Source organism: Raphanus sativus, chromosome 3 (genome assembly GCF_000801105.2).
Source record: "Raphanus sativus cultivar WK10039 chromosome 3, ASM80110v3, whole genome shotgun sequence".
NCBI lineage: Eukaryota > Viridiplantae > Streptophyta > Magnoliopsida > Brassicales > Brassicaceae > Raphanus > Raphanus sativus.
This window is the reverse complement of record NC_079513.1, coordinates 20,112,947-20,242,172: the sequence shown is the minus strand read 5'-3', so window position 1 is coordinate 20,242,172 and position 129,226 is coordinate 20,112,947. Positions and strand designations below refer to the sequence as shown.

At 34.0% G+C, this 129,226-nt stretch overlaps 17 protein-coding genes, 3 long non-coding RNA genes, 3 other non-coding genes and 1 pseudogene across 46 annotated transcripts; 11 read left to right on the top strand and 13 right to left on the bottom strand.

Moving 5' to 3' along the window:
- Positions 1–8,120: 8,120 nt before the first annotated feature.
- On the top strand, positions 8,121–8,780 carry LOC130509549 (uncharacterized). The gene is made up of 2 exons (XR_008943551.1): positions 8,121–8,331; positions 8,439–8,780. It is a non-coding gene; the product is annotated as an uncharacterized LOC130509549 (long non-coding RNA).
- A 3,416-nt stretch (positions 8,781–12,196) lies between these two features.
- LOC108836309 (LOB domain-containing protein 12-like) lies at positions 12,197–13,285 on the top strand. The gene is made up of 2 exons (XM_018609481.2): positions 12,197–12,429; positions 12,683–13,285. The coding sequence occupies exons 1-2, from the start codon at positions 12,268–12,270 to the stop codon at positions 13,085–13,087; spliced, it is 567 nt and encodes a 188-aa protein (XP_018464983.1). The 5' UTR covers positions 12,197–12,267; the 3' UTR covers positions 13,088–13,285.
- Positions 13,286–21,397: 8,112 nt separating this feature from the next.
- On the top strand, positions 21,398–22,987 carry LOC108844265 (UDP-glycosyltransferase 87A2). The gene is made up of 2 exons (XM_018617485.2): positions 21,398–21,938; positions 22,017–22,987. Exons 1-2 carry the CDS (start codon positions 21,443–21,445, stop codon positions 22,880–22,882), a joined length of 1,362 nt encoding a protein of 453 aa, XP_018472987.1. The 5' UTR covers positions 21,398–21,442; the 3' UTR covers positions 22,883–22,987.
- Positions 22,988–23,861: 874 nt separating this feature from the next.
- TRNAG-GCC (transfer RNA glycine (anticodon GCC)) lies at positions 23,862–23,932 on the top strand. Its single transcript has one exon. It is a non-coding gene; the product is annotated as a tRNA-Gly (tRNA).
- Positions 23,933–24,861: 929 nt separating this feature from the next.
- Positions 24,862–25,896, top strand: LOC108845438 (mitogen-activated protein kinase kinase kinase 20-like). The gene has a single exon (XM_018618650.2). The coding sequence runs from the start codon at positions 24,912–24,914 to the stop codon at positions 25,857–25,859; it is 948 nt and encodes a 315-aa protein (XP_018474152.1). The 5' UTR covers positions 24,862–24,911; the 3' UTR covers positions 25,860–25,896.
- Positions 25,897–27,040: 1,144 nt separating this feature from the next.
- Positions 27,041–27,111, top strand: TRNAG-GCC (transfer RNA glycine (anticodon GCC)). The gene has a single exon. It is a non-coding gene; the product is annotated as a tRNA-Gly (tRNA).
- Positions 27,112–27,116: 5 nt separating this feature from the next.
- On the top strand, positions 27,117–27,201 carry LOC130510312 (small nucleolar RNA snoR114). The gene has a single exon (XR_008943989.1). It is a non-coding gene; the product is annotated as a small nucleolar RNA snoR114 (small nucleolar RNA).
- Positions 27,202–30,366: 3,165 nt separating this feature from the next.
- Positions 30,367–30,828, bottom strand: LOC108846971 (putative defensin-like protein 271). The gene is made up of 2 exons (XM_018620146.1): positions 30,756–30,828; positions 30,367–30,521 (listed from the first exon to the last, which is right to left on the bottom strand). Exons 1-2 carry the CDS (start codon positions 30,826–30,828, stop codon positions 30,367–30,369), a joined length of 228 nt encoding a protein of 75 aa, XP_018475648.1.
- Positions 30,829–34,726: 3,898 nt separating this feature from the next.
- LOC108844778 (uncharacterized) lies at positions 34,727–39,590 on the bottom strand. Its single transcript, XM_018618077.2, has 8 exons — positions 39,232–39,590; positions 38,894–39,046; positions 38,659–38,801; positions 38,533–38,581; positions 38,282–38,419; positions 35,396–35,476; positions 35,039–35,302; positions 34,727–34,941 (listed from the first exon to the last, which is right to left on the bottom strand). Exons 1-8 carry the CDS (start codon positions 39,451–39,453, stop codon positions 34,879–34,881), a joined length of 1,113 nt encoding a protein of 370 aa, XP_018473579.1. The 5' UTR covers positions 39,454–39,590; the 3' UTR covers positions 34,727–34,878.
- A 1,090-nt stretch (positions 39,591–40,680) lies between these two features.
- LOC108844306 (uncharacterized) lies at positions 40,681–42,531 on the top strand. Of its 4 annotated transcripts, none has more exons than XR_008943351.1 (3): positions 40,715–41,891; positions 41,994–42,021; positions 42,364–42,531. It is a non-coding gene; the product is annotated as an uncharacterized LOC108844306 (long non-coding RNA). The 4 variants fall into 4 exon arrangements; XR_008943352.1 differs by having other exon boundaries at positions 40,721–41,033; positions 41,131–42,021; XR_001948430.2 differs by having other exon boundaries at positions 40,724–41,291; positions 41,456–42,021.
- A 3,170-nt stretch (positions 42,532–45,701) lies between these two features.
- On the top strand, positions 45,702–46,710 carry LOC108846416 (uncharacterized). The gene has a single exon (XM_018619648.2). It carries the CDS (start codon positions 45,894–45,896, stop codon positions 46,416–46,418), a length of 525 nt encoding a protein of 174 aa, XP_018475150.1. The 5' UTR covers positions 45,702–45,893; the 3' UTR covers positions 46,419–46,710.
- A 5,549-nt stretch (positions 46,711–52,259) lies between these two features.
- Positions 52,260–55,654, bottom strand: LOC108846607 (cation/H(+) symporter 13). Its single transcript, XM_057005655.1, has 4 exons — positions 55,397–55,654; positions 54,303–55,307; positions 53,588–53,983; positions 52,260–53,235 (listed from the first exon to the last, which is right to left on the bottom strand). The coding sequence occupies exons 1-4, from the start codon at positions 55,652–55,654 to the stop codon at positions 52,402–52,404; spliced, it is 2,493 nt and encodes an 830-aa protein (XP_056861635.1). The 3' UTR covers positions 52,260–52,401.
- A 541-nt stretch (positions 55,655–56,195) lies between these two features.
- LOC130509584 (probable WRKY transcription factor 25) lies at positions 56,196–58,201 on the bottom strand. 2 transcript variants are annotated; one of them, XM_057005733.1, is made up of 5 exons: positions 57,828–58,201; positions 57,512–57,628; positions 56,898–57,430; positions 56,656–56,817; positions 56,196–56,568 (listed from the first exon to the last, which is right to left on the bottom strand). In XM_057005733.1, exons 1-5 carry the CDS (start codon positions 58,035–58,037, stop codon positions 56,430–56,432), a joined length of 1,161 nt encoding a protein of 386 aa, XP_056861713.1. In that variant the 5' UTR covers positions 58,038–58,201; the 3' UTR covers positions 56,196–56,429. The 2 variants fall into 2 exon arrangements, with proteins under 2 accessions (XP_056861713.1, XP_056861714.1); XM_057005734.1 differs by lacking the exon at positions 57,512–57,628.
- A 1,355-nt stretch (positions 58,202–59,556) lies between these two features.
- Positions 59,557–62,449, bottom strand: LOC108847729 (isochorismate synthase 2, chloroplastic). Of its 12 annotated transcripts, none has more exons than XR_008943346.1 (8): positions 61,867–62,425; positions 61,676–61,792; positions 61,529–61,575; positions 61,342–61,460; positions 61,051–61,169; positions 60,714–60,834; positions 60,180–60,311; positions 59,557–60,071 (listed from the first exon to the last, which is right to left on the bottom strand). XR_008943346.1 is itself a non-coding variant. In XM_018621053.2 (4 exons), exons 1-3 carry the CDS (start codon positions 62,274–62,276, stop codon positions 61,769–61,771), a joined length of 321 nt encoding a protein of 106 aa, XP_018476555.1. In that variant the 5' UTR covers positions 62,277–62,449; the 3' UTR covers positions 61,340–61,460; positions 61,529–61,768. The 12 variants fall into 12 exon arrangements, 1 of the variants encoding a protein (XP_018476555.1); XR_001948988.2 differs by having other exon boundaries at positions 61,529–61,792; positions 61,867–61,984; positions 62,118–62,425; XR_001948986.2 differs by having other exon boundaries at positions 61,529–61,984; positions 62,098–62,426.
- Positions 62,450–64,332: 1,883 nt separating this feature from the next.
- Positions 64,333–65,607, bottom strand: LOC108844637 (protein LURP-one-related 7). Its single transcript, XM_018617921.2, has 3 exons — positions 65,284–65,607; positions 64,930–65,142; positions 64,333–64,796 (listed from the first exon to the last, which is right to left on the bottom strand). Exons 1-3 carry the CDS (start codon positions 65,503–65,505, stop codon positions 64,665–64,667), a joined length of 567 nt encoding a protein of 188 aa, XP_018473423.1. The 5' UTR covers positions 65,506–65,607; the 3' UTR covers positions 64,333–64,664.
- A 935-nt stretch (positions 65,608–66,542) lies between these two features.
- On the top strand, positions 66,543–69,476 carry LOC108844145 (uncharacterized). 9 transcript variants are annotated; one of them, XR_008943338.1, is made up of 6 exons: positions 66,552–66,790; positions 66,883–66,996; positions 67,192–67,246; positions 67,351–67,627; positions 67,714–67,806; positions 67,988–69,476. It is a non-coding gene; the product is annotated as an uncharacterized LOC108844145 (long non-coding RNA). The 9 variants fall into 9 exon arrangements; XR_008943339.1 differs by having other exon boundaries at positions 66,543–66,790; positions 66,883–67,499; positions 67,570–67,627; XR_008943337.1 differs by having other exon boundaries at positions 66,548–66,790; positions 66,883–67,246.
- Positions 69,477–77,351: 7,875 nt separating this feature from the next.
- LOC108846400 (protein NUCLEAR FUSION DEFECTIVE 4) lies at positions 77,352–79,451 on the top strand. The gene is made up of 2 exons (XM_018619628.2): positions 77,352–78,565; positions 78,818–79,451. Exons 1-2 carry the CDS (start codon positions 77,421–77,423, stop codon positions 79,248–79,250), a joined length of 1,578 nt encoding a protein of 525 aa, XP_018475130.1. The 5' UTR covers positions 77,352–77,420; the 3' UTR covers positions 79,251–79,451.
- Positions 79,452–86,472: 7,021 nt separating this feature from the next.
- LOC130509201 (putative tRNA pseudouridine synthase) lies at positions 86,473–88,531 on the bottom strand. The gene is made up of 5 exons (XM_057004938.1): positions 88,261–88,531; positions 87,971–88,083; positions 87,734–87,882; positions 87,521–87,665; positions 86,473–87,447 (listed from the first exon to the last, which is right to left on the bottom strand). Exons 1-5 carry the CDS (start codon positions 88,490–88,492, stop codon positions 86,575–86,577), a joined length of 1,512 nt encoding a protein of 503 aa, XP_056860918.1. The 5' UTR covers positions 88,493–88,531; the 3' UTR covers positions 86,473–86,574.
- A 514-nt stretch (positions 88,532–89,045) lies between these two features.
- Positions 89,046–90,181, bottom strand: LOC108844138 (F-box/kelch-repeat protein At4g38940-like). The gene has a single exon (XM_057005554.1). It carries the CDS (start codon positions 90,124–90,126, stop codon positions 89,098–89,100), a length of 1,029 nt encoding a protein of 342 aa, XP_056861534.1. The 5' UTR covers positions 90,127–90,181; the 3' UTR covers positions 89,046–89,097.
- Positions 90,182–90,708: 527 nt separating this feature from the next.
- LOC130509722 (F-box/kelch-repeat protein At4g38940-like) lies at positions 90,709–91,815 on the bottom strand (annotated as a pseudogene).
- Positions 91,816–93,049: 1,234 nt separating this feature from the next.
- Positions 93,050–93,783, bottom strand: LOC108844233 (biogenesis of lysosome-related organelles complex 1 subunit 1). Its single transcript, XM_018617453.2, has 2 exons — positions 93,402–93,783; positions 93,050–93,312 (listed from the first exon to the last, which is right to left on the bottom strand). The coding sequence occupies exons 1-2, from the start codon at positions 93,762–93,764 to the stop codon at positions 93,220–93,222; spliced, it is 456 nt and encodes a 151-aa protein (XP_018472955.1). The 5' UTR covers positions 93,765–93,783; the 3' UTR covers positions 93,050–93,219.
- A 767-nt stretch (positions 93,784–94,550) lies between these two features.
- LOC130509195 (uncharacterized) lies at positions 94,551–96,308 on the bottom strand. Its single transcript, XM_057004925.1, has 4 exons — positions 96,107–96,308; positions 95,743–95,881; positions 95,460–95,593; positions 94,551–95,375 (listed from the first exon to the last, which is right to left on the bottom strand). The coding sequence occupies exons 1-4, from the start codon at positions 96,271–96,273 to the stop codon at positions 94,706–94,708; spliced, it is 1,110 nt and encodes a 369-aa protein (XP_056860905.1). The 5' UTR covers positions 96,274–96,308; the 3' UTR covers positions 94,551–94,705.
- Positions 96,309–97,301: 993 nt separating this feature from the next.
- On the bottom strand, positions 97,302–99,049 carry LOC108844475 (CBL-interacting serine/threonine-protein kinase 11). The gene has a single exon (XM_018617739.2). It carries the CDS (start codon positions 98,842–98,844, stop codon positions 97,573–97,575), a length of 1,272 nt encoding a protein of 423 aa, XP_018473241.2. The 5' UTR covers positions 98,845–99,049; the 3' UTR covers positions 97,302–97,572.
- Positions 99,050–112,882: 13,833 nt separating this feature from the next.
- LOC108845436 (EPIDERMAL PATTERNING FACTOR-like protein 6) lies at positions 112,883–114,997 on the bottom strand. The gene is made up of 3 exons (XM_057005331.1): positions 114,425–114,997; positions 114,156–114,190; positions 112,883–113,251 (listed from the first exon to the last, which is right to left on the bottom strand). The coding sequence occupies exons 1-3, from the start codon at positions 114,549–114,551 to the stop codon at positions 113,006–113,008; spliced, it is 408 nt and encodes a 135-aa protein (XP_056861311.1). The 5' UTR covers positions 114,552–114,997; the 3' UTR covers positions 112,883–113,005.
- Positions 114,998–129,226: the final 14,229 nt, after the last annotated feature.

The window sequence follows — 129,226 nt, the reverse complement described above, 5'->3', positions numbered from 1 at the left end:
TCGTAAACCTTATGAATGCAAACTTGATATCTCAAAAGTACTCACTTTATTTGATAGCTCTCAAGACTCAAACTCCAAACTCATAAGTTATGCTACAAACTTAGCATCTCCTTAATATAGCTATTACAAGTTCCTAAACTCATTAGGTAATATATCTTTGGATAAACATCAATCCTTCTAATCCTAATCTCATTAGGATAACTTCTATCTCAAGTTAACTTCAAGCTTAAGTCAACAATCTCCCCCTTAAGCTTGACTTCATCACTTGACACACTTTGAATCCCAACAAGACTTCTAGACTCCTTGAACTTGATCCTACCAAGTGGTTTTGTAAGCATGTCGGCCTTTTGCAGTGTTCCAGCTACATATGTTCTACGGTTACTAGTCCATCCTCCACGCATTCCCTAATGAAGTGGTACCTTGTATGTATATGTTTAGAACGACCGTGAACACCGGATTTTTAGTTAACGCAATGGCTGACTTGTTGTCAATGCGTATGATTGCCTTTCCTGCTTCTCCCTCTGTGATTTCCTCAAGTAAGTCCTGCAACCATATAGCCTGTTTCGCCGTCTCTGTAGCTGCCATAAACTCCGCTTCACACGATGATAATGCAACGATCTCCTGCTTCTGTGAACACCAGGTGACCGGACATCCATTAAGATAGAAAATGTGGCCTGTGGTACTCTTACCATCGTCAGGATCAGAGTTGTAGCTACTATCACTGTATCCCACAAGTTCTTTCTCACCACTGTTCTTGTAGTAGAGGCCGAGAGAACAAGTTCCCTTGAGGTATCTCAAAACCTGTTTCAACGCAGCCGCATGAGAACTCCTCGGATTATGCATATAACGACTAAGCACACCAACACTCTGAGCTAGGTCTGGTCTTGTGTGAATCAGGTATCTTAGGCATCCTATGTTTCTCCGGAACTCAGTTTCATTGACTGCTTCTTCTTCTGGTGATTGAGCAAGCTTCAGACCTGGTTCCATTGGCACATGAACCGCATTACATTCACTCATTCCTGCCTCATCGAGAATCCTAGTTGCATATCTTTCTTGTTTTAGGATCACGCCATCTTTCAACTGTATAACCTCTATCCCCAAATAGTAATTAAGCTTTCCGAGATCACTCATCTCAAACTTCGTCGCCATCTCTAGCTTGAACTCATTGATATCTTCTAAGTTTGAACCCGTAACGAGCAGATCATCCACATACACTGCAACCAGGAGCTGTGATTTCTTTGTTCTTCTGTGAAACAACGATGGTTCTTTAGAACACTTACTAAAGCCGAGCTCCTTAAGAATCTGTTTTAGCTTCACATTCCAGGCTCTAGGTGCCTGCTTCAAACCGTAGAGCGCCTTGTGCAATTTGTAGACCTTTGTTTCACTTCCTCTCACCTTGAAACCCTCCGGTTGAGATACATATACTTCTTCTAGCAGTTCTCCATGCAAGAATGCCGTTTTCACATCGAGATGATGTATCTCCCATGAGTTAGACGCAGCCAAAGCTATGATTACTCTCACAGTTTCTAGTCTTGCAACTGGAGCAAACACTTCCTCAAAGTCAATACCATGTCGTTGTACGTAGCCTTTTGCCACAAGTCTTGCTTTGTATTTATTTATACTCCCATCAGCGTTGCGTTTCAGTTTAAAGACCCACTTCAACCCAATAGCTTTGCATCCATCAGGTAGATCGACTAGAGTCCATGTTTTATTCTTCTTGATACTCGCAATTTCATCTTCACAAGCATCCCTCCATACTTTCTTATGTTTTGCCTCACTCCAGTCCCATGGCTCCTCATTGATGTACAGAAGGATTCTCTCTGTTTCAAGCATCTCAGTGATCAACACGTAGTCATCGAGATAAGCAGGTTTCACGCTTGGTCTCGTTGATCTTCTTACGCTTACTTCCTCTGTTTCTTCCTCCTCTGTTTCTTCGTACTCTGTTTTTTTATTAGCAACCTCCTCTGTATCTTCAGAAACCTCGCCTTTATTCTCTTCACTAGTATCATCTGTATCATCATCTCCAGTTATTCTGAACGTGATCAAGCCTGGTTCACATATCTCCTCCTTGTTTGTATTCCACTTCCAACTCTTTTCTTCGTCAAAGATGACGTCTCTGCTCACTAATATCTTCCGACTAGTTGGATTGTATAACCGATACGCCTTTGTTCCTGGTTCAATTCCCAAGTGTACTACTGCTCGTGCTCTATCATCTAGTTTCCTTAGGTGTGGTGCTTCGTTTCTTGCGTAGCAAACGCATCCGAATACACGCAGGTGTTGAACACTCGGTTTCTTCCCTTTAAGGCTCTCATATGGTGTCTGTAGTGGAGACAAAGTCCTTGTTGCGACTCTATTAATCAAGTAAGTCGAGTGTCTCACTGCTTCTCCCCATAAGTAGTTAGGAACATTCATGTGCTTCATAATGCTCCTTGTCATCTCCATCAAAGTTCGGTTACGCCGCTCTACAACTCCGTTCTGTTGTGGCGAATATGGAGCTGTGAGGTGACGTTTGATGCCATGAATATCGCAGAACGTATTGAACTCTCCAGAGCAAAACTCTCCACCCCTGTCTGTACGGAACGTCTTGATGAGCCTACCTGTTTCTTTCTCAACGATACTTTTGAATACCTTGAACTTTTCAAGAGCTTCACTTTTCTCTTTCAATAGAATCGTCCACATGTATCGTGTATGATCATCAATCAATACAAACACATACCTATTCTTTCCTGCTGTTGATGGAGATATTGGACCACAAAGATCTCCGTGGACAAGCTCAAGAGCTTGTGTAGCTCGATAAGTTGTTGCCTTTGGAAAGCTTTGTCGTGTTTGTTTTCCCATTGAGCATGATCCACAGATTTCTTTCTCAACTCCTATGTCCGGTATACCTCTTATAATCTCCTTACTAATCATCTTCTTCATATTATCTGTACCAACATGTCCAAGCCTTGCGTGCCATATAGCAGAATCATCGATCTTTGTGGCTTGCAGACACTTACCAATCTCAACTTCCATTGATACCTTGTACAGTCGATTTCTAGCCCTTATTGCCTTTACTAACAAGCTCCCTTCACGGTCATATACCTCCAAGAAATTGTCTCGCATCCTCACATCACAACCGGACTCTGTAGCTTGTCCTAAGCTAATAATATTACTTTTTAGCTCTGGAATATAATAGACATTCGCCAATATCTTTCGTTTCCCTTCTTTGTTGATAAAGTTTATAGAGCCCTTTCCTTTAATATCGATGCGTGAATCATCACCAAATCTCACCTTGCCTGTGACCCCTTCATCAAGCTTCTCAAAGAATTCTCTTCTTCCAGACATGTGATTGCTAGCTCCATTGTCTAGATACCACATGTTGTCTCCATCCGTGTGTGTCTCAAGCTTGCTAGGTGACACATTCTCTTCATTCAGGTACACGATCTCATTCATCATCAACTCCTCTGTACTTTCATTATCATGCACAACCTCATCATGCACGACCTCATCATGCTCTACATCATCCTGCACAACCTCATTGATCATTAGCTCCTCAGCTTGATGTGTACTTTCATTGTCGTTTTCTTGTGTCTCTTGGAGCTTAAGAAGACGGTCTGGACAGTTGTAGGCATAGTGACCACTTTTATCGCATCTAAAACATACGACTTTGCTTGTATCCCTTCCATCTTTCCAATCTGTTCGGTTATTCCAACGACCACGCCCTCTTCCTCTGCTATTAAGACGTCCACCTCGTCCCCTGCCTCTACCATAGCCACTGTCTTGCGAATCTTGATTATCATAATTAGTATACAGCAGTTTGCTTGTATCTTCTTCCTTCTCTTCTTCTTTGATTCTTTCTTCATACGCTTTTAGACGCCCAACCATATCCTCAAATCCTGTAGTATTGAGATCAAGAACCTGTTCAAGAGCTGCTATGATATGTATGTATTTTTTTCTTGGAAGACTGCTCAAGAACTTCTTCACTAGCTTTGGTTCCTCAATAGTTTCTCCCAAAGAAGCAGATTTCGACGACATCTCCGAAAGCTTCCCTGAGAAATCATCAATGCTTTCTGTATCCTTCATCTTTAGTCGGTTGAAGTCATCTCTCAGTGTCTGCAACCTGGCTTCTCGGACCCTGTCAGCTCCCACATGTCTTGATTTTACAGAATCCCATATCTCCTTCGAGGTCTCTAGATTACCTATCTGCAAGATCAAGCTTTCTGGTACAGACTGAAATAGAAGTGCACGAGCCAAGTCGTTCTTCTCTCCTTCTGCTATTCCTGGCTCGATTGCTTCCCACACCTTATGTACTTTAAGCGCTGCTTTCATCCTCATGCTCCATACCGTATAGTTTATGGCATTGAGCATTGGACATTGAATGGTCGAGGGACCATTCTCTCTTGATTTGTTTGTCGACACAACAAGATCCTTATCTCCCATCTCTTACGATTTCAATAGTGCTCTGATACCAAATATTGAATCGTAAACCTTATGAATGCAAACTTGATATCTCAAAAGTACTCACTTTATTGATAGCTCTCAAGACTCAAACTCAAACTCATAAGTTATGCTACAAACTTAGCATCTCCTTATATAGCTATTACAAGTTCCTAAACTCATTAGGTAATATATCTTTGGATAAACATCAATCCTTCTAATCCTAATCTCATTAGGATAACTTCTATCTCAAGTTAACTTCAAGCTTAAGTCAACAGAAGTCACATGGCTAGAAAATCGAAGGAAAAAGTGCACAAATTCTCGTTCTTCTTGGATTCAAAAAGGTTAGGTCTTTGAATACTGTGTAAAGAAACATCTACAACTTTTTGACATTAATTAGGTAATTAACTAGGTTGTTCATAACGATGTTCAATGTCTGTCTTGTTGCTGATTTTTAATGGATTAAATATTAGTCCCCCCATCTGTCCCATAACAGTTACCACACCTCTATACTGCACATCCATTTTTTTTTTTGATAAAGGGATTAGACTTCACATCCATTATTATTTACAATGTTATTTAAGCCCTTTGCCTTCTAGTAATTAGGTCAACTAAATACGTTTACAAAAACTTTAGGAACAAAATAAAATATTAAATGAAACTTCCCAAATAATTCGTGCCTACCAACATGATTATATTTGTTATTTAGTTTTTCAGAACTAAAATTAGAGTAAACAATCGAAACTGAAATCTAACTGGGTATAATATAACTACATTTCTGTCAACAATTTAGGTTACAAAATACAACTCTAATAAAACGGATAAATCCAGTGGTGTTGTGTAAACTATTTTTGAATAAAAGGTTCATTTTATAAAAAAAAGAATTTTAAGTGATTATCAATGTAATAGTATTGAAATGTTATTTTAGGGGTATTTTCCAAACGTTTGCCAAAAGTTACCAAACCATCATGACTGTTTTCTTTGAAAAAGCTATTAGTCAGAACTATTTGAAAAAGTCTATGATCCATTACTAATATACTTTGAATTGTTTCTTTTTTTTTGAATTATTTATGTTTCTAAAATTCTTATCTTTTTACATTTACATCACTTTATTATTAAATTACATATTACTCCCTCTGTTTCTTAAAGAGTGTCGTTGTGACATTTTTCACACAGATTAAGAAAATTGTTGAAATATATGTAAGTTGTAATTAATTATATCTCTTTGACCAATAGTATTTTAGATAAATAAAATTATTTATAAAATCAATGCAGTTTGCAATTAATTTTCAGCTGAAATTTAATATAATTTACATTGGAATTGTAAAGTGACACTATTTGTGTAACAAGAAAATGAGTTCAGAGTGACACTTATTATGAAACAGAGAGAGTATAAAATAAATCGACAAGGGCTTCAATCATTTTTGTGCAAAATATTTTTCCTGTTTCCAAGCCAATGTTAAAAGTACGATAACTTTTTTTATTACTATCGTGCAACGACGAATTATTGTTTTACTAGAAATGTGTGAAACCTCACTCATTCGTTAATGCTATAAAACATTAATTAGTTTCATTTTGTGGTGCCAAGACAAAACATTTTAGTCCGGTATATACTCCCTCTGTTTCATAATAAGGGTCACTTTGAACTCATTTTCTTGTTATACAAAGAGTGTCATTTTACAATTTTAATGTAAATTATACTAACTTTCAACTGAAAATTAATTGCAAATTGCATTGATTTTATAAATAATTTTATTTATCTAAAATACTATTGGTTAAAGAGGTATAATTAATTACAACTTACATATATTTCAACAATTTTCTTAATCCGTGTGAAAAATGTCACAACGACACTCTTTAAGAAACGGAGGGAGTATATATGTATATCATAACTGAGGCGTTTACCATGGTTTTGTCTTACTTTGGTTTTAGTTATAAATACGACAAGTTTTTTTTTTTTTTTTTTTTTTGCCACTTGGAGAAATCTCACACCCAGGAACCCCTGAAGGTGGAGTCGAACCCCGGTGCCTTGGATGCCACTTAGCCACTAGACTAAGGCTGACCCGGCACGACAAGTTTAATCACCGTAATCCAATAAAAACAAATGTTGCTTTTTACGCATCGAAGTCGCTGACTTAAGATGCTTCGCAGAGATTCTGTCCTGATTTTCTTAAAAACCAAAAGTAAAAAGATAACTGTCCCAAAGTTCTAATTTAGTCATGTGCCTTTCCACAAAAACTCGAGCCGCTCCAACATTATTATTCGCATTATCAGTTCAACAAAAATTAAGATAGTCTGAGTATGTGTCAATTATTAAAAGTATAAAGAGAAGTGTTGTGTAAACACTACAAAAAAATGCGAACATTATGACTAAATTTTATGACAAAAAGTTTTGTCACAATATTGTGACTATTTACTTACGAAAGAGTGACCAATTATTTTTTGTCTCAAAATCGTAAATATTCTGTCACAATATTGTGATGAATGTATAAGTAACAAAAAAACGTTACAAAAAGTTACAAATATGTGACGAAGTGTTTAGTCACAAATAATGTTACGGAATCGAGACTAAAACTCGTCTCTAACAGATACAATTTTGTGACCTCCATAATGTCATCCACGGTGACTGAAGTTTGTAATCATATCATCTCAATTTGTTACTGGGTGGTGACTTTTAATTTAGTCATAAATTAGGAGATAAAATACTACTATATTTCGTCATTATTATAAAATCATATTCTTTAAAATTCACATAAAATTTAATATTTTCAAACATTAATCTTAAATCTATAATGAGAACTCCAAACACCATACCCTAAACTCCAATACCCTAAATTCCTGGCTATAAATTTATAAAGATTAAACCTTATGCTTTAAGTAATAAATTATAATTACTATATTATACTTAATCTAATATTTTACGCTCATACAAACTTTTAATTTTCAATTATAACTTTAAAACCTTAACCTCATACTTTATATCTAAACCTCAAACTGAAATCCCCAAACCCTAAATAATAAAAGTTAACCCTCGACACTTTAAATCATTGTAGTTAAAATCATAAATAATAACCAAAATATATTCACTAATTATATAAAAAATATTTTAAACATTTACATATAAGACTTAATACAATTTATTTTCTTAAAATATGTATAGAAATTAAAAATTTTACATATACTTTTTAGAAACAAACATTTTAATATTTAATAAATCTTAACACCAAACCCTAAAACAATCTTCAAATCATATATCCTCACTCCAAATTCTAAATCCTAACTCTTCTCTTGAACTTAGACTTTTAGTCATAGAAATTAAATCACAATCCTAATAACAAACCTTCAACTTTAAACATATGCATAAAATCATATACCCTAAACTCTAAATTCTGTTTTATTTTTTATTTTTAATTATCATAAAATTTAATTCATACACCATTAATTACACCAACATATTACCATTAAATATACTTACACAAAATTAATCTAGTTTTAACAAAAAAAAAACTACTTCATTTTGAGAATATACTTACAACTCGTTTTGGCTCCAATTTTTTTTTTTGTGTGTGTTGGTATTAAACTTTTTTAGTTATCCCACGTTTTGAGAATATTCTTTTTTTGTAACTGCGTTTTGAGAATATACGTTATCTCATAACCCTACTTTACTCTTTTGTCTCTTTCTTTTTTATTTCGTGTAGCCTCCACTAACTCTTTCCTCTTCATTCTTTTTCTTTTTTTCAGTTCTCCATTTGATTATATCTCTCTCGTTTTCTTCTCCCTTAGAACATCTTTTTATTTCTCTTTCTCTCTTTATAATGTTTCAGATTCAGTCATGTTCTTCTCCCTCATTAAAGCTAGAAACTCATGAGCCTACTGCCTCTCAACGACTATATGGATCTGTACGTAATGCAAATGGTATTAACAAGAGTTTTATATATCTCTCTCCGTTTCATTTCTTTTCCATTTTGATTTGTTACTTTTGCAGATTCCAGATTGGTTTATTTGATTTTATTTGATGTTAGATTTCGGATACCGATGGATGTAGATTGAGCCACTACTTCGTCGTAGATTTGGCGACTACACTGTTCGAGGCTTTCATCAGGAAGATATGAAAAAGCCAGTGCCAATGATAAAGGAGAATACAAGGACAGCGGGGTAGACAAGGGCGGAAGGAGAATCTACCAATGCCGTTTGGTTGCTGTAGTGTGATGGAGGCAAAGGAGGTGGTGTAGGAGACCAGTCTTACCCTAATTTTCTTTGATTTGGTTTGTATTATAATTGGTTATCTAATACCAGCTTAATTTTTTGTAACCAGTTAACCAATATGTGGTTCCGATAATCAATAAAATATATTTTAGTTACGATTTCTTTTTCTTTTTAAATTTAGTTTTTATAAAAGAATCATTTTTATTTAATTTTAAATTAAATTATCTTTTCTAATTAATTTTTAATAGAAATATTTTCAAAAAGAAAATACAAACCCCACGCAACAATAACCAAATTATTCGGTGAGTATTTGACAATTACCACAAATATTTACGTGATTATTTAGTTACAAATTGTAACGGATGTGTGACAAGAATGATGTTACAAATTGTGTCGTATTTACTAACGTAATTTTGGGTAACTCTTTGTGACGTTTTTTACTACTATTATCACGTAACAAATTGTAACAAAACTGACACTGTTATAATCGTCTCTATACTTGTGACATTTTTGTGACTCAATTAAATTTGTGACGACTTTATTGTGACCTTTAAGAAACAGTCACATATTCGTCACAATAGAAAATTTGTGACGAAATGTTTAAACATTGTGACTAAAAATATTGTCACAATATCTACTTTTTCTTGTAGTGAAAGGAGAGATTGGTTGAAGTTTTGATGTGAATGTCTTTCAAAGCAACAAACATTCACGTTGGAGGCCATTTCTAAAGAGTCTCGGTCCTGATTAGGGTTTCACGTCATTCTCACTTCCATAGTGTATTATCCTAACATTACCCACTTCCTCTCTCTCTCTTGATTTTTTTTTCTCTTTTATTATTAATAAAATTGCGTAGCGAAGTTTTCTTTTCATATTTCCTTGTGTTAAAAAGGTCAAATATAGGCCACCATATGACTCTTTTTCAAACCATGGAATACTATATGGGATCATTCGTTTTGTTCTTTCAGGTATATATAGAAGATAAACCTTAATTCTTATATCACAAATATATTGATGATAAAATTACATCTACTAACAGTTATGTAAGGAAAATGGACTCATGTTTCTAACATACTGTTGGTTCTTTTCACTTTTGATGTAAACAGTTTTCTAACTTGTTTTTACAAAAGATAAACGTAACACTGAGTATTAAAAAAACACTGAGTATTTCTTTTATTTTTTAGTTGGTCTCTGATATCTTAACTATTCCAAACCCAACACTAGCAGTAGTTTAATGTATCAACAATTTTTTTAACAAAACATATGAAACTAAGACTTTTTATAAAACAAAAAAATACAGTTTTAATTTAATATTGTTTGAACTGAAAATAAAAAATATTAAAGTAAACTGTATTTTTGTTTTATAAAATTAAAGTCTTAGTTTCATATGTTTTGTAAAAAAAATTGTTGATACATTAGACTATTACGTCAAAAGTATGCATTTTTATGAAACGGAATGGGTACTACACAACATAATAAATAATGTATCAAGGATATCAAATATATATTTTTTGTATCCAACCATCTCACCCTTTTCGGCTGTTGAAACTTTTTTTTTTGTTGAAAATAGGCTTTTGTAACTCAGAGTATCACCAACCATTGGTTTCTAAAAATTAGTATCTAAACATAATAATAATATTATTTTATTCTAATAAAATTTTGTAATTAAACTTTATTTTATTTGTCAAAATTCTGTGGTTCACAATCTTACACATCAAAGAAGAGTATAATAGGAGTTTCTTGAAGACTGTATTTTTTTGCAGACTGTATTTTAAGAACCTTTTCTGACATTTTCTATTTTCTTTTTGTTATTGTAATTTTCTTTATTTCATAAGAACTTCATAAACCCTTGAGAGCATTTTTAATGCAGTTTTTGAAGTGGGTTTCTGCAGAAAAAAGTGGAGTGTAGGTCTCGCCACTATGTCAAAATCGATGAAAGAAGGCGCCAATAAAGAAACTTATTTGGTTTGTTTCTTATACTATTTTACGGGCTCCACGACATGTGACGGCCCGCAATTGGTGCACTTTTTTTTTTTTAAATCCGAAAAGTTAAAAAAAAAATAAAGAAACCTTATGGGTTTCTATGGATAATCATGTTCTGAGGAGCTAGTTAATTTTTTTTTGTATAAATTTTATACTAATAACAAGAATAAACATAATGTAATAAGACTGTCGTGGTTTAAGAAAGAAGAGAAGAGTCAAAAGACAACGTGGGGAAACTTCTCAAACTACTTCGAACGCCAACCTACCACGCGCCTTTGCGGTGCTCAATCCATTTTTCTTATCTACCATCATATTGCCCTTACCATTCCCAGGGTCTAAAGCGTCATGGCAGACGTCGCCATTGATAATTAACGTGTAATGTGTCTGTATTCCCATCATATAGTCCAAATTATGGATCTATTTACAATGTTAAGAGGAAAAGTGCAAAGGATTTTACCCAAAGATAAATAATACAAAGAATATTCAGACATTTTTTTGACTAAAATAGTCTGACACTTCCATAAATCAGCAAAATGTTACGGCTAGATGTATAAATGCATTTCTAATTAAACAAAGAATTGGATATTGATAACCAGTCTGTTGCCAACAGGAACAAATGAAGGAGCTAGCTGAACCCCACTTTTATATCTTCAAAGTTAAAAATAGTTTCAATTACTATTTATATGAAAGATTCGCTCTCAAAGATTCTCTCTCTGTAATTTACCAAAAAAAGATTTTCTCTCTGTAATTACTCATTTACCAGTGTTAATGGAAAAAAATCCCACATCAATAATGGAATAATATGTAAAATAAATTTTCTACTAATTACTTTTGAATTGCAATTTCATAATTAACTTAGTTTTAATATGGTACAAGTCTACAAGAGTCATTCGATTGATAGATTATTTTGGATATTGTCTCCACAATTCTTCACATGCTAAATGTCCACAGCTAAATATAAAGAGTTAGTAATGAAATAAAGTTTCATAGAAATAGTTGAAAATAATAAAATAATATTAAAAGTGTAAATTCTTATATTATCAATTAATGATCAATTAGTTTTGAGTTGAAAACTTATAATAAACTCAAATTTAACAACCAATATCTGAGTATTGAGACATAATTGTGAAATATAATAATAAATAAGTATTATGGAATTAGGTGAACTAATGATTATAACAACTCACACAGAATGCCTAATAAAATTTAACAAATTAATGTAATTGTTAAAGGAAATCCCGACAGTTTTAATGTATACTAAGATAAATAAAGAAGAAAACTGGTGGAAATTTATGGCTAACTGGATTCAAGAAAAGCAATTTAACTTTGTCATCAGAAAAACCAAAGAAACTAAGGGTGGTTGTTTTCATAATAACTAAGTCGAGAATATAACTTCTTAATTAAAGTTTTAAAGAAAAAAAAAAGTTTTAAAGAAAAACACTTAAAGTTTTTTTTTTGGTCAAAAAACACTTAAAGTTAGGATTAAATGAACACATGTGAACACCAACCTAGCTCGCTCTCTACAAAGCCTTCAAAAACCTATTATAAATAGACACCTCTCAAACTCTCTCCCTTTAACTCTAAGCTTCGCTTTTTTTCCTTCTTTTTTCTCAAACTTCCAAAAACCTCAAACTTCAAGACGGTGAGATCGTGATCAAAGTAGACATGGGAGGTCCAGGATCATCACCATGTGCTTCCTGTAAGCTTCTACGAAGACGCTGTGCCAAGGATTGTGTCTTTGCACCTTATTTCCCTCCTGACGATCCTCACAAATTCGCCATTGTTCATAAGGTCTTCGGGGCAAGCAACGTCAGCAAAATGTTGCAGGTTCAACTTCGTTCCCATTTTGTTTTCTTCCCGCATATTTTGTTCGGTTCAAAGATTTCAAAGATTTACCTCCATGATCAGTTGATATATATCTAAAACACTTTACTACGATAAACGTATTTTACTCTAGAATTCACTTTGATACTATTTTTAGTTATGCTTGAAAAAATATATGAACTTATACAAAAAGTAATAATTAATGGTAACTTTACATATATAAAAATAGATACATGGTTGGTATAAATTGTCACAGGAGCTACCGGTTCATCAAAGAGCAGACGCGGTGAATAGTCTGGTTTTCGAAGCAAACGCACGAGCTAGAGATCCGGTATATGGCTGCGTAGGAGCAATCTCCTTCTTACAAAATCAAGTCTCCCAGCTTCAAATGCAACTAGCAGTGGCTCAAACCGAGATTCTCTGCATCCAAATGCAACACGAAACAACTTTGCAGTCTCATCATCAAGTACTTGAACTAGACCAAGACGACAAAGCTCTCTTACCACACAGCAGTAATAACAACATCAATAACTGCAACAACAGCTATAACTTGGGCTATGCCATGTCTTCTGGGCAATTGATGTCTAATTTTGCTTCTCCAAGCAGTATAATGCAGATGCAAATGCAAGACCCTCTTAAACAAGAGTCTCTTTGGACTTGACTTAAGCCATTGTTATAAAATTACTCTTTCTTTTCTGGAAAAATCAGTGAAGGCTCGATGAGTTTGCTTCTTGGCTATGTTGAAACAAGAGGATATGGGAACAAGTTTCGTGTAAGAAAAGTAATATATAAGTCAAAAGCTTAAATGCATGCATGTGATGAGATGTAGTTAGAAGTTTTAGAATGAGAGATCTGTTTCTCACTTTTTGTTCCTCTTTCCTTCTCATCTGAAAAATGAAACTTTAGATCTAATTCCAAACCTATTTTAATCTTTTGAAGTCTTCTATTCTTTTCTTTACCCACGACACTTCTTTCCCAAAGAAGCCGACTCAAAACTTTGTCGCTTTCAAACTATGAGAAAATTACATGGGTTAATATATAAATACTTAATATCTTTTTAATAAAGTTATATTCGAAAACAAAAGCAAGTTTGCTTTTGCGGAATATATATTCTAATGTATCCTTAAAATGTGGATTTTGTTTCTATTTGCGATAAAGTGAAGTTGAAATCGACTGTTATTCAAAAACAAATCTACATGATTCAAAAAAGAATAGTGCGAGTTCGCCCTAATTCTCTCGGGTACGACAATCGAGGCGCCGTCAACTCATTTCTTCCTCGACGCCGGTAAGGCCGCCGGCGTCGGGTCTTCTCCTCCGACGTTTGTATCTCTCCATCGTCTGTTCGCTCCTCTAGCTTTCTCTCTCCACCGTCACCGCCATCGTCTCGCATCCTGTTCTCCACCGTCATCCTCTCACTCAACTCTACTCTCGCTCTTCTCTGCATCACCACTTCCCAAGCTCACTTCGTCGTCAACAACGCTCCCGTTCAGCTCGTAGTCGTCGCCAACTGCGTCTTCGTCGTAGCTCCTCTCAGTATAAACGGAAACGCCAGATCTATTATTTCTGAAGGAAAGCTCGCCAGATCTGCTCTCACCGGCCTTCACACCTCCACTGTGTTGACTCCCTCAACGCTCACAGGGAGACACTCTTCCAGATTCGAACCGGGTGCCCAACAACAACAAAACTTCCGTGGGCTCTGGTTTACATCGACGAGTCCCACCAGATGTGGTGGTTTACTTTCGTCATTGGTCTCTGGAGTATTTATACGGCCACTACATGAAGCTCTTCACCCCTCACCCAACAATAACAATGACTCAAGCGCTTTCAGTTTGATTGGATTTATGGATTGTTTGGTCAGATGTATTTTGGTAATACTTAGCTGGTTCCGACACGGTAATGTCGAGGTCCGAAGTATAGAACTGAGCTCAGTGTCCACTCCTCCAGAAAAGTTCAATAGTTTCAGAGTCTCCATGAAGGTGAAGATGTCTCCTTTATCAGATTGCTCATCCGGTATGACCAGGGTTCACCTAGCCCAAATCAGTGATGTTGTGCTTAATTTAAGAACTCTATTTGTTCAGCCATCACAGGTCACTATTCGGTTTCATGGTCCATCCATTTTGATCGTCAGTTTCAAATCCAGGATGTTTATACTCTCCGTTTCTGTTGAGATTCACCTAGTCTCTTCGGGGAGCTTCGTCGTCGGAGCTAGAGCTGCTCTTGCTTGTTCCGCTTCATTCCAAACTTTGCTGTTTGGTTTATTCAACGTCGTTTACGACTATTCCGTGCTCGTGGTAGTAACCTATTCAGGGATGCACTTGATGATTTCCCACGGTTCTCCTGTTGTCGAGCAAGTATCTCCCATTAACTTGTTATCTCTTGTTATATTGTTCTGTTTCTTCATTATGTTGTTCATCAAACCGTTGAGAATCCCTCCGATTATTATCTTATCACTGTTGAGCATAGCTCCGGATGTAATCACTTAGACTTTTTGTTTTAATATAATCGTTTGGTTGACAAAAAAAAAAAAATCTACATGATTCAACCTTTAAAATTTGTTTGACTTACTATATATTTATTCGACCGACCTTATTTGATTAATCATAAGCAACACGTTAGAACGTAAAGTCGCATGTACTGTTGCCTTTGTACTAGACCTTTCTTTTTAAAGAAAGTATAAACTTTAATTGAACAAACTCCTTGGAAAAGAGGAGGAGGTGGTGTTGAATTTGATTATGATATCTCCATTGCTAGTGTTCATGTGATCAGTAGACGAACTTTTTTTTCAAAAATTATGCCTGACTTTTTTTTTTGCTAACAAAAATATTGCCTGTCAGACAAGGGAAAGAATCTTATGACTAAAAACAATCGATCATGTTCTTACAAAATATATTATATGATTTTCTAAGGGCATCCTCATTAGTGAACTCGAGGAGAAAGGTTCACAGATAATATTTTTGATTATTTTATTTCTTTTGTTTTCTGTTTTACTAAAAAAAAAATTAATAATTACACTAATCGCGAGCTGCCACGTGTTATGGGCCCGTAGAATAGTGATGAACCAGGTTCACTAAAACGACTTCACGCGGCGCGGATTCACCAAAATTGGATTATTTTAATATTTTATTTTCTTGAAAAGCGTGTGAACTCTTCCTTTGATACTCTAATGAGGATGGCCTAATGCCCTTAACTTGTTTCTGACGATCATACCAAGCGAGAGAACTTATAACTGTCTTATTCATATCATAAAATTATTGGGATGATATAAATAATATATCTTCAACTTTACGCGTAACATTTTTTGTTAAGGAGAATAATTCTTTTTTTTTTCTGTGTTGGTTGAAACTCTCATGATCTTTAGTATATTAGTACGTTACACTCATGTATACACCAAATTAATTATGCATGTCAAAATTTATAAAAACAAAACCAACAAATTTTGGTTAAAAAAGAAACAAAAAAAGTTTATGTAAAATATATATATATATATATATATATATATATATATATGGGGTGCAATTTCTCTATATATTTGCCATGTGTTATCTTAGTTTCTTTAATATGCCAAACTAGAGTTAATTAAAAGCAGAAAGAGAATCCAGATAAATGATTTGATTACAATGACAGAAAAACACTAAAAGGGTGGATTGAATCTGAAATTTGAAATAATTTGAATTACAGGGAAATTAGAGAAATTGGTGTAATTTTGTCAAAACACTGTAGAATCTCATATAAAATAGTGAGATTTTGATTATTATTTTTATAACTAATGAACTCTTCAAACACTCTATAAACATTTAGTATTCTAAAGTTGCTAACTTAAATTTTGTTTAGCAACAGTTAATTTCATAATGTTTTATAAACTAACAAGTTCAATAACACTGAATTTTAAAGTTTTTTTTAAAATCTACGTTTGAATAACAGTGAATTTGTTTTTTTTTAATACAAACCACTTAAAATTCTTAGTTGAATATATACTTCTAAGCTTTTTTGGACTAATAATAGCACTACTTTTTGTTGCTTAATTAAGGTAGTGATTGTTTGTTTTTAGATTTTGGTTTTTAGTTTTTAGTTTTTGGATTTTGGATTTTGGTTTTTGGTTTTTGGTTTTAGTTTTTGGTTTTTGAATTTTATATTTTAATTTTTGGTTTCATAGTTGATTTTATTTTTTTGAAAAACAAGATTGGTAATTTTAGATTTTAGTTTTTACTTTTAGAATAATAAATATAAAACATCATTACTAAAACGCACATAAGCTTGTTTGAAATAAATAAAATAACAAAATACAAAACACTAAACAATATAGTTCTATTTTTACACATAAATTTAAAAATTAATTCTATGTTTAAACATAATTTTTTTAAAAATATATATCCATATATTATTTAATAAATTCTGTATATAATATGTGTAGGAATCTGTACATGTAAAATTTTAAGTAAATGTGTAGACATAATTTTTAACAAAATTTACCATATATATATATATATATGTATATATATATATGTTAATGGTTAACTACAAAAATTTAATTATATGCGTATAATTTAACTATATATGCAATAATGTTATATACAATTTAGAATTAAATTATTTTGGATAAGTAATATTTAAAAATTTAAATTATAACTAAAATTAACAAATGTTTCTAAAATCGTGGCAAATATAAGTTTACACATATGTTATAGTACATAACAATAGTTATATTTTTGAATAAACTAAAGTTTAATTATATTTTAAAATTAACAATGACAAAAGAATAAAATTTTAATTAAATATTCTCTATATAAATTAATAGAAAATTTCCTAAAATACAAAAGTAATTAAAGTGTAACAAAATTATTATACTTTTATTTTAAACTTTAACTAATTTGCTATAAAACTTATGGTACACAATATTGATTAAAACATTAATAAATTATTACGTTAATAAACTTAATTGCTTCAATAAGTAGTGAAGTAAAAATCCAACTGTTTAGAAAAGTAATGTTTTTAAGTTTGTTTTGTAGAATGATAAGTGTATATCTTATATACTACTAGTGATTTTCCGGCGCTACGCGCCGGGTTCGTATGTTATACTTTTACATAAATTTATAAATTATTATATTGTTTTAACAAATAAAATATGTTAAATATGAAAATAAAAATACATTAAAAATGATTTTTTCTAGATCTTTTTTATAGTGGTTAGTGACCGTATTGCATTACTTTGTTTGAAGTTGTTTAGTTCAAAGTGTAATAGCATAAGTGGTTGTTACTAATCAATTTAATAATAATAGAATAAAAAGCCGATAGTCATAACAAAATTAATTTAGTTTTAAACATAAAAATTGATGTTTTATATAGAGAACATACTTATATTATTAATTATTAAAATAACTATATATGAACTATAAACTTTTACTAATATATTTAGTTCAAATAATAGAAAGATGGAATACGTTTCAAATTCTTTAAATTTTATAAAAAATAAGGGTGAAGTGTCAATTTTTGGTAAAATAATTGGTGAGTATCTAATATATATTTTTTAAATTATCATGTTGACTTTTAAAATATAGAGGTGCGAGTTGTATGTGTTACTTTGGTTTCAAGGTTTCTAAAAAATGTATCTTAAAATAAGAAACATGAAATTATTTTCTATATTAGTTTTGTTATAATGGAAGATTTTGTGTGTGTTCATAACGAAATTCTTGTTTGTCTACCCTTATTTAGAATATCAACGAATATTAATTAATATGAATCTAAATATGTTTTTTATCTAAAAACTATAAATGGTTCATAAACTCCTCTATTTAATGGATAACTTCTATTTTAACCGGAATGGAACAGTTTCACCAAATCTTCATAGTAAAAAGTCAATTTATTAATTAGTAAATGAGATGTTAGTATTTATAACGATCATGAAAAAGACAATTTCTAACTATCTGTGATATTGGAGCTTGCTGACTTATTACATTTAATAATGGGTTTGACAGTAAATGGTTAGTGTGGTGTAAAGGATTAATGGTGAGGGTGGTGTGGTTTACATAATTTTAAATAACTTTAGTAACCAGACAACATTTTTATTTTTTTTAGATTGGAAGCAATGATTCTTTTTTTTAGTTAAGTTTCAAGAGTATATTAATCATGTTCACGGTTTTTAAAATGTAAACACGGATATCATGCATCAGGGAAGTTATTGGTTTCCTTACATAGTGTAACATAGAAAGATACCATAGAGTTTATGTGTCAATACCAATAGACCAAATGTTAGTCTTTTGGACTTGAATCGCCATCAATTACTAAACATTATTAGAGTGAGATGAGTGGAATTTCTAGATTGATTACATGACGGTTACGTCGATTGCGTTAAAGAAAGAGAATCGTAAAGGCTCCATTCTCCATCGTCAATATCAAAGACAAAAAAACTTACACCCGATCCAGATATTGAACCGTACGATTTACCGGGTCTCTAGATCATTGAATCAACCGTGGGTGAACCGCGGTTTAGTAAATGAATTAATTTTATTATATAATAATATATTAGTTATGAAAATAAATATATAAAAACTAAAGTTAATATTTTAAATGTTTTCAAACATAAAATAATAGTTTGAATATGTATCTATTTTATGTTTATTTTTTTTTGAAAAGACTTAACTTTAGGTTCCATTTTTGTATTTTTATTTGACATACAAAATATTAAAAGTAGTTTAAAGTATTTTAAAAAAATATGTAACATAAGAGTTATGAAATCTAAAAAAGATGAAGACATAAGATTCATAATAAATTAAACTTCCAATCCAAAATTAAAACATCATTGTAATAAATTGTCAATAACAAAAATAAACTAACACATAATCACAATTAACACTAAAACACATTAAATAAAGTTGAAAAATATTTTAATTATTTAATGGAGAATGCCACATGGCATTTTTTCCCAAGGAGATAAAAAAACTCAACTTTATTAGTATAGATATTATTTATCTAAATTAATAATATTTTAAAAATAAAAAACTACTTTTTAGTTGGGTTATCAGTTTTCGTTTGGTTCGAGTAGTGTTTTTTGGTAATTTCAGATTCATATGAAAAAACATTGGATAATTCGGGGTTTTCAGTTTTTGGGTAGTTAACTCTAAACCCTAAACTTTATACCCTAAACCCTAAAACATCAAATCTAAACCCTAAAACATAAAATTTAAATCCTAAATCCTAAACGTTCAAATCTAAACCCTTCATTAAAAATAGTGGTAAAAGTGGTTAGTGTAAACATGAAAAGTGGTACTATGAAAATAGTATTTTTGGCAATTTCTCAACAATCAACCTCTAATTTATGCAGAACTCAACAAACTTTCTGTCTAACATATTCAGATTATGAAATTAAAAGCGTATTAGTACGTGGAAACCAAATTATAGCATCACATACTCAATCGGTCTTCAAATGTACTTATGACAGAAGGATGCTAATAAAATAGAACATTGTACGATTGACAGAAGGATGCTAATTAAATAATCTAGTGGCATCATTTTCTCTCTTTTTCTTTAATAGGGTCTAGTGGCATCTTCAATAGTTATCTTTATTTTTTTTCAAAAATCAATTTTATAAGTATATTCTGTTAGTATTATTATTTTAATAATGGTTTTATTGTTTGACAAAAAAAATAAAAAAATAATGGGTTTTATTTTTTTAAATTTTATTATATTTTCTAAGCAAAGCAATAAATTATATGTTTATCTTAATTAAGATATCATTATATAAATAAATATAAAATTCTATAAACATATAATTCTCTATTAATGTATAGTACTCTTAGTAAAGAATTATTATTTTTATTTAGGTATTAACAGAAAATACTTACTTACTTTTAGATATAATATTAATTAATCCATAACATAATTTTATAAATAATCAGCTTAACATTAAAATGAATTTTGTGAATGATAATTTTCAAATTTAGTGTAAAACTATTTATAATTTCAAAATTTCTCTTAAACCACTGAAAACACATTTCTCTCATTTTTTTTTATTTTCTCTCAAAATAATGGATCATTTAAAATGGTCTGGATTGTGTACTGAACTTTGTGTATATTAGAATAAAAACTGAAATCATATGTGTATGTACTTTATACGACCATGTGTAATATTTCATCCATCACATGGAATAAATCGACTATGTGTAAATATTTCATATGGAATAAATGGACCATGTGTAAATATTTCATCCATCACATGCCAAGGCTTTTTTTTTTGAGAAAGTGCAAATGCTATTTTTCATGATAAACTACACCTATCTTTTTTTGTTTGTCACAGAGATAAACTACACCTATCAAACAACGTATAAACTGAATTAGGAAAAAAACTGAAAGCATATTTAAAGAACATAAACTACATGTTAAAAGAAATATTTATAAAACAATTAGGTCAAACTTCAAATACCTAGCTAGTCCATGTAATAACTAAAATTTCTAAATTCTCAAACCAAGATATGATATATACACGTCTGTTGTCCATAAAAAAGAAGATATGATATATATATATATATATATATATATATATACGTTGTTGTCAGCACATCAACAATGTAGAACATATTTTTTCAAAAAAAAAAAACAATGTAGAACATATTATTAGCTATAAATCTATCTGAGCCGAGCCTTTTCAGTAGAACGGGGTATAAATGGAGGCCCATTACTCTAGTATCGGTCCTTGAAATACTGCCATCTGAAATTCTGGATACTGCAAGGCTTTCACATTTTTTCCAAATCTTTGGAAAAGTGTACCTATCTCCATTTAGATGACATGTAATCATGAAGAAAGATCACTTGTTACGTGTCCAAATCTTTTTTTTTTTTGAAACTTGCCTTACGTGTCCAAATCTTACCCACACCGAAAGAAGACAATTCGAACTTCGTAATGACTTTTGAAGTGATAATGACTTAACATTTGACCACGTTTCTTATTGTCCCCACGGTTGCATAATATAAACTCTCTTCATCTCCTCACACTGACTACAACCGCTCACTTCTTCTCATCCCTATGGATCCAACTGAATCTCAGCCACTCAGACACCGCCACGTGGTGGCCCTGCCTTGGCCCGGAAGAGGCCACATAAACCCGATGATGAACCTCTGCAAACGCCTCGTCCTCCGTGACACCAACCTCATCGTCACATTCGTCGTCACCGAAGAGTGGCTCGGGCTCATCGGACCCGACCCGAAACCCGACCGGATCCATTTCGCCACTCTTCCCAACCTCATCCCTTCCGAGCTCGTCCGTGCCAACGACTTCATCGGCTTCGTCAACGCCGTCCACGCCACGTTGGAGGAGCCGTTCGAAAAGCTTCTTGACCGCCTCAGCTCGCCGCCTCCGACGGTAATCGTCGCCGACACTTACGTCTTATGGGCGGTGCGTGTCGGAGAACGGAGGAACGTTCCGGTGGTTTCTCTCTGGACTATGTCCGCCACGATTCTCTCCCTCTTTCTTCACTCTGACCTACTCGTAAGTCACGGCCATGCTCTGTCCGAACCATCAGGTAGAATAGAAGCAACTATATAGCTTTTCTTTCAGACAGCAAAAGTCTCTTTTCTACAATTTTTTTTTGAATATTTAGAATCAAAAGAAGAGGAGATCGTTGATTACATCCCCGGTTTACCTCCGACGAAGCTCCGGGATCTTCCTCCGTTATTCAAGAACTACCAAGTTTTCAAGAAAGGCGAGTTGTGTTTCGCTGAGCTCCCGAGAGCTAAGTGTCTTCTCTTCACCACCGCTTATGAGCTTGAACGTAAAGCTATAGACTTCTTAACCTCCAAGCTCGGTATCCCGGTTTACTCTACTGGCCCGTTAATACCCTTTGAGAAACTCTCCTTTGAGAATAAACCGGATTACATCCGGTGGCTTGATGAGCAAGCGGAAACCTCTGTTCTTTACGTTTCGCAAGGGAGTTTTCTCTCGGTTTCCGAAGCTCAGATGGATGAGATAGTGGAAGGAGTCAAGGCGAGCGGAGTCCGGTTCCTTTGGGTGGCTCGTGGGGGAGAGTCGAAGCTGAAGAAGGCTTTTGAAGGTAGCGCGGGTGTAGTGGTGAGCTGGTGCGACCAGCTTCGTGTGTTGTGTCACGTGGCTGTAGGCGGGTTTTGGACACATTGCGGGTTTAACTCGACTCTGGAAGGGATGTATTCAGGGGTGCCGATGCTGGCGTTTCCTTTGTTTTGGGATCAGATTCTGAATGCGAAGATGATCGTTGAGGACTGGAAAGTTGGGATCAGGATCGAGAGGAGGAAGAAGACGGAGGTTTTGATAGTCAGAGATGAGATCAAGGAAGTGGTGAAGAGGTTGATGGATAGAGAGAGTGAAGACGGGAAGGAGATGAGAAGAAGGGCATGTGACCTCAGTGAGATATTTCAAGGAGCGGTTGAGGAAATGGGGTCGTCTAATGCTAACATCGATCATTTCATAAGGGATATTAACAATACAACTTGAGGATTATTCTTCTTATTTGTAGATCAATAGATCTTTTATTAGTCAAATTGTTCTTTCGAGTCTCCTACCGTGTATATCTTTCTAAGAGGATGGTTCTTGCTCGGAGGTAGTGGAGGAACCGGACGTGTCAGGTTCTCTGAAAATGGTTCTAATATTTCTAATTTAAACAAGCAAGTAACTTAGCCGATCAAGAAAATATAGTAATCAAGAAATTAGCATATCGTCTAAGTAGTACATTTGTCTACGTCTGTGTTGCTAATTAGTGAGTTCCTCTTTTCCCCTATCGATGTCGTTTGACTAGCCAACGGCTTAGCTAATATATTCACCAGTGGTCTAGTGGTAGAATAGTACCCTGCCACGGTACAGATCCGGGTTCGATTCTCGGCTGGTGCATTTAGAGCAGTGAAGATGTTGGCATAGTGAAGGTTGGGCCCTTCGCATTCCTACGACTACTCTCGCATTCGATTGCCATGTGACTGAGCTCTTTATTTTTTTTGTTTGATTACGAAACCCTTCTTTGTGTTTTAAGTATTTTTTGTTCAAATGAAACTTAAAAAAGACACCTCAACATATATCGTGCTAAGTGTTACAGAACTTTAAATTCCAAACTATTAAAACACCAGAGAGATAGAGAGTGTCAAGCACTGATATTTTCAATTTCAATGCTGGCGCTTTTATCTACTCTCTTGAATATCCCTGCAATCACCTGTTGTTTGAAATGCATAAAACACACACACACACAACTTAGAAGAAGAAGAAGAAACATCAAGCTTTTATAACTTAGATTAATATTTCTTATGTATAGTCTTGGTGATCACTGTATTATGGTTTGGGTTTAAGTAAAAGTTACAACTATCCACGGCCTCCTAATTAATACAACAATAGAATGGTTTAGCTAATTAGTAAATTTCTTAAAATGATGGGTTCTGTGCTGTCCTTGCTCAATCTGTTGCTAGTTAAGCCTTGATAGTTCATTAAAGCACCAGTGGTCTAGTGGTAGAATAGTACCCTGCCACGGTACAGACCCGGGTTCGATTCCCGGCTGGTGCAGCTAAGAGCTGTGATGATGTTGGCATTAGCAAAGGTTGGGTCCTTTGCATTCTTCTGATCATCTCAGATATGATTGCTATGTGACTGAGCTCTTAACTTTTGTTTTTTATATTTGTTTGTGTGTTCTAATGTGATTTATATTTAAAAGATATAGAATGAAATTTTGATGAGGTTAAAAATGTTGGTATATTTAGTAAATGAGAAGATAATATAACTTCCTTATGAATTTGACTACGACAGAGACCTTCGGGACTAAGTACATATCTATGTGCATTCCGACTGTCTCCAAATATCTATGGAAATATGGAACAATTCGTAAATGTAAGCTACAACTACAAGATTAATTAATTATCATGCTATATAGATAAAATATTTTTTTTTTGGTCAAACAGATAAAATATATAAAATTCTCATATCGTTGAATTGAATGTAGGTGTACAAGATCGATTCAAGGCTATTTCCCTTTTTCTTTTTTTTTTTGAAACACAGTCAAGGCTATTTCCCTAATCCCTAACTCTGTAACTGGAAGTTGTTGTGACAGTCAGCTACCCCCGGTAGTGTTCAATGTCTTTCTTTCAGCTGTAATAGTACATTCTGTAGTGTCATAGAGAAATTGAATAACGTTTGTGTAGCCGTGAGGCTCAAGGTATGCTCAAGTTATTTTTACACAGGGTGAAAAATAAAATTTAAATGTTTGATCCAGAGGATCAGGAAATTGAATAATTGATCCAACAGTTATAATATATTGGATTGTGGGAGCAACATTAGATTTTGTTATTTTCTTCTTTTTTTTGTTTGTTAACACATTATTTTTTGTGAAAAAATATCTTTTTTAAAAAGGAAAAAGGAAATTGGGAGTTGTGACGCGTTATCGGTCAGTTATATATTTGATGTTGGGACTCTCTAACCAACGTTAGTTCTCTGATTCCACTCCACTTAGGGTTCTTTTCATCTAAATCTCTCTCTCAAAATTATTGCAATGGCATCAGGACCTGCTTTGTTATTTGTAAAGCAACTTGGTGAAGGTTCCTTTGGTTCGGTCAGTCTCTATCAAGGCCTTCGCTACGACGGCACTGTGGCTTCCGTCGCGGTCAAAACCTCAGACCGTCAACACGCGGAGTCTCTCTTCAGAGAGGTTCAAATCTTGTCTGAGTTCAAAGGGTGTACGAGAATCGTCCAGTGCTACGGGACCAGAGTGAAAGCAAGTCTCAACCAACTTAACGGTTGCGTGGAGTACAAGATACCCTTGGAGTACGCTCCTGGTGGAAGCCTTAGTGATTTCATCAACAAATTCAAAGACTATAAACTTCCTGATCCTATGATCCACGCACACGGTTACGTTCACTGCGACCTCAAACCGGAGAACATCCTCGTTTTCCCTAGCCACGTCAACAACAACGGCGTGTGGAGATCTTCTTTCGAGTTGAAGATATCTGATTTCGGCTTGTCGAGAAGGGAAGGAGACAGTAGCTGGTGGAGCCCTAGTCGTCCCTTTGCTGGAACATCGATCTACATGTCTCCGAACTCGGTTTCTTACGGTGAGACAGAGAAAGATCTCGACTTGTGGTCGTTAGGGTGCTGTGTGCTTGAGATGTACACTGGGAAGAGACCTTGGTGGCATAAGAACTATGAAGCGGATGATCTCATGAAGGACAAAGAGCCACTGATTCCGAGTGATCTTCCTTTGGAAGCAAAACTCTTTATCTTGACTTGCTTTGCGAGGAGATCAAAAGACGCGTCGAGATTGTTGAGGCATGTCTTCGTGGGTGGAGACGGCAGGAAGAAGAACACACAGCCTTCTCATGTGAGTGATAGAATTGATCTTCAACTGGCTAACTTTATTAGAAGGAATGTTTCTAAAACCCAAAGCATTCGTGTACCTCCTGCTGCTGCTCAAGTCATGCCTCACAAGACCATCATGGCCTAGCTTTGCTCCTGTTCCACTTCCTCATGTCATCTTTTTTAATCAGTAGTAAATGTCGTTTTTATATTGATTTAGTAGAGAATTATGTATACTGACTTTTTTTTTGTCTATGAAACAATTTGAGAACTTATGTTACACTGCATCTTTTCTTCTTATATCTTTTATCTTTTTACAACAACACAAGATTACAGAACACCCTGGACAGAGTAATTTTCACAAAAATCGTGAGTAATCTTAAGTAGCATCTTTATTTTGTCATCAAACAACAAGAGGTACCTTTTAGGTGAATAATGCAATAGCTTAATTGTTGATATATAGAGTATCTTCCAACAATGCATGAACTTACTGGTGCAGCTAATCCTTCATTGGGCATCAAAACTCTCTCTCCCATTGACTTGAATTAGAGGCCTGAACCTTTTGCTGCAGCTAATCCTTTCATTGGGCATAAGCGTTTTTTCCAAAGGACCAAAAAAAAATCCTTGTCCAAGAATGGTTGTGAAATTTTGTACTGCCTTCTGAATATCCCTACAAGAACTTTCAAGACTATAAGCTACCCAAACAAGGTTTAGAAACCTCGATTGATCTGTTCATATTTGTATGCTTGCTTGGTCACTATCGAAACAATCTCATGATCGAATATGCTAAGGAAAATCCACTATGAACCCATCAAGATCATGTCTCCCTGTCTGCCTTATTTACTTCCATTATGTTAAACTACTTACAAGAAGTAGGTTGCAGAGAGCGGCACATTACAATAACAAAAAGCATGTAGAGTGGCGGATGTATGATATGATTATATTTTGGTGGGGACAAATCCTATATAAACTTTAAAAAGATAGCTAGAAAATGTTATTTACCTTCAGAGCTTAGTTGGTAGGGACGTTCTCAATAATGCTCTTGTGAAGTAGTTGAAAAGATGATATAACAATAATATGCAGAACGAGAATGAATCAAGATCTCTTCTTACTCAAAGGCTGAAGGATAGCTAAAACAAACTTTTCCGAAGAAGCTTTAAGTCTACAGTCTCCAACATTGGAGTTTGATAGATTCGGGTGCGAGAGACCATCATTCTCTCTCCTCATCTGAATCGCCATTTCCTTCAACGAACGTCTCCTCCTCTCTCCGATTCTGTTTCCGTTTTGTGGTTGTATAGAAATCGGTGACGGTAATTAAGTAAACAATCAGCACCAGTGGTCTAGTGGTAGAATAGTACCCTGCCACGGTACAGACCCGGGTTCGATTCCCGGCTGGTGCACTAAAGAGCTGTGAAGATATTGGCAATATCGTCGGTTGGGTCCTTCGCAATCATCTGTTTAATGTGATGAGATTTGCCGCCACTGAGCTCTTCTTTTTTGATTTTTATCTTCTTAACAAATAATTGATTCTCATTGTGTTCATCTTGGTATTCTAACTATGAGCATTATCTTCACTACTTTCTTCCGTTCTGGGGCTCTGTACTCTAATTATATTGATTATATCATGAGATTAATATATAACAATGTCCCAGATATTTTGGGTTTGCAATTCCAATGGCTGGCTAATTCTGACCAGACTGAATTTGCACAATCTTGTGGTTAATCTTATGAATGATGTTGCATTCTGAAATTTACAAAGACATAACCTTTGGGGACAAACTGCAAACGAAAAGCAAATGTTATCAACAATCTATTACGTAAACAAGGATGAACGTGTGGTAATAAGTACAATTTGCTCGCCATTGGTTCCATCACGAACCTGCATGAATACATCAACCATAAGGTAATACAAAGACTTCAATGGTTGAGAATAGGATCAATTAACAAGTGGAATGGATAAAAAAAAGAGCTTATTTCAACCCAGTCCAGTCATGACTCGTGGACCTGTTTCTTATGAAATCAACAGAGTGGGACGTGGATAGGACTCAATCCCGTCATGACCGAATAAAAGGACCAAGAGGCTGTGTTTTGAGTTGCAGTCACATAAGATTAGGACGGGATACGATTTGACTCCATGCATTCAATCGTTGGGAAGAATGATAGAGATGAACCTTTTGATCCAGCTAGTCCTCCATTGGGAAGCAAATCTCTCTATACCTTTGACTTGAATTAATTAGAGACCTCAACCTCTTGCTGCAGCTAATGGTTGTGAAATATTTTGTTGCCTTCTAAATATCCCGATAAGAACTTTCAAGACCATAAGCTACTCTACAACCAAATAACAATTAACAGATTCATAACAGTCACTTGTAGTGTATTTAGGTATGCCTGAAGCAGATGCAGATGTTGAGTTGGTAATGCATTCTCAGGTATTCAACGCTTTTCATGCACCCAATTTCTTTTTAACGATGACTCGTGTATGTTGATTATGTTAAACTCAGCCTTGGGTTGACGAGTTAGTGAGTCTTATCATTTATAGATTTAACAGTGTAGTTTTGTAGCTAACTATATATATAATATACTCCTTCTGTATTATTTAAGTGATATTTAGTGAAAATTTTTTTGTTTCAAAAAAATTCTAGATAGAATTTGAATATCATTTGAATTTTTTGACCAATACAAAATACTGTGACTTTTTTTTATTGGTTGAATTACTTTCATTTAATGATAATTTTATATAACCAAAAAAAATTATATAGAAATGTATTTTCTTAATCCATATGCAAAAAACCTTAATAATCACTTATAGTGAAACATAAGGGGTATAATATAATACGCTTCACAATTTTTTTTTATAGTGAAGTAGAGCTTGACCCGCATATCCGTGTGAGTATTTTTTTTTTGCATAGATGTCGAATATTAATTGTACAATCTAATCTTTTATGGTTTGTCCCCTTCTTGTTAACTTCAAAAACAAAATTTTGATGTTTAGATCAATGACACGTTAGAGTTTCTCACTTTAGGATATCTATTCCTTTGTCTCTTAGGATACTATGATTTCTAAATTTACGTCCAAATTTTTTTCACCATGTTTACATATTTAAACTACTCAGTTGAGAAATAATATTTTAGATAGGATATCATAATTTTGAAACCATAGAAAAATATGTATCATAATATTGTTTCTAAATATTTATTTGTATTTGTCATGTCTCCATTTTCTTTTATCTCCAAATTCCATAGGATTGAAATTTTTTTAAAAAAATTTGTTAATAATGACACATATGTTTATTACTTTGGTTGAATGAAAATATTAAAGACACACTTCTATTTTATAAACATTTAACATTTTTAATTATTATTCGAATCAATATTTTGTAAAATATTCATTTCAAACCCCAAAATTAAAGTAAGTACTATTTACCAAAAAATCAATATCTTGAAAAACATATCCTATAACATAACTTTTTCACAGATTTTTGCTTTTATAGTTTATATTTGTTTAGGAAATGAAAGATTCCAATATTTTATGTTATCTAAATATTAGATAATCTGGTGTAGCACATATGATTTTCTAAGGAAGCAATATTTATTATGTATTTTTAATTTCATTAATTAAAATTATTTATAGTTAAGAATATAAAAAGAGTGGCATTCACTTGTAATTCTTTAGAAAAAGTCAGGGTTATTTCAAATTTGCACTTTTATTTTAATAGTTTAGATAATTTGATGGCAAAATGAGTTTTTAAATCTCAACTATTTGAAATCATCACTTTTAAAAGCACCCGCAATAGTGTTACCCATTGGAGTCCTTAGAATTTTTTTTTTGATTTTTTAATTATTACATTTTTCTTTTTCAAGTTAAAAGAATATATCAACCAATCGCAGATCGCCACGTCTCGTGGAGACCCATAAATAGTGCAAGGATTCACTAAGAAAGAATCCTTATTTATGAATTTTAAAGATTGAATCCTTAACTTTTGGTGGGATCCACTGATTATTCAATTATTTTTTCTCTAAAAATTTCGTCTCAAGGATTTCTATTGCGGGTGTTCTAACACCCAACCATTTCTTGCACAGATTTAATTATGAAGTTATTATTAACCGCGTAAAATCAGATATTAAAAGTCAAACTTAATTATTACATGAATTATAATGGTTTGGCTTATAAAAACTCAGAAATTTTCAATTATATAAGATAATAGAAAAGATTTTCCTCGAGTTAAGACAATTTTTTGGTGAGATAAAGAAAATTCTGTTGAGAATATATTACTTTTGACATTGAAATAGAGAAGATGATTCTTTTCTTTAACAACAATATTCGCTTGTTCTCTTTCATAAACGTTCAGATAACATCGATTTTAGAGATTTTTTTTGTTTTTAAAAATAAACCATTATTTTATTTAATTGTAATTCATCTTTTGTTAGTAATTAATGTTTGATTTTTAAATCTGATTTTGCACAGTCAATAATGATTTTAAAATTAAATCTACGGAAAAAATAGTTAATTATTAAAAGTGATAATTTTAAATAGTTGGAGATTATCGACAGAAAAGAAGTTTGAGATTTAAAAGTTCACTTTCCCATAACTTGACATATATTATTTCATTAGAACCTTTTTGACATTAGTTAACTAGTAGAAAATTCTCAGAATCTCACGATAAAATACAACAACACTGACGACTACCTCCGTAAGGTACACATATAGCATTATTAAAAGGTGGTTTGTTCACTCCACATCTATCATTACAATCTGCTCTCTTTCTACATGGTCCTCTGAAATCACAATCAGACGAAGCATCCATAATTCCTGAATTAGCCACCACAAGTAAATATATATTATATATACATGGTGAGTCATTATTTTAAGTTTCTTGCTAATATGTAAGACACAAATGGTTTTAAGAGAATACTAGAGAATACTAAGAGGAAAAAATGAACTTACGAGTGGATTGAACATCAACGAAGTTTCTTACTAATATGTAAGACACAAATGGTTTTAAGAGAATACTAGAGAATACTAAGAGGAAAAAAATGAACTTACGAGTGGATTGAACATCAACGAAAACTGAAGCAATGACTAGAAGAGCAACAAAGTAAAGCTTTGATGATGCCATCCTAAAGTCAAAAATTAAGCAATATAAAATTGATAGTGATTATTTTATACTCACAACATGAGTTATCTATCTCTGTGGTTATTATATAGCCAAATTTTTAAATGATATATAGTAACTGTAAGACGTTATAAAAAAATATTAACTGCAAATCTTAAAATTTTAAAAGAAAAATCTTCAATTAAAGTTTTGGTGCGTTTTTGGATTGTACATACACCTATGTATAGTAACATATCATTAGAAGTTAATAACAACTAGATTTTGACCCGCCCTTAAAAGGGCGGGTATATTTTTTGTTTGAAATTTTAATTTTTGATATTTTTTTTTCTTTCTGATTATATTTGTATCTGTTTTTATAATCATATTTTTGTATAAATTTTAATCAAAATATTTTTATTAAATAATAGCAATTTAAAAATTGATCTGGTATACGCAAAGGTAAGGCTAGGTTGCCGATCGAACTCGCCCGCTGACCCGCCAACCCACGGATTTTCAATTTTCTTTTGGTTAAAAAATATGATCCGCACAACCTGCAAACAAATAATTTGGTATCCGCTCCACTTAATTTTATGGTTATCCGCGGGATATATATATTTTAAAAATCATTATTTAATTTAATTATTATAAAAAAAATATTTATAATAAAAAACTTATACGTGATTTAAATTTTAAATTATTATTTTTAAATTCCTGTATTTTTTAAAAAGTATTTAAAAAGAACGGATATATTTTTTTGTTTAATATTTTTAAGAAATATATTTTTTATAAAATCCAGGCTGTAACCAGCAATAAACAACAAAATATCGTCCTTTCAACAAACTGCCACATGTCAGTTCGGACTCTTTTGAAAAAGGTTGTGCAACTCTTTATTTGACCAGCCAGTTATTATCTGTGTATTCCTAAAAAATAGTAGTCTTTTCCACCAGTTAGTTGTTGGCGTATTTTTTTTTTCTAAATAAGGTTAAAGTTAAGTAGTTATATTTATATGAGCATATAAGCAGTTGTATATATCTTTTTTTAGTTGGACTCAACTAACACTAATTGGACATGTTCCAAATTTAATAGTATTGATATTCTTTTTATTTTGATTAAAAATTATTTATTAAATATGATTTTCTTAATATATATAATTAACAGAATATTAAAAACAAAATTTCCAAATTCAAAAAAATTGTTCGGTTTTTGGTGCGGATTGAGTATAATTGGTTTTCAGATATAATATTTTAATAACCGTTTCGAATATATAAGCATGTCTAATAGAGTATGAAATTTCGATTTTCGGGTTGAATCCAAATCGGATTTTTTGAATACAAATATTCTTAACTAATTATATTAGGTAACTAATAAGAAAATATAATATATTGTAATATCTATGAACAAAGTTTAAAAATAATTTTTTAAATGCATATAGCAAAAATGTATAGTTATGCAACTTGATATTCAAAATTTTAAAATAAAATTATATACCCACATACATTAATTATATTTAATTTCTAAATAACTAAATATACATACTAAAAATATTATTTATAAACAAAATGACCCAGAAACAATTTTTATCCATAAATTTAAAATTATTTGAATTGTTCTATATTTTTATTCAAACAGTCCGATATTTAAAGTTGGCATAGTTATGTATTTATTTTTATCACAGTTCTTGATACTATGAATATAAATGTTATTAATTGTTATTGATAATATATATAAAAGATGGTATCAGATTATTTGGAAATCAAAGCATATAATAGATGTGTACGTTATTTTTTTTTCCTATTCAAAATAGTGCATCCCTAAATTATAGGAAGTAAATGGGAGGGGAAGTTATAAACTATCACAAGCCACACTATATTACATATATTAAATATTGGCAGTTAATTATTTCAAAAGTAGATTGTAAATAATTAGATCTAACCTTTATTAACTGATCATGTTGAAGAATTAATAGAATAGATTAATTATATTCATTGTCAAATTAGACTATGTACGACGGTTTACCAATTCAACACCCTATTTTTTATCTTTTGACATTACACATCATCTTTTCTTTCTTCCACCTATTTATTCAAGATTCACTTTACTTTCATATGTTACAATAGTTTTGTTTAATAAATTCAACACCCTAAATAATTATTGACTTAGTGGAATTATTAATGAATTTAGAGGTCAAAACTATTATTAATATTTATTTTGCTTAAAATTTTCAAAAATATAAACTTATTAAAATCTGTTAAAAAATCAAACTAAATTTATTAAATAGTATTAACAAAATATATTAAAATGATTAATTTATTTTGTATCCAAATAAAATGAAATAAATCTCTATTTATAGAGTATTAAAAATTAAAAGCTACGATATAAAATAAAATAAAAATAAAAATTATTTAGTATATAAGAAATCATTACAAACAATTAAGATGAAAAACTACATACAAAAAAATAAAAATAACTAATAATTTATCACCACATGTCATTGTCTCTCTCCTCTCTAGGTGATTCAACATATTGAATAAATTCAACACTGATTAATCCACCTCAGTTTCAACACTCTATTCAACAATCTCATTGCATAAATTCAACAGTTGAATTTTGATTTCAACGCCTTCATTGTGGATAGTCTTAGTAAAAATATATAAATATTCATTATTCAATACAAATATATATTTTACTAAAACTGAAATACTTTTTTGGTAGTTACAGATTTGGATTTCCTTTTATTTACATATTTAACCATTGTCTTTTAAATAAATTAAATATTCCCAAATTATTTTGAGGTCATATCTAGTATTCAGAGTTTACCTCGATTTATTACCGTTCTCACGGTCTGCACCGAAACAGTGCTTTACCCTTAAATGTCCAGTCAACTGCTGCGCCTTAACATATTTTGAAGGTCACATCATTTAAAATTAATATATTCTGAAAACTGAGATAATTTTTGGCAATTCCTGTAGACTTTTTATTTACAGAGTTACCAATTGCATTTAGAATAAATTAAATTCTTCTTTTAATATATTTTTATAGATTTTACCACAATATTTAAAATCAAATTAAAATAATTAATTACATCCAAAACTTATCTAACCAGATCAATATTCATATATTGACCGTTAATTATTTTAATTAAACTAGTACTATGTTATTAGGGGTTATAACAAAATTATGGTTTTTGTTTTTTGTGGTTAAAATAAAAACACAAAACAAAAATATGGTATATATTATGTAAAACAATACTTATATATAGTATTACCTTATTTAGTTTAGTTAAATATAAATATTTTAAGAGTACAATTTCAAGAAAACAAAATATCATAAAATTAATAATAACTCATAGAAAACTAATGCAAAAAAATTAAACTATTAGTATGTTGTTTTATTTTTAAATAAATAAATAAAAAGCAAGAAATTAATATATGTATAGTACAATTACATCAAATTGCATCAAATTATAAACTTTAAATATAATATTATGTGTAAATAAAAATATTATTATCAAGCATCTATATTATAAAATAATATATTCTACTGTAAATGTAATTTATAAAACATAAAAAAGTATATATACGTGCGTTTTACAAAATCAGTGGGTTGTGAATTCACGTTAAATCAAACATACGCGTAGAAACACGGATGGATGCATGCACTTATTACTATTTAAAAAGTAATTTTTTTTTTTGTAACAGAAAAGTAAATTTTATTTGACAATATTAGTAATATCATAACATTTTAATTCTATATTACACCTAGTTAAAATTATTTTAAGATTTGACATAAATTTGATATAAAACTTTTTATATCTATGTCAAAATCTGAACCGAACCTGAATGAAGCCCATCAAGAGCTGGGGTGATGAATCTTCGAATGATAGAAGTAAAAAGAACAAACAATCTTGAGATTCTGTCGTCTATGCAGTGTTGGCCCTTTCTCATCAACTGAAACTTAGATAAAGATATCACAACGTCTATCGTCGTGCCAAGTGTTACATAAAAAATCCAGTACAAAACTTTTAACTGCAAACTTGTAAAAACACCAGAGAGAGAAAAAGAGAGAACGTGTGTCTCAAGCACTTATGTTTTCAACACTGGCGGTTTTATCTACTCTCTTGAATATCCCTGCAATCACCTGGCGTTTGAAAACACACACACACACACAACTTTAGACGAAGCAAGAAGAAACTTCAAGCTATAAATTGGACAACGAGGCTAGACAAAACATATACCTTTCCAGGTCCCAGTTCATAGCTGCTCTTAAGTCCTTTGGATAATAGAGTCTTCACCGTTGTCTCCCACTGGACTGGAGACGTCACCTGGCGTGCAAGTATCTTCTTGATTGTGTCTGGATCTGCATGAGGCTGTGCATCGACATTGGAGATCACTGGGATCCTTGGACTTCTGATCTCCGTTTCCGCCAATGCAGCTTCTAATCTCGACACTGCTGGTTCCATGAAACTTGTGTGGAAAGCACCCGCAACAGCTAGACGAACCTACACACCACAACCATCATGTTTCTTTTTATAACCTCAACGAAGAAGGGCATAACAATAAGATAATGGTAGAGACAGAGAAAGAGAAGATACCGTCATTCGAGCCTTGAAAGACTTGGCTTTGGATTCAACAACTTCGATTCCTTTAAGACCTCCAGATACTGCGTAGTTACCCTGTAAAAACAATGGAATGCAGACCTCCAGAATCTGAGTTCTTTTCGGTGTACTGAAGAAGATTGCAGATCTTTAGAAGAAGAAGTTTCTGAAGAGGAAGTTCGTAAAGTGTTATTTGCAATGCCAAATAACAAGTCTCCGGGTCCAGACGGTTATCCTGCTGAATTTTTTAAAACTACTTGGCCAGTTCTTGAGAAAGACTTCACTGTGGCAGTACAATCAGTGTTCAGATTTGGATTTCTTCCTAAAGGAATAAATTCCACTATATTGGCTCTGATTCCGAAGAAACAGGATTCTATGGAGATGAAAGATTACCGCCCGATAGCATGTTGTAACGTTCTCTATAAGGTGGTCTCAAAAATATTGGCTAATCGGTTGAAGAAGTTGTTACCAAGAATCATCTTAGAGAATCAGTCTGCATTTGTGCAAGGGAGGCTTCTCATGGAAAATGTTCTTTTGGCTTCAGAACTTGTCAAAGATTACCATAAGGAGATTGTTTCTCCAAGGTGTGTTATGAAGATTGACATATCTAAAGCATTTGATTCAGTCCAATGGGAGTTTGTATTGCATAGTTTGCGTGCTCTGGGATTTCCTGAAAAATATGTTCACTGGATTCAGTTGTGCATAGCGAGTCCGTCTTTCTCGGTTCAAGTTAATGGGGACCTTGCAGGTTACTTTCAGAGTTCAAGAGGGCTTAGACAGGGATGTTCTCTCTCTCCATATCTCTTCGTTTTGTGTATGAATGTTCTTTCATGGAAGATTAACAAGGCTGTCGATGAGAGGAAATTCAAATTTCATCCTGGCTGTAGTAAACTCTCGCTCACACATCTTTGCTTTGCTGATGACTTAATGGTATTTGTTGAAGGTTCGAGAGAGTCAGTACAAGGCGCTCTTGCTGTCTTTGAGGATTTTGAAATCTGGTCGGGCCTAAGTATAAGCTTGGAGAAGTCAACAATATATATGGCGGGTGTTTCTGAGTTAGAGAAGAGAAGCATCTTATCAAATTTCAAATTTGCTGAAGGAACTCTCCCAGTACGTTATTTAGGACTTCCGCTTATGACTAAGGTAATGAGTAAGCAAGACTATCTCCCACTTCTGGAACAGTTAAGAAGGAAAATCAGTTCTTGGACTTGTCGGTTCCTATCTTATGCGGGAAGACTTCAGTTACTATGCTCCATTCTGATTAGCGTAGTAAATTTTTGGATCTCTGTTTTTAGACTGCCAAGTGGGTGTATTAAGGAGATAGAGCAAATTTGTTCTGCATTTTTATGGACAGGGCCAGTGTTGGGAACTTCTAATGCAAAGGTTGCTTGGAATGATGTTTGCACTAAGAAGAGTGAAGGTGGGTTGGGAGTTCGTAAGTTAAAAGAAGTAAATAAAGTTTATGGTCTGAAACTTATTTGGAGGATGCTTTCGGGTTCGTCTTTATGGGGTAATTGGATTCAAACTTACCTTCTGAAAGGGAAAAGCTTCTGGGAAATCAATGTTAAAACGCAGGCGGGTTCTTGGATGTGGAGAAAAATGCTTAAGCTAAGGGATCTGGCTAAAACGTTTCATAAGATTAACTTGGGGAATGGTAGGCACACTTCCTTTTGGTTTGATAACTGGTCTGAAAAGGGTGTGTTAGCGGACTTATTGGGGGACAGAGGAATCATAGATATGGGTGTGAATAGGAATGCGACAGTGGAAGAGGCTGTGTTGAGCGTACGTAGAAGAAGACACCGCACAAGAGTTTTAAATGATTTGGAGGAAGAGCTTTTATCTGTTAAGAGTTCTCTCAGTGTGGAAAGAAGTGATACAGATCTTTGGAGGAGAAGAACGGGTTATAAAGAGAAGTTCTCTACTCGTGAGACTTGGGAGATAATAAGAGAGACTAGAGTTGAGTGTCCTTGGGTGAAGGGTGTGTGGTTTGCCCAAGCTACACCAAAATACACTTTCATAACCTGGCTCTCTGTTCGAAACAGATTGTCAACAATGGATAGAGTGGCTTACTGGAGTCAAGGAGTAGACTCTACTTGTGTACTCTGTAAAGTAGAGCAAGAAACAAGGGACCATCTCTTTTTTGAATGCTCATATACTGCTCAGATTTGGGAGAGTATAGCTAAAGGTATTTTGGGTAATGCGTTTACTAAGAATTGGTCTGAGATTATTAGGATCATTAACGATCCTTCTTGGGAGAAGAAGCGACTGTTCTGCATTCGTTATGCATTTCAAGTGGTGTTATATTCAGTTTGGAGAGAAATAAATAAGCTTCGTCATGGTGATAAGCTTATTCCTTTGCCGATGCTTCTAAAGCTCATTGATAAAGGTATTAGGAATAAAATCAGCTTGATGCAGAAGATGAGAGTGAAGGGTATGGAGGAGCTAATGCAACTTTGGTTCAATACTAGATTGTAATTAGGTTTTTTTTTTCTTGTTTAAGAAGTGTTTGTGTGCTGTTGAGTATGTCCCTAGCTATGGGGTTCTTACTCTTTTTCCCCCATTAGAGTTTTGTCCCATTTGGGTTTTCTTTAATGAGGGTTTTAATGAGGAGAATCTCATGGCATTTCCAAACTAGACTTGTTTCTCATGGTCTAGTTTGAGGGGGTTTGGGGTAATTGTTGGTGAGTTTGAGAGTTGGAGTTGTTTAGTTTCTTTTTAACTTGTTGCACAAGTAAACAGTATGCATTAGATTGTATTAAGGCTTTTTTGAATAAATTTAACATTCATTCAAAAAAAAAAAAAAAAAAACAATGGAATGCGAACAAAATGATTTTCTAGAATCCAAAATGACTTCATGGAGGATATATATAATAATATCATTACCGGACATAAGTAATTTGCGATCTGAACTTTGTCAGCTTCATCTACTTCCTGATTTGCTGCATCACATAGCTGCTGAACTTTTTCTGAGTCCAGCCCTATGATACTAACCATGGCACTCTTAGCAGCATCCGCAGCAGCCTTAAAAAAAGGCATTTAATTAATTACAAACTAATTGATCAAACAGCTGTTCAGCCTAATAAACTTGACATAATCAATATGCAGAATATACGTTTAATAAAATCTATTTTTACCTGCATGGCTTCTCCTCTAAGTTTTACAAGCTTTAGCCCATCCTCAAAGCTTGAGAATTTAAAAGTAGAAACGTAAGGAAACAAGTGAAGACACACAAGAGAAAGTGTTGTAAGAACAACTAAAACCTGAAGGCGCCAGCAAAAGCCAGAGCAGTGTACTCTCCCAAACTGAGACCACAGGTCACATCAACAGAGTTAACGATCTGTTGGCCGCCTTCACGAACACGGAGCAATTCAACTGCTGCTAAACTTGTAACGTAGATAGCAGGCTTAGAAAAAAAAAAGGAAAAACCTATTAATAAACTTAAACAATTAGTTCTGCTAGATATAATAGAAGAATGTGACAAAGAAAGATGTGAACCTGGCTTATGACAGTGGAATCAAGCTTCTCTTTAGGTCCATTAACACAAATGTCGAGAAGATCATACCCCAAGATATGGTTAGCTTTGTTATACAACTCTCCAGCTGCTGCAACACTCTGTGCCTCCTTGCCCATCCCTACTGCTTGAGCTCCCTGAGATGTTTAGCAAATTTTCATTTCATTACACGACAGCTTTCCAGATACATTGTCTGATTAAAACCGAATTAAAACCAATTTAATCTCTAAATGTGGAATAAAAACAGTTTGTATAGTAGAATGCTAAAGTCTGGGCCTTTGGTAGTTTTTTTCAATCTGATTCCGGTTTAATTGGAGATTACCTGACCGGGAAATAGAAAAGCAGAGGTGGGTTTGTAGTCGGCGAACAAAGAGTCGTTGACAGTAGTGTGAGAAGCAGCGGAGACGGTCATGGAGAGTCTGGATCGGGTGAGATTCTTGATGGAGAATCCGAGGGAGGAGGCATTTCTGGAGGAGGAGGAGGAGAGGTTGTTGAGAGATACGGAAGGGAGGAGCAAGGAAGAGGAGGAGGAGGCTGTGGCCATGGTGGTAGCGGAGGGAAGCGTGCGCAGGATCAAGAGAGTGAGGGGTGCGTGTGCGTAGGATAGTACGGTGAAGCAGTGTGTATTCTTTTAAGAAAGACTTAAAAGCGGAGTTAACGAGGATGGTACATTGAGGAAGTTGAGAATATCAAACCTACCCAACCGTTTTTTTGTTTTCTTATATTATTAATGATTATATATCAAAATGGCTAGTAAAGGTTAATTTGGTAGATATTTATAGTAGAGTATGTTTAAATCTTTGTTCATATTCTCCAATTCAACCCGGTTTTGGATTCGTCATCTTTTAGTCTGCAGTCTGACAAACAAGGACCAATTAGAACTAGGCCAATCGATTCATAAAAGTAACATATTCGTAAGCCATAACAAAATGCAAAACGGAAGTTTGTAACTGGAACGGGAGAACAGACGTTGATTCATTGAACCGTTTTGACCCAAAAAAAATATTAGCTATATACTTTACATACGTTTTATTTTTCTAGTGTTATCTAGCAGTGTGATCATGATTCATTACATTATAGAAAAATGATAAGCAACCATATTAAAGTACCTAATAGGTTTTCTGTTAGCATTAGTACAAAGTACAAATACAGCTGCCCCAACTTACGGCAGGTTTGATTTAAATAATGCAGTAAATTAGTATAATGTACAATCGACTGATTCCTACGTGAAAAAATATAATTCCGATTGGAAAATTGATTGCTCGCATTAACTGGTTTACAAATCTACAAAACAAAAACTAAAACAAAGAAAAAAAACTCGATCTCAATTCTGTCTTGACGATCTTAGACTTAAGACCATTGACCCTTTTCACAGACTATTTCACCTCATAATTAATTACTCCCTCTATTTAAAAAATCATTGAACATTTTTAATACAAAATATTACATTTTAGAATTTCAATGTAAATTATAAATATTTCAACTTAATATAAATTACAAACTGTATTAATTTTGTAAATAATAAAATTGTATCTTAGATAATATCAGTGAAATAGATATAATCAATGAAAATATATATATTAATTATTTTTAATCTGTGTGAAAATATCAAAATGACATTTTAGAAAACAAATGGAGAGAGTATGTGATCAACTGTGGTTGGAAGAATTGTCCTGTCCAATTGAGGCAAAAGACAGACTTGGCTCACGTTCTTCAATTAATTGACCCTTTTAATTAGTTTCTTACTTAATTAAGTTTCAATCATAAGTAAAGACCAAAAGAATCTTGTGGCACTCACGAGGCTTATTCATTTATACTAGAAAGTAAATTAAAAAAAAAAATTCTTAATTAATCAATTTCGGTGCTGCACGTACATAGTCGGTGCCTGAAACCTCCGTGCTACGAAGCTTCCTCTTACGTCCTTTTGGGGTATTAAGAGCATCATTATCGCGGTTGCTAATCAAGGTTGCTTATGTTAGTTGTGATTAAAAATAAAGGGAAATTACCTTTTAATAGAAACAACGTTGCTTAATCAAGCAATGGAAAAGACGACGCTTAAGGGACACGCGTCCTTCTCTCTCTTATCTCTCCTCTGTTCTTCTTCGCTGGTGTGAATCATCTCCGGTATCATCAATCTTCAATTTCGTTTTACTTTCTCTTCTGCAGTGATTAATTCTCAGATTTTGGATGATGAAATCTAACAAAAGATCTATAGCTTCAGCTTCCCACTCCGGTCAGATTCAGCAAGGTGGAGCTTGTAATGCCCGACGGATATCCAGAAGATGGCCTCGTATGTTTTCAACAACAGCTACTTGAAGAACGGACTCGCTGACGAGGCTTGTAGCTTCAACAACAACACTGCTCTCACTTCCATAAATTCCAGTAAGTAAAGGTCTTTTTTTGTTTAAAAATTGATACTTTTTTTTTGAATTGAATGTAAAATTTATTCAGAACAAAAAAAAACTTTGTTTGTGTTTACAACTTGTATTTAATCTCTATTTTCTAGTTGAGTACTAAAACAAGAGATCTTTTATGTTGAGAACCAGAGAAGCCAGTAGCTTAAGCTGTTACAGCGAACCAACTTTGTAGCCCTTTGTCATATCTTCCATTCTTCAGCGTCTGCAGAGATAGGAGACGGATCGACAACTGGAAAACATACTTAGTGATGAAGTTCGTGAGATGATCACGAGTAGAGTCTGAGATTATCTCCATGATTCCATTTCACTCAGCTGTGAAATATGTGCCTAGAAGTCCTCGGGTAAGTGATGTCCAAATTTGCAGAGAGTAGGGGCATGAATAGAACAAATGGTCTCGTGTCTCAACTGGATCTTGGCAGAAGCTGCAACCCATGTTGATACCAGAACTCCACTTGGCCATTCTTTCTCCTGTTGAAAGCCGGTTATGAACTGCAAGCCATGCGCAGAATGCATAGCGAGGAGTTGCGTGGGCAAACCAAATACTTCTATGCCAAGTTACCTCAGGGTGAGGGGACCGTAGATAGTTCCAAGTTTCTTTTGTCCGAAATCTTGACTTAAAAATTGATACTTTGGAATCATCATTCAGTGTGTGTGTGTGTGTTTTCAGGTCAAGGAACTTGTAGATACCATCCAAGGTACAGCGTTTGAGTGATGTTTCATACTGCTTTGTAAATCAATAGGAAGTTTGTAGTGGTATGAAAGATAGTGTGTTGATTTGAATCCTTTTAAAGTTTCTTTTTTTTTTTATTATGTTCATCGATTTCTTTAGAAGGAGCAAATGTTGTTTTGAGTATGAGTGAAGTTAGTGATAGGTTTGGTTCTTGGATTGTTCGATAACATGAACATGATTGAAAGTATTTGACTTTTACTTGTGTGTGCTGCTTTGTTCTCAGATAATTCACATACTTGTTTCATTTTTTTCTGTATTCTTGCGTAACTTAACTAATATACTTTGTAAACACTCATGGATGTTGCAGTAAGAGAGTGAGCAATGGTCGAGTCGCGGATATACTTTGTATTCTTGCATCACGGGTCTTTTGTCAACTTGTGTAGTGTTTTGTAATCTTGTGTAGTGTCACGGATAAACAATGTTAAATTTTTTTTTTCTTAAGCACCCTTAAATAAACAACTACCATTGAAGAACATTTAATTAGAGGTTGCTTAAGATAATTGCTTAACACTTATTTATTATAAAAAAATGATTAAGCACCCCATTAGAATGGTTGGGTTAATGATGCTCTAATCATTTGAAGAATAGGTTAACCAAAGCCTTTAATACATAGTTTCAAAACAAAAACAAAAAAAAAACCCTTTATATAAGCATCGTTAGATTCATGGAGAATATACTAAAGGAAATTAACGCCTCGAGATCGAGAGTCATAACTCATAAATGCAATTAATATCCTGAAAATGGGAGAATTATGAGCTCTAGATAGATTCCTACTCGTACATTTTGGTACATAGCATGACTTTTCTATCTTTTTGTGACAGCGTCATAGTTAATATCGAATTTTATAACGTGCTACAAATTTTACTTTGATTTAACTAAGGGTAAGGATGTCGGAAGGACGAGACCCGAACAACTAATCCTCTGGAGATCTATCTATATGTGACAAGTAAACCCGGTTACTTTGCATGTAAATAGAGATTCACATAACTTACCTGCCTAAAGAACTAGTAGTTTTACATTGGAGAAGAATCAATCTTTAGCATAGATTAACAGAGCGACTTCAATCTAATGAAAAACCATTAGACTACCATGATGTAACTAATTTACTACTATTCTACATGACGTAGTTCATATCTTTCTTTTTTGTTTTTTCAAGATGGAACATGTGATATTTTTAGGGATTGGCCTCAGTAGCCAAAAAAATTAAGCAGATATGCAACTAAAAACCTCATCCGCTATTATTAGAATATATACTATATTACTCTTAATTGCCAGTTAATAAGTGTGTGCACTTTTTCTTCTTCGGTTATTATCACCATCACTATTTCTTTCGATCCACCATTACTTTATGTTCAAAACAATTTCAATCATTTGGGTCTATCTATCACCATATTTATTGTCATCATTTCTTTTACTTATTAACCAAATCTATAATCTTCGTTTACATTAATTTTTTTCTTGCAATTATAGACATTTCAAAATTTGAATAATACGTACTATACTATTTGTTTGTTGTTATTCTATTTTAATAACACTTCATACTATGTATTATTTGTATATTTTTATATATGAGTTAGAGTTTATATTTCATTTTATGGTTTAGTAATTATGTACTATATTGCTAAGTTTTCCGCCGTAAAAATTATGTTTTATGCTATTTTGTTAATTTTGAACATACATATACATAGTATAATATATGTAAACCATTTTCTAATTTCATTAATATGAACTGTACCATTTACTGTGTTCTATTATATTTATATAATACCAACATAATCACTATTATCACTCTAACAATATTTTTTATTTTTCATTTAAGTGGCAGACTCTTAATATGTTATCTCTTCAACCGGTTTATCAAAAGTACAAAACCGGAAGGAAAATAAGAAAATGTTAGAAGATCTAATCACATCAACAACAACATTGCATTCTTAATTTTGCTCTCAAAAATGACTATTATACAAATCAATTCATATCTTTTATGTAGAGTATTTAATCGGTTCAGTTATTATACATGATTGGTCTGGCTATTTTTATTGTGTGTACTTTAGATTGTATGATTTTTTGGTATTCAAACCCCATTAACTTTAAATAGACTAAGATAGATGTTGTTAAATATACTAAAGCGTTGTTAATTTGACAATAATAAATCTAATATTTTTTTGGAATTGCTTGGATTAAGATTGGTTGAAATATATATATTAAGATCAATATTAAAAAAATAGAAAATAAGATGAAGTATTGATAGGTTTGGAGTTGAATAATCAAACCAAACACACAATCTATTTTATTTTGTAAATATTTTTTGTTATTTATTCAATTTTATAAAAACTTAATAAAAATAAAAATTTACGACTAAACTAAAAATATTAAGAAAATATCATTTTAGTAATGACATATTATTGTATTTTTAGTTATTACAATATCTGAATTTATGTTATCTTAGTTATGTAACTATGTATAATAGTTTTAGTTCATTAAAGCTATTAGTTTATGTTAATAATAATATTTTCTTATTTAGTTTATTAAAAATATATGTTTACAGAAAACTTAAATCTAGTAATTTTAGTATCTATAGATTATGTTTCAAAAAAATTGTTCTTAATATTATTTTTCTTTTTGTGAACTTTCCTTTTTAGGGAATCAATTATATATATATAGTATTATATTTTTTAACATTTCCTTTTCTAGATATGTTATCTGGAAACCAATTTTAACAGAAATATAATATAAAATTAAAATTTAATTTAGAAAAATTATCTCAAATAACATCTATTATGTTGTTTGGGATTATGTTTACAGGGGGATTAAATATTTTAAATAGGAATCTTATTATATATGAAATTTCTTTTTTCTATGAAATCAAATTTATATATTTATAATATGACCACGTTTTACATTTTATAAATATTAACTTTTTATATATGTGAACTGAAAACCAATATAAAGAAAAAAACTAAGGTTAAAATTGAAACTACATATATTATAAAAAGATGAAAATGGTAATAATAACATTAATTATATTTTTTATAATGCATTAAGGATATCACTATAATTAATCATTCTAAAAATTAATGTGAGAAGCGGTAGATAAAAATTGACTTTTCAAATAATAGTACAAAAATAAATGTTAATATATCTAGTAAACTAATAGTGTTTTGCGTATAAAAGCTAAAATTAAACCGCCTTTTATTAAAATAAATTATTTTGTAATTTCAAATTGCCTGAAGATGCAATAATATGCTGGGGTCAGCAATTATCTGTAACGAATTCATTATTGGATAAAGCATGTGTGTTTTGGTATAACTAAGTAGTTTGGTATAGAAAATAGGATAATTCTAAATTGCTATTTATTTTTGATTAGTTCGAAAATAATCATATGGCTTGACACCTTCGGTTATTAATCAAATGATAAATTCATAATGGTTTTCAGTATCAAAAGATTAGACAGCTAGACATTAAAACCAGAAAAAAATTAGGTATTGAGTCTATGACCAATGGAAAGGATATGTCATGTGTACCCTATTTATTTTTGTGGTTAGATAGGTACATTAATTGAGTGGAAAAAGATAGTATAAAAATGAACACTAATAGAAGGCCTGCTTAATTTAATAAAAAGAAGGAAGGCCATTTCAGTCAGTAAAACAGCCGTATACGTATGGACAAGCAGTCAAGCAACCTTAATGAATGGCTTTTGTTCATTCGCTCTATATATATAACATGGTCTTCCTCGCAAAGACAACATACAACAACAACAAAAACAAATTTAAATATTTACCAATCTTTTTTTTTTTGTTCTATTAAGAAAACTTTAGCGATTTGTTAGCAAAAAAAGAAATGGGAAACAGTTTACGGTGTTGTTTAGCTTGTGTACTTCCATGTGGAGCTTTAGATTTGATCCGCATCGTACATCTCAACGGCCATGTTGACGAGATCACTCATCCGATGACCGCAGGCGAGATCCTTCAGGCGAATCCTAACCATGTCTTAAGCACACCATGTTCGCAAGGAGTTGTTCGTAAGATCTTGATCTTGTCTCCCGAATCTGAGCTTAAGCGTGGAAGCATCTATTTTCTTATACCGGATACTTCATTGCCGGAGAAGAAGAAGACAAAGAAGAAAAAGGAACTCCAACGTCAGAAAAAGAGCCCTGAAAACCCCAATGAGATTAAAAGTGTGAGTACTAGTAAGGATCTTGATTTGACGTTGTGTGAGAAATATTTGGAAGCTGTTATGTTATCTTCGTCGAAGAAATGTTGTCCGGCCGGTAAAGAAAATCGTCACCGCCGGAGACATAGTCGGTCGGCGTCGGTGTCTCTGTGGCGGCCTCAACTTGCTAGCATCTCTGAGGATCTTAACTAGTGTTTTTTTTTCCTTCTTCGTTAATTCTGTCTTTATTTTCTTAACTCTTTTTAATCCGGAAATCGGATTTTATTAACATCCCAATATTTTCATTTTTTTTTTCAAAAAGAAAAGTTATACTAATTTGGATAAGGTCTATGTTAAATCGATGATCTAACTTCAGTCGTTTGTGGCAGAGGACAAACTCATATAATCTTTATATAAAACACTAGGCATCTGTAATTGGACCTTAGGACAGGAATCGATTTGTAGTACAATTAAGAATGAAAATTTGAAAATATTAAACATGTTTCTTAACGTGAACCAGGTACTAATAGGGTTAGTAAATCGTGTGTGGGTCAAAAGATTAATACTACATCCGTTTCAAAATAATATATATTTTAGAATATTCACACATATTAAAAAAATAAAATTTTGATCATAATAACATTATTTTCCGTTATTAACTATTCCCTCTGTTTTTTAAAGATACATATTCTAGACTTTTCACATATATTAATAAATCACATTAAAAATGCATTGATTTTTGTGAATAACAATTTTTCATAATATTTAACTAATAAAAATCCAATAAACACAATTAATTTTCTTGAAGTTAACAGATTTTCATTAAATAATACATTGAAAAAGTAAAAAATGTTTCTTTTTAAAACAAATTTTTTTCCTAGAACATGGATCTTTAAAAAACAGAAGGAGTATTTTTTACAATTTTTAATCAATCAAAATTGAGTAGACATAATTAATGTCTTCGAAATTCACAATTTATCATTGAAATATATAAAATATTTATCTTTTAGAAATAAATACCTTTTCTAAAATGTAGATATTTTGAAATGGATGGAGTAGTTAAAAAATATTTGGGTTGAGACGAAGTGATTAATAGTTAATTAATGTCAACGAATAATTGAAAGATGTGGGGCATTTAAAGAAAATTAAACTGAAACTGGATCGAAGTACGAGACCAATTAGCTCTATTATAAACTTGACGACTTTTTAAACTGCATGTTCAGCTGTTATACAACGTATTTAGACCTACTTGTTTTGTTTTAAAGTTTCGGTGGTCAAGTATAAATATTATTTTGAATCTTTGATTAACAATGTGAACTCAAGTCGGCTAATTAAGGGTTTTAAAAAAGAGTGGACCGATCATGCAGGTTGTCACATGAAAACAAAGCCATGTAGGCATGTAGGCGGACCAATCGAAAAGCCCTTTTAAAGCTGAAACTTTTTTTTTGTCATCTTCTTTTTTTTTTAAAGCTGAAAATTTTAAATATATGGTCCCAATGATACAAAATGTTCAATCATATGAAAGGCAAGAAAATTAAGACATTTACTGTATATCGACAACTTTAATAAAGGCCTCGATGGTTATAAGTGAAGCCGATTAAAAAAACGGAAAAATCGCATAAAAAACATTCAAAGTGTCACTTACTATCACTTTAAACCTTGAAGTTTTTTCACTAACACTTTTAACCTTCAAAGTGACATTTGTATCATAAAAAACCTCCAAAGCAAAAAGTTAACCGGTTCAGCAGATAATTTTCCAAAAATAATTATTTAATTAATAAAATAAATAAATAAAAATCCAAAAAATAAATAAAAATCAAACTTTTAATAAAATTTACGAAAATCAAAAAATCAAAAAATTAAATTAAAATTTTAGAAAATTAAATAAATATTTTTAAAATTAAATAATTTTCTAAAATATAAATAAAAATAAAAATAATTAAAAATTAATAATAAATAAGATTAAATTTAAATAGAAAAGAACAAAATAAAAAGTTTACAATTAAAAAAAATAGAAAATAGAAAATTCAAAATTCACTAGTGACGATGATGGTTTCTCACATAACCATTAATAATGACAATAATTGCCATATCTCCAATGATAGTTCCCAACATCATCGTTGAAAATGACAAAAAAAAACTTTTTCAAACTTTTGAATTTTCATTTTTTGGAATATATGAATTTTTTATTTTTCTGTTTTTTTAATTTGATGTCATTTATTTTAAATTTTAATTTTCTAAATATTAATTAATTTTCTGATTTGTTTCTAATTTATGAGTTTTTATTAAATTTTACGACTTTTGTTTAATTTTCTGATTTTTATTTAATTTTTGATTATTTAACTAATTAAATAATATTACTAATTAAATAATTTTTAAATAATATTATTAAATATGTAAAAAAAAATAATAAAATTAAACAAAAATCGTAAAAATTAATAAAAAACTCATAAATTAAATGAAAATCAGAAACCATCATTGTCACTAGTGATATATTTGAAATTGTTATTGTCTACGATGATATGATATATTTCTAAAAAATATATTATAATTAAAAAAAATATTTTGAATTTTCTATTTTTTTTTAAATTGAACTTTTTATTTATATCTTCTCTATTTAATTTTAATCTTATTTATTATTAAAATTTTAGTTATTTTTATTTTGTTAAAATTTAGAAAATTATTTAATTTTATAAAATTTTAATTTAATTTTTTATTATGTTTTCATTTTTGTGAATTTTATTAAAAGTTTCGATTTTTATTTATTATTGAATTTATTTATTTTGTTTATTTTATCAATTAAATAATTATTTTGAAAAATTACCTGCTGAACAGGTCAACTTTTTACTTTTGAAATTTTTTATGATACAAATGTCACTTTGAAGGTTAAAAGTGTTAGTGAAAAAACTTCAAAGTTTAAAGTGCTAGTAAGTGACACTTTGAGGGTTTTTATGCGATTTTCTCTTAAGAAAACTAATGTTAGTAACTTACTTTTAGATTTTGTGCACCCTTTCTGTTAGTGCTTTTGGCAAAAGAAATTGAAAAACTTAATCGATAGGGTTATTCATGGACAAAACCCAATGAAATGTTTAACTTGATCTTTAAATTTTATAGAAATAATAAAAACAATGTATTATGACTTTTTTTAATCCAAAAGTATGAAGCAGATCGAAACCCGATTAATTTTTTTGGAGATTTGTCCACGGTGCCAAACAGATCTAATTATTCGCAATAAAAAAATATATATCCATGTTTTCTAACCACATAAGCAAATATATCTGAAATAATATATTTTGAATTCGAAGTATTTAGCATCCTTCTAAACCTATCTTACCATTTCTACCACTGGATTATGCTTGTATAGAGAGCTAATTGAATCAAAGATTTGAGAGAAATCAAGATTTATGTAAATCTACGAAAATATAGATTTAAGAAAATCTTTAAAAGAAAAGATTTGTTACAAGTTTTAAGATTTTTCAAATAAATTTTGGAATTTTTAAAAAATATTTTAAATTTTAATATTTATTTAAAATCATATTTTATTTTTAAGTTACAATAATTTGATATTTTAATCATTATATGAAATATATAAAATATACAGTTTTTTTAAAATGACTTTTAAATGACTTTTTATTTTATTTTCATTTCAAATAGTTTGATTTCTTTTTAAAAATGTGAAGTAATTAAAAAAAGAGTTTCAAACATCATCATAGGAGCTGGTATATAGATTCATTGTTTTCACTATAAAATATAGTCCAAACTTCATCAAATTCTATTTGATAAATTTTATTGACAAAATCTATATTTTCCAGTAAGCTGGAATTTGAGAGAATTTACATGAATGACAAATCTAATATTTAGATTTCAAATATAATTTATAAATGTTAGATTCAATAAGAGGATATTTGGAAAAAAAAATCATCTCAAATTTTTGATCCAACAAAACTCCGTAGTTTAATTTATTACAATTTATCTTAAAATATGTAAAGCTTCTTAAATCTCAAGATATGTCTGTTAAATAAATAATGTATTTTGTTTCTCAGAGACTCATGATTCCCATTAATCATATTCTAAAAATCCAAAATAGCCTACAATGCAAAAAGGAAAGAAACAAGTCATAGAGAAAAAGGAAAAATGAAAGAATCCAAAAAGGAACGAAACAAAAATAAAAATAAAAAAAAAAGCTAGCCAGGCATCTGGTTCGGCGGCCTTCACATGGATTCCTAATTTCTCTTCTTTTTAGGGTATATTTCCAACTATATTCTATTTCTGAAATAAATTATGAAATAAAAAATGTTCTAACCCAACTATATATTTTACTTTGTGATAGAGTTTAAATGGAGTAAACTATTTTTTATTTATTCGTTATTTCATAATGGAATTGGTTTGAAGAAATTTTATTCAATTTCTCTTTTATTTTATTTTGGAGAAAAAATAAAAATTTATATTGGAAATTCTTATACCATGTATTACAACAAGGATGCTGAAAATTTTACCAAACTGTTGAATGGTTCCAATGTAAATTTTGAAAAGTCATTAATGTTACATGGATTATTTTTAGTTAAATTTTTTCAATGTGTTGAAATTTTAAAGCTGGGCCATGTTTTAATATCACAAGACTAGTGATTCTTGAAATTGTACATATTTTTCATCCACCCTAAATAAATTTATTTATTTAATTATTTAATTTATATCGAACTTATCATTTTTATGTTTTATAAATAGAGACTTGTTTTATTGGATTTGGATATATAAATACTTTTATATTGGATGACAAAAAATATTTTATATTATAACTTTTATTTTATTTTCTAATATTATTTTTATATTTTAGATAATTTTGTGTAAGATAAAATCTAAATAATTATAACATAAAATTTAAATATTATAAATATTAAATAAAGTTAGATAAATACAGTGTTGGATTTTTTTATAAAAAAATATTGTAAATATATAAAAGTTAGATGTATTATAAATGATTATGTGGAGGTCAAAGAGAATGATATGAAAAATAATGCATTTTCTCAGAAAAAATTATGTGAAATGGTAAAAATGAAAAATTGGATGTTGAAAAAGTTTAACCAATGTACATATTCTTATAGTAATTTCAGTGGTAGTATATTACCATGAAGTTCTGAGAATATTACATATATAAGTAAACTATAATTCTTGAAAACCCAACCAATAATATCTGAATTAGATATTATTGGATGGATTTTTCAAGAATTTTAGTATACTCTTAATTAAATAATATTTAATATATATTGAGACATAAATATATAACTTAAGAACTCTATGATAAAATACAATCATTGGAGCTCCATGGTAAAATACTACTATTGGAGTTGTTCTTATGTCTACCTTTTTTTTTCTTTTTTTTTGAAACACTCCTTTTTTTCTTTCTCAGACATCGATTTTCAAAAGTAAAGTTCAATACTATTCTTTGATAAAAAAAAAAGTTCAATACTATTCTTGTTTTTTCTTTAATGTCTGGCACCCTTTTCACAGACAAATTGCTAGTTTTGTTTAATATTCCACCTGTTTCAAAATAATATATGTTTTAGAATTTTTAATTTTTTTTAATAAAACATATTAAAATTTATAAATAAATTCATAATATTCTGTAATTTTATATTCTTATATTTTTAAATCAATAAAATTTTACAAAATAGAATTAATGTTTTTGAACTTTACAATTTTTCATTTTTAATTGAAAAAATTGCATTGAAAATAAAAAATATATATTTCTTTAAAACATAATTTTCCTTTAGAATATACATACGGAGAGAGTGTTAATTAAATTACTTCAATCCGCATGACATCATGCAACATAAATTTAATATTCATAAAATGAATGGCATGTAAAAAGAAGAATAAATATGCAGTATATACACTATATTTGAGGATCCATGACAAGCTATTTTCTAAGGAAATTATACATGCACGTCATTTACCAAATTATTTTTAGGGTTAAAAAGTTACTTCATTTTTTCTCTCTTATTAACATCAAACTAAAAAGTAAAGGAAAAAATCATCTACAAGTACCACACGACATGTCTTGTATCGTTATCCTCGGACGCAACTCAGGATTCCACATACATCACCTCTTATGTTTAAAAAAAAAGAAATATATCTATAGTTATGAACTTTTGATTAAAGAAATATTACTAAATCAAGATTTTAGACACTTGGTACTCTAATTTTTGCTGAGATCAATGGTAGTGAAACCTTCTTCAGCAGAGAAGCGTGGCTGTATTCGTGTATCTCCAACCTTTTGATGCTCGACAGGCAATTTATAACTATCGTCAATGGCCAGATCATCATCTCCTTGTTGCTGATGAACAACTAGTACCGAGAAATGAAAATCCGGAGACGTCAACATATCTCCAATCACACCTAACTCAGGGCACTCGCTCCAGTCAGTAAGTCCGTACAAAACCGCAGAGTCTAGGTCATGGTCTCGACCCACTAACACCATGTCATAAGCCTCTCCAAGTGAGCTAATCACTTGCGTTGTCTCCACGCCATCTTTCACTATCTCCTCTACGTAGTGGACTTTCCCTTTGTTCGCTGCATGGCTCTTGAAATCCTTTATTAGATTGTACTCGTCCATAGCGCTGTAGTCCTCGTCCTGAAGGGAGCTCTTGTGACGGAAATGTATCATTGTGACGGTGAGCTCGGGTTTTTCAGCCATCCTCATACATAACGCGAGCGCCTCCGCGTCGTCCCGGCCTCCGATGAAGAGCACCGCCACGTTCTGCCACGTATTGCTCATCAAGACGGAGCGACGTCCCTCGCATTCCCCTCTGTCAATGAATAATGCGACGGAACAAGGTGCCGCTTCAAGCACGTTGAGGTTTATGTTCCTGATGGCCCCGTGGACGTGTCCGACCGTCCCATCGATGGCGTACTGCTTGTGGAACGGAAGCACGATTAACGTCGCCTTCTTGTCGAGTCCGAGTGTGCATACGTCGTTGTTTATACTCGAGAAAGGCGCGGCTGCGGTGAAATGTTGGGCCATGAGAGTACTCTGTTGCATCATAAATTTAAGTTAAGTAAATGTGTTACTTCTAATTCAGCTATAAATATCATTTAGATTATATTTACTATGTATATCTTTTTAAAACCAAAAAGTATACATATTTTTTGTTTGTTAGTTGTAATTGTAAACGCCAAACGCAGATGAACCATCTCGTGTATATTTTCACTTTCAATTGTTTGATTGTATATATTCTTTTATTATATATATATATTCCAGATCATATACTAACCTTTAAGTATTACAAGCAATTAATTTGTTATTTGTTAATTGTAATTAAAATTATTCTTTTTATTTTGTTTTTCTTTAATTGCATACCAAAAAAAATATGTGTACTATTTACCTGATACTTTTGCTCAAAACGTTGGAATGCATTGACAATGTGTGTGGACTGAGCGGTGTTGGGATCAAGTTTGTTCATCTGGTGGTGCGGCGTGAGGACAGCATGAGCTCGGCCTTTAAGCTCGACAAGGTGCAACGTGAAGAATGATATCGGGTTAAACCTTGTCGGGTAAGTAGCTTCTAAAAGATTCACCATGGAAGGAACATTTTCAACACTGTAGATGCAAAGAAGAAGACGGAGCTGAAGGTTGCGTTCTCTCGTGTTGATGATCGTTCGTTTGCTTTTGCTTTTGTAACGTTTAGTTGGATCATAGAGGTACACCACGAGAAACCGCGAGATCCCGGTTACGATCAAAATCGTGATAATCATCAGATTAAAGCATTGTGTGTCAACAACCTGTAAACAGATATATTCTTACATTAAGATAAAAGAAATTTTAATTAGAGCATGAAATTAAACACTAATCACTGACTAATTCACTTTCCTGACACTAACCATCATATTATTTTATTCTAACCATCATATTATTTAACATCATTAGTTGTTATTCATTTAAACCACAATCTAACCAATAATAAAATAAACAATATAATATACATGGTTACATATTTAATAAAATTGTGATTAAAATGTTGAATACGTCATGCTAGTTGGAACAAAATAATTTTTCTAAAATGTCAAGAATTAGAAATGAAAGGAGTATTTTATTTGTTACCTGAGCGTCTTTCCACACAACAGTAGTGTAGACTTCAATGATACCTTGGCAACACATCAAGAAACCCAAACAAAGCGCGTCTCCAATCGGCGTTTTGCAGTAAGCAGACGCAGCTGCTGTTCCAAGGAACTTGCAGCCATAGGTGACCAAGAGAATGACTTCAATCATTACCACATGGTTCTCATGGCTCTCTGTGATCTCAAAGAAGTTAGTCTGCAACCCACTAATGGCGATGAAACACGGGAGCAGCATACTCGAGGCGATCATATCTAGTTTCATAGCAAGCTCTGTGCCCAAAGGCGGACCGTCAGGGAGCGAAACGCCAAGCCAAAACGCTCCAAACGCAGCGTGGACGCCAAAGACCTCCGAGCCAATGCTAGCCATGGACAAAATCAAGAGGATTGGGTAAAACGGGACAAGGTCTTTGTTATTCAACGATTTGCTTTTCTTCTCGGTGAGCCATATGATGACAGGTCTAAAGATGAAAGCAATCGACAAAAGAAGACATGAGATCATGACAATCCCCCAAACTCCGTTCATGGTTCGCTCTCGCGTGTAGAGATTAAACGCTAGAGCCACCAAGCAGCCACAAGCTTCGCAGACTATTGAGCAGTTGGTGGCTAACCGGCCTAGCTCCGAGTTGAGAATGTTGAGTTCCTCTAAGACGGTGGTTGTAACCGGGAATGATGTCATCGAGCTCAAGGAGATCACTGTGGCTGCGCAGTGAACAACCTCTTTGGGAAGTCCTAGAGTACTGTTAATGAAGAAAACCGTGAGGCTTCCGAAGGAGAAAGGGAAGGCGTACGAGGCAGCACCGATTAAGATTGCTTTAGAACCGGCTTTTTTGATAATAGTCCAATCGATTTTGAGTCCAAGAATGAAAAGATGGATGATGAAACCAACGTTTGAAATTGTTTGTAATATGATCTTGCCTCCAGGAGGAAGGAACGTATCTAAGTAAGCAACGTTACGTCCTAAGAAAGATGGTCCTAGTACAACACCAGCCTATCCATGCACAAGAACGTTTTAATTAAAAAAAAACAAACAAATCAATTAAAGACGTTTAAAAATGCTAATATCATAAATGGTATTACCAAGACTTGAGCAGAGATCATTCCTTGTTTTAAAGGTTTGAGGATACCGAATATGATCCTAGAGGTGATTATGATGACTGACATTTGAAGCATGAGAAGAGGCACTGCGTATTGGAGAGGGTCACTGTTCATGAAAAGTCCCTTTGAGGTCAACATGTTTTCCTTCTGGCATACAAGCTGCTCCATCATGAATGGACCGTGCACTGCGCCAAATTGCGATGAGTTTAACTCTGCACTACCTAACCTCGACAAATCCATGGTCTTATCTTATCTGTATACAAGAATGCAAGAAGATAGAAAGAAAGAGTTTATAAAAAAAAAGATAGCAAAGAAAGAGAGTAGGCGTGGGGGTTGGACTATGAAGGTTATGTTTTCATTTTTTTAGGAGAAAATGTAATGGAGAATGCTTTAAGAATGAGAGTGGAATGTGGATGTAAGGAGATGGAGAAGAAAACAGAGGACTCTGTTTTTTACTTGACTTTGTGAGGTCAAAGAAAGAAGATACAGAGAAAAAGAGAGAGGAGAAGAGAAGAAAGATGATCCTGTCTTTGTAGTTTCTATTTATTGTTTCTTTCTATTTTTTTGTTTGGTTAAAGTTCCTTGCGCATACTCGCCACCGTTCTAAATTTGTGGTCTTGGTTTCACTTTTAAATTCCAATAAAATTTTATGGATTTAGAATTTTAATTAAAAAAAATGGGGTGGAAACAATCAATACACAATCTGAAATAACATCTAAAATGGATTACATACCATTATCATTGCTTATCAATCTTGAATGTAAAATGTACTCAAAACACAAGATATTAAAATGAGTATTTGTCACATACATAAATAGAGTTAGATTCTCTAAGGCCAAGAAATATTTAAAAAAACTACTAATCACCACTCTGTACAAGACAAAGTACTGACTGTACTACAAACAAATAAACAAACTGTAGTGAGCACAAAAGACAACCATAGTAAGAGTTTTATTTTCCTTCCAAATCCTAAAATGATATTACTAGTGATTAAGTCCCAAGAATGTTTTTGTTTTCATGAGCGGCGTAGTGCAGTTGGGATATCATGATTGTGTCTTCCTTCATAGGTAGTGAGAACCGCTCTTTCGTCTTCTGCAGATCTTTCTACTTGCTTCCTCACTCCACAACCTTGGTATGTGCACTTGTAGTAGCTCCTGTTATAACAAAACAAAAAGAGTATCAGAAACATGAATACATCTTAAAAAAGATTTGATAAAAATTGAGTTAAAGATTTGTATAACCTTGGATTAGTATTCCCCTTGACAACTTTTTGACCATACTTTCTCCATCTAAAGCCATCTACAAGAACATCAATGTCACTTATTGTTTGAACAACAACTTTTGGTTCTTTCACTCCTCTGCTTACTTCCACAGACATTCCTTCATCTTCACCTTCTCTTTTCCTGTTCCACAAAAACTAAAAAATGTCATTTTCTTTCTTTCTTATAAATATTTTGCTTCCACTATTAAAAATAGTACTTACAGTCTCTGAATAACAGGTTGTTCCTCCTCTTCATCTATCTCACCATATTCAGATTTAAAGCCTTTTCGCTCAAGATCACTGTAGTCAAACGAGATGGACGAGTTCTCTGAATGATCATGTGTTTCACTGACAACAGAAGAAGGATTAAACATTCTTCTCCCATGAGCCAACGATGATGATGATGATGATATTGATGTTGATCCTGATGGTCTCTTGGTGAACTCAGGCTTAGGATGGTTATGACCTCCTTTGTAGATGATCTCAGTGATCTGTCCATCAGAAGCAGTCTCAACAATCTTCTTGGAAACACAATTGGGATACGTACACTTGAAGTAACTCCTAGGGTTTTCGCTCTTCTTCACTTGTTTCTGGCCGTATTTTCTCCAACCATAACCATCATTGGAGTTCCTACTCACCATGTAAGATGGTACCTTAACCTGGCGATCTGATCCCAAACTGTGTGCTGAAAACTCACGAGAGACCGGATCCTTCTTCTTGGGGAGATCTTGAACAACATATGTTTCTTGCAAAGCCTGTTAAGAAAAAAAGGAAACAAGTTTGATTCAGTAACAACAAAGTGTAGATGTCTCAGAAACGCTTAGGGAAACACATACAGAAGAAGCGTTTGACGTTTGCGTTTGCGATTGTAGCTGCCAGGGAATATCTGAGTGATTGTTTATTCCATTGAAGCCTTGAAATGGAAACGCTCCTGTTGTAGGAGATATTAAACTCTGTAAGCAAACAAAAGGCCAGAGAAAAATTTGGATTAGTTAGTTTTTTTTTTTTTTTGAAGTAACAAGACATAATCATCTAGTGTTTAAAAAAAAAAAAAAAAGACAGAACATAACTAAGACCAAAGAGGTTTGTATTTGTTTTCTTTACAGTTTTGTAATAAATAGATGAAATTGTTAATAAAAATGGAAGCATTACATGAGAGGAGCTGAGAAGAAGAGGAGAGTCAGGTAAATCGGAGAAGGCGAAAGATTGAGAAATGGGAAGAGGAGGAGGCTGAGCCGTCTTGAACTTGGGTAAACCCAACCCGGTTATCTCCGGGTAAAACCCACCAAGAAAGTCTTCGTCTTCTTCGTGGAAGTCAACGCCTGAAGAAGCAAGGAGGTCTGTGAAGGAAGTAGACGACATGGCCTTGATAAAAAGAGACAACTTTCAAGCTCTGAAGAACAAAAGGATTTGCCACAAAAAAAAGAAAGGAAAAGACAAAACAAGCCTTTGTTTCAGAGAAATGATCTAAGAGAAGACGACGATGGTGGCGTATTGAGCAAGGATATTCTCTTTCATATTTTGTCTTTTCTGCTTGGCTTAAAATATCATTTTTAATATAACTAGAGTCTTTGTCCGCGCTACGCGCGGAAAATGCGTATAATATATTTGCTTTTAGGTGAAAATCTTCGAAAACTAATAGAAAATGTAATTGTTAAGTTTAATAATTATTTGATCTGATGTTGTATCTGAAACTGATGAGTTTGAAGTATATTTGTTTGTGAAATATAATATGGAGGGCTATCTCAAGATATTTATATACCCTGTTCAAAAAATACTAACGATATATTTAAGAATATAATGAAATATTTTTTAAAATTAATAGTTCTATTTATATATTTAACGTTTCTTTAAAAATTATAAACAATGAATTAGTTAGTACTATATCTATTTGAAAAAATCTTTATTTTTATTTTATTTTAACACGTGAACAATGCTCAATCGCTCCTCTACGTGCGGATAATTTGTTTGAATTTTTGGAGAATGAATATCATGAATTTGTAGATTAAAATTAAAAGTAAGGAATCAGTTCTATGTTTTTTTAGATACACAAATCACTGTTTTCTAAGTAATATATAATCTTTTGGGATTAGCTATGTAAGGAATAAGTCCTATGCTTTTTTAGATACACAAATCACTGTTTTACCGATAATATATAATCTTTTGGGATTAGCTATGAACTATTTTTTTTGTCACGAAGCTATGAACTACTTAAAAACTGATATATTACTATTTGTGAAATGATTTTTCATATTCGGATTTTCACGTTAAACTTTTAACGTGGTTAATATTACACTTAATAAAAAAAGTATATAAATTATTATATAATTAAAAATGAATATCATACCAGTAATATTATATTTATTTGTTATATTAGATAATTGATTATAATTGGTAAAATAGATTTTCAAAACATATTTTAGAAAAGTAAGATAATTCTTATATATATATATTGTATTATTATTTGAAAATACTATTTTCTATTATAAATTTGTTTAGAATTAAGATATAAAACATTTTTAATTAAATACAGTCAAACGAAAATATTTGTATAATATATGTTGTAAGATATTTAAATATGTAAGTGTTTTTAAAATTTCAACACAATAATAGAATATATATATATATAGTTAGATAAAAACTTTATCTTTTTTGTCAACTAAATATTTTTGTCATATATAAATAATTTGATGTTTAATTTAATTTTTTAAGAATATAAATAATAAATATTTTTAAAATAGGTATTTGTAAGAAAAACAATTATGTCTAGATATCAATAAATACAAAGAAATAGCAGCTCAGTATATTTATAAAATCATTTGCTAGATGTCTTTAAATTATTTGTAAGAGTCTATATATATATTTAATAAAGGTTTAAAAATCATTTTAAGAGTTTTAAAAATTTATAAAGAAATTTAAAATGTATGTGGAACATGTTTATAATTATATAAATGTACATTTTTAATAATTTATAAATCATATAAAATTTGTAGATAAATAAACTCATCTGCTTGCAAATTGAAAAGATAAGTTGTACTCCTATGCATGAGTGCAATCTATAAAATGAGTGGTTAATGCTCTATTACTCAAGTTTAGCACGTTTTCCTCTGTGCTTCGTCACAATTACGTGTGCTGGCGTTTTCTTCAACATCTAGATCTCCAGTCTCTGGAGTATGCCCTAATCACTTGCAGGAAATAGAGGCACTTCAGAACTGGTGGCAAGTGGGATTCCAACTGGGGATGTCAAAGGTTGCAGGACTGAAGGAGAGACAACCTTCGTAACTGTTATACCTGAAACCTTCGTAACTGTTATAGCCCGAGTCCTTCCTTCTAAGTTGTATTCACATGTACCTAGCTCGTCTCTGGTAGAATCTTGACGTTTTCTTGAATACAAAGCTATAAAAGATACAGAGAAAACAATTAAAAGGCGATATATACATATGAATGGGAGTGAGAGTGTAGAAACCTAAGACAAATAAAGGAAACAAAGTGAAAAATTGGAACCTGTATTCATCACTGGATCCGTATGCAAAGATGATATCAAGATACTCTTCCAAAACGGCAGAAGAACATGAATACATCAGATTGAGGGCTGCTTCATCATTAGGCTTCTCAAACTCATGAACCTGAGAAAATCTATAGTGGTTTAAGAAGGTAAGAAAAAGTGAAATTGAACATTCTCGACAAATAAAAATAAATAAAATCCTTATTCAAAGTTCAAGTTCCATGAACAATGTGAAGACACTGTCTTTAGACATTTTAAACCACTATAGATTTATTCAAAGTTCAAGTTCTACAAATGCAAGTACTTTTTCCAGTCATGCGTAAAGACACTGTCTTTAGACAATTTATTAGAAAAAACTAATGAAGCTACAAAAATGGAAGTAATTTTTTTTTGCAATCATGTTCAAAATCCATCAAAGACACTGTCTTTAGACATGAGTTCCCTCAGGAACAGAACCCAAAACCAATACTAATGTAAAAGCGGCAAGCCTTATCAGCATTGACATTCTATAGAATAAAAGGTGAGAACTTTACCTAGAAAAATCCGGACAACGATCAAGTTAGGAAACATAACTTCATCTTCAAGTTCGAACGACTTGACATACTCGTACTTGCTATTCGCCATACTTATCCACGTTTTAATCAGAAGAAAAGACTAAACCAAAGTAAACCATCTTAGTATGAGCTTTAAGAGGTTATTCAACAGTCCTTTAGAAAGTTTCAAATACAACGGAGAAAGCAAGTTCACTAACTAATCTAGTTAGCCCAGACATAAAGCAATCGTCTTTCACTTTATACTATGAAACCCACAAGCCAACAACACAAGATTAGTTAGTGAACTTAGAATATATGGATTTGCTTAAAATATTACCATGGTGCAGCCGCAGTTGCCAGTAACTCCTGCTCTGCATTCTGAACCTTTAGGTCGAGAACCACTGCTTGAGACTGTATCCAGGCTATTTCATTGTCCTCTGTCACTTTCTTTTTTCCCTACAGTCGTTTCAGGGTTAAACTCAGACTCAGTCAATAGCTTTAGCCACACACACAGAACAAAACAAAAGAAAAAAAAACAGTAATTAAAACAAATTCATTTATATCTTTTGAAACCAACAAAGATGAAAACTTAAACCAAAGATCAATATTAAAAAGGGAGAAGACTAACATTCACTTTCCCTCCGACATAGGGCTTTTGATTCGTCAATTTTCTGAATTTATTAGCCTCTCTCGTAGCTAGAATAAGTAACGTTCCGTAATGATTCTGCTGCTGCGTGCAAGCACAACCTGATTCCCAGAAACCAAAACCATCAGGTTCATGAAAGAAAGAAGACATGGTGTATTAATTAAGTTACCTTGCTTAGTGGTGAATCTTCTGCTTTAATAATCTCCAGAGCAGTATCTACAGAAGGGTGATAGTCTCCTTCATTAGGAACATGGTTCTTGCTAACAACAGAAACTCCTAGTGATTCTCTCCTTAATCTCACTATTACAGAAGAAACCTGAAGCATAGTCTCCTCAAGTGATTCAATGGCGTTTTGCAGCGTCCATGAGAGCTCATCCTCCCAAGCAACAGTTGCAGCCAGCTTTGAGTTTCACCCAAACTCAACAAACTCCACCTATGAATGAACCAATCAAACGCAGTCATAATAGTTACAAAACTTTCTTGAAAACGAAACGAAAACTCTCAGACCTGTGGCACTTTAGAGTAAAAGGCGCCAAACTGTTCCCACTCAACACCAACTTCTCCGTTGGGATCAAACCGAAGTCCACCATAGGCACGAATCAGAGGAGAGTTCAAAGACTTAAACCTTTTCAAGAAAACAGATCAAAGTGACTTAGAAAAAAAACATAAAAAACAAACTTTCATATAATTTTTGGTTCTAGAAAAAAAGAAAAAAAAACTGTGAATATTAAAGCAGACCCAAGTCCAGCAACACTGACAGGATTACGATCAGATGATGATCCATTCACACTCTCGCTAGCCAAGTCCTTGAGAAGCTCTGGACGGCCAGTGTCGCTGCGAGGGGAGAAGAAACTGCGAGGAAGAACATCATCCTGAGCATGAAGCCAGTCTAGAGGGAGAAAGCCAAAAGTACCCATTAATGGGATTAAAGAGGGATTAAAAAGAAGAGGAGTGGGGAAGGAATTGATTGCTCCTGGAACAGATTCGTAAACGGAGGAAAGAAGAAGATGAAGAAGAAACCAATCGACAGACTTTGCAAATTAGGATTTGTTTCTTCGCGGAAAAGGGAAAGTGACATAAGCAGTGAGATGGGTTCACGGGCTTGTACGGGCTATGTTTGACAAAGTCCAGACATGAATTATGATTGAAGCCCAGCAGAGTTAAATGACGGATCTGATGTGGACGAAAACTCTTTTCCTATTGGCCGATTTAATCTGCTGACGTGGACAGCTTCTCCATGGCTTATATTAGTCTTTTAGTATTGTATATTGATATTTATATAAATGGTTGACCAATGCTAATGAGATATCCTTGTTTGGTTGGGTCGTCTCCGATCATCAAGTGTGAAACCGCGTGTTAAGAGGTATCTTTCAATGATTAAGACAAGTAAACTTAACCAAACCGGAGTCCATAAATGAACCGTTGGTAATACACATCAAGAAGTCTCATCACATGTTACAGAAAGTCCTCATCCTCTTCACTTCTCTTTTTTTTTTTCATTTTTCTAAACGTGGGAAAAAAAGAAAAATCATGAATCAATTTTCATTTTTATAATTTTATAAAATTTCTGCACATATTCTTTATTTTTCAAATTTTTTACTAAAATTTATTTTTTACAGAATATTAAATTTTTTTATTACAGTGAAAATGTATCACTGATTAAAAAATCATTTATAGACAAATCGTTAGAAGTGAAATGTTATATTATCTAAGAATGCATATGTAACCTCTATAAATTAATAATGTTGGGATTTTGAAATTTTATTAATTTATAGAAATATTAATTTATCAAAAAAATTATTTAGATTTCTTATTTTAAGATATATTTATTCTAAAATAAACAAAAAATATATTTTATTTTAGTATATAGACATTAATTGTTATTTTTGAAATTTGAAATTCATATTAATTTAATTAGATTATATGGTGTATATAATATATATAGCATAGAACTTAAATTTGATTTTAGATATAATATTACTAAATCTCATCAAAAACATATTAAGTGTTAATAAAATATTAAGATAATTCCATTATGAATATAAAAGAAATAATATAATGCTAGGTTCTCATTTATATAAAATATGTATACATATAAATTACTAATTTATAATTTTAGTGGGACCATATATTCACATAAATTTTCTATAAAAACATTATCTTATTATTTTATCGATTTATATCAAATTTTGAATGCTCCAAACTGAAATCAAAAAATTTATTATTAATTTATCAAATATTAATTTATAGAGGTTCTATTGTATTTAAGAGAAATTGTATGTACATATATCAAACACAGTATAATTTAGTGACTACGCAAAAAAAAATATTCCACCATTTTTTTATAATCCGACTAGCGGTTAATGACCGTCAGAAAACTCGTATGCATCGAGAAAAACCATCTTTTTCACCATATTTTAATCAACAGTGGCTATAACTCGAATTTAGACGACAGAACTCACAACCATGATCCCAATAAATTCCACCATTTTCACAATATATATTTTTCTTTTTTATTTTTTTGTTATTTCTTCTATCTTCAATCTTATTTTCTAATAATAATATGTTTTTTAAATATATAATAAATATTTTTGAAATTTAATTAAAAATAATATTTTGTACGTATAATATTATGTGAAATATTATTTTATATATTTTTTACATTTCTTCAATAATTATATATTTTCGTTAAAAATTCTATTGTAACTCTATACTATTTTTATCAGTATCAGATTCTAAAAACTTAACATATATCACAAAGCTTTTTTCGCCTCCTTCACATCGTTGGTTTGTTCATTTGGTTATATGTCCGTAGGGCGGGTTGAACGCTATTCATCCGTCACTAGGACCATAATAAAATATTCTTGATTACAAAATGATTATCAAAATATATTTAGTTTTGTGTTTATTATTATTAGTTAATGAATTTATTAGGATAATAATTGTTACATTAGAGCGTTAAGACAACCAGAGTCAGAATCAGGTACTTAACTCAAAACCTATGAAAATATTCGTAGACAAATCAAATCTCGTAATCATACACACGACTAAAAGTTTTCTTATATCCACCCCTGTTACCAGAATTTCTAGTCATATATGTTTCAAAGGAGAAAGAAGAAACTAAAATGTCAAAGGGCTGACAATAGAATCGATAAAGTGCAAAGCTCCTCGTATTCACATTTTCACTTCAGAGCCGATTGAATCAAAAGGCATTGAGAATGCAATGTACCACTTAATAAGATCAATGCCTTTTTGTCACATTTTCCCTTTACAATGAGAAGCCAAGTTTGAAGATTTATTTGAACTCAATTTCTGCCTTGAAGAAACACAGCGACCATAGCGACAACTAGAGAACGATCAATGGATCCTGGAAATATAGTTAGCCGGAACTTGCTTCTCCCTACGTAAATCTGCCTCAGCTTGTACATCAAACTCGTCTGCCACCAAAATCAAAAAAAAAACCTAGACCGTGAAGCTCAATGCTTTACCATAGCTACATCTCACATAGTCCATTAGCAAGCATAATCCAAAAACTATATATAACGCACACTTGCAATTAGTTATATATACCTGTGCAACGATGGAGTCTTGACTGTAAATGGTACATGATTTCTGAAAGGGGCAACCTTTGATGACAAGATTCTCCTGCTGCGGCGACGAAGATTCTCCTGCAAAAGAGACATCTAACTCTGTCTTGCTGAATTTGTTGGATGTCCGCTTAACCGTTAGGACTAACTCCTTACTCTTTCCGACATCTCCTTTGTGTATTTCCCACATTCCATTCTACATTCCAAAACACAAAAAGGTCTTATCTATATGTTCATATTAGTCACATGACTAAGTTTCCGACCAAACTGAGACTCGGATCTTAAACTGTTTTTAAGTAACGATAAGATCGGAGGGGGGGGGGGGGGGAGTGCTTACGTGGAGACGGGAGATGGAGAAAAGGGGAACTCCGGAGGAATCAAGGAGGAATTTGAGGGAGGAAGAAGATTTGCAGAGGACGAAGAGGAGGTGATCGGAGGAATCGGCAAAGCCTAGATCTCCGGGAGAGAGGAGACCGGGAAGCTTTTTGGAGGCGAAGAGATCGACTGGTATACGCTCCGGGTCGGGATGATAGGGAGTTTCTAAATCGTCCTCCGCCATTTACATAAGTCTCTAATTCTAAAAGAGTCAGAAGCGGAAGGGGTACAAAGAGGACGAAGACGACCGAGTAAAAGGCTGCGTGTCTTCAACGCTAAATTGTTTTTTTTTTTTGGTCGTCAACACGCCAGATTGTCGTTGAAAAGCATCAAAAAAAAGTTCTGGTAAATTCTGCTACTTGCTGAATTTTACTATTTAACTAGGTAATAATTCTTTTTTTCAACATAAATTTAATTCGGTTCCCCCTGGTTTTGGATTAGTGTTTGGTTCTCAAAAATTCTGCTGAAAATTCGAAACTGGGCTGCATGGGCCCATATAATTATTTATATGTGCAAATTTTGATGGAGCTAGAACTGATTTAATCTAAACGGAAATTGACATACAACAGCTAGAATTTGTTCACACAATTCACGGTTTCAAGCCGTTTCAAAATTATATAAGAAAGTATATCCTTTAATCTTTTAATCTTTACTATTATATAAGAAAGTTCAAAATTTTCTCTCTTACATAAAGATCTCGGAGATATAATTGCCTGGTTATAAGACATAAGGATAAAGAATTTTTATACCAAAGCACCTATCCCATATCATGTTCTGGTGACAGCCGTGATAAGCTTCATGTCCACAGCCCTCTCTTATTCTCCATGCCAAAAGCAAAGCCCATGACGAAAGCCCAACTGATATATGTTAATGATCTTGGTCAACAATTAGAGTAGCTTTATAATGCTCTTTGATTTTTGGATTTTGGACTTGGTTTTTATATTTTTATATTATATGAATGAATTGCTGATTTGTTTGACAAATAAGTGAAGAGATGTTTTGCAGCCAAATATTATGAATGATGCTATTTATGATTCTTAAGAATAAAAATACTTCAGTTTTAATGTGGTTATAAGAAGAAAATAACATGGTAATAATCAATTAGCAAGTAAAATATCAAACCTATACTAAAAGGAGAATAATCTCCATAGCTAGGCTGTCCACGTCGACAGATAAAATCAGCCAATAGGAGTAGAGTTTGTGCCACGTCAGATCGACTTAAGTCTCTTCCTCTTTCTTGCCAATGTGTCGGTGTAAATTTCTTTCGCCGTTGAAGTCGATCGTGTCTGTTCGCCTTTTTCTGTCTCACTGTCATACCCTAATTGCAGTCTGTTTGTCTCCCTTTCTCACTTTTGTTCACTGTTCTATTTAAGTGAGGAATCAAAAACTCTCAGGTAATGAAAAAAACTAATCAGTTTATGTACATCCTCGAAATCTTATTACAAGGAGAAGATCGATGCTGCTTGGAGGTCAGTAACCCTTTCCATATTCTTTTTCATCAATCTATAGCTTTACATATGTATCATCGGAAGAGTAACTTACATCAGAAGAAAAATTACAGGGACAGGTTCAAAGGTGGGATCAGAAGAAAAATCAAAGTCCTGCCCATGACCCTCAGAGATCGGATCTTTCTACGCTGTTGCTCCTCCTAGAGCAGAACACTCGCGTTTCACCGGTCTCTGTTATATCCTTCTCTTTTGTTATTCTTCTCTAGATTTCTATTTTGTGTTTTGGTAGCGCTGATGACACACTTAAGCTCTCGATTGATAACAACGTTTCTTGGAATTTTGTGTAGACTTTGCAATTCTTCATACCGTTTTGTGATCGATCCTTCATTGTTTTCTTTTTCCTTGGTAAAATTATCTGCTAGGTGATGCTGAACCTACCCACTTGGTTAACGGTTGGATTATGCCCTACTAAACAAAGTAAGAAGGGAAATTGACAAGAAACATGATGCTTATTTGTTTCAGTCAATTTACCAGTGAAATATTTTTTTGATGCGTACTAATATTTTGAATTTTCTCTACAGATACTATAGTATGCTTTCAATAAAAAAAACAGTGAAATGGACCTATTGAAGAAGAAACATACAAAATAGATGTTGCAAAAATATTAGTGTGATCTAGGATGGCACAGAAAATAATGACATGATTCTTACGACTCATTCTCCCGACCATTGTATCTTCAATCACTTTGATTTCAATGTTTATATAAAGAAAGGCACTAAGAAAGAGATGTCCATGTGCAGGGACGAAGAGAACAACAATATATAGAGGTGATTGATTCTGAATTTACTTGTGGTCAAGGTGAGCCACTACCTCAGCCTCCTGGGATTGATGCTTTGGTAGCTTCAGTTGCTGCTTTGATTGATTGACTCCAAGTTCCTCTCCAGGTTTTGGTTCTTTCGTTGGTAATTGCCATGAGCGTCCAGAACGGAAATGACCTATCCAGATATCACCTTTAGAGAGAGAAGCACAATTTCTAAGTGAGTTCTTCTCTGCTAACACTATTTCTCACCTCAGATTGAATAACCAAAGGCTAAGGGTACTCTGTATGTAGTGGAGGTTCTCTAAATTTCTCTGGTGATCGAGTGTGATTAACATGCAATCCTTTACTCTTTCTGAGTTTTTTGAATCTTTTCTCTTTCTTCACATATATTGTATCAGATGAGTGGAAGGTGTAAGAGATTAGAAAGAGGATATGAGAAAGAGGCGGAATCACAACAGCCTAGGATATTTGTATAATGCTGAACGGGATGCAGAGATCGCTTGCTGATTGAAAGTCTTATTAAAGAACTTATTTGCCATCGATATTTCTATTTGATAATTTGTGTACTAATGCGGTTCTTATAAAGTGTTCCATATACATAGCTATAGATGTAACAAAGTAATAATGAATATTCTGTATATCAGGTTGGCTATGCACTTACAACACCTAGAGAACACGAGGACAACGGTCAATGAAAAGATCAGCGACGATCATATATGGAGAGGCTCCGACGAAATCTCCGACAGCAACCGGTACTTCGAACCCTTCAACGGTAAGAAATTCTCACACGTGTGTACAGCTCCAGTGAAATATGATCCAAACTGGATCACAACAACAACAACAAACAAAACTTCAAACAACATCGCTTACATAGTCACCGGAGCTCAGCTAGAAGTTAAGAAACACGGCTCAAAATCAGTTCTCCACCTCCGTCTCCGTTTCACCGGAGTCTCTGACCACAACGTCGTTCAAAAGGAATGGGTCCATGGACCAACGTAAAATACTGATTGAAAGGGTACGGTTGTTTTGTTTATTTCTGAATGAATATAACTTTTGTCTTTTTAGTATCCTTTTCCTTACCATGTTTCTGAAAAGATCGAGTTAGACGCTGTAAACAGTTGAATGTGAGAAATAGTGTCGGAGGAGAAGATAAGGATGTTCAGGAACATACACCTGGCTCTCAAAACTTCACGATAGAGAGCTCGAAGACAAAGCCAAAGAAGTACCAGAGATGAAAACATAGAGGCGTAAGAAGAAACTTAATACAGACGAGCTAAAGAGAATCACGAGGCTGAAGCTAGCAGAGGCAGACATGTTACAGCTTAAAGCTAACAAAGCATAATGGGAAGCTGAGAGATTGTAAGGATTGTTCTACGGAAACGGACAAGTACTATGAGGAGGAATGCGCAAGTAACTATCTGAAACAGAGGGTGACCACGGTGAGGCAGAGAAACAGTATATGTTTGAGAATATTAAGATGAAGGAAAATTCAAGGAGCTCATCACAAAGCAAAGATGGTGGAGGAGGGTCACCTGTATATGTTTGAGAATATTAAGAGGGTCACCTGTATATGATGTACTCAAAGTTCCGCAATCTACTTCATGGTAACAATCTCTCGCCTAAGATAGATCTCTTAACCGGAGTGTATGTAGCAATGTGGAATCTTTCTCCGGCCAAGAAGCTTTGCTTAGTTTGGAGAATTATGGTTTGGTTTATATGATATATCAAGTTTTGGGTGGTGAGTTTTCACTTAAAGGTTTTTCTAATATATATATATATATATATATATTTGGTTTACCTGTTTTAGAAAACAATAGTATTTTGGTCAATTTTTGGATTCAATTTATTCATGTGAAAATACATATTTTCTATGATTGATTACAAATACTCCAGCGTAATAAAAAAAAAAAAATTATACTCTAGAAAATTTATGACTTAAACTGTATAGTCACCATCCCATACATATTTTAGATAGTAAAAACATTAAACTGTGAGTTTTACTCATTTTTAATTCAATTTACCATTTATACTTTTATAACTTAGATGGAATATATTATAACCTAGATATTAATATATAATGCTTTTTTTATAATCCCGGGCGTAGCCCGGGTAAAATATCTAGTTTTATTAACTTCGCTTATTTTGCCTATTTAGTTATGGATCATGTATTTCTTGTGTAGACTTGTAGTCAATGTTTTTCCATGATATCTGATGAAAATGTAAACGGAGTAAGGTGGCACGATGGGGGTCGATAAGGGTGTCATGGATTTACTGCTGTGAGTACAAATAATTCTTTTACAAGGTTAGCGGAGTTGTGTTCCTATTATTAGAGATATGTCGGGCCGGACATATCTCTAATACTCCCCCGCACGACAAACGTGGGATGCAACACGCAAATCTGCAATCACAAAGCAGACCACGTATGTCGTGGACACTATATCGAGGAAAACAAATCAGTAGATTCCTTCGGGAATGAACTTCAACTTAGACAAGGAGGATGAAGACTTCAGCTCTTTTTTTTTTTGTTTTGACAATGGGAATACATCCCGTGGGCGCAACTGCAGCTCCAAAAAAACAATCGTCCATGACTTGGACAGTCCATACACCGGACTAAAAAAAAACTTGACCTAAGAATTTGAGCGTTCAACTAGAACTCCCCCGTAATGGTTAAACTATAACCAATAAACCCCAAACTATGAGAAAACAACTCTTGAGAAATTCTAAACTAGAGAATAAGTCTCATAAATCTTTTTTTTTTTTTTTGTGAAAACCCTGATCCCATGAAATAAAACATAAACCCACCTATTTGATGATTCTTGCACCAACTAACATTATAGCTAATATTATAAAACCAGACCACTAAGAAAAACAGAAGACTCAACGTTTAGTGAAATTGGATACCCAACCACTAACGTTTCTAAACTAATAAAACAAAACCCTAAAAAAACTTATTTTAAAGCACATATCACGTGGACATTAGTCCAAGTTCACGTCGATTCATGCCGTCGTCCAGATCATCTTCATCTTCGTCGTCTTCATCGTCAACACCACCGATGATAAGCATCATCAAAGCTTTAAAGCGGAAGTTTTAATTTCGATCCCAAAGAATCGTCTGCTCTGATACCATGTAAAATAGAATATAATATGATAATATTGTGTTGTGATCAATATGAGAATACAAGAGGCATATATATAGTGCTAACATTAACATAATGTTAACACTAGATAATGTTAACTTTCCTAAACACGTAATGGAAATATGCTAAGAATATATTGAGGTTGACTTGCTCTTCAAGTTTTTCCTTTTACTCTTCAGGGTCTTCATGGGTTTCACGGGCTTCACAATCTTGGTCCGTAAGATACACATCTTCCGGCCCGACATATCTCTAATACCTATATTTACCTTTATCATAGTTTGTAGGATCATAACTAAAGCTTCAAACGTTTTAGTCTCCAAAAGGGGCTGAACTTGAAGATAAGCCGAACTGGCAACTGGAGTACCACTGGAGTTGGTGTTGATTTCAAATTATTGGAAATTACTGATGAAGAACGAACAGTTGGATCTATCAACTAACGATCAACAACTTCTTGCTGTCTTTTAACATTCTTTTTCGTACTTTCTTCATACTTTATTCGTTTACTTCTTGCAATGAGAGTTTCATTATCTTAATATTTATATAAGATTCCCAGGTAGAAATCATAGGACAAAGTTACAATAGGCACGACAGTAGGTCAATGACGGGCGAGTCGGTTTCGATCCTAAACCTTTGCCATGGTGGGCGTTTTCGAGAAACAAAGGCATTATTAATTAGCATTTCTTCTTTTTATCATAAAACGTGAATGAGAATGAAAGTATCAATCCCGATTTTAATGGTTGTGAACATTATATAGTTTTGTTATATACTTATATGCCAATTGTAAATTAGTGAATTTTTATTATATATTAGGAAATGGAATAATTGTGCGGCCGGACTAATTAATGGGTTAGACTTTCATAAAATAGTAGTTGAATATAACCTACCACTCTGTAAAGTACAGATAAGTGATGAAACTCAGGCGTTGAATTATAGCGTCATATTTTTATTCCACACAAATATATTCACAATACGTGTTTTGTTGTAAGTCTTTCCAATAATGTTGAATTTAGAAATCATTTGTGCATTATTATTTTATTATAATATTTATTTTGCATAGTTGGAGTTTAAAAGTTAAAACTTTATATAAAAACAAAAAGAAACCAGAAGCAGTTCATAAGTTTTTATAGTATCATCGTCGTTGCCCTATCCATATTCAAATTCGATAGTATGCATGAATCATATATGAAAAAAGATACTGACAGGATATATGTCAAAAGTTAAGACATAAGTGAAAGATATATATGCTAGCTAGTATTTCCCAATTTTCTTTTTACACTATATCATATTTCACAATTTAAGAGATATATCAGGTATATGAACTTCTTTAGTACCTCAAAATGGAAGATATATTAGTATTTTGTGTTTCAAAAGAATAAAATATTCTAGTATTTTAGACATATAAAATATTTATGAGATATCAAAGTGATACCTGGTTTGGGGATTGTGTATTGTCCTCGCGGTAATTTGATGTAACAAGTTTACTCGGTTGCAAGTTTTTGTCTATCGATCCTTGTAGAACCCAATCTGAAATTAAGGAAAATAATGTAGACCCTCTCACCGACCCATATCTCACGATTACTCGGCTTAACCAATTCTCATCAGTTCCTTGAGTACACATGATCAAACACCCTTAAAGGGGCTATATCATGTGGAAAAAAAAATGTTGCGTAGGGTCGAAAGAAATGCTTTGTGGACTCCTCACTAGAACTCAAAGGTTTGTACACACGCGCGCGGATTATGAGACTCTTATTTAGATACTAGACGAAGGTTTATGCATGTCTACTAAATGTATCTCGGATTTTAATTAAATTCTTAGAAATCTAGAAAGTTCCAATGTCTTCTGTAGAAGTTGAATACTGCATTTTGTAATTGGTGTTTGCGAGATTGTTTGGTAGCGAAGCTCACTGATGATGTTTATGTTATCTTGAACATAATTAAGCACTTCCGGCTATACTAACATAAATATACAAAAAGATTAAAACCTAATGAGATTGGTTTATGATGTCACGAATCTTGGCTTCAACTGGATTGTTGATTTTTGGATGGTGTGGAATGACTTATTCCATTAATTCCATAATTTTTTTCATCATTTGACATAAATGGAATGCTCATTCCATCAATTCCAAAACTAAATAGAAAAAAATATAAAGAGAATCATTCCATAACAAATTTGATCATGAATGAATGGAATGAATTCAATTCTATTTTCTGTTGTATTCCATTCCTAGTATCTATTTATTTTAGTTCCACAAATTCATTCTTTTACTAGTCATTTTTTTCTACATGTTTTTTTCTTGAAAATTAACCTTTCTTCATGTTTGGAACAGAGTTACAACTCCTCACGTGCAATGCAGTATAAGAGTTTTTAATATCTACTAGGTTGGGATCTGCGCATATATATGTAAATTTTATATTATAAATTTTTGAAAAACCAGATTATGTTAATATAATCTATATTTCCATAATCTGATTATACAGTTTAATCTCTTTAAATTAATATTCGATAAATTAATATACACTAAAAATATCTATAAATTAATATACTTTTATAGTTCCAAATTGAGTTTTTGGTTCAATTATTATATCGATAAATTAATAATCTCTATAAATTAATATAAAATTATAGTTTTGGTGTAGTCCTGAAATTATTAATTTATAGAGGTTTCACTGTATAGTGTTATGAATTATTTCATGTTAAGAGATAGGTACTTCAGTCATTTTATCGGTTCAGTTTGGTTAATTTGGTTCTAAAATATTTTCAACTAAAGTAAACCATAATCAGTTTGGTTTGGATCGGTTTCGGTTCATTTTGATTGTATTAGGTTCAGTTTTTTATTTTGGTTGATTTGTGTTTCTTTTCACTTTCAATTAATTAGTATTCAGCTTGATTTAGAGTAGTTCCCGTTGGAATACAGTAAGTCATTTTTGCCACTTCTTGTTTCGTTCAATTCAATGAGGTTCTCCTAGTTTAGTTTTCTAAAGAAAAATTATGTTTTAAACATAAACGTATGGTCATGAAATCATCATGTTGCTGATTATAAAAAATAAATTATGTAAACTAAATTCAATATAAATCTGAAACATAAACCTTAAAAAGACGCAAAAAGTTTATAAGAACACAATCGAATCAAAGTTAATTAAAGTAAATAAAAAATAATAAAACATCGTTAATATTACCTCTTAAAAATAAACTATGTAAGTTAAATCTAATATAAAAATGAAACAAAACCTTAAAAACCAAGTTTATAAGAATACAATCAAACTAATATTAACTAAAGTAAATAGAAAATTAAAAAACTAACATCGTTAACAATGATTTAGTCTTAGGATTTTTTTTTTATAATCTTAGGATTTTAGCATATTATATATTTCTAGTATATTTAATTTAAATAATAATAAAAGTACATTAGTTTATATTTAACCCAGTTCGGTTCAGTTGGTCAGGGTTGGAAAAATCTTAAACCGAACTATTTGATATTAGACTTTTGTTTGGTTTACATCGATTTTAGTTTGGTTAGCTCAGTTCGTTTTTTTTGCCCACCCACCCATATGTGTTATATCGTTATATGCTTGTTTGCAAAATTATGAATATATGATTCTGTATACCAATAGAAATTTAAAATATTCTTATCTTTATTGCACCTTATAAGGAATATTCATATAAAAGGAAAGAAACTTGTATAGCATGCCAAAGATTTTTTTTTTATCACTGCAACGTCTTATGAAGGTCAATTGGAATTTGATTTTGTCAATAGAATTTTGGTTCAAGCTTTACCAATTTAAACCTAGTTTTTGTAAATTTGATTTTTTTTAATTCAACTTTTGTAATGCGTTTAAACTCATGTAACTTTGAAAAGCAATTCTAATAAAAAGGTTCCATAGGTAATATATTTTGTTTTGTATCATCGTGAATCCGTGTTAGATCAAAGATTTTTTGGTATTTGATAATACGCAATATATCATCTTCATTTATCTAATTGTTTTCTCTTCTCATTCTCGTGAGATAACACTCGACCATTCCATAAGTGATTTTCTGTATTTCATACAAACAATAAAATTTGGGTTAAACTTAACTATCTGAGTCTTTTAGCAAAAAAAAAAATACTATATGAATCAAGGATGAGCTCGGTCTGTGTAAATTTTGATAATATATCTTCTGTAAATGTATTGAACCGTTTGCGACTTGGAGAGAATCATATTGAGAGTTTGTTTATTTTAAAGTATATGTAGTCTTTGTAATACACGATTAATTTAATGCACATCGGACCAAGATAAATGAATTACATATTCTCGTAAATTTTTCAGTAACCAAAAAATCATTGAATATTTTAATATTATGGTTTGCTCAAATCTCCTCTAAGACTGACACATAAGATTTTTGACCTCTTAAAAACTCGCCATATAAGATGGAGTGGTTTTATAATTCTTATAAAAATGAAGTTCATATTTTTAAAAATATTTCCAAATAATATATAGAGGATTTCCATCTTTAAGGGGAAATGTAACTACGCAGTGACGTTTATGTAAATTTCTCTCTTAAGGACATGAAGTGTTAGATGCCGACTCGATAGAAGCGGTTGACAAAAAAAAAGAAGCGTTATATTTAAACATGTAGTTCAATGAAAAAACTAGATTCATATCTAATTAGGCCCTATATCTAATTATATATTTCCTCTAGTAACACTCACGCCTAATGTTTTCCCTAGATAGGCTTTCTAACTAATTAGTAACCTCTCTAACTCTCCTATTTTCTGTTCTTTTCATTTATTCATGACTAAGTTTGTTTTTGTTTGTTTGTAATGTAATGGGAGACCAATTGGCTTCTTTTTTTTTTTTCAAAAGATGGCTGAAAATGAACGTGGATTGTACTTAGCATGTAGCTAAGAGAAAAAAATGAAAGCAATCATCTATCTCAACAAATTTGTGTTGTGGGTGTATGCCCGTTTTTTATTACTTACAAATATACATATATAGAATATCCATCATTTCACTAAATTGAAGTCTGCAATATTTGAAATACAACTCATAGACACCATACAAACAATGAGGAATTCTTACAGAATTCTCACCTTATTCTGAGAGCTAAACTCAATCGCCTCTGAAGTTGCACATTCATAACAGAGATCAATATGATGCTCTTCCGAAAATGTAAATTCCAACCACTTACGAAAGGTTTCATATGCCATTAGAAGGAAAACAAAACCATTAACAAAGATTGAAGTAAAGAGAAACCGAAACGTTTGGATTTCTTAAAAAAGGCACTATCTCATAGAATTATGTAAGAAAAAAAATTATTATAAACAAAACAAATTATATAATCCTTTTGAGAACTAAATTATCATTACTTAGTCAATTTATATTTAGATTTCGGTCCATATAATTTACATGATGGACCGTAACAAATGATTGTCCATCCCGGACATTAGTCGAAAGGTATTCCAAATTTGGATCGGCAGTGTAATACGTTTTTGGAATATTCCATTCTATAGCACTAAATGCATTCTTCTCGGGATATATTGTATCAGTAGATATAGTTTATCAAAAAAAAAAGTTTAATTGGAGCAAAGTGAAGTTGAGCTGCTAAAAGAGCTGCTAAATGAATGACATTGTCAAGCCCACACGTTCAGACCATATGTAAATCCCGAATGAAGCAACAACTTGTTCGTAAGGACAATAGTGTGCTCCAAAACCCGTAGAAGTATGCCAATAAATGCCAACTCAAGCGGAATAAATGGAAACATGAAACGTGATATCGATTTATAAAAACAAGATGTAAGATAGAAAACGAGGACATGATATTTTCAATACATAGACTCAAAATAGTTTTCATTTCACAAGATATTTCTTTTACCTTAATTTTGATTCTTGTAAAAGATGTTTGCTCCTACTTTTATTTCAATTCTTTCCTCACTTAACTTATTTCTTCACTTGGTTCAAACTCTTGAAAATTTGCTCAAAAGACTATTCATTTTTCCTTATATACGGAGACGATTCTGATTACTCTCATGGTTATTTTATTTTTATTTTCATTGTGTAAGAAAATTATTAAACCATAGATGATTGTTAGACTAAAAGAAAGTTCAAACAAAATTGAAGTCTAAAGTGATTTGTTTGGTTATATTCAAATCTTAGAATTTCTTAAAGAGATTTTTAAGAATCTAAAAAGAAAGAAAAAAAGAATCTAAAGTGATTTACATAAATTTGCCTTCCGTAATTTTTCAAGTTCCATATAAGTACTTATATTCATTCCTTTTTAACTATAAATAATCACTTCAAAAGTATTTTAATTTTTTTTTTATTTTTTTCTAAAGAAATCTTTATTTTAAAATGAATAAAATAATAAACGGAGATTTTTAAAATGATTTAAATAGTTTTTGCAAATGTTAAATACTAACACAGGACTTTAAAACATTTTACAAGGAAGGTTTGGTAAGAAATTAAAAGGCAACATCAGCATTAGTTACCCTCCAATTTCCTCTCTTCTTTATTGTTTCTTGATTACAAAACTAACCACACCTTCCTTCTCATTACTACAACACTAACTCCCCCGATAAAAATTATAAAATACCTGATTCCCCCCCCCCCCCCCCCATCAATTATAAATACAAACCCCCTCAACGAGTGATCTTCTAACTATACACCATCTCTATTTTTTTCCACCCGCCTTTAAGCACTCTCTCAAGTCTCAAGGAACATGTCTCCCAACGTTCTCCGGTGGTTCAGCCTCGTCGCTCTTCTCTGGCTTCAATCTATCAACGGTACCAACTTGAGCTTCCCTGCTTACTCTTCACAGCTCAAAGAGTTTCTCTCCATCTCTCAGTTTAAACTCAACTACCTCTCTTTCGCCTCCGACGCTGGAAAGGTCCTAGGCTTTATCTCCGGTATCGCCGCCGTCCACCTTCCTCTCCCTCTTGTCCTTCTCGCCGGAGGCTCCTTAGGCTTCGCCGGCTACGGTCTTCAGTACCTCTCCATCGTCAAAAAGATGTTCACCTTGTCGTTCTACCAGATCTGGGGGCTGAGTTTCTTGGCCGGAAACAGCATCTGCTGGATCAACACGGCTTGTTACATCGTCGCGATAAAAAGCTTTCCGGTGAACCGTCAAGTCGCCGTGGGGATCACGGCAAGTTATCAAGGTTTGAGCGGGAAAATATACACGGACATAGTCCACGCGTTCTTCTACTCGTCTCAGCGCGAAGCCGCTTCAGGTTATCTTTTGCTCAACTCTCTCGTTCCTTTGGCCGGCTGCGTCGTGACGGCTCCTATGCTGATGAGAGAAGCGAAAGCGACGACGTCGTATTCGTCTCGGGATGTTAAAGCGGGTTTTATCTTTCTGTTCGCCGTGACTATAGCCACGGGGATTTACGCCGTGGCTACGAGTCTTCTCCCTGCTCCCGCGGTTTTAGTACTCGTGGGCATTGTTTTGTTTCTTCTTGCTCCTCTGGCTATTCCATTTGGAGTTAGGCTCGGAGAGCTTGTGTCTTGTAGAAGAAGTCAGCAAAAGGTATGTGACTTTGAAGCTCCTTTTGAAGACGATGAGAAGAGAGAGGAAGAGGAGTTTGATGATGATGATGATGATGATGATGATGATGATGATGAGAAGGCGATAGTTGGGGTTAAAGAAGAGGTCGAGTGGACAAAACTATGGAAGAAACTTGATTTTTGGACATATTTTGGACTTTATTTGTTTGGTCCAACGGTCGGGCTAGTGTTTATGAACAATCTTGGTCAGATCGCTGAGTCTCGTGGCTGCCCCGCGACCAGTTCCTTGGTCGCGCTCTCGTCCTCGTTCGGGTTTTTCGGCCGCTTGCTTCCTTCGTTACTCGACTACTTCCTCTCTAGGTACTTTTTACCTTTTACCCTGGGGAATAATAAATTACTAATTTAAAACATAAATCAATTATTATTCCATAATAATACAACTACGTTGACCTAGCACGTACAATTATCATAGACGTTGCATTCCTTGCATCTACGTGTTTGGTCTAATTCATCGAACAACCTTCGACAAATCGACCAGAATTTTATGATTGTTTTCCCTAATTTCTCGGAATTTATTCTAATATTATTCTTTTATTTATTTATTTATTATAGGAACAGATACATGCCATCATGCCCGGTTTCTATGGCGGTCTCACTGGTAGCAATGGTTGGTTCGTTTTTACTCCTCCTCATTGACTCCGACATCGCTCTCTACATCAGCACGGCGATGATCGGTGTATTCTCCGGAGCATTGACTTCTCTCTCCGTCACAATGACTGCAGAGCTTTTTGGGACAAAACACTTTGGAGTTAACCACAACATTGTTGTCGGAAGCATTCCCATTGGTTCTTTCACTTTTGGTTTATTTGCCGCTAAAGGCTACCGCGATGGAGCTGCCTTCGACGGACGTTTTGACGGAAAGTGTTACGGGATGTACTGCTTTCAAACCACTTTGATCTTTTGGGCAATGCTTAGTTCTGTGGCCGCCGTTCTTGCTGCCGTTTTATATCTACGGAATCGCAAGTTCTACTCGCAGAAGTCGTAGGAAAAGAAACACAACAAATTCACGCAGGCTTTCACTTCATCAAACGAATCTTTTCTTGTGGTTCCAAACGAAATTTTTGTTTGTACAGTTATGCGTTTTGTGTTACACTGATGGTGAGGAAGTAGATTTTTTGTATAGTAACGTGCAGTAAAAAATAGGTAGAGATATTACATAACGATGTAAAGATCGAAGTTTTATTTAAGATCCACTTTTTTATAAGTTGTTTGATATTAAATTCAATGTTTTGCTAGATTAGTGTAAGATCATTTATTAACGCTGAAGAATTTAAAACGACTTTGCTTGAATATAAGTGGTAAATATGACAATAGCAATTTTCGGGTGAGTCCAATTAATATATCCCAACATAATATTCTGTTGGTGCGTAGTTGATGTTTGCTGGTTCGAACGTGGGTCCAAGAATCTTGATCATGCGGCTGTTATTCAAGTGATAAATTCTGATGTGAACTTTTTTTTATGGGACCCCAACACTAATCAATAGACTCTCACCTAAATCAGATTATTTGTATTACTCTATGTCCACATATCTTTTATTAGTATGTGATTACTAGACGTCAGTTTAAACATTTTCTGAGAGAGAGACGACGAGAACGTACTCAACCACGAGAAGGCCACCTAAACAAATATATATGGTCGAGATGAAGACATGCATGATTTACGACTAACCAATATTTAAGATTTGAGCTTCGTACCTATATTTATCATATGCAGTGAAGCATTATATTCACTATTACTGAAATGTATGACACTTTTACGTGAAAATAATTTATTTTAATTAATGCGTTATTACGATACTCGTTTTGTAGCATTTAGGTTGGTTAATGGTACTGATTTTTATTCTAATAATATGAATTGCAACCCTGTTATGATGGTCTACTGAGAGGTGAGTTTCAAATTGGTAAAAACCCCGGGTTTAAAGGTCCAACTAGATTTTGACCCGCCTTTAAAAGGGCGGGTATATTTTTGGTATACATTTTTCCCTAAAAATTTAATTTTTATATTTGTGTTTTAAATTTTTATTATTTTTTTCATTTTTCTGTGATAGAATATGAGTTCTATAATTAAGCTTCGGGTTAATGCTATACATTATGCTTGAAACATACTAATAGAACAAAACTAATTTACAAAAAAAAAGAACATAACTAATTGTAAAATTATGACTGATGTCCATGTGTATACTGATTCGTTTCTAGTTTATTTCAGAAGAGTTTAAAGGCATTGCTTGAAATAGACTCCTAAAAAGGAAATGATGGCTGTAGGTTGTATGAGCATTGTTGAAAATACGGATCAACAATATTAAGTTGATTTTTAACTAATGGATTTAGATGCATTAGTTTATACAACAAACACATATTTTGTATGATATGATTATTTTTATTGATTGCTTTACAGCTCCCAACATTTCTAATGAAAGTAAAGGAAAAAAGAACGTACAGAGATTCACTTCTTTGGCGTTCTATTCGTCTCTGTTCCTCTTGAACTATCAATAACAGTAAGATAAGACGCTTCTTCATGTTCTGATAATATTGGTGATATATCTCCAACCTGTTTTGAAAAGTTTGACATCAGACATATTATTGATTTTTATGATAGTAAATGTCATAAATTCGTTAACCTAGAAATGGATGATATAAAGTTAGACAGATATGCAGTGTAGATGGGAGTTAAGCTGGCTTCAAATAGCCTCAAGCTCAAAATATTAGATAATGTAGATGGTAGTATTTATAGTAGAATGAAAAGTCAGTGACAGTACGGATATTCTAAAGGAATATATCCTCGCTAATGATATATTATAGGAGCATATCGCTTGAAAACATGCATGATTTACGACTAACCAATATTTAAGATTTGAGCTTCGTACCTATATTTATCATATGCAGTGAAGCATTATATTCACTATTACTGAAATGTATGACACTTTTACGTGAAAATAATTTATTTTAATTAATGCGTTATTACGATACTCGTTTTGTAGCATTTAGGTTGGTTAATGGTACTGATTTTTATTCTAATAATATGAATTGCAACCCTGTTATGATGGTCTACTGAGAGGTGAGTTTCAAATTGGTAAAAACCCCGGGTTTAAAGGTCCAATACTACATTCTATCATGTAGTCAATGATATGGCTACACTGATATACTTTCATTGTTTATATTCTATTTGAATACCGGAAAATATGATCTATCTATGGGTTTTATCTTTCTTGGGGAGTTAATTGAGATTTTTCATAGATACGAAATATCCACAGTTAATAAAAACCAACGAAGTTCTGGTGTGGAAATAAGTTGTTAATCCAATTTAATTGGTAATATCATGTTAGAAGTTTAAAAAAAAAAAAATCATGTTAGAAGTTTACTTGCAGAGAGGTAGAAAGTTCGACCAATTAGGTATCTATTAGTTTTTGTGTTTTAGTTATTAAGTTATCCATCCATTTTTGTAAAAAAGATTTAGCCCAAAGTATATCTAGACCGGCTCTGTTGAAAGAGCTGTAGTTTTATATATATATATTGCAATGTAGATTTTTTTTTGTTTTGGTTATAAATATTTTTGATGTAAGATTTTTTTACGGTCTGTTTGAAAGATTTAAGATTGATTGGTAATGATATTTGTTTTATGCTTTGATTTTAGAATTATGGCAAATGAGAATTTGGATGTTGAAATTTTGACGGTTAAATTAAGTGTTTATTAAAATAAAATTAGTAATTTATTAAAACCATATTAGTAGTTAAAAATAAGTGTTCTATATATTTTGCTTTTACAGAAAAGAAAAACAGATAGAAAAGAAAAATATGTACTTTTAAAGAATCCTTATAAAGTATAATTAGAAAACATTTAAGATTTTTAGAAATAATTTTGATTGTAAAAAAGCTTTATAGCACTTAATTAGTACCAATCAACCCCAATAAAAAGAGAAATAGTTACAGATTTTAGTTGAACAATAAAAAGAGTTACAGATTTTAAAAATTAAGGCATGTTTAACTTCTTTTTTTGACTAGGAAAGACATGTTTAACTTTCAAAAATCAAGAAATAGAATAATATCTCAATCTTTTGATTTTGTCGTCATGGCTAATGGTTAACTCCACGGAACAACTTACAATAAATGATACACTACGTGGTCATTGAGGAGGCCCGACAATTATAGTATCACAACTTTGAACAAGATCTAATGTATTCTTATTATTATTTTTTTTTTTTTTTTTTTTTTTAATAAAAATATATTATAATCATCCGTAAAAACGGGATTTAGTTTCGATTACAAACTCGACTCGAACAAAAGCTTCCATGCCTATATATTACAACAACTAGCTTCGCCCACCCACTAAACCCGGCACATTCCGCTAGAGTGTTTTTAATAAACCTAGAAATCGAATCATGTTCTCAACCATTAACGAAAACCACGAAGAAGTGAGGTTCTCCTCGTTACCGAGGATGCCGGGAGTCCCCGCGTCGTTTCTGGAGTAGCTAGGTTTCGATGAACTCGCCGAAGCTTATAATCGTCACCACCGTGAAGCACATAACGCTAATGAAGAAGGGAGTGGAAGACATACCATCGGAAAAATGCTCCAATCCCGCTGTACAACCCCACAAGCGCCATAACCGAACTAAGCCTAAAAGACCCAAAGGTCTAAGAAGCCCAAATCGGAGAGCAAAAAGACGGGACGAGACTACCGTAACACCCTGAAACCAATAAAGCTCTGAACCTGCAAAAGAAACTGAAACAACACTACTTCGAACCCGCCAAGGGAAGGCTGAAGCATCGGGATGCGTTGAATCACCATTAGGAGTCACCAAAGCAAAAGAAAACCCACAAACCACGCGAGCCTCTAATGCCAAGCCCAACGCCGCCTCCGAGAACCGGAGAACGGAAACCTCTTGCGGACAGGAAACAGAGCCGGTGACAACGACTCCGAACAAACAATGAAAGACAAGAGCTTAAACACCGAGAAGCTTGTCGACGAGCTTCTACGGCATGACTGGAGACAAGGAACCGGAAGAGGAAAGAGGAATGGGTGAGGACTCGAAATGTCGCCTCAGATAGGCCATTGACGACCTCACCGACACCGCGACAATCCGAACCACTACGGACCACCACCGGAGGGGCTAACACGCGCCAACACCGCCGGCTAAGCCCGCTTTCGAGTAGACCAACCTCCAAAACACCCACGGCAAAGGTCACACGAGGCTTGTCCTTCCTCGACACCGAGAACAAGACAGAGTCTCACGACCACCACCACTCCGCCACAAACCAAGGATAAGTAGACCACCGGATCTACAACCAGATCTGAAAAACGAAGCCTCGAAAACCTCCTCGTCGAACTGTCGTCTCGCAAGGGCAAAGATCCACTTGACTGTCCCTAAAATCCGACTCCTCCAAGACCCAACCCAACACCCACTGCGCCACAACTCCAAACACCAGCAAGCTCACGACAGGCCAAGCATCCTCTCGAGCGGAGCCTAACCCAAAGGAACCTCCGGAGCCAGAACCAAAAGCAAAGCAGCAGAGAGGGATAGATCCCGGACGAGCAAAGAGAAAAGAGTAAAGGGAGGAGGAAGGGGGAGCCGACGCCGGAGAACGCGCTCGCACGCGCCGGAGACGTCGGACCCAAAAGCTTATCTGATAATGAGAAGTCGGGAGAGAAAGCAGATGAGATGAGAGAGAAAGGTCTTTTCCGTTGTATTCTTATTATACTATGCACAATTTTGATCATTTGTAGTCTAAACTCGGGAGAATGTCTTTAATAAGTAAACAAATTGCATAAGATCTTTAATATGACCACTTACTAGGAGCGTCTTGTAGTAGGTACTTTTTTTTCAACACCATATATATTATTCATAGAAGGCCTTCTAAGGAGGAGAGACAAATTTCACGTATAAACATTTTCTTGATTTTCTCAAGAAAAAGAAAACACTGTCTTGACAACATATATGATGGGGTTAGAAAAAGCTAGTCTCTGTAATTTGAACTTGTAGTAGGGACTATATCAACAATTTCTTGACAACATATACGAACATCTTTTAGTGCACTAAATAATTGGTTGGTGTATAATGGGGCTCGAATATTTCTGTTAGTAAGTATTTCCATTTTTAATTCACTCGACCAATAATTTACGCTTATTTTCTACCATTTTAGTTCCATTTGCTACTGTTTTCAACCATACTAGTCCATCTTCAACTAAACTCCAAGATTCAAATATCATGTTTCCTTTATATCAGTGCATTAATTCACATATTGTCATTGAGAATACATGAATGATAAAAAAAATCTATGAGATTAAACAGTCTATCCAAGTCCAACCTATCCAGTTTGGATTACATGCATAGATTGCCTTTCTAGTTATGGTTCAGTTTTATCTTTTTTGTTTTTTTACAACAAAGCAGTGGCTCAGTTTGATAACAACTTATCAAGCTTTCCCAGAAGATGAGGATCCTTTGAAAATACACGAGTTTCGTTTTAAGCAAAAACATCATTCTCAACAAAGTAATTCTGAGAATGCTGTTATTGTTGTGGTTGATCGATTGATGCTTGACAGGCTTCTATTTTGCGGGACCTCTTCATCAAGTTCTCCTTCTCTGCTGGAGCTTTACTTCTGCTTTGTATCTATCTCCTTATAGTTAGTTGTCTTCTCTATCTTGCTCTTGCTCAGCTTTACGCTTACTCTGTTATCTATTGTTCCTCTTCTTCTTTTTTTTTTGAAAAAAAAAAAAAAGAACTCTGTAATTAGGTGTCTACCAACAACTCTGTAAAATTTGAAAACGTTAATCTATTTGACATTCAACCCAAAAAAGAAGAAAAAAAAAACTTATCATGCTCAACTCATCTCGAATGAACGAGTTAAAATCTCAAATCTATAAAATCATAACTTAAAATAGATGAACACGAACCAATCAGTTTTCACAAAATAAGTTTTAAAACACCACACATTTTTAACTATAGTACATAGAAATTATATATTTTGGTTTTATCATAAATTAGAAATTTAATTAATCAAAAACAGTTGTTCTAACATAATCCTCTCGCAGTTAACCTGGATCGACTGGGCGAACCACATTTTAATTTTAAACAAATGACAATTTTCTAAAATCAAAGGTAAAAGACCTTTTTCGAAGGATGGAAAGAAAATACTTTGAAAGAATGTTCTCGAACTTATCGTATGAGAAGTCAATAAATTCCGAAAATTCAATTTTAATGATCTTGAAAACGACAATTTATAATGAAGATTTGCTGCATCGTCAAAGTTAGTTTCAAGACGAAGAGTGTATGACATACACTGTATGTCATTGAAAGAAAACCGAAGAGTGTGATTGAGAGAAACATAACAAAGCAAATTAAGCTAACAAGGAAGATTCAGTGAATAGGTTAAGTTACGCGTCTTCATGTGCATGGTCATGTCATCATCAACATTTACTCCTTGCTTCCTTCCCTACTTAAGTGATTGTGATATTTATATTGGTAATTTAATGATACAAACAAGACTAATCTGACGTAAGCGTGGCGTCAAGTATGACGCCAGGGAAATAGGTCTGTATCTGCCAATTTCAGGACAACTAAAAAAAAAATCTAAATTAGGCATGGCATACACATCGGATCATTTATTTGTGGTGCGTGTCCCTTACTTTATTTCGATACACAACCTTGATTAATTATACACCAAACCTACTTAACAGAGATATGTAGCCACATTTTAGGACAAATGATACGAAATCATTTTTAATATTTGAAACAAGACGCTTTAAGTTTATGGTGATATTTTCAAGTTAATCAAAGCTTAAAATATGGAAGGTGTAGGTGTAACTTGTTATCCATTTTTTGACAAAAACTTGTTACCATTTATAAACCATCAGTAACATTTTAATATTTCAGATGATTTTAAAATGTTTACCCAAAGGCCAAATCCAAACTTTTATTGCTCGGACTAGGACATGATAGAACAGAACTCCTTTCGTAGAAACCAAAATTTTTTTTTTTTGTTAAAATCAACAAAATATAATTAATCTATGATTAGCAAAAAATGAAAAACTACAATCCAGAAAACTATAATCCTAATTAAAAAATAAAATACATAATATATAATCAATACATAATTAAGAAGAAAATTGAATCTATTCCCAAGCAAAGTTCGAACTAAGGTGTTCTTTTGTCAGTTGAATAGACTAAGCTGGTACACATCTAGTGCCTAGTAAATTTATAGTGCCATCCTCAAAAGAACAAAAAAAAAAGTTTAACATCGTGTTGAAACAGTGAGAGCCAATGTGAATCAAACAATAATCCTCAACATAACTTCGGTCTAAAATATAAATGTGAGACTAATGCAGAGCTTCATGAACAGCTACTGAAACAGAACCAAACTCTTTATCACCACCTTCTGTCCTCCTCGTCATAACCCTTGGCTTTGCTTTCCACTCCTCCCAACCTCTTCTCACATCTTCCAATTGCTCATCAATCATACCATCGTTCCTCTCCAAATGCTCAAGCCACTCTTTCCACGGAGCTTCCTCTGAGTCCAAGAATCTACTCACCTGTGGAACCATCACCCCTCTGTAAAACCCCTCCACTTCTCTCTCCACTTCTTCTGACTGCCCCATTGCTTTTATCTCCGGCCTCCTCCTGAAATTCCCGGGCGCTTTAGGCACTTCGAAGCTGTTCCCCCTCAGGATCAGTACTTCGGATGGAGCCAGAGGCAATACTATTCTTGTGAACTTGTTCAGAGATAGTTTTATGATGTCTCTTGGAAGCAGCTCTCTCTTCACCGCCACAGCTGTTCCAATCATCTTCCGTATCTGATGTAGCATGAACGATTCTCCCCATATGGAGATCTCAACAAAGCCGAATCCAAGTGAACTCTCCAGGTTCCCGCAACTGCATCGGAACACTTTTCTGAAATGAGCTGCACTCAGCTTATCCGTTTCGTCTGGCTCATGTAGCCATTTTGCACGAATGTAAGCCTGAGAATCAGCAACATCTTCATTAGATTCTACACCATCTGCTTCCTCTTCTTCTTCTTCAACTTCAACTTTTTCTTCTTCATTTTCTCTGTTGTTTTCCTCTGTAAGCTCTGACTCTGATGCTTGGATTGATTTTGGTTTCTTTGGAGGGCGTCCGTTTCTTTGTGTTATCTTATGTTGTGCTTTCCTTCTGTACTTTGACCGTTGTGTATAGTTATGGAAAGGATAGTCACCCTACCAATGAAGCAAAAGAACTGTAAGAAAAAAGTTTCTGAAACTAAAAAAACAAATGGCATATCTCTCTAACCTCGAACTGTTTCAAAATATCATTAAAATCTGAAAGGTGATGGTCAATCTCATCTGAAGTAAAGCTATTCTTGACCCCAATAACATCAACAGGAAGGAGGTAAGAATACATCCTAAGCGTACACTCCCTTCGTGGATCAAATCTCCTACAAATACGGCAAAGCTTTTCAATAATACATCTTTCCTCCAACTCTTTCAAGCATTAGAATCATACCTTTGTGAGGGCAAAACGCTGAAGACTCGAATGTTGTCAGGAAGATGTTTGCTAATGGATTTAGCAAGAAGAGTGCCGTGAGGATCATCCTTCCACGCAGTCTCAGGTATCTCCATCTTCAATGATATCGTCGTTGCCAGAGAATGAACCTACAACAACAACACACACACATATGCAATTAGAAGATTATCATCAAATTTGTGGAACAAAAATAGAGAGAAAAAAAAAAAAGATTACTCCTTTATCAGTACGGCTACTTCTAGCCCAACCAATCTTGTGAAGATCACCATAGTTACTATCTAGAATCCCACCAGCCTTGTATATAGCAACCTCCAGTTCACCTTCAATAGCTACATTACAAAGAGGGTCTCTTAATCAACACATATTGATTGGGTTTTGCCGGAACTAGTACAAAGAACTTAGGGTTTAAGCTGAGGTTCACTGTCTAGTGATAAAGGTCGAAACTTTATAATGTGAAACTTAGGGTTTAAGCTTTTTGAGAGATAAAGGTTGAGACTTTTTATTACTTTTGAGAGAAGGGTCGTCTCTTTGAATCTGTAGGCCTCTGTAATCGGTGCCCACGTACCCAATTCGGATGACGACTTTCTTCTTCCGATACGATTCCCATTTATCGGGGGAGGAAGTAGACGCGGCGGAGGAAGAGAATCGTGGGAAAGTGGGTGTGACCCGGATGAGTCGGGTCGGATACGAGAACACCCGCGAAGGAACTGAGTAGCGTAGAAACGAGACTGCTGCCATATGAAGAAAAGCTGTGTGGCCTCTTTCTTTCGTTATAGAACCGCAGGGTAGATAAAAAGCTCCGGCGATTTTCTAATTTTAACTGCTTGCCGTTTTTTGAAGAGTTCAAACAACGTCACGTTTTAAATGAATAGTGTAAAACAACATGGTGTTCAGATACACAGCCATGTACAGTATTAGGATTGGTATCTATTTGAAGAAAAAAGAAGAAGAAAGAAAGACCACTCTTTAGTATATGAATCTACTTTATCAGATACAATAGTTAACACACCTTACCAAGTATATGTTTCCTTGGTTAGACTGATCTTGTTCTTAGACTACTAGCATTGGACCGTCTTATTCACTTTGGATACTATCACAGCCATTAACACACCTTCCAAGTACATGTTTCCGATCCTACTACTATAAAGTAAGACTCAAAATTTCAAAATATCTTTCTCCATGATAGCAATGAAATAAGATTTCAGAAACCATTAACACAAGAATAATAAAAATTCTCCTAAATCAGTTACATAAAATGAATATTTCAAAACAAAAACTAAAACAGAGAACCAAATGTAGCATTTTTTTAACTAAGAAAATATGCAAATATGAGAGTTCATGAATCAAACCATAACAGCAACACATTTGCTGCCGATAAAATTTCCAGCAACCATAACCTGATGACACCACTCAACTTTACCCCAAATCCCTTCTCCTTGTCTTTCCAGTGAAATCTCCGCACACCATATCTCTCTCGTCACTTCTTCTTTAGAAAAAAACAAAGCTAGCTTTCGACCGTAACCCACTATCCGACTCCATGAATATGATGAACGCGATTTCGTCTCAGCCAACAGTTGTTCCACACCTTTCACCACTCCCCAGCGCCTTTGCTTTGGATCATACGTTCTTAAAGAGTTCACATAATCATAGCAGTAAAACACATCATCAAGGACGCACCCTTTATTCACCCAGAACTCCAGCTTCTCGTGATCCGTTTCCCATCTACTTTCCTTCGGGTCATAAACATAGATGCCATCAGGACTTATCATATACATCTTACCATCCATCATCACAAAACTAGATGACCACGTGTAATAACCCCTCGTGTCTGCCATTGTCCTCACAAGCTCCCACGTTTCTGTTTCTGTATTTAACACCACCATCAGCTTATTCGAGCTAGTGTTACGATATCCAAGTACGTAGATTTTCCCACTGATGACGTCAGCGACTGTAGTATACACGCTCGCGTCAAAGCTCGGGAGAGGTTGCACCGTGTGATATCTACAGTCGATGCTTAACACATTTGTAGTAGTCACACCGTCATCTTTAGTCCTATCAAACACGTATATCTTCGAGCCCATTGCGGCATAGTGTTGCGCGACAGGAAGCGAAGGGATACGGACCAAGCGGGAACTGTCTTTGGTTTTCTGGCGGAGAATAGACCAACCTTCATCTCTGCGTGTTTCCATGTTGTAAAGGAGAACATAGAGACAGAGTTCCGTGCATCCCAACAATGATCGTACAGCGAAGAGATTAGGCGATGCAATAAGTGATCGGAAGTGCTTGCAAACGAGGGAAAGTTTTGGATAGTTACATCTTGGTACACGAGCTAAGATGTCAATGATAAGGTCTTCCGGAAGTGGTGTAGTCATGGATCAACTATCGTCCAATACCACAGCGAAAATTACAAAAACCCTAGTTTTTGGCTCAAATCTAATTACCAGAACTCTAAGGGCAATTTCCTTTAGTATATAACTTGTTATGTTAAATGGGCCTAAAAAGAATACTTGGTTATCTAAACTAACTTGTCATCCTTGTCATATAACTTCTACTTTGTTTTTCTTTCAGTTATCTAATACAGTAATACTTGGTTTTGTCTGATCTACTTTGTCAGATACAATAGTTCTAGAGATTGACCTTGAACAAATAACTAGCTTCCTTTAAGCAGTGGACCATCTTGCTCATTTTGAATACTATCACGAACATTAACACACCTGCCAGGTAGATGATTCCTCAGTTAGACTGATCCTATTACTAAACAGCAAGACTCAAAATTACTAAATACTTTCTCCAGGATAGCAATAAAATAAGATTTCAGAAACCATAAAACAAGAATAATAAAAATTCTCCTGAACCAAGTCACATAAAACAAATATTAAAAACAAAAACTGAAACAAAGAACCAAATGTAGCATTTTTAAAATAATAAAATATCCTAACATGGGAGTTCATGAATCAAACCATAACAGCAACACATTTGTTAACGTCAAAATTTCCAGCAACCATAACCTGATGACACCACTCAACTTTACCCCAAGTCCCTTCTCCTTCTTGTCTTTCCAGTGAAATCTCTGCACACCATATCTCTCTCGTCACTTCTTTAGGAAAAAACAAAGCTAGCTTTCCACCGTAACTCACTATGCCAGTCCATAAAGATCTTGAATATGATCTCGTCTCAGCCAAAAGTTCTTCCACACCTTTCACCACTCCCCAGCGCCTTTGCTTTGGATCATACGTTCTTATAGAGTTCACATAAAAATCATGCCAGTACAACACATCATCAAGGACGCACCCATTCACCCAGAACTTCAGCTTCTCGTCCGTTTCCCATCTATTTTCCTTTGGGTCATAAACAAAGGTTTTATCAGAACACCTCATATACATCTTACCACCCATCATCACACAAGTAGGAGGCCACGTGTAATACACCATAATCTCTGGCATTGTCATCACAGGCTCCTACGTTTGTGTTTCTGTATTTAACACCACCATCACCTTCTTCGAGTTAGTATTACGATACTGATATCCAAGTACGTATATTTTCCCATTGATGATGTCAGCGAGTGTAGTGTACACGTGTACATCAATGCTCGGGAGATGTTAAACCGTGTGAGATCTACCGTCGATGCTCTACACATTTGTAGTCACACTGTCTTCTTCAGTCTTATCAAACATGTATATCTTCGAGCCCACTGCGACATAGCTTTCATCAGGTGAGCAACGGGAAGCGAAGGGATACGGACCAAGCGGGAATTGTCTTTGGTTTTCTGGCGGAGAATAGACCAACCTTGATCTACGCCTGTTTCTCTGTTGTGAAGGAGAACATAGAGACAGAGTTCCGTGCATCCCAACAATGATCGTACAGCGAAGAGCTTAGGCGATGCAATAAGTGATTGGAAGTGCTTGCAAACGAGGGAAAGTCTTGGATAGTTACATCTTGGTACAAGCGCTAAGATGTCGATGATAACGTCTTCGGGGAGTAGTGTACTCATGCAGGGTACTCATGGATCAACTATTGTCACCAATATCAGAGGAAAAATCACAAAAACCCTTGTTTTTGGCTCAGATCTAATTTACAAAACTCTAATTTCCTTAAACTTGTTTAATGAACAAAAAGGAAAGAAAAAGATATAATATGTATTGTTTTTTTTTATTGTAATTGGTTTGTGTATTTAAAAATAGTTTTTTATGGCAACTGCATTGTTTTAGAAAATAACTTTTCTAGAGATTATTTTAGATTATTTCACTTAAGATAATTACAAAGTTTTTAAACAGATAATTAAAATTTTTTTATGGATTTTATATTGCTTAATATATTTCTGTTGTACTATTTGTTATTATTTACTACTTATTTCTATTGATTAATTATTTTAAAATCTTACAATTATAATTAAACATTTTCTTTAAAACTTGTAGATACATACCAAATTTTCATTTTATTTCTAATTATATTTATGAAAACATATATTTTACTTTTTTATTGATGGATGACAATTTATGTCAATAGTTGGCCCCTAAACTTATAACTTTTAATGGTCCCTAGCCCATGCAACATTTGAGTTTAGCCTGACGAGTGAAACAAACACACTAGTTAGCAAAATGTTTAGTATTGGACACAAAAATATTTCCAAGAGCAAAATCGAAAGAAAAAAAAAATCACTTATTATGGCTAACATGGACAGAAGCAACAGATGCTTAGAGCTGTTATATCCCTTCCCATCAAATGAATTCATCTGGCAGAAACTTATATTAAAATATCTTCACTAAATAGAAAAAAATTGAAATATACATGAAACCATGTAAATTTGATCATCTGCATAGGACCAAATAATTGATTTGGGCAAAAACTTCTCGAATGAAGTGTTGAGCTAACGCAATGACTTATGTTGCTTTTAAATCGGTCAGTAAGAATTTTGTCCACAAGGAGATCAAGTTTTTCTTGATCTACTTTATCAAACACAACAGTACTACTGTACTAGACATGTACGAGCTTCCTTTTCATTTTGGATACTACCACAAAGATTAGCACACCATAACCGGCCCCGAGAATCTTGGTAGCTATATGCATAAAAGCAAAAGATGTAGAACACATTATAGACAAATTTTTCTCTAGAGTCCGCAGCTACAGTCCATAAAAACTGCTTGTAATATTGAGAACCTGACCACAATACTCAACTTAGATCTCAAATCTCTATGAGATGGGCAAGTGACGAAAGCTTAGAGTAGAACGGTTAAATGAGTTTAGGTTTGCCTCAACAGCAAGCAGAGAACGTGAGAGCAGAAAATATAAGGAGACTGAACATAAAAGAGCTCAAGGAGGTAAATGTCAAAACATGATCTCTGTACATTTTTGAATTTCTGAGACAACGGGTTTTAAGAAACAGTAGATAACATATTCAGATAGAAAAAAAAAATTGTTCATGATCTTGCATTGCCACTACTCTTAGACAGAACATCTGTTTCTTCTTAGTGATCTTCGTGGATATTACGAATCGCAGCCGTTATTTTCTTGCAATCAAACTCCATCGTCTTCATCCAATTCTCAAAATCTCCAATCTCCTACATCAAACACACACACATATCCACCATGAACACATACAAACAATCAAAAGACCACAAACAAGACACAAACGAGAGATAAAAGTAACCTTAACGGCGCTATTAACGGCGTGAGTTGCGGCAAGCCACTGATCCGTCTGTTTGCCGAACCGCGCCACCGTAACCGCCAGAGATCTTATCTCCGCCTCGATCCGTTTCTCGTTGACGAAACACTCCTCCACTCCTCCGTTCACCGCCTTCACGAGCAGATCCGCCGTTCTCGCCGCGTGCCTGATCGCCTCCTTCCTCGATCTATCCGTCTTTTCCCGGAGCTGCAGCGACGATCGACGGTTGTCCTCGATCAGCTGGAGGAGACTCGATTCTAGTGTTCCGGCCTCTTCTTCCGTTCTCTCCTTCTCCGTAAACGGTAACACGCGCCCGCGCGTTGACAGCATCGACCTCGGCGTGCTCATTCTTCTTCCACCGGTTAGTTGATTCGGTTATGAATAATTATTATCCCGGCTAATTTCTTGTTATCGGAATATTAAATGTTGCTGCACTGCGCGCCGTTTATGCTCAAGGAAAACGGCACGCATTCTTGATTTCCCCCATAATGGCCCGTTTCAACCAACACTGCGCCTTGACTTGCCAGTGGTTAAATTAATCCAATAATTCTAATACAATCAGATTGTGACCACAATTACTCAAAAGAGGTTTTAACCACAATGTGACATAACGATGAAAAAACAAGTATCACCTAGAAACATTTATTTGGTTCCTACGCTACTATTTTTGACACATCCGGTCACTTTAACCACATAATTAAACCCTTGGTTACAGAAGACAAGACCAAAGCCGATCCTAAAAGGAGACATATCGAGACATCATTTTGGAGCTAACAGTGATCACGTAAAAATTGGAGTGAGATGCTTGGATCTTCTGACACAACGCTGAGTGCGTATTGCCCGAGTGCCTCCTTCACACCGGGGTCTAAATCTCCGAACCTTACACCTAAAGGCAGAACATAAGCAGAGTAAACATGGAGACACTATAACCAAGTCTTCCAGTAAATACACTTCAACACCAAGCTATGGACACCAAGAATAAGAGTTCAATGCTTGTCCCAATAACCACTACACCCAAGGGCTTGTAGCAAGAAATACCAATGGCTAAGCTTCTTCTGGTAAACTCTTTCTTTTTTTAATGTTACGCATTCTTGGTTTACATTAGTTTTTTTGGAGCTTTCAAATAGATTTACATTTTAGAAATAAATAATAGTATTCCATTTTCGACTAAAGGAAAAAATATACAAAGGTCTGGCTTTCTCACAGCCCCGTTATTTCTCACTCACTTTTTATTTGTGCATCGAAAATGTTACAACTTTACACGTATATATATATATATATATGTTATCTTACAACTCTATGAAACAAGGAGACCTTGTCAAATCTATAAACTCAGAAGCTCTTGGCCTCTTCATAGAGGATCCAACTCTGCAGCTCGGTGAGGGAGTCATCAGATCTATCACTTCAACTTCAGTGGTTGATCTGATAAGGTTGCTTCTTCTCCCACCATCTTTCCCCATAGTGGTGTTGTGTGATGTTTCATCTTCAACAATCTCTTCAAAGCCAAAACCACTGAAAGTTGCTAATCTGTCAGTCTCAAGTTCTTTCTCCACAGCTCCAAGGGATCCTACACTGCTACTACGTGATACTTCATCATCATCACTGTCATCTAATAACTCAAAACCAGAGAAATTTGCTAATCTGTCATCAAGTATACCCTCGGGTTCTTTCGCTTTCTCAAAATGTTGACCATGAAGATCTTTTCTACCCTGATGCAAGTCATCCAATGAGCTTGTAGTTGGATTCCTAGGCTGGATTTGGTTGCTATGATCATCACCCTCTTCTTCATTACCATCAAGACTATCTTCACCATCGGATTGAGAATTGTTGTCTCCTTTAGTGAAACATGGAAGATAATCCATAGCACAGACTTGGACTTTCATGTGAGGAGGCAAACTTGGAGAAAGACCGCCGTGGTGTGCATACTTTGATGAGAAATAGTTGACTGTCAGGTTTAAGCTGGTCACCAAGTCACAGATACATATAAGTTATGTCAGTAATTATAGCAGCATAAACAACAACAAGAAGCTTATCTTTCTATACCTATTCCAAGCTGGAAGAGTTAGCATTGTGTAAGCAAGCTTGATATTGCGTGCAAGTCCAGAGAAGGATTTAAAAGCAGCAGCAGCTTCTCTCACTGCACGAGATTCTCTCGGGTGTTGCCAAGCCCACTCAAACTGCAACACGACTTTCTCAAACACATCAGTATGACTCAAAAAGACATTTAAAGCTACTTCTATCCATTTCAAATTGAGAACAGAGTATCTTAAAGTTTGAAGCTTGTGGGGTAACGAAGATGAGATCTTTTTATGGAAAAGAAAGGGACCTGAAGGGCAGAGATGTTGGTAGGGAAACCATAGATACAGAGGACCATCTCCCAAGGACGTTTCTTCTTTGTTCTATATGCACCACTCCTAATCTCTCCATTGTGCTGCCTTATTCTCCGCTTTGGGTTAACCGTGAACCTTCAATACCAAACCGTAATTGAACCAAATTTCAGCATTAAAGAAAAATAGTTTTTTTTTTTGAAGCAGTAAAGCAACATCTTGAAGTCTAATTCAGATTTGACAAGTGGGAGGAGTAACCAATTTAATCAGACAGACAAGCAAATCAATCATTACAGAACATGATCCTATGTTTCGAGGATTTGGAAAGAAGGACAGATCATAGGGAAGATAAAGTAGGAGTACCCGATATAGGTGTGACCCTTGTGACGAGGGCTAAGAGAGGTCAATATGTAGCAGGCGAAGAAGCCTTTTCCTTCTTTTCGGGTGACGAGACGCGACTCATCATCATCGTCACCGACGGGATCTAGGGTTTTCGGATTTGGATCTCTTCTGCCCCTTTTCTCTCTCATCTCTCCTCTCAGCGTCAATTCGACCGTTAGCCGATACCGTACAGTTGTGAGTTTATTTTATCCGGAAGAACAGTGATGGGCCAATTGGTAGGCCAATTTAGTCAAGGCCCATTATCTCAATTTTGAAAGTTATTGAATCTCTTTATCTCAATTTTGAAACTTAGAACATTTCCGATCCAATCAGAATTCTTTTCATTGGAACTCTTAAAAATGTATTATGTATACATCTATGTATGTATAAATATTTGTGAGGTTCACAATTTTTATGGAATCCCATAAACAAAGGTTTTTAAATGGGAGAACCCTATTGAAGATGGTCTTATTAACTCTGTCTCTGTCTGTCAGTTATTGAATATGTCTGTCAGATTTCAAGTTGCATGATTTCCAAAAAAAAAAAATCAAATTAATAAATATAAAAATTTACATGTGTTTCGAGTTATGAGAATTAGTATGGATTTCAATCTAATCGTCTGTTAAAGAAGAGATTAGTCTCATCAAACACATTTTCCCTTCATTAATCTACTTTCCTAACCTATACCAACAACCTAAGAACCCATTTTCACCTCCCCCCTTTTGTGTCTGCAGAAACCAAAAGGTTGGCAGGAACTGTACTTTGAGCTTGGGACATGATCATATGGAAAATCAAATACTAATATTTTTATCTAAGAAAGAATCAAAGCCAAAACAATGATGAGATGATGCATGAGAAAAGACTAGTGCTTATGATGATATGCTTTAATAATGACAATGCTTCCTTAACCTTCACTCCTTTTGAGTTGTGAAATATGTAATCAAATGGACAATAATAGCTTCTTATCTCAACAGTAATAAAAAGCTGCATTGTCTTCATTTTTAAGCTTTGCAAGGAACTGTACAATAACCTTTTTATCAGTTTTCATCACTTGATCTTGAACTTCCATTCAATCATTTCATATGTTCCACGATATAAAATATAATATTGAGTTAAAGAAGAACAAATAGGATAAACAGAATTCCAAAATCACCAAGTGCAAAGTTGAATAAACCAATTACCGTTTTAAGTATCTGAGTTACTGAGCAAACCATTTTCCATATTATACAAAGGAGTAAAGTATCTACAAAATGCAATTTAGCCTTGTAATACATTTTTTCCTTAATAGATACCTACAATTTGGTACAGTATATAAATAGAAATGTAATTTGTTGATATAACTTTGTTCTTTTTTTTTGGATTGATAATTCTAAAAACGTAGTAAAACGCAAATCAATCCAGCCGTTCCAACCACAGCGATTTGGCGTTTGACTTGAAAGCATACCATTTCAAACAGTCGCGGTTGGCGTTTGATCGCAAACGCTAATTAGCTTAACCCTGAGCTTGTTATCCCACATCTCTTTATAGCAATCAGCATCTCCACCTCTCCGCCTCGCCTCCACCACCACAAGCAAATCGTTCAGCCTCGAAATATATATCCCAATTACGAATTTCCCGTTATGCCCTTCCATCTCAAACCCATATTCTTCCTTGGTCACCCTCAGCTTCTCCTCCTCCGCGAACTCCTCCACCACCTCCGCTAACTTCTCCGGCGACTTCTCGGAGAGAAACCTCTCTGACTCGCTGCAACCGGCGAACAAACCGGAGAGATCTAATCCCGACGAGAAAGAAATCAAATCAAAAGCGTTTAAACTCTTCACCCCTTTCAGATCAACCTCGTCGTGGAACTTGATCGGTTTGAAACCTCCTCTAACGAACCAAGGATCCTTCACGATCTCATCAACAGTGATCCTCGTCTCGGGGTTGATATCAAGAAGACGAGAGACGAACCGTTTCAGATCCTGAGACATCCACTTAGGGCAACGATACTCTCCCTTATAAATCTTCTTGTACATGCTCATCATATTCGGATCGTTAAACGGTAAATAACCCGCGGTTAAAACGAACAAAACGACGCCGCACGACCACACGTCAACCTTCGCGCCATCGTACCCCTTTTTGGAGAGAATCTCTGGCGCCACGTAAGCAGGCGTGCCGCACAAGGTGTGCAGCAACCCGTCGGGCCGGATCTGATCCGTCAACGCGCTGAGTCCGAAGTCCGACACCTTGAGGCTCCCGCTATCGTCGATCAAAAGATTCTCCGGTTTGAGGTCCCGGTGGTAGACCCCACGCGCGTGGCAGTATCCGACGGCGGAGATCAGCTGCTGGAAGTATCGACGGCTGAGATCTTCGGTAATGCGTCCGTGTTTTGATATTTTGTTGAAGAGCTCTCCTCCTTTGACGAACTCCATCGCGAAGAAGATCTTGGTCCTCGTGGCCATGACCTCGTGGAGCTTGACGATGTTGGGGTGAGATAAGCGTCTCATGATGGAGATCTCGCGCTTGATGTTGTTGGCTAGGGCGGGGTTTGCGAGGAGGAGCTTCTTCTTGTTGAGGATCTTGATGGCGACGCTTTGGCCCGTGCGGAGGTCGCGTGCGTGGTAGACCTTGGCGAATGCGCCGCAGCCGAGTAGCTTCCCGAGCTCGTATTTTCCGAACAAGGCATTGGTGTTGTTGCTGTTGTGGACGTTGTTGTCGGAGAGAGTTTGGATCTCCGGCATGGGTTTAGAAGCTAGAAGTTCGACTGATGAGAGATGATTGGTTTGAAATAAGCTTGTGAACACGTATATGCTAACTTGTCGTTTTTGTTTTTGTTCTTGTTGTTGTGTTGTGTTGCTTGCTTTGTGTGGAAATGGGGAATAAGAATTTTAAAAGGGTTTGATTAGGTATTTAAGAGGAGGAGATGTATATGCCGAAACGCGTGAATATTCGTTATTTTTCTTAAAATGATTAATTAAGAAGAAAAAAATAGAATAGAGGGTGTAAATTAAGCAGATATAGATGATGCCTAAAACAGGAGTTTAACTGAAGCTAAAATAATGTCCGTAATAAGACGAGCAAAACAGAAATGGTCAGATGTCTCATCCCACTCCCGTGGAATCTGAGATCAGATTATGGAGTATTCCATCCAGCTTCGCAATTTTAGCTCGATGTATATATCTAATTATTTAAATCTTGTAATAATGCATAAATAATTTCAAATTTGTGATTTTGGCTCTTATTCTTTCTGTACAGTACATATAAACTTATAAAATGCTACCAAATACACAAATTATTACGTGGTCTCTGTCATCACTCAATTATTATGTTGTCGATGGTTTCTACTTCTTTTCATTTGCATTACGCGTGATTTTTTCACCTAACAATACCAACACCTCATAACTTCTGGAACTATTTAGAAGCTTGTATTTTTGTTTTTGTCAACTTTGGTCACTATGGAACTTTTAATCCTCATACTGAAGTAAGGAGGGATCGAACCCCTCACGTCAGGGTCCAAAGGCAGAGTTCAGTAACCACTTGGCTACGAACGACCCGGCTTAGAAGCTTGTATATATGGTAAAACTTGTATATCAATAAATGTGTCTTTTGTATATGCGTGCCTCATTTCATGTGATTTTTATTGTTTTGCTTGTGAAGATAGCGACTTGGTTAGTGAATTAATTTCAAACAAAAACATGTTGCATGGGATGGTGTCAGGGGTTATTACAATAGGAAATGATGGCACGTGGCATTATCTCAACGGTGGAACAAGTTGACGCCGGTTTCCAGCTGGACGGTTCAGGATGTGGGCCGGCAGCTCCCTTAACATATCCCGTTGATTTTGAAAAATCGGTGATGAGATACGCTAGTTTATTTAATCTCACCGGAGACTAATTATTTCTGTATTATATAATCTGATTAGAGACTAAATTATTTCTCTATTATTTAAGCGATTAGACTAAATATTTTTATGATTATCGTCTACATGTATAATAGTATAATTGTTTTCGACAGACCAAGAAAACATACATCTTTTAATTAGTATAAGATAGAACATGGAAAATATTATTTTTATTATTATTTTTTATTTATTTTAGGAGTATTTCAAGTATATTGGAAAAGTTCATATAATCTCCTAAAAGATGCTATGGTGCATGGATAGATTTTTACTCAGAGTATTTAAATAAATCGTAAGATAAATTTATATCCGTATGACCACAAAATAAATTGTAGTGGGATGCCTTGAACTAGAATTGCTCAACGATCTTAAATCTCACCTACCATAGACGTTTGTAGTTTGAGAAGTATTATTTTCACATCGTTATTAAAGTTTTACATTAAAAGCTTCCTGCATTTAAACAGGAAAGGAAAAAAGATCATTCAGTTTTCTCAAAAAAAAAAAAATCATTCAGTTATAACCACGCTTTGAAATGCTTGAAAATATTTTATGGCTTTGTTTGAAGATAAACTGTATCCGTATAAAACATGTTGTCTTACTAGTTTGGATACGGGATACCTCATACCTTAGCTGCTTAGCATATTCTTTTTTGAAGATCATATGACTATTTCGCCGTATATAAATAAATCACGTGAGCGATAAGTTGACATGATTACAAGATGTCAACTTAAACCATCTCTAATGGTTTTCTCATTTTTATTTCAAAATGAAGTAAATGCAAAATGAGTTTATAGTTTATTATAATGGGTTTCCTCATTTTTTCTCAATTCTTAATATATTTGTATTTCTACTTTTTATTTATTGCAAGTAGCAACTTTTATTTGATAGAATTTTAAATTATGTTCATTTATTTTAAAATTTTAGATTTTAAACTAAAATCTAACTTTACTAAAACATGTTATTTATTGAATTAATAAAATTACATAATCACATACAATAAAATAGTAAATTTTTATTTAAGCAATACATAATCAATCGAAACATGTTCTATGTTATGTTAGGTTTGTATATGTTTTTAATTTTGTATTAGTTATGTATTTCTGATGCTAATTAATGTTTATTATTTATTTTTATATTATTAGTAATTTTTTTTAAATATAATGTTTATGCATAAAACAAAGCTTTTTCAAAAATTTAGGAATTATTATGCAAATAGAAAAGTTTAACATCAAAATAAGTTTGTGAATATAGTGTTCCCTCAAATATGATGTTACACTATTCACATTCTCATTTTTTTCTTTCTAAAAGTTATGTATTATATGAGAGAGTATCCCCTTATTTTATTATGTTTTCCTTCATTTTGATAAATCAATGGAGACGCTTTGCTAGGATGCATGATATCAGTTTATATATGTGCTAAGGGACAGAAGGTTATCGGGCTTTTTGCTTGTTATATTAGAGAATATACTACGAGCCTAAAGCCTATCACATTAGGAAGCCCGTACATTGAAGAGAGAACAATAATATAAAGCACTGTATGTTGTTAGAATCTTACGGACAAGACAATAATTCATAGCAAGTCATTCTCATTAGTTATTTTTACCACAAGTGATGTACATCTAAACTATTAAAACACAGTACAAATAAAATTTGACTCTAAATTTTGCTCGATAATTACAATTTAATGCCAGTGATTAAAACTCAGTAGTTTAACACTTTTGCTAACCCATTAATTTCATATACCAAGAGCCACCTTGACATTACGTTCGGTAAACAATCAAAATAATTAAAGTTGACCAACACATACCGTAATTACTTAAAACAAACCATCGAAAAATATTTCTTAATAACTAAACCAAACTTCACGAGTCACGACTTAACCTAGCTATGTAAACAATTCCACCGAACAACAAAAATTCAATTGTTTGGTCAATTATATCATTTTACAAAGTATAATTTCGGTTAACCCTAAACAATAACAGAATGTTTATACGGGTCCTTTCTTACACATTACTAAAATGATATTTTTTTTTTGTTCACTACATTACTAAATTGATATAATTCAATATTTCATCATACATAAAATTATCTCATCTTACACATTACCATATGGTTTGAAATTAACCAAAGGATTATAATAAAAACTAATCATCAATTTCAATTTTTATATACAAATATCTAAACTATTAAAACATCAATAAAATTTTGAAATAACCGTAACTTTTCCTAAATAATTTCAAGTACATGTCACTCCTTTTTTACTCTTAACCATATATAATTTTAATAAATAAAATTACAAAATACATAATAAATATTGTTTCTATAAAAAAATCATATGTTCTACACCAGATTATCTAATATTTAGCTAACATAAAAGATTGCAATCTTTCATTTCCTATACAAATATAATTTTTTCCAATATATTGAATTTTGGTAAATAGTATTTACTTTAATTCTGCGGTGATTTTTTCTGATTTTTATACCATGAGTCAATTTCAAATGTAAGTATGTTTTCCAAAATGTTGATTTGAATACGAATTAAAAATGTTAAATGTTTATTAAAATATTTAGAAATATGTCTTTAAAATTTTAATTCAACCAAAGTAATAAACAGACGTGTCATTTTTAACAACTTTTAAAAATTTATTTTCAATCCTTTTATTTTTAAATCATATGGAATTTGGAGATGAAAGAAAATGGAGACATGACAAATACAAACAAATATTTAGAAACAACATTATGATACATATTTTTGTATGGTTGTGGTATTTATGATATTTTATCTAAAGTCTTTTTTTCTTAACTGAGTAGTTTAAATATCTAAACATGGCAAAAGAATTTTGAAAATAAATTTAGAAATCGTAGTATCAATAAGAGACAAAAGAATTGATATCCTAAAGTGAAAAACTCTGGAAAAGAATCCTAAAGTGAGAAACTCTAACGTGTCATTGATCAATAAACATCAAAGTTTTGTTTTTGAAGTTAACAAGAGGATGACAAATCAGAAAATATTCGATTGTACAACTGATATTCGATATCTATGCAAAAAAATAAAAAATAAAAATAACATCCGCACGGGTGTGCGGATCAAAACTCTAGTGTATATACTAATTAATGTACATATTATATATACAAGATAATGAGATATATGAAGAGATCATGGATGAGGAAACAAACTCATACTAGTTTTCTCTCCCAGGCGACTTTTTCGATAAACCTCTAAGACCAACGGTTAAACGGCTCTCATGTCTCTTTCACTCTTTTAACCGCGGGTTTTTGAAGTGCTCATTTCAAAAACTTGCCGTTTTTAGAAGTTTCCACTGGTCCGTTAGCAGGCTTGGGCTTTCCACACCGGGTTCTTCCCCCGACCCGTGGTCGGAGGGACCGCCTCAACTCAGCTCCTCCGCCGGCGACAAGCATCAAAGCCCTCAGCGTGGAAGACTTAACCCTTACAGTAACCAAAATCCATTAAGATCCAAGCCACTCGCAAAACTTCTTGAAAGGAAACTAAGCCTAGCAGACAGCTCTGCGGTTTAAAACCCATCAAAGCCGCCAAATCCAACCTTCAACCTCGTAAGCACCCTCGAAGAGACAAAAATGAGCAGAAGATTCACATATGCTGAAAAGGGGAAGGGGCTTGCTGCGCCTCCTCAACCACCCAGAACAGCTAGAGTCAGAATCCCTCCTGTTGACACGACAGAGCTAATGAGAACACACTCGCTAACCCTGGTAGGTAGAATCACCAACCCCAAATACCAAAGGATGTGGTCGCTGTTACCGTTCCTTGGAGACCACTGGAAAGTCGAGACAGCACCAGTGGGAGCAGATCTGGGAAATGGATGCTTCCAATTCCAGTTTTCGACAGAAAAAGACTTGCTGAAGGTCCTGGAGGACCGACCCTATCACTATCCCCGATGGATGCTTATACTTCAGCGCTGGGAACCCTCGTGTGACCCATCCTTCCCAAACCAGATACCTTTCTGGATCCAGGTCCAAGGCATCCCTCTTCACCTATGGTCAGATGTGGCGCTTGAAACACTAGCGAAGGACATAGGGGAATTAGACAAGGTGGAGATAACCTCGACAAAAGCACGTATGCGAGTCATTATAGATGGACTCAAACCTCTCATCAAAAAAGCCATAATGGAGTTTGACACATGAGAAGAAGTAGGGGTTACCTTAGTCTACGAGAAACTAGAAAGACACTGCTCCACTTGTTGTATGCTTGATCACGAAGAGCAAGATTGCCCAAAGAACGCTGATAACCGGGAACCGACTCATCATAAACATAGCATAATCAATCGATCGAGCCATACACACAGAGAACTTCCACGACAGGGGCTTTCCTCTGAGGTGAGATATAGACCACCTTCACGCTCAATCCACTGCTATCAGAGGGAAGCAACTAGGCGTGAACCTTACCCAGTGACCTCAGAGAGACAGTCTGAAAGATCCAACGCCTCTCATCTCAAGGAGAGAAGAGACAACCCACCCCAGTTGCGTGATGGAACCTATAAACCCCTCTATTCCCGAAATGAACGCTCCAACTACTACAGCCCTCAGGAACTAAATGTTGCTACATCTTACCAGTCGAGAGAATTCAGGAGACATGATACAGTGATCCCTGACAGATCCCAAATCCGTTTTGGTTCAAAAGGGACCTCGAACAGACAGATGTGGGTAGAGAAGCCCAATCAATGCAGAGACACCGTGTATGAGACCCACAACCAGCTTGAAAGATCAGCGTCATCACGCCCTAACCAACACCAACCCACTGAGACTATTCCTGTGGAAACCTTAAACGAAGCAATGACGGATGTAAGAGACGCGATGACGAGATACACAAACTGCTCTGATCCAACTGAAAGTGCAGCACGTAAGGAACTAGGGGTGGGCAAAAAACCCAAACCGAACCGAACCGAACCAACCAAACCGAAATTAAACCGAACCAAACCAAACCGTGTTCTTTATGTAACCCGATTGGTTCATGTTTTACTCAACCCGAACGGTTTGGTTTGGTTTAGGTTTAAACCGAACCAAACCGAACCAAACCGATAATCCAATATCATATACATATATATATATATATATTATCATATTGTAAATTTTAGTTAAAGTTAATTTTCCATTTTTCTTAACTTCCATATATTTTAAAAAAATTTCCAAATATAATTCAAATAATACTATTATATATATTTCTAATCCTAATACCTAAAGATTGTACAAAAAAACCTAAAAACTATAAGCATCTAAGACTCTAAGTAGCCGTCTGTCTCGTTCATCTTCTCCAATAGTAAATAAACTCACGTAAATTAACTGAATGTTCTTTGATTCTTTCTATTTAATTAACAATTTCTATGTTTTCTGTGTAGATGAATAACAAAAACAAGGCCAGCGGTAAAAGAAAGGAATCTGATTCTCCACCAGTACCGCCAAAGCCAAAAAGAAAACTACCATCACGATCACCGGCGTGGGAAGTTTTTACTAAACTTGAAGATGATGAATCAAAGTGCTCATGCAATTACTGTGGTAAGATCTATTCATGTCCATCCACAGGTGGGACTAGCACTTTGATGTCACACATGAAGAAGTGCAAAGATTATTTAGATTCGCTGGAATCTGATTCTCAACAACACTTGTCTAGTGGTGGAAATAATGTTCATGGTGGTAAAAGTGTTGGTATGACTAAACCTTTTGATCATGTCGTGTGCAAGCAAGCAACAGTGAAAATGATTATCATGGATGAGTTGCCATTTTCTTTTGTTGAGAATGAAGGGTTCAGACAATTTTGTGAGACTGTTATTCCTTGGTTTACTATTCCATCACGAAGAACAATTACAAGGGAGGTTGTTGGTATGTATAATGCTGAGAAAACTGCATTGAGGACTACTTTAAGCCTCAATAAGCAAGCAATTTCTTTTACCACCGACATATGGACTGCTATTACAACTTTGAGTTATATGGTTATAACTGCTCATTTCATTGATATGGATTGGCAACTGCATAGAAGGATTATTAGTTTTAGTCCTATTCCTGATCATAAAGGAGAGACCATTGCAAACCAATTTAAAAGATCTTTGGATGATTGGGGTATTGAGGAAGTGTTTTCTATCACACTTGATAACGCAAGCAGCAATGATAAAGCAATCAGCATTTTGAAAGATCGGCTGCTCCAAAAGAACAATGATGCTTTGATAATGAATGGTGAATTTATGCACATACGCTGTTGTGCACACATACTGAATCTGATTGCCAATGAAGGGTTGGATGATATAAGTAAGAGCATAATAAGTGTTCGTAATGCTGTCAAATATGTGAGGTCTTCTACTTCAAGACTAGAATCTTTTAAGCGTTGGGTGGATGTTGAGAAGATAACAAGAGGAAGTGTGATATTGGATTGTGTTACTAGGTGGAACTCAACTTACTTGATGCTGAGAAGTGCACTTAAATATCGAACTGCATTTGAAAAGATGGCTGATATGGATAAGCCGTATGATGCATGGTTCAAAGAACTTGATTCTAATGGGAAGGTGAGGAAAGGACCTCCAACAACTGTTGACTAGGACAAAGCGCGGCATATGGTAAAGTTCTTGAAGTCTTTCTATGACTCAACTTTAGCCTTCTCTTCTTCTATAAAAATAACTTCAAATGGTTGCTATAATGAGATATGCAAAATTCAGTCAAGTGTGGAGAATATGTCTTATAGTCAAGACGTTGATTTAAGGGAGATGGCTTCTGCAATGACAGCTAAGTTTGCTAAATATTGGGAAGGTACTGAGAAGATCAATAAGCTATTAATAGTGGCTGGTATACTTGATCCTCGTCGCAAAATGGTTTTCACGGAGTACAGCTTTGAACTTATCTATGGAAGAGGTAATACAAAGTGCAAAGAAATGTCTAAGTTGGTGATGGATCTTTTGGGGAGAATATTCAAGGTATATAGTGATCGGTACAACACTTTAAATCTACAAGATTCTGCTGCTCGTGATGGTGAGAATGTAACCGAGTCAAGCCAAGAATGTAAGGATATGGAAGATGACAACTTTGATGATCCCTTTTCAAAGTTTATGGTTGCTAAAAGAACAACTTCAGAAGTTGTAAACGAGCTGGACAAGTATCTTAAAGACGAGCTGTATGAACCAGTTGAAAACGACTTGGGGCTTCCATTTAATCTTTTAGAGTGGTGGAAAACAAACAGCTCAAAATACCCAATTATGTCTCTAATGGCCAGAGAAGTTCTTGCTATACCAGTATCTTCTGTTGCATCTGAGTGTGCTTTTAGCACTGGAAGTCGTATTTTAGACCAGTATCGAAGTTGTTTGACTCCTGAGATGGTTGAAGCGTTGGTTTTGACCCAAGACTGGTTACGTGCATCACTTCGTTCAGAAGCAATAAAGACTCTTGAAAATCTAGAAGCAGAAAACCAATTCATGGATTCAGGTAGTTTAGTTTGTTTTTTTTAAGAATCCTAATTGAGTAATGTCTCACAATCTCCCGCATATGAACTAATTTTTTTTTTTTAATTTGTTAGAGTTTCATCTTCAATCTCAGAATGAAAGTGAGCTTCACCCGTCTCTGTAAGCGTACAACGGTAAGCTTTGCTAAGGTTATATTAGTTTTATATAATGCTATACTGGCTCTTTAGTCTATATAAGAGATGGATATTGGTTTGAACGATTATTATCTTTAAGTTATTGTCTTGTTGCAGATTATTCTTGGTGGCATAAAAGAGACGTCTGGATTTTTCTTCTTTCTCTTTACAGTTAAATTGGGTTTTTGATTTATGCTTGGCTTTATAATTTAATTAAGATTTGTTTTCAGTTGGACCATATTTGGTACTTTTAGTTTTTGGATACATTGTTTTTGACTTTTAGTAATGGATTTTTTACCTAACAAAGTTTATATTTTCATTCTTTTTTTATAAGTTAATTATTTTAATAAAACTAATGCTATCATATTTTATAACCAAACCAAACCAAACTAAATCTAAACCAAACCGAATTAAACCGAACCGAACTAAACCCAAACCGAACCCAAACCAAAGTTACTTTGGTTTTAATTGGTTTGAATTTTATAAAACCCAAATTACCCAAACCAAACCGAACCCAAACCGAACCCAAACCGAACCCGAAATTAAACCGAAATGCCCACCCCTATAAGGAACGATTCAGACAGGCAGAAGAGGCTGGTGAAGTGGAGGAAACAACAATCTTAATGATCAGAGGAAATGCACCCACAACCCCAACTGGTGAGAACCAAATGAGTGAGCACCAAAACAACTCTCTAACCCCGCCCCGAATCCCACTGAGACTTGGGCCAATAATGGAGAATGAGGAGAACCTAACTACCCCTGTGACAACGAATGCTGTGATTGCAGCTAAGTGTAAACCTGGAAGGCCCCCAGGTAGACGAAACTTCACACCGTCTCCACTCAGTTTCTTGGGTACTAGCATTCGCCGTAGAATGATGGCTAAAACACAATCCTCTCCCATGAAAAAGAAAACGGTGCCTAGGCCTTCTAGAGATGGAGAAAACCCCCCATCAAACCTAGATTTAAAGTATCAGGGATGAGGACGCCGACTGCTAGACTCAGGACCACAAGAACTGACAAGGCACCTTCTACTTCACAGAGGAACTCCCACGGGATGGATTTTCGGGATCCGTCTTCTCCTCTTCCTTAAAAGTGGTGTGCTGGAACTGTCAAGGGGTGGGGAACCCCTGGACAGTTCGTCGTCTCCGTGAGATCTGCAAAAGAGTAGACCCGGATATTATCTTTCTTTCGGAGACTAAAAATCCCCATAATGTGGTAGCAAAGAAATTGGAGTGTCTGAGACTGGGCTACATAGAAACAGTACCTCCACATGGTAGAGCAGGAGGAGGGTTAGCTCTACTGTGGAAGGAGGGAGTTGAACTTGAAGTAATCTCTTCCTGCAAAAATTACTTCGACACTAAACTATCTTTTGAGGGGAAGATAAGCTATGCTACATTTGTGTATGGAGTCCCAAACAAGAAGAAAAGGAAGCAAACCTGGGATTATATTACGGCTCTTGCACTGATTCGAGATGCGCCCTGGTTTGTATCAGGAGATTTTAACGATCTGACGGGCAATGATAACAAAGAAGGTGGGCCTGCAAGAACAGAGGGGTCCTTTGACGACTTCAGAACCTTTCTCATTGAGGGGGACCTGTACGACCTGAAACACACGGGAAACTGCTTGTCCTGGAGGGGAAAACGCTGGAACCATGATGTTAAATGCCGGCTGGACAGAGCTCTCGCGAATGGATCTTGGTCTGAACTCTACCCGTCAGGCCACTGTGACTACCTACGCTTCGAAAGCTCGGACCATAGACCCATTGTAACCTATTTTGAACCCTTAAGAAAGAAGAAGAAAGGAATATTCAGATATGACAGATCCCTAAGTAAGGTACCTGAGGTTCAAAAGTTGATTGAAGATACCTGGACAGAAGAAACTCAGCTCAGAGTTAAACAGAAGGTGGATAAGTGTAGAACTGCAATCATCAGCTGGTCCAAAAAGCAGCAAGCGGAGATAAAGAATACCCTGGAAGCACTGAAGAAACAACTTGATCAACTGCTGTCTAGTTCTGTCACAGATGAGATCCGCCTGAAAGAAACCAATGAGGCGTTAAGGAAGACATACAAGCGTGAGGAGGAGTACTGGCAACAGCGGAGCAGACAACTGTGGCTACATCTAGGGGATAAAAATACTGGCTTCTTTCATGCATCAACCAAAAAGAGGAAAGCCCTAAATAAATTTGCTGTGCTGGAAGATTTGAATGGGGAGCCAGTGTACTCAGAAGACGGAATTACCTCTATTATGGAAGGGTACTTTAGCACTATCTTCACAGCCATGGAAAGAGAGCCTGGAGTAATGGAAAAAATATTAGATGAAGCAATCCAGCCAATAATCTCATAGGCGACGAACCTGAAACTAATTGCTTTACCTGAGGCAACTGAGATTAAAGAGGCACTATTCTCTATTCACCCTGGAAACGCACCGGGACCGGACGGCTTCTCGGCATGCTTCTTCCAGTCGAACTGGAACGTGGTAGGAGCGGATATCACGAGTGAGGTGCAGGACTTCTTCCGCCTGGGTTGTATGCCAAGAACGATCAATGAGACACACCTTCGCCTCATACCGAAGATCATTAGCCCAAAGAAAGTGGCTGACTATAGCCCCCTGGCGCTCTGCAATGTAATCTACAAGATCATATCCAAACTGATAGCCATACGCCTCCAGCCTCTCCTAGGGGACCTGATAGCTGAAACCCAATCTGCGTTTGTACCAAAACGAGCTATATCAGACAATGTGCTGATAACACATGAAATACTACACTACCTAAAGACATCGAAGGCCTCTAAACATTGCTACATGGCAGTTAAAACTGATATGAGTAAAGCCTATGACAGGCTGGAATGGGATTTCATCCAACTTGCCATGCAAAGATTCGGCTTTCACCCAACGCTAACGATGTGGATTATGCAATGCATCACAACAGTCAGTTACTCCTTCATTATCAATGATGCAACTATAGGGTTTGTGAAACCAGGAAGAGGGATTAGGCAGGGAGACCCCCTATCCCCCTACATCTTTATCCTCTGCAGTGAGCTATTAACGAACCTATGCAACCTAGGACAGCGGAATGGAAAGCTCAGGGGACTAAAGATAGCTACGGGAGCACCATGCATCAGTCATCTGCTATTTGCAGATGACACAATGTTCTTTTGCAAAGCTAATACACAGAATGCACAGACGCTAAACAAGATCCTAGCAGCCTATGAGTCGGTTTCAGGACAACTAATCAACACTCAGAAATCAGCGGTCTCATTCTCCAAGAGAACACCACAAGAGAGGAGAGAGCAAATCAAACACATCCTAGGTGTTGAAAACAATGGAGGATTTGGAGTGTACCTTGGGCTCCCAGAGCAGTTTGGACGCAGGAAGACAGAGATGTTCACCAACATTGTGACAAGGATCAAACACAAGACTATAAGCTGGTCTTCGAAGTTCTTGTCTCGAGCAGGCGAGATGATCATGCTGCGTATGGTGCTCTCAGCCATGCCATCCCACGCAATGTCCTGTTTTAAGCTCCCCCAAGCGCTGTGTGACCAAATTCAATCCCTTTGACGAGATTCTGGTGGGACAATTCACAAGACAAAAAGAGAATGTCATGGATATCGTGGAAGAAAATGGCTAGACCAAAGAAAATGGGAGGACTGGAGTTTAAAGAGCTAGCTACCTTCAATGATGCCCTCCTAGCAAAGATCAGCTGGAGAATCCTCAAAAACCCGTCGTGCCTCCTTGCCCGCTGCCTGTTGGGAAAATACTGTAAGGAAGGAAACTTTCTATCAATTCGGGCATCAAAAAAGTCATCTCATGGATGGAAAGGCATACTAATAGGGAGAGACTTACTAGTAAGCAACCTTGGATGGATGGTGGGTACAGGAACTGCCATTAATGTATGGACAGAACCTTGGTTATCATCTGTAGAACCCCTCAGACCCATTGGACCTGCGCTGGAAGGCCTAAAAGACCTGAATGTAGTGGACCTGATGATGCCCAACTTTACAGAGTGGGATGTTCAGAAAATTGAGCAAGCTCTCCCGTTCCATAAACAGGCCATACTTCAGATCAAAGCATCTGTTTGCCAAGCACCCGACAAATTGATGTGGCTGAAAACAGGCTCTGGAGAGTACTCAACTAAGTCAGGATATAGAGCACAATCAGAGAGCCTGCTAGCAGCGGAGACAAACGACCCTGCACCCACAAAGGACTGGTTAGCCAATGTTTGGGAGCTAAAAACTGCAGAGAAAATAAAAATGTTTATGTGGAGCTCCATCCATGATGCATTGCCAGTAGGTGAGCAATTTGCGAGAAGAAACATACCTATCCCAAGCAGATGCCCTCGATGCAGTGAATCTGATCGGTAAGCCATATGTTGTTCTGCTGTGAATTTGCTAAGAAAGTTTGGAACTTGGCCCCTCTCGCCTCTTGCGTTGACCTGACCCAGTTGGGAACCACCATAGAGAGACTTGACATACTCCGACGAATACCCTCTCTCCCACCAACTGGTGTAGGACCTGGAACTCTCTCAGCATCGATTTGCTGGAACCTATGGGTGTCGAGAAACCACCTTGTATTCCAAAAAAGGGACTTCACACCAGAAGAGACCTTGTTGAAGGCAATCTGTGAAGCACGAGAATGGAGCCTAGCACACGATCTAGCTCCCAAACCAAGCCAACCAAGAACCCGTATCATACAGGATCCTAACCGAGACCACCACCACCCACGCATGTTTACTGATGCCGCTTGGAATCAATCGACGATGTGTGCAGGTCTGGCTTGGATCATAGATGATGCTGGAACAACAACACCTCACTCAGCGACCTCAAGATTTGTAGCTTCGCCCCTGATTGCGGAAACTTTTTCGATGAGAAACGCCATGATCTCTGTCCTCCACAACGGACTAGTCTCTCTTACGATCTTCTCTGATTCTCAAATCCTCATTGATTTGGTGAATTCGAAAAGGCGAAATTTGGAGATATTAACTCTGCTCAACAACATCCACCTACTATCTCTCAAGTTTAATTTAATCTGTTTTATTTTTATCCCTAGGTTGGATAACTGTGAGGCAGATGTTGTGGCCAAACATGCTTTATTATCCTTGTAACCAACCACCTTTGAAGTTTAATTAATTAAGGAAGTATGTTTCACAAAAAAAAAGAAAAGATAATGAGATATATATATATATATATATATATATATATATATATATATATATGCTACCAAAACATCGTAGATACGAACCTATATACGAGCATCATCAACATCAATCAATCACTAAAGCTTCACGTTGGGGTTTGTCCTAGAAGCATGTTTAATATATAATAAATATCTGAGTAGAGACATTACATATGATCATGAACCTGCATATAAATCATATACATAACGTATATATGTGAGTATATATATCGTATAAAAAAGATCATGGCATGTACAACTTGTTGCCGCACTTGCATCTCCAAGCTTCAGGGTAGTATTCAGCGGTGACAGGAGTGTCCGAAGGCACCGGGACATGCACAGGCTTGCAGGGCGTGCATCTTCCACACTTGGAGGTGCACCGTGGCGGAGATGACCCCAATCCCCTTAAAATCCTCCGTAACTCTGCCTCTTTGCTCCTATCACCGATCCTTCTCATCTTCTTTATCACAAGTGTACTCTTATCTTCCTCCTGAATAATACAGTTACCATTAAGAATAGATTGTGTTGTATTTGTTTTTCCAGTCAACCAAACTATTACGATGAAAAAATATATTTTTAAAAAGTGGTAAATTTCAGTTGCTATCATTATTACAAGACAGCGAGTGAACTGTGTTACTCAAGTACGCATTTTAGCAAAAATGTACACGATTGAGCTTAAATGCGCGTGTGCTTTGCTTAAATACGCGTGTGCTAAGAAAAAGATCTGAAGATAGGGCTGGGGGTGTGAGACAAGAACCGTGACTACCGCTCCGAAAATAACGCTACGCACATTACCAAAAAAGGGTAGAGAGATTGAGAGAGGCTTGTCAAACGTTAACGTGCGCCGTTGGGGGTGGGGGTGGGGGTGGGGGGGGGGCTAGTGAACTGATAATATTACCATTTACCAGTCGGTGGAGATTGAAATGCAGACAAAAGCAAGGCAGGGACCCATAGGTGGTGAACGGACCAAAGTCGATTACTGTACTTGTCCTCGTGTGCTGAAGAGAATCGAACGGCTGAGATCCGTTTCAGGAGTACATGGCATCTCTGTTGCTCAGTCCGTCTCAACATGCAGTCACAGTCGCTGACTGTTCATGCGTATTTAGCCACACCCCCTTTTGTTTGAAGTCTTTTTAGAAATCCCAAACATTATAAGCTTGTTTAAAGTGTCTTATATGATGAATCAACGTCAATCTTATCCGTCAAAGATACTTGAATCAGGAGAATAGATATTGCTAAGCTTTTTGGACTTTATTATGTGGTTGGTTATGCTTATTAGATATATGAAACACAGTATTTGACCATTTTAGTTAATTATTGACTCATCATTAAAAATAATTTTTTTAATGTTGGATGACTGCAAGGAAGTAAAAGGATAGAAAAAGCTTACGAACCTGTGCATGCCCTAGTTTCCCAGAATTCGTAACATCTGCATTTTAGAACAAACATAACAGATCAAAAAAACAAAAAAGAGCAAACATAACACATAAAATGTACGGTAATGATTCAATGTTACGTAGAAACCAAATAATTTTTTTTTGTCAGCCGAAACCAAATATGTACAAACCAAATATTAGAAGATATTTATGTTTGAGTAATTTGATAATTCAAGACATATAAATAAATATATTTAATGTTAAACGGAAAAATTAAGAGGGCTTACATGGAGAAGAAAGTGACGAAGGGGCTATGAAAGTGGTCAACACACAGAGGATAATGCAGAGTAGGAATATATAAAAGAGACTGAATTTGGCTCTCGACTTTTCTGATGATGGTCTCTGGAATCCCATGATTACTAAACTTTCTGAACAACCAACTTAAGGAGAAACAGAGATCAGTTACGACTCCTCCAGTATAGTCTCATGCGAAAAAAACTTGATGGGTTTATAAAAATCAGTGATGAAAATGAAAATCAATATAAGATTTATCAGAAGGATTTATTACTGTGTTTTGGTTTCCTATGATTTGAGTTATCTCAAAAAAAGGAGAGGGAGTAGTGGGCGTGTTTGAGAAAGGGAAATTAAAAGGAAAATGAGTCTTTTTTATGAGTCTATTATGAGCGAACAAGGAGGGTTTACTGCAAAACGTGCAATTGAATTTCGGAGTGTGGAGATAAAAGGAGAGGAAGAGTGTTGGAAGAGGTAAGTAATTAAGGAAGGTACCTAAGCATGCTAAGTCTGGGAGTTAGATTCTCCTGCACTCTATTCTTCTGCCATTGTACCCTTCCTTTTTCCAGAATTTGCTTTTGGCAATCTTCCAAGCTATTTGTTTAACTATGTACTAGTTGTTTTTCTGTATTAAGGGCAAAAATAAAAATTTAAACCTAAGTTATATTTAAAAATAAAAATCTGTTAATATTTTAGATTTACGATTTATGTAGCAATATTTTGATAAATAAGTAACTTTTATTTTGATTTTTTTTTATGGATATGTATATATTTAAGGCTATAGTTTTGATCTACTTTTTTTGGTTAAAATACATTAAATTAATCTTTATAAAATTAAAAAGAATTTTCTCTGAAATAATTTTTTTAATTATCAAAAAGTAAAACTAAATAGTATTTCAAAAAAACATTCACTTAGAATTTTAGAAGTGAAAATTGCATAATGTTTTGAAGAAATTTTTAGTGATAAGAATTGTATAATTATCAAAAAATAGAATTAATTAATATTTTCAATTAAAAAATTATATATTTATAATTTATAATTTTAATATTATATTTTTAACATATTTATTTTAACCATGATGTATTAGTTATTACTATGTTCTAAAAATTTCAACAAAAATATAAATCAACCATAAATATAAATGTTTAGTCAGAATTAACTTACAGTCATGTCATTATTTTTTGCTCGGACATGTCATTTTTTTCTAATGAAATAAATGTATTGATGAAACATAAGTAATATTTCATAAAATCACTTCCCAACTGATGGCTATGGGATATACATGTATTTTTTTGTTTCTTAAGTTTTTTATAATATGGCATATATTTATAGACATTTGTGGTACATGTGTGTCACATCACATGTTATATAATAGGGAAAATTCCTTAAAAATACACGGACTAAATTTCTTTTGCTGAAAAAATACACAAACTTTTTTGGCTTCCCAAAAAATACACAAACTATTTTGATTGTCCATAAAATACACGAACTTTTGAATTTTGAAGGTTTCACACCTCGATTTTAACGGTGTAAACAGTGACTAATAGAATAGTAAGACGCCGTTAACTCTGATTAAAAAGTTCATGTATTTTATGGACAACCAAAATTAGTTCGTGTATTTTTTGGGAAGCCTAAAAAGTTCGTGTATTTTTTTAGCAAAGTTAATTTAGTATATATATTTTTAAGGAATTTTCAAATGGAGTTTGGATATTTCATATACTATTCAGAGGCTAAATATCTGGACCCAATACAATACATATCCAAAATTTTATATTTGAAAACTTTCGGTTTGGTTTTGGACCGAATATTTTCGGATCAGTTTCGATCCAAGTTTTTGAATCTGGCTAAAATATCTAGACCTAATCTTGACATTTTAGCCGGATTCAAAAACTTGGATTGGAACTGACCCGAAAATATTCGGTCCAAAACCAAACCGAAAGTGTACAAGTATTTGTTGGGTCCAAAACTCTTCCACTTGAAAGAATTGAAACCAAAAAGAACTGATCCGAATATATATGGGCCTAATAAAATCGACACGAATATATTCAATCCGACAAGATCTTTCTGCTAACAATTTTGTTATTATTTTTGCAATATTTTTTAGTTTTGTTTTTGTAACAGAAACATTTTTAATTAATATGAAACTTCCAATGTAAAATTTAGAGTTGTTTGTGAATTTTTAGATATATATGATAGATTTCGACTAAATTGGACTAAACAAATATTTGTAAACTTTTGGTTTGATTTTGGACAGAATATTTTTGGGTCAGTTCCGATTCAAGTTTTTGAATCCGGCTAAATGTCTAGATATTTTACAAATATAAAATTTCGGATCTGTATCATGTGATAGAGAATGTGTTTTTTCAGGTCTTTGGGTCGGGTTTAGGCCGTTTTTTCCGGATATGGATCTTTCAGATCGAAAATATTTGGTCCAAAACCAAAGCGAAAGTTTACAAATATAAAATTTTGGATATGTATTGGGTCCATATATTTAGCCTCTGAATAGTATATGAAATATCCAAACTCCATTTGAAAATTCCTTAAAAATACACATACTAAATTAACTTTGCTGAAAAAATACACGAACTTTTTAGGCTTCCCGAAAAATACACGAATTAATTTTGGTTATCCATAAAATACATGAACTTTTTAATCAGAGTTAACGGCGTCTAACGGCGTCTTACTATTCTGTTAGTCACTGTTTACACCGTTAAAATCGAGGTGTAAAACCTTTAAAATTCAAATGTTAGTGTATTTTATGGACAATCAAAATTAGTTTGTGTATTTTTTGGGAAGCCAAAAAAGTTTGTGTATTTTTTCAGCAAAAGAAATTCAGTCTGTGTATTTTTAAGGAATTTTCCCTATATAATAAGGTATAATTTCACGTGATTAGTAGTAATACTATATAATCTTCAATTAATTGTTATGAGGGGTCAATAGATGATTAGAGGAACTCTCTGTTAGGGTTTTAGATAGTTGGTTATAAAGTTCTGTAAAATGAGTGTTTATTAATAACCGTTATAAGTTCATAATTAAGGAAGATAGATGCGAGTTGACTGATTTGGAGAGGAGTAGGAAAAAGGCAGGGACGTGGGATGAAAGATGAGAAAGATTCCAAAGGCAAGGAGATGTGGACAAACATCCCAACAAATGTGTAAAAGAGGTTCCATGTTCATTCCTCAATAACACATTTAATCTAAAAATTTTATAAATACTTTTTTACTCATATCAATTCAAGCAAAGGTTATATATATAATTATATATACACACTAAGAGCAACATTAACCCTAGTGGTTTAATGGTGGCTTATAAATATTTTAATTAAAAATAGAAGGAAAGAGAAGAAACAGAAGAAGAAAAATGCTTAGTTAAGCGTTGGTGTTTGGTGTTTTTGCGGGCTCCACTGACACGTGCTGGCCCGCCACTGGTCTTTTTATTAATTTTTTTTTAAATCACAAAGAAAAAAATAAAAATTAAAATAAAAATTTTTAAATACCCTTTTTGTAGCAACCACCGTTGATGATGCTCTAAAGATTCTTAATAGTAGAACTGTAGGAGTGGTAAACAATATTCAGTTGAAAAGATAATTTGCAGTTTGAACTACAAACTGTAACTGTAGTATATATTCTATTAAAACAAGAATATTGATAAATATTATATCTAACTATATATTTTATTTTATTTAAAAGAATATTATATCAAATTAAATTAATTTTTAACAAAAATATAATTATAAAAAACTCAAATATAAAAACTAAACTTAAAAAAAAAAATATAGCCGTCTATTGAAAAAACGGGTATAACTTTAACATTGAAGATTAATATATGTATAATGTGGTTTTATGATAAGGTTGTTGCCATCACTACCAAATTTCAAATTCGTCCAATGCATGTCAAAAAGATGTTTTATAATTGAACTAGGGATACCAACTATTTTCTATAGTTACATAAATAATTCCGTTGACAAAAATAATTAATAAAATTGATGAATACAAGTAACTTTTTCATGGTACATACGTTTGATAGTACTTGCAATCTAGTAGTATTAACAACAACCATATAATAAGTATGATAAGTAACTTTTTTTTTGATAACTTGGAATGGTATGATCTCTACTATGTATTTTCTGCTATGTTAAATGCAATGGGTATGATACAATATCATGGACATTCCTAGTTTCCTACCATGTATTGACAACCTAAATGTGTATTCTTTGTACATGCTCGCTCATGAGGTTTTTGTAATTCAATACTATCTGTTAAAAAAAACTATATTTTTCAATAGTTTTTTTGTAGGCCAATCAATCATATTATTTGTTAACATCAATTTTAGCGTTTGTAAAATGATTATGAATACATGCAAAATGGCCGTTGATTAGAAGAATTTCAGTATATAAAAGCACAACCACAAAGAAGTGTTAAATACTGATTTTTTCTTTCTACATTTTTATATTACTACGGATATCAAGTTTAAATATAAAACCTTTGTGTTACTCCAACATTTTTTTTTGGAATTGGAAACATAAATCCCCACACAAACAAATACTAGTACAAAACTACAAACTCAAAAATATTTGTATAATAAGTCATATTGATAAAATATTACATCGGGAGTGATAATTTTAGAATCTCATTTTTGTTCGAATACCCTTGCATCACAAATTTGGGTTGATATGTGTTCCAACTTAAACTACATGTGTTATAAGAAAAAAGATTGGTCGAAAATGATCATGTTCATAAAACAATACATGCTAACCATACAAACATGGTCGATAGTACGGCGAGCTTGGAAAGGTGCTAAGCATTTCGGGTTCGAAATCTACCAACTCTCAGATTTACCCATTGTGTAGCCAGACGACATGAGTATCTAATTTCTATTGCGAGCAATCAAATCTATCTTACGCCGGTCGACAGATCTCCAAAGACTAGTCGGTTGGATCTCGGCCCGCCGGACACCCCCGAGTTATAAAAAAAAAAACATGCTATACGTAGAATGGTAAGAGAAGATTGTGTATCATCTTTTTCTCGCACTTATTATTGTTGAATTTTCCTAACACTCAATCACAACCACAATAGTCGACGAAGAGTGAATGCAGAAATTTTCGCCCACTGGGAAAATATCGAGAGGGTCACATGCCATGGTATCTCCATCCCTGACACACCACTTCTCAATTATTTTATAACAAGAAGGTTTAATACAAACACCTGACACACTGTATCCGTTTCTCATTTACCATGTTATTTTTATTGAAATTTCATTTGTTTCTTGATTGAGATAGATGGGACTTGTATTGTTTCCTATCTATTATAAGTATTTCAAAGATATCAAAATTCACGCAGAAAGACGCTACTTTCTTAAAGTCTGCATTCACCCCAATCAAATACAGAACGCGTTACCATTCGTTCAAAACCATAATTCAATAATTTGTCCCCGCATTTACTATTTAAGAATTACGAAAAAATCGTTCTTTTCGGACACTTCGGCATTTAACTTCTTTTACGAAATAATTTGCATATCTCAACGTCTTCGATCGGTAAAAGCGGTTAAGAAAGTAACTCTTTGGAAAAATATAAAGAGTAGAAACTATCAAATGACAAGTATAAACAGTAAAATACATGCAAGTTGCCAAGATTTAATTCTCAAAAAAAAGATGCCAAGATTTATATATTTTCCAAAAAGTTAATTCTTTGGCATGTCTGGTATTCTAAAAGGAAAATGGAGCAATAATAAAAAAGAAGTAAAAGAAAATGGAATAAATGTTATTATTCTAATAACACTTAGAAATATAACAAATTTGTGTTTCTAGAATAGTAACTAGAATAAATATGAAAAAACTAAAAGTTCATTTGTTAATTTTGCTAAATTTAGAGTAAATATTTATTCTAAAATAGTCATCCACTTGTGACTTTTATGTCCTTATTATCCGAAATAGACTAATATTATCATATCGATAAATTTTGTTTTCTCTATTACCATTTTTTTTCTTTTTGTTTGGATGATATAATAAAAATTTCATCAAAATCTAAAAAATCGCAAGTTTATGTAATATTAAAGAGTACCGTATATGAGTATTTTAATCAAAAAATAAAAATACTGTTAGATATTTAAGTTTTCATCGGATTAACGGTATCATCGCGAATTAGGTCATGTTCATTTATATATTTGATGCAAAATCTAGATGTCGTAGCTGAATACAACAACTAGATATTGCATCCAAATATTATTTGTTTTATAGTTAATATTTGTATCCAGATACAACATCTAGATGTTAAGTTGTTCATTTTTAATTCATAATAGCATTCCCTATATATTAATAGAGAAACATTTTAAAAATTGTAATTTTAAATATGTAATAATTACAAAAAGATTTTGCTGAGTTGACACTTAATTAAAATGTCAATTTATCTTACGTGGCAGCTTTACAATCAATTAAAAAAAAGTGGATCTAAAATCGAGTATGGATTCGCCAGGGACATTATATGAATAAAATCTACTAATAAGAACCATATATAATAACACGAGCATTAGAAGATTGTATACTCGATATGATCTATGTTTAATTAACTAAACACGAGCAGAAGAAGATGGTATACTGGATATGGATTATTGTTATTGTTATCTAAACTATACTTAGAAGAACAATAACACGTCTGTTCTTCCATTTGTTTAGATTTCTGAAGATTAAAAGAAAAAATTTCAAAGTAGAATTTTTGTGCAAGGGACAATCATATGTTAAGAATTATATAGGATTGTATATAATCACGTTGTGAGAAACAGTAGGTATTTTGCGAAAAGAGTTGGGATCCGAGGACAGAGGTACGGCAGATGGATCCTTTTCTCAAGAGAAAAAAGAAAAAGAGGCGGAGGATACGGTTTCTAAAGAAGGGAATGGTACAACTGGTACTATTGATTCTAGAGTAATGGCTAAATCAGTGGTGCAAGGAGGAACTTCTGTCTCTTTGGAGAAAGAAATACAAGAAGAAGATGATGGGATGAAAACAGTGGCAGATGAATCACACAAAGAGGCTCGAGAAGAGTCAGAAACTCAAAAAACAGAGGAGGACAGTTGGATGAATGTCTCACCTGGGAAAGTTGGTAGAAGCGCAGAGAGTAAGACATGCTCAGAGACTGTGATATCTCCATCTCGGTTCCAACTACTGGCTGAAGTTGAAGAGGAGCAGGCAAGCAGTTTCAATAAAGATATGAATACTGATATTCCAAAGGACCCAAATCTTTTTACTGAAGATTTAGAAGAAGGAGAAATATCAGAAACAGAGGTTAAAGCTTCAAAACCTGATGATCCGAGGAGTACCGCGCCGACCACAAAACTTGCACAATCCGCAAGGAAAGCAAGTAAAGCGATGAAATTTGCTATGGCCACGAAGGTTGCAAAACCCAATGGCAATAGCAAGAAACGTATCTCCAAAAAGAATTGATAATGTCGAGCTTCTTTTGGAATGTTCGAGGTCTAAACAAGTCTACAAAACATTCCGTAATAAAGAAGTGGGTTGAGGAGAGGCAATTTGATTTTGGTTGCTTGATAGAAACAAAAGTGAAAGAAGGGAAAGTTCAGAGGCTGTTGGGAACTATTTTTAATGATTGGTCGATCCTAACAAACTATGAATATAGTAGGTTGGGAAGATTATGGGTTGTGTGGAAGAACAGTGTGAGACTTACTCCATTTTTCAAGAGTAGTCAAATGATCACGTGTTCTGTGAAGTTGGAGTCCATGGAAGAGGAGTTTTTTTGTTCGTTTGTGTATGCATCAAACATGGAGGAAGAGAGAAAGGAGCTGTGGAGGGATTTAAATGATCACCACAATACTCCTATTATTGGAAATAAGCCGTGGATGATTTATGGTGATTTCAATGAAACTTTGGATATGGAGGAGCATTCAAACTTTGATATTTCACCTTCGATTACTTCTGGAATGAGACGATTCCAAGATACGGTAAACCATTGCTCGCTAGCTGACATGTCTTATCATGGTCCGCTATTTACATGGAACAACAAAAGAGGGACGGGACTTATTTCGAAAAAATTAGACCGTGTTCTAGTTAATGAAGCCTGGAATCGGGCTTACCCCTCCTCTTACTCGGTGTTTGAATCAGGAGGATGTTCTGATCACTTGAGATGCCGCATACTTATATCAACTCAGGAAAGACGTGCTAAACGCAAGCCTTTTAAATTTGTTAACGCTGTCATTGAGGTTGATGAGTTCCTGCCCATGGTGCATGATTATTGGGCCCAGACAGAACCAGTCTTCCTCTCTACATCGTCATTATTCAGATTTTCAAAAAAGCTGAAAGGTTTGAAACCTCAAATTAGAAACCTGGCAAAAGACAGAATGGGTAACCTGGTGAAGAAGTCAAAGGAAGCCCATGCGGATCTCTGTATCAAACAAGAAGAAAATCTGTTACATCCCTCTTCTGAGAATTGGGAAAAGGAGAATGAAGCTTTCGTACGATGGGAACGTGTTGCTGGGTTGGAAGAGAACTTTCTCAAACAGAGATCGAAACTTCACTGGTTAACAGTTGGAGACCAGAACAATAAGACGTATCACCGAGCCATTGAAACCAGAGAAGTGACAAATAGTATAAGAGAAGTACTATGTAGGGATGGCACTTTAACTCGGGATGAAGATGCCATAAAGGCAGAAGCAGAAGGTTTTTTCCAGGAATTTCTTCAACACCAACCGGAAGACTTTGAAGGCATGACAGTGGACTGCCTCCAAGAGTTACTCCCCTTCCGTTGCTCAGCCTCAGATTCTCTGGTACTCTTACAGCCGGTTACGAAAGAAGAAATTAAGGACGTTCTCTTTGCCATGCCAACAAATAAGTCTCCTGGACCAGATGGGTTCAATGCAGAATTTTATAAGGCTACATGGGAAATCATTGGTTCAGAATTTGTGATAGCAGTTCAAGCTTTCTTTGATAAAGGCTTCCTTCCTAAGGGTATTAATTCTACAATCTTGGCTTTGATACCGAAAAAAACGAATGCGATGGAGATGAAGGACTACAGACCTATATCATGTTGCAACGTCATTTATAAGGTGATCTCTAAACTATTAGCCAATAGACTCAAGAAGATCCTGCCGCAATTTATTTCGGCAAATCAGTCAGCCTTTGTGAGTGAAAGACTCCTGATTGAAAACCTTCTTCTGGCTACTGAAATAGTGAAAGATTATCATAAAGAAACGGTATCTTCTCGATGTGCCATAAAGATTGATATATCGAAGGCGTTTGACTCTGTCCAATGGCCTTTCCTTCTCAACGTTCTCTCTGCGATGAATTTTCCTCAACCATTTATTCATTGGATCTCTTTGTGTATCTCTACAGCATCATTCTCGGTGCAAGTAAATGGTGAGCTATCTGGTTATTTCCAGAGTAAAAGAGGTCTCCGACAAGGTTGTTCGCTCTCCCCGTACCTATTTGTCATTGTTATGGACGTGCTTTCAAAACTGTTAGACAAGGCAGCAAGTATTCAGAAGTTTGGATATCATCCCCGATGCAAGAATCTGAGTTTGACTCACTTGGCATTTGCAGATGATCTTATGGTACTGTCTGATGGAAAAGTGAGATCTGTTGAAGGTATAGTAGCAGTATTTGATCAGTTTGCGAAGTACTCTGGTCTAAAAATCAGCATGGAGAAATCTACCTTGTACATGCAAGGTGTAACTGAAGAGATCCGCACTGAGATAGTTAACAGATTCAAATTTAGCGCAGGCACTCTCCCGGTGCGTTACTTGGGGCTTCCTCTCACCACCAAGAGTATGCAAAGCAGTGATTATCAGCCACTTATTGAGTCTCTCAAGAAAAGAATTGGTTCCTGGAAAAACCGATTTTTATCTTATGCAGGGAGATTAGAACTAATTGGTTCGGTCCTATGGAGTACTTCGAATTTTTGGTTATCTGCATTTCGCTTGCCAAGTGCCTGTATTAAAGAAATCGACAAGCTCTGCTCGGCATTCTTATGGTCTGGACATGATTTAAATCATAGGAAATCAAAGATGGCTTGGGCAGAAGTCTGTCGACCTACTGATGAAGGCGGTCTTGGACTCAGATCTCTCAAGGAAACAAATAAGGTTACTTTACTCAAGCTTCTTTGGAGATTGGTTTCTAACACATCTTCCCTCTGGGTTAGATGGATCAAGGATACTCTCATGAAGAATGAATCAATCTGGTCAATCAAGGAAGATAATAAACGAGGTTCATGGATGTGGAGGAAAATTTTGAAAGTTAGAAACTTGGCGCGAAATTTCTGTAAAGTGGAAGTGCACAATGGTGAAAAGACCTCGTTTTGGTATGATCATTGGTCTCCGATGGGTTGCTTGAGGGATGTGTTGGGTCCACGAGGACAAATAGACATGGGTATTGGCCAGTTTGACTCTGTTAAAACGGCCTGCACAAAACGTAGAAGAAGAAACCATCGCTCGAACGACCTCATTCAAATTGAAGACCATCTAAGGATGCTGACAAGAACAGAGGAAGAGGATATAGTCTTATGGAAAGGGAAGAATGATGTCTACAAGGCAAAGTTCACAGCTCGAGATACATGGAATCATATAAGAGTTACCGGAGGTAAGGTTAGTTGGCACAAAGGTCTCTGGTTCAGACAAGCAACACCGAAGTTTCGTTTTTGTGCATGGCTAGCTATGCATAATCGTTTGCCAACCGGCGATAGAATGGCTATGTGGAACAGTGGAAGCGATGGAAGTTGTATACTCTGCCACCAACATCTGGAAACGAGAAGCCACCTCTTCTTTGCGTGCTCCTACTCCTCAACGTTGTGGAAGAAGCTGACGCAAAACCTTTTGGGCAACCTCTACTCTGCTGACTGGGAGGACATTGTCTACCATCTTACGCAGGGAAGAATCTCGCCAATACACAGATTTCTTCTTCGCTATGTGTTTCAGGCTGCTGTATACACAATTTGGAGGGAACGCAACGGCAGGAAGCATGGTGACCAGTCCCATTCGGAGGAAATAATATTTCGAATGATTGACAGGCAGGTGAAGAACAGAATAGCAACTCTCAGACACGACAAAAGGATGGCGACCGCATATCAAAGTTGGATTGGAGTTGTGGGTACATAGGATAAAGTTTTTTTTTTTAAAACCAAGTTAGTAACCATGTTATAAACAAAGTAGCTCATGCTGTAAACAAGCTTATTTTCTTTTGAATCAAATTTAACATTTTATTCAAAAAAAAAGAGAAGTTGTTTGTTTATGTAACACGGACGTTGTAGCAATATTTTTTATTGCATAATGTTTGTTTATTGCATATGGTTAGACTTAATTCTCTACTAGAGTTGCAGCAAAACAATCGGAAGCCATAATATATAAGGGATAAACTTCTGTATATTTTGTTTTCAAAAACAGAATAAGGTGGCCCGGTTTGTGTATTGTTGATGTTGGTTTGATCTGGAAATTATTTTTTTAACTGAACCAAACAAAATTGAAACGAAAATGTGGTTGGTATAAGATAAATTAATTAACAATATCAAGTTGGAAGATTGCATTACTCTTGCTTTGTTATATTTTCCTTATTAAAAGAAACAATTAGAGATTGTGAACTTAAAACTCTTATGATTAAATATCATACATAATTACCTTGATACACAATTCAGTAATATGTAATTAAAGAAAATCCCTATTTAAAATGCAAAAACTTTGTCACCAAGGAAATAATTGATAATATTTATTTGGGGTCTAAGAAAACTTATAATAAGTGCAATTTGTAGTAGTTAATAAGGGATATAAACGAACTTAACCTAATATCGAAATCTCTATAAACTATTTGAAGCACTATTACGATTTAGTATATTGCTAATCTTTTTTTCTTTCATCTTATGAATCTATAATAACTAATTTATTTAACAATTATTTTTAATAGTTAAATATGATAGAAAGACATTCTATTAAAAATTAGAGTAGTGTTTAATAAATTTGATTCTTATCAAACAAAATTAAATTGACAAAATGTCATAAAAGATAAATATAGTTTAAGTTCGTTTGGTATAAAATTGAATAAACCAAAAACCGACAGTATATAAACCGACGCAGACCAAGATAAATATGATTATAATCTGGTATCTAATTTCTGTAAATCAAAATATCATAAAAACCAAACTGAGACCATACCAAAATTTAATAAACAAAAGATTTGGCAATATATAAACTGAACCAAACCAAAACATATATGATTTTAATATGGTATCTAATTTTTATAAACCAAAATATCGAAAAACTGAGCCGAGATCAGACCAAAATCCGGATTGAACAATCCTACTTTAAATATATGATTTTTATGCATGTCTCACCCCAAGCAAAGTGTGTGTCTCATCCTAGTTTGAATATTAGTTCTTAAAATGACTAAAAGAGCATGATTTTTTTTTTCTTTTAATAATGAAATAATTATAATATTCAAATAAATTATTTTGCATTTTTTGGGGAAAATGCATTACTCAAATAATTATAATATTCAAATAAATATGCATTTTATTTGAATAATTTTGTGATTTTAACGAAAACATATAATTTTCGGTTTTCGCAGAAAAACACATTTTTGGGTTTTCAAGGTAAAACAAGTTTTTCGGGTTTTGGTGGGAAAACAATTTTACGATTCGCGGGAACCACATTTTTGTTTTTTCTTTGGCTGAAAAACGCTTTTAGGGTTTTTGCGGGAGAATGTGTTTTTTAGATTTTGGCGGGAAACCACATTTTCAAGTTTTGGCAGGAAACACACATTTTTGGGTTTTGGGGAAAAACACATTTTCGGGTTTTGGGGAAAAACATATTTTCGGGTTTTAGCGGGGAAATAATTTTTCGTGTTTTGACTGATAAATTTGTATTTGAGTTTTGGCAGGGAAATGTATTTTTGAGTTTTCAGGGGGAAAAAGGATTTTGACGTGAAAACACGTTTTTCGGGTTTTGCCGGTAGAATATATTTCTGAGGCTTTTTCGGGAAAAAAACATTTATAGGTTTTGGCGAGAAAACATATTTTCCTAGTCTTCATGGAAAACATGTTTTTCGGGTTTTGGCAGAAAATGTATTCAGAGTTTAACGGGAAAACATGTATTCAGGTTTGGTGGAAAAAACACATTTTTGGATTTTGGCTAGGGGTGGGCAAAAAAAACCGAATCGAACTGAGTCAAACCGAACCAACCGAACTACACCGATTCAAAACCGAAGCAAACTAGTTATAGTTTTCTTCGGTTGGAAAAATTCTAGAACCGAATTAACCAAACCAAATCGAACCGAAACCGAATCCATAAAATAACCGAAGTGCCACTCCTATTGCCTATAGTATTTATATTAGGTTCAAAGATAATAATCTAAAATAAGTAGATTACATTTTAATATTTGGTTACATTTTTGGTTTACGTTTGATTTTACGTTTAAACACAAAGAAATTATTGAGTTAGTTCTATATTAGATTTAGTTTACATAATTTATTTTTTTTTATTTTCACAAGTATGATGATTTTATGACCATGCGTTGATGTTTCAAAACATGATTTCTCTTTAAAAAAACTAAACTAAGAAAATTTTATTAAACCGAATCGAATACAAACCGAACCGAAACCGATTCAAAACAAACTAAATATTGTTTACTTCAATTTAAAAATTTCTATAACCGAGTTAACCAAAATGAACCCGAACCGAACCGATAAAATAACCGAAGTGTCCATCTTTAATTTTGGCGGGAAAACGTGTTTTTCGAATTTTGGTGAAAAATGCATTTTCGGATTTTGGTGGAAAAAACATGTTTTGATTTTGGCGGAAAATATATTTTTCCGCTTTTGGTGGAAAACATCTTATGCTGATTTTTGTATCTATTTTCGATGGGGTGACGCTGATTTTGGTTTTAACGGGAAATTTTAATTTTCAGATTATAAATATTACATAATAATTATAAGTAATTTAATTAATTTTTATATTTGTATTGAGGGTATTTAGGTCTTTTGGAATTTGAGATGTAATGTAACATCAAAACTCTATCTTTTTAGCATCTTAAATATGTAGATATTCTTGATATTATAGAAGGTTCATCTAAACACAACACCTAGAAGCTGATGCAATAGTATCCAAACAAAAAAAAATGAATTATAGCATCCAGATGCGGCGTCTAGATACAGAAACAAACATGGTCTTAATAGTGGGTCTTTAGGTTTTTTCCAGGTTCAAAAAAAAATTAAACAACAAATCTCATTGAATCCAAATTGAATTACTGGTCTTGGCAGATATGAAAACACTACCTGAAACTAATACATTATATCAAAATGGTAAAAAAAAAAATTTTCGTTTTGAAAATGTCGGATCAAAAAATAATAGTAGTTTCTAAATCGTATAGAGATAAAAAAATAGTGTAGATTTATAGTTAGAACTATGATATAAATATATGACGATAGAAACTCATTTTCAATTTAAAATCATTAGTTCATATTGTTACTACATTTTAATAAAGACGACATATATTTTTTAATTTATAATATCTATACTATTATATCACACATTATTTTAAAAATATTTCGAACAAATACCACACTTTAAAAGATAAATAGTAAAAATATAAAAATTCAATTGTTAATATTCGAAACATAAAACAATGGTAATTTATAAATTAGTTTTAGATTAAAGTAAATGAAACCAAATCTGTTCTTTCTGATCATGGGTCAAAAATTTAGTTATTATTGTTATTAATGAATATAAATAATAAAAGTATTTTAACTTCAGTCCATATTTTATTACAAGATGGAATAAAGTTGAAGAAGCTATATTGACATTTTACCAAAA

Bases quoted from the DNA above. Each gene is read 5' to 3' on its own strand.
- LOC108836309 (XM_018609481.2), top strand. From the start codon at position 12,268: ATGGGAGGTCCAGGATCATCACCATGTGCTTCCTGTAAGCTTCTACGA. The intron at 12,430-12,682 runs GTTCAACTTCGT...AAATTGTCACAG, and splicing joins ACGTCAGCAAAATGTTGCAG to GAGCTACCGGTTCATCAAAG.
- LOC108844265 (XM_018617485.2), top strand. From the start codon at position 21,443: ATGGATCCAACTGAATCTCAGCCACTCAGACACCGCCACGTGGTGGCC. The intron at 21,939-22,016 runs GTAGAATAGAAG...TTGAATATTTAG, and splicing joins TGCTCTGTCCGAACCATCAG to AATCAAAAGAAGAGGAGATC.
- LOC108845438 (XM_018618650.2), top strand. From the start codon at position 24,912: ATGGCATCAGGACCTGCTTTGTTATTTGTAAAGCAACTTGGTGAAGGT.
- LOC108846971 (XM_018620146.1), bottom strand. From the start codon at position 30,828: ATGGCATCATCAAAGCTTTACTTTGTTGCTCTTCTAGTCATTGCTTCA. The intron at 30,522-30,755 runs GTAAGTTCATTT...TGGCTAATTCAG, and splicing joins CGTTGATGTTCAATCCACTC to GAATTATGGATGCTTCGTCT.
- LOC108844778 (XM_018618077.2), bottom strand. From the start codon at position 39,453: ATGGCCACAGCCTCCTCCTCCTCTTCCTTGCTCCTCCCTTCCGTATCT. The intron at 39,047-39,231 runs GTAATCTCCAAT...TAAACATCTCAG, and splicing joins CTTTTCTATTTCCCGGTCAG to GGAGCTCAAGCAGTAGGGAT. The intron at 38,582-38,658 runs GTTTTAGTTGTT...TAAATTCTCAAG, and splicing joins GCTTTTGCTGGCGCCTTCAG to CTTTGAGGATGGGCTAAAGC.
- LOC108846416 (XM_018619648.2), top strand. From the start codon at position 45,894: ATGGGAAACAGTTTACGGTGTTGTTTAGCTTGTGTACTTCCATGTGGA.
- LOC108846607 (XM_057005655.1), bottom strand. From the start codon at position 55,654: ATGGATTTGTCGAGGTTAGGTAGTGCAGAGTTAAACTCATCGCAATTT. The intron at 55,308-55,396 runs GTAATACCATTT...GTGCATGGATAG, and splicing joins TGATCTCTGCTCAAGTCTTG to GCTGGTGTTGTACTAGGACC. The intron at 53,236-53,587 runs GTAAATAGTACA...ATGATGCAACAG, and splicing joins GTTTTGAGCAAAAGTATCAG to AGTACTCTCATGGCCCAACA.
- LOC130509584 (XM_057005733.1), bottom strand. From the start codon at position 58,037: ATGTCGTCTACTTCCTTCACAGACCTCCTTGCTTCTTCAGGCGTTGAC. The intron at 57,629-57,827 runs GTAATGCTTCCA...GTTTGCTTACAG, and splicing joins TTCTTCTCAGCTCCTCTCAT to AGTTTAATATCTCCTACAAC. The intron at 56,569-56,655 runs GTTATACAAATC...TTGTTATAACAG, and splicing joins AAGGGGAATACTAATCCAAG to GAGCTACTACAAGTGCACAT.
- LOC108847729 (XM_018621053.2), bottom strand. From the start codon at position 62,276: ATGGGTACTTTTGGCTTTCTCCCTCTAGACTGGCTTCATGCTCAGGAT. The intron at 61,985-62,097 runs GTCTGCTTTAAT...TTTCTTGAAAAG, and splicing joins GTCAGTGTTGCTGGACTTGG to GTTTAAGTCTTTGAACTCTC. The intron at 61,793-61,866 runs GTCTGAGAGTTT...GTTCATTCATAG, and splicing joins TTTACTCTAAAGTGCCACAG to GTGGAGTTTGTTGAGTTTGG.
- LOC108844637 (XM_018617921.2), bottom strand. From the start codon at position 65,505: ATGGCGGAGGACGATTTAGAAACTCCCTATCATCCCGACCCGGAGCGT. The intron at 65,143-65,283 runs GTAAGCACTCCC...TTTGGAATGTAG, and splicing joins TCTCCATCTCCCGTCTCCAC to AATGGAATGTGGGAAATACA. The intron at 64,797-64,929 runs GTATATATAACT...TTTTGGTGGCAG, and splicing joins AAGACTCCATCGTTGCACAG to ACGAGTTTGATGTACAAGCT.
- LOC108846400 (XM_018619628.2), top strand. From the start codon at position 77,421: ATGTCTCCCAACGTTCTCCGGTGGTTCAGCCTCGTCGCTCTTCTCTGG. The intron at 78,566-78,817 runs GTACTTTTTACC...TATTTATTATAG, and splicing joins CTCGACTACTTCCTCTCTAG to GAACAGATACATGCCATCAT.
- LOC130509201 (XM_057004938.1), bottom strand. From the start codon at position 88,492: ATGGCAGCAGTCTCGTTTCTACGCTACTCAGTTCCTTCGCGGGTGTTC. The intron at 87,666-87,733 runs GTATGATTCTAA...CCGTATTTGTAG, and splicing joins AGCGTTTTGCCCTCACAAAG to GAGATTTGATCCACGAAGGG. The intron at 87,448-87,520 runs GTTAGAGAGATA...CTTCATTGGTAG, and splicing joins ATATTTTGAAACAGTTCGAG to GGTGACTATCCTTTCCATAA.
- LOC108844138 (XM_057005554.1), bottom strand. From the start codon at position 90,126: ATGACTACACCACTTCCGGAAGACCTTATCATTGACATCTTAGCTCGT.
- LOC108844233 (XM_018617453.2), bottom strand. From the start codon at position 93,764: ATGAGCACGCCGAGGTCGATGCTGTCAACGCGCGGGCGCGTGTTACCG. The intron at 93,313-93,401 runs GTTACTTTTATC...TGTTTGATGTAG, and splicing joins CCGTTAATAGCGCCGTTAAG to GAGATTGGAGATTTTGAGAA.
- LOC130509195 (XM_057004925.1), bottom strand. From the start codon at position 96,273: ATGAGAGAGAAAAGGGGCAGAAGAGATCCAAATCCGAAAACCCTAGAT. The intron at 95,594-95,742 runs GTCCCTTTCTTT...GTCGTGTTGCAG, and splicing joins CCAACATCTCTGCCCTTCAG to TTTGAGTGGGCTTGGCAACA. The intron at 95,376-95,459 runs GTATAGAAAGAT...CTTGGTGACCAG, and splicing joins ACTCTTCCAGCTTGGAATAG to CTTAAACCTGACAGTCAACT.
- LOC108844475 (XM_018617739.2), bottom strand. From the start codon at position 98,844: ATGCCGGAGATCCAAACTCTCTCCGACAACAACGTCCACAACAGCAAC.
- LOC108845436 (XM_057005331.1), bottom strand. From the start codon at position 114,551: ATGGGATTCCAGAGACCATCATCAGAAAAGTCGAGAGCCAAATTCAGT. The intron at 114,191-114,424 runs GTAAGCCCTCTT...TCTAAAATGCAG, and splicing joins TTCGTCACTTTCTTCTCCAT to ATGTTACGAATTCTGGGAAA. The intron at 113,252-114,155 runs GTTCGTAAGCTT...TGTATTATTCAG, and splicing joins GGAAACTAGGGCATGCACAG to GAGGAAGATAAGAGTACACT.